Raw genomic sequence first — 111989 nt, forward strand, 5'->3', positions numbered from 1 at the left:
AAATTCTTAATAAATATCGGATTTATGAAGATGTCAGCCTTTTGTTATGGATTGCCTTGTAAATATTTTCTCCAAGTCTTTTACTTGTACATTTTATTCAATAGGGTAGTTTTTTAATTAACAGAAGTTGTTTATTTTAATGGACTGTATCAAATGTCATGATTATTTCTTTCTATACCATAAAAAACCTTTGCCACAGGGACAAAAGCTTATTTCTCTTTTCTCTTCTGAAAGCTGTATTGTTTCAGTTTCTACATTTATTTGTATCAATGAACATTTCTTTTGAAACAAAATGTCACTCTGTTGCCCAGGCTGGAGTGCAGTGGCTCAGTCACAGTTCTCTGCAACCTCTACTTCCTAGGCTCAAGTGATCCTGCCACATCAGCACCCCAAGCAGCTGTGACTACAGGTAAGTGCCACCATGCCCAACTAAATTTTGTAATTTTTGTAGAGACGAGGTCTCGCTATATTGCCCAGGCTGATCTCAAACTCCTGGGCTCACGTGGAGATGCCAAACTGTTAGGATTACAGATGTGAGCCACCACTCCTGGCTTATTTCAAACTAATTTTTGGGCATAGTGTAAAATGGGGTTAAGTTTTACTTACTTTTTTTCTATATGGATATGTATTTATTTTAGCACCCTTCGTTGAAAAACATTTTTATTTCCCAGTTACCTTTGACATGATTAAATTCCAAGGACCCTCAGATGTTTAGGGATGGAATAAATGGCTGGTAGCATTGCTCTCAGAAGTGTCTTAAACTTCATGGAGCTTATGTTGATAAAGTTTATATTTTTTATTTCATCTTTTTTTTAATTATACTTTAAGTTTTAGGGTACATGTGCACATTGTGCAGGTTGGTTACATATGTATACATGTGCCATGCTGGTGCACTGCACCCACTAACTCGTCATCTAGCATTAGGTATATCTCCCAATGCTAACCCTCCCCCCTCCCCCCACCCCACCACAGTCCCCAGAGTGTGATATTCCCCTTCCTGTGTCCATGTGATCTCATTGTTCAATTCCCACCTATGAGTGAGAATATGTGGTGTTTGGTTTTTTGTTCTTGTGATAGTTTACTGAGAATGATGATTTCCAATTTCATCCATGTCCCTACAAAGGACATGAACTCATCATTTTTTATGGCTGCATAGTATTCTGTGGTGTATATGTGCCACATTTTCTTAATCCAGTCTATCATTGTTGGACATTTGGGTTGGTTCCAAGTCTTTGCTATTGTGAATAATGCCGCAATAAACATACATGTGCATGTGTCTTTATAGCAGCATGATTTATAGTCCTTTGGGTATATACCCAGTAATGGGATGGCTGGGTCAAATGGTATTTCTAGTTCTAGATCCCTGAGGAATCGCCACACTGACTTCCACAATGGTTGAACTAGTTTACAGTCCCACCAACGGTGTAAAAGTGTTCCTATTTCTCCACATCCTCTCCAGCACCTGTTGTTTCCTGACTTTTTAATGATTGCCATTCTAACTGGTGTGAGATGGTATCTCATAGTGGTTTTGATTTGCATTTCTCTGATGGCCAGTGATGATGAGCATTTTTTCATGTGTTTTTTGGCTGCATAAATGTCTTCTTTTGAGAAGTGTCTGTTCATGTCCTTTGCCCACTTTTTGATGGGTTTGTTTGTTTTTTTCTTGTAAATTTGTTTGAGTTCATTGTAGATTCTGGATATTAGCCCTTTGTCAGATGAGTAGGTTGTGAAAATTTTCTCCCATTTTTAAATTTAATTTTTCCATGAAATTTTTGAAGTCCCCTCATATCTTGATTATATGATGCTCTAAAAACAAAGACAAGATTGATATTTTATTGTTTTTCTTCTTCATAGCATCTGGCTCAGGACTTCACAGTTTTAACAAGTGTTCATTGAATGGTATTCCTTGGGCTTATTACTATCAGCTTTAGTTTGCAAATTGTCATAAGAGCTAAATGTTTCCTTCTAAGTAAAATGAAGGTGGGATGGGAATGGCAGGTTTTACCAGTTAAGAGTGCATGAACCAAATGGAAACAAAGGGATAAACATGAACTGTGAGTTGATTAACTTCTTCATTTACATTATGTTATATTCTTATATTTATTAAATTAATATGCAACAGAATATTTTACCTATGAAATTAGCTAGTTTTACTCTTGTCACTTAATCCTCTAGGTATGGTTTGAGGGTCCTCGCCAAAATTCATGTCAAAACCTTAATTCCCAGTGCAGCAATGCTGGAAAGTGGAAATTTCAAAAGGTGGGACTGAAGGGAGATGTGTGGTGTTGGGTCGTGATGTGTGGTTAAGTCACCTTCATAGGTGGCTTAGTGCCATGGTAGTGGTAGTGAGTGAGTTCTCACTCTTGAAGCTGAGTTCTTGTGGGAATGAATTCACTTCTAAGAAAGCAGGTTGTTATTGAGCAAGGTTGCCTCTGGTGTCTTGCTCCTTTTGCATACCTGTTTCTGTGTTCACTTGCACTTCTCTACCATGTTGTGATGCAGCATGAAGCCCTCACAAGAAGCTGACCAAATGCCAGCACCATGCTCTTTGGACCTCCCCACCTCCAGAATCATGAGCCAAATAAACCTCTTTTCTTTATACTTACCCAGTCCCAGTTATTCTGTTAACAGCAACATAAAATGGAACAAGACAAACTTTATTACAGGACAAAGTTAATCCATACCTTTTAAAATATTTATCCTGATGATATATTTTTACCACCCTTGAATGCATAAACTTTCTAGGAAAACCATTCAGTCATTCATTTGTTTATTGCTTCATGATCAATTTAACATTGTAATGTCTCTGGAGATATAAAGAACAAGACATGTTTCATACAAGCAAGGGACTGAGAGCAAACCAGAAAAGGTAGATAAATAAAGATCTAATTATAAAACAATGCAAACATGCCCTAATAAAAGACTGGCAGAAGGTGAAGGAAGAAAATCATAGAAATGATATCATGGGAAAAAAGGAATATTTTGAAGGTTAAGAGTACTGAACAGCATAAAATAATCCTGAGAAATCAAGCACTGAATGATATAAAATATGTTAAGAGGGTTTAGCATATGAAGGTTATTTGTCATTTGCAAGGTCACTTGCAGAAGATGATTGGACTAAAAGCTAAGTTGCAATGTGGTGGGGTGTTTTTAATTGGAGGTGACACCAGGTAGCCAGGGCATGCAGATGATTTGATTAAATAAGCTTATTCTTGAAAGTGAGTGGAGAGCCAGAGTAATAACTAGATGCACAGAGCTCATACTTTTTTTTTGCTTCATTGTTGGTTTTTAAAATTTAAACAATGATAGGAAGGAGCCTGTGGAGAGTGTGTGAAAATACAGACGATGTTATCAATGTAATATAAACGGAATAAGTTGAGAAGGCAGGAAGAGGCAGAGGCAGGAACCAGAGTCAAGAAAGAGGGATTAACCATGTAGAAAAGAAACACTTCCTTTTTTTTTTTTTTTTTTTTTGAGATGGAGTCCCACTCTGTCTCCCAGGCTGGAGTGCAGTGCTGCAAACTCAGCTCACTGCAATCTCCACTTCCTAGGTTCGTCTGCTTCAGCCTCCCAAGTAGCTGGGACTACAGGTGCAACACCACACCCTGCTAAGTTTTTTTGTAGTTTTAATATAGATGGGGTCTCATCATATTAGCCAAGCTGGTCTCAAACTCCTGGCCTCAAGTGATCCACCTACCTCAGTTTCCCACAGTGCTGGGACTGCAGGCATGAGAAGAAACACTTCTGATGAACAATGATGGAAGGTGAAAGGGAAGCTGCACATCCAGGCAAGACTTTATATTTCATGACAGGACAACAGAAGGGGTTCCATTCTAATGCTATTTTTTTCTAAGAAGTAGGCAGCAAGGAATCACAAAATTACTTGATTTGACAAACTATCATTGTCAGGCCTCTGAGCCCAGGCCAGGCCATCGCATCCCCTGTGACTTGCACGTATACATCCAGATGGCCTAAAGTAACTGAAGATCCACAAAAGAAGTAAAAACAGCCTTAACTGATGACATTCCACCATTGTGATTTGTTCCTGCCCCACCCTAACTGATCAATGTACTTTGTTTTCTCCCCCACCCTTAAGAAGGTTCTTTGTAATTCTCCCCACCCTTGAGAATGTACTTTGTGAGATCCACCCCTGCCCACCAGAGAACAATCCCCTTTGACTGTAATTTTCCATTACCTTCCCAAATGCTATAAAACGGCCCCACCCCTATCTCCCTTTGCTGACTCTCTTGTTGGACTCAGCCCACCTGCACCCAGGTGAAATAGACAGCCATGTTGCTCACACAAAGCCTGTTTGGTGGTCTCTTCACACGGACGCGCATGAGAATCATATATCTTCCATTTCAATATTCTCAACTAAAAGACAGGAATATGAACGGTTGATCTGTCTCCTCCAGAGATATTAAATGTATGTGTACATTTTTATTAATGTAGTACTTAACATGGAGGTTATGTGATAATATCAGAGAAGATATCAGCCTGAGTATTTCCAAGTTTAAAATAGTATGTCACTTCTTAGATATGCATCCAATGATTGATGATAAATTCTCTCACTTCAACCACCACCACTGTCAGCACCCCAAGCCTCTCACCACCACTAAACATCTTTTTAGCAGTAGTGTGTATTAGCCATTGTTTCAAGCATTTTATGTATACAGTATAATGTCTTTCAACCATCCTACCTATCCTTAAATGTAGGTCACGTTAACATTTCTATTATAAAGTTGAGGAAACCAAAACAGAGACTTCAAATAATTTACAAAATGTCACACAGTAAGTGAGAGGCAGATCCAGGATTCTACCCAGACAATCCAACAGTGGAACCCCGATGTTAACTGCTTACGCTGTACTAATGTGCAGTTGTGTCAAATTCACTCCACATTCATACAGGTTACCTGAAACTCAAGTGGCTAAATGTCATAGAAAGAGGCATTTGGAGAAGAGCAGACCCACTGTGTCCTATCCTGATGGATGTACAGAAAGTAAGAGAGCCAGGATGAAAATTTGGTTATCAAATTTAAATGTTTTTAAACACCTAGTGCTACATAAGTAAGTGATTGTTGATGTTTATCCCATATATTGTAAATAAAAAAATAAACATTTTCTTTTGAAATCATCACATTCAAGCTTTTAGGAGTACCTTGATATTATGCTTATTTTATAATTTAGTAAGAAATATTTCTCTGATGTTATTAACTGTTTGTACATACATACTTTGACAAGATCCTATTTCAATCTTTATCTTTCAAGGTCAATTCATAATTTTGTGTACTACAATATGGAAAACTGCTTTCTTAATTATAGAAGTTTTAATTGACATTTCATTTAAACATTTCATATGGGGAACTTACAAAGCTATTAATAGTACTACTTGGGTGTCATACAGAACAAGTAATTTTTATCTTTTCAAATCTTGTTCTACTCTGGTTTTCAGTAACAACAAAGACATACCCAACTTGACAAATCTGGAAGAATGTGAACTTCTGGATCTAGTACACTTAGATCATAGAATATTTGTTATAAAGTTTGACTTGTTGTCAGGATGAGAAACAGAGTCTAATTTTGGCTCCATAAAGACATGCCGCCTTTTGGATCTATGTACTCAGCTAGCAAACAAACACCTGAGCCACCCATTCCTCTAGCTGAAGGGTGTATTAGGGTTCTCTAGAAGGACAGAACTAATAGGATATATATATTCTATATAGATCCCATATATATCTATATAGATCCTATATATATATCCTATATAGATCACATATATATAATCAGATGATATATGATATATATAGGATATATAATATATATGATATTATATATACTATTATATACAGGATATATATAATATATAGTATCCTATTATATATAGGATATATAATATATATGATATTATATATACTATTATATACAGGATATATATAATATATAGTATCCTATTATATATAGGATATATAATATATATAATATCCTATTATATATAGGACATATAATATATATAATATCCTATTATGTATAGTATGTATAATATATATAATATATCCTATTATATATAGGACGTATAATATATATGATATATCCTATTATATATAGGACGTATAATACATATAATATATCCTATTATATATAGGACGTATAATACATATAATATATCCTATTATATATAGGACATATAATACATATAATATATCCTATTATATATAGGACGTATAATACATATAATATATCCTATTATATATAGGACGTATAATACATATAATATATCCTATTTTATATAGGAAGTATAATACATATAATATCCTATTATATATACGACGTATAATACATATAATATCCTATTATATATAGGATGTATAATACATATAATATCCTATTATATATAGGACGTATAATACATATAATATCCTATTATATATAGGACGTATAATACATATAATATCCTATTATATATAGGATGTATAATACATATAATATCCTATTATATATAGGACGTATAATATATAATATCCTATTATATATAGGACATATAATACATATAATATCCTATTATATATAGGATGTATACTATATAATATCCTATTATATATAGGATATATAATATTCTATTTTATATATTCTATTATATATATCCTATATATGTATCTCCTATTATATATATGTGTGTGTATGTATATATATAAAGGGGAGTTTATTAAGTATTAACTCACATGATCACAAGGTCCCACAATAAGTTGTCTGCAAGCTGAGGAGCAAACAGAGCCAGTTTGAGCCCCAGACCTAAAGAACTTGGAGTTTTGTGTTCAAGGGCAGGAAGGGTCCAGCACAGGAGAAAGAGGTAGGCTGGGAGGCTAGGCCAATCTAGTTTTTTTTTTTTATGTTTTTCTGCCTGCTTTATATTTTAGCCACACTAGCTGCTGATTAGATGGTGCTCACCCAGATTAAGGGTGAGTCTGCCTTTCCTAGCCCACTGACTCAAATGTTAATCTTTTTCACCAACACCCTCACAGACACACCCAGGATCAATACTTCGCATCCTTCAATCCAATCAAGTTGACACTCAGTATTAACCACCACAAGGGGCCTCTGCAGCATCTCTTCAGATCTCAGGATCTGAGCCCCTGGAGCACAATGGAGTCAATATGTCTATTAGCCCTGATAACCTTGAAAAACTATCCATACATTTTCTACACACCATACTAATCAGAGCAGAGGGGAAAATGATGTTTCTACTTTGGCATTATCAGTCTGATAATTTCAAGCGGAAAAAAATGCTTTTTGAATTTTTTGCGTAGTCATTGAAAAGGATGTTTTAATTTAACTAATAACCCTAAAGGCTCATTCCAGAGTTACTCTTAGGTAGTTTTAATTTTTCCTCCCTTCAATGAAATGATCTTGTACTACTGTGCTAAGAGCAATTGGCTGATCTGATATTTACATCAAAGGGCTTGTTAAATAAATTCCAGTGAAAGAAATATAAACAAGGTGAAAGTGCATTTTTGCTTAAATGCCTCCTTCTGAAAGTCAAGAGAAAAGAATATACAAATCTTGATCGTAATTATGTCTTTTGTCTCTTTATATAATATTTAATTTATTCTTACAGAAATGCCCTTGATGAATACAGCTCTCTCCAGCTTGAGGTCTATATTTTGGGAAGTAATTCAGAGTTCAAAGCTTCCAACTTTGATAGATTGGTCATCACTGCAAGAGTAAACATATTTTTTTGATATCTGCTTACAAATAGAGATTTCATGGGCCAAGCAATGAAAAGTAGAAGTTTAGTGCAGGTGCTTTCCCTAGTTTAAGCACATTTGGTATTCCACTCCTAGTAATGATGTTTACTTGCCTTATGCATTATAATTTACAAAAGGCTGCCATATTCTTTTCTCCTTGCTATAGAATTTGCTGTGATTTCTGAATCATTCCAAAAGGCTCTACTTGAGAACATGTGCACTATTACTCCTGCTAGAACTGCACATCTTAGCACATTTGTCATTGCTTCTAGCTAAAATAATAGGAAGAGGAGATATGCTCACGTATAAGAGTTGAGGAAATATGTTTCACTTAACAAAGACCTCATCAGGAGCCTAGTGAAGATTCATGATTACTATTTAGTGAAAAGTTGTGTTCTAGATGGAGCTACTTTCACCTATTGAACACAGAAGTATTTTTCACCCCTTGTTTTTTCAAAGAAAACAGCACTACCATTTCTTGCAGTCATACAGGGAAAGCATAGCAGAGTTCTGCTCTCCTGCAATGAATCTGCCATGTTAAAACTGGGTAGGTTCAACATGTCAATCAACTTATGCCATTTCTTTGTTAAGGACACTTTAATGACTTTCCTTTCCCCACAGAGCAAACTCCAGATTTTTCCACATGGCTGATAGGCCTGTAAATGACTCCACACCTGCCTGTTTCCTCTGTATCATTTTTGCCACCTCTGACATTGCCCACTTTGTGCCAGCCTGACTATTGTCACTGTTGCTGTTGCTCTAGGTCATCTCAGGGTTTTCACTTGCTTTTTCTGTGACTGAGGGTGTCCTCTCACATACTTAGACAGCTGGGTCAGTTCCATTGCTTACATTTCAGTTCAGATGCTAGTTCGTTCAACAGTCCTCACTCCTCAGCATCACTCCCTGTGTCTAACACTATATCTAACCATTTTATCTATTTATGGTTTATTTTCTTCCTTCACTAGAATGTAAACTGCACAAAGGAGAAACTGTGTCTGTCCTATGCATTGCTGTGTCTCCTAAGTCCAAAACAGGGTCTGCCCCTGGAGTATGTATGTACTCAGAATGTGTTGATGAAAAAAAATGCAAAAAAAAAAAAAAGCATTCTTTCTAAATGCTTTTCTTAAGGAGGAAAAGAGGAATCTGTTTAAATGATTCAAGATAACTGAAAAAAAAATAGAACTGTAAAGATTTACCTATCTTTTGAAACCCTTTCAGAGTTCTTTTGAGACATTTATTGACATCCTTGAGTCTTTTATTTTATTTTTATTTTTTTGAGATGGAGTCTCACTCTGTTGCCCAGGCTGGAGTGATCTCAGCTCACTGCAACCTCCGCCTCCCAGGTTCAAGTGATTCTCCCTGCCTCAGCCTCCCAAGTAGCTGGGATTACAGACGCCCACCACCACGCTCAGCTAATTTTTTGTATTTTTAGTAGAGACGGGGTTTTGCCATGTTGGCCAGGCTGGTCTCGAACTCCAGACCTCAGGTGATCTGCCCACCTCAGCCTCCCAAAATGCTGGGCTTACAGGGGTGAGCCACCACATCCAGCCACCTCTGAGTCTTTTGAAAGATATTTTATGCGTTGCCTTTAATAATGCATTTCTGTTGGAAAACTGATCTGCACCATGTTTGTAAGTGTTGACTGATAACCACCTGCAGTGAATGGCTGCATTGGTATTCATTCAAGTAGCAGACAGCAATGGGAACCAATTTAACTCTCAGGATTCTGTTCATGGAGAAAAAAAGGTTAGTTGGAGGGCTGTTCTTGAGCTCTCTGTGCCAAGACAGACCACCAGAGGGGAAGTAGCTCCCAGGGCACTCAGTGCAGAAGGTTCTCTTGCAGAGGCTCAACTTGCTGCCAGATTCTGCTGGCCAGTTGGATTTTCTCATCTTTATTTTCCATGGATATTGCCCTCTCTTGGTCTGCACCCCTTAACTGCTGTGTTTGCTCTTTTCAGACCATTGATCTACACAACTACTTATATTTACATGCAAAATAGAGAACAAATCACAATTGCCTAGTTTACATAGAATTTAAAAATTTGTGGGCCTTATTTTTACTCAGAAAATGATGATTCCAATACCTGGTATAATGAATGGTCCTCATAAAGCATTAGAAAGTAAATCAATGACTGTAATTCCAACACTTTGGGAGACCGAGGCAGGCAGATCACAAAGTCAGGAGATCGAGACCATCCTGGCTAACACAGTGAAACCCTGTCTCTACTAAAAATACAAAAAAATTAGCCAGGCATGGTGGCATGCGCCTGTAGTCCCAGCTACTCGGGAGGCTGAGGCAGGAGAATCACTTGAACCAAGGAGGCAGAGGTTGCAGTGAGCTGAGATTGCACCACTGCACTCCAGCCTGGGCGACAGAGCAAGACTCTGTCTCAAAAATAAAATAAAATAAATCAATGATGGCCCATTTCAGTTTCATTCCTGATCAGAAAGTCTAGTTAGAGAGAATAGCTGAAGTTAGACAAAGGACTAAGGCTAGATCTAATCCTGCAGCCTATGTTTTCTACTGGTCAAAGGCAGTTCACCGCACTTACAGTTTGGTCTTGGTCTCTGTGGGGCTTTACTCTGTTTATTCTCTTGCCTCAATATTCGTTTGCATCTTCTCTTCTTTTTGCCACCTGAATGCGTGCCCTACTCAGGATTTGGTTGTCACCCTGTGCTTCCTTTTCTTTGTTCTTCATCTCAGGATCTTGTTGATTTGCACAGCTTCAAATCAACTCTAGGACTCACATCCATGTCTTCTGCCCTCAATTCCAATCTTGTCTTTTATATATTTCTCTACATTTTAGTATTCATCATTTATTCTGCAAAATCATCTGCCTGTTCTATTAGGTTTTTTTGTTTGTTTTTTTGGTTGGTTTGTTGGTTGTTTTTGAGAAAGTCTCACTCTGTCACCCAGGCTGGAATGCAGTGGTGTGATCTCAGCTAACTGCAACCTCCGCCTCCCGGGTTCAAGCAATTCTCCAGTTTCAGCCTCCCAAGTAGCTGGGAATACAGGCATGCACCACCATGTCAGGCTTTTTTTTTTTTTTTTTTTGTATTTTTAATGGAAATGGGGTTTCATTATGTTGACCAGGCTGGTCTCAAACTCCTGACCTCAGGTGATCCACCTGCCTTGGCCTCCCAAAGTGCTGGGATAACAGGTGTGAGCCACCATGCCTGGTCTCTATTAGTTTTTATTACAACTTCACATACAATAAACTCATTTTTGTATGACCTCAGATCTCTAAATTTCAGGGCTTATATGTATGAAGAGACTGTCTAACAGTTCCACCTACCACACCACAGCCCTGACAATGCCTAGTTTGCAAACTTATTAATATATACATTTGTTTACATCACTTAGCTGAAGAATTAGCAATGGGTTCACAACTGCCAGGGCCAAATGAAAAGACAATATTTCTACAAGTAAGTAAGCTTACACAAATGGTTTTACAACAAAAACTCTTTTCACTTTTAATAATTATTAAATTAATATAATTAATAAGAAATAAGTTATTTATTTCTTAAAAATAAGAAATTTTTAAGCATGGTGTCAAACATTTTCGAGTTTTAGCAATTGGATGCCAGACACACAAAGTGGATGCCAGACACACACCTTCAGCCACCTAAACAAATACTTCATTGTTTCAAAAATTAATGTATTGCTGTTCTATAGTGTGATGTCCTCAGCAACTTTCTTTCTTCAATCTCTTCTCCCTCCTTTTATTTTCCTGTTTCCTTTCTTTCTTTCCCTTTCTTCCCTCTTTTATTAATAAATCTAAGAAGTTTGCTCAGATCTTTCTGTTTACATAACAAGTCATTTTAAATGATCAATTTTTTTAAGTGGTATTTTGACCAAGTCATCTAAACATGGCTGATTTGGGAAATCAGGCCTTAAACATTCCAGTTTCCAAGTAATTTTTTTAAAAACTCTTTTTTTTTTTTTTTTGGCTAAAATGTATTATTTAAGAACATGAATTCTGAAGCTTTTAAGAACACAGTATAAACCTATTTTTCTACTTTCTCATTTGATCTATGAATATCAATTAGGTCAAACTATAAGCAATATTTAATAAATAATTTTTATAAAAAACATAAATTCATGAATCTGTCATAAAAATCCTTGAATAACTGTAAAATATCACCATTTAAACAGTGCTGTATCTATGTTACTTCAACTTTATGTGAAGTTTCCTAGCTATTAGTTTATAGGGTATCTGTGGTTTGGAATATCTACCTTCTAAAAATTGCTTGAATATCTAAAAACAATACTCATCTTCTTTCTGGAGTAACATTAATCTGGTCAACTCTTGTAATTTAACATTAATTTAATGGATGACAAACCAACTTGGCAAAAGAGTTTCTACCAAGGTGTCAAACTCAGTCTTACTAGTCTGTCATGGCACTTCAGGAGATTAAACAGAGAACCCGTCTTCTGCTGCCATGTCATCTGATAGTTTCTAATGATAAATACATCTCACTGATACTTCTGCCTCTGTTTTTATTTATGTGTCACTTCTATCTTTTTTAGTATCAATTGGTTTCTAGTGTTTTTGGATTTAATAGTTCAGTAAAATTTCAAAACAAAAAATTAGGATGTCAACACAAGATTATTCCATTTTTAAAGCCAGAATACTAAAATTTAAATTCAATTCCTCTCACCTAATATTACAAAGTCAAAATCTACTGTCTATCCTTACTTTCCTAATTTTACTATTGATGGGAAGACAATTGTTTTTCCTAGGAAGAGAGGAACATATTTGCTTCCTTTTACATTTGTAATTTTTGTTTTCTTTCTCACTAGATTATTCTTGTTTATTCTTTTTCTAGCAAACAATGCCTCACATTCACTCTTCCATGAGAATTTTTTTCTATCTTAACAGTTTGCAGACTACCTCCCCACAGTGCCTCTCATAGCTGCAGTTAAACAGCTTTCGCAAATAAAGAATCTTAACTGAAATTAACTTGTTACTGTTTAAGTGAGAAAATTTTGGTATTTCTGAAACATATAGCATAGCCAAAATTAATGTAAAATAGGTAACAAAGAAAACTGATAGAATGCAATTTTCCAGAAATATTTATTTTTGGGGGGATTAAAATGTCACCGTCTTTATATTCAGAATATGCTGTATATTCAGAGGAATAAGAATGGAAGTTCCAGTCAGTCCAATTTTCTTTAGTCCATATTTTAAAAGACCAGTGTGTCAAGACTTGTGGGTTTGTTATATATGCAGACTAGCAAGTTCAGTTAGCCAAATATTGAGTAACTTCAAACTATCTCCAGTTGTACTGAGATCACCCATGCTAGAGAAACATTGATATTTTAATCTATTCTTCAATACTGAAAAAATTAAGGGAAAGCTTATATGTTTTTCATAATATTATTTACCAAACTAATAATATAAACTTCCATACTTACCTTGTCTCTGCCTTTATAGCCCATGAGTTGCCTTTTAGCAAACCATGCTAGAATGATATAGAGTTACTTACATCTTAGACCTATCAAAAGAGCCTCAGACATTTCATTCAGTTTGATTGATGGGAGAACATTTATCTAAGTATTTCAAAAATATTTATTGTGCACACATCTACCCCAAACATGTTACTATATGCTGGAAACAAATAGGTAAATAAGGTAGTTATGATGGCTATATTGGTCAAGTTTATATTTTAGAGAGGGAGATATGTAATACATAAGGAAACAATTAGAAGAAAATAAATACAATATTTGCTGCTTGTACTGAGATATTTTAATCAAATAGACAGATCAGCCTAATTTCTGTTGGTTGGTCAAAGACAGCCTCTTTGCAGTGCAGACTTGTGAGCTGAGAGGTGATGGAGAGAGGAAGCCAGAGAAGCTGCTTCCCACTTACTTCCCAGGCACTGCCTCTAAAGGTGATGTTTTATGTTTATACATATAGCATTCTATGATTTCATTCAATTCTGGAATGGTACTGAGTAATATAGGAGGGAAGAAATTCTAGGTCTGTGCCCTTACAATAGGCTGCGGTACTGAAAACCTCTGCTGGGGAATACTGTATTTATACATGAATATTTCCATAAACACGCTTATATCATCATGTATGTGTGTGTGTTTATTTACCTATCTATATCTGTCTATATTCATACAGAGTCACACTATAGAAAATAGAAGTATTGGTAGATGGAGGCAGTGAAAATAATATAAAAAGAAACTTCCATACATGTGAAGACCTATCTGCCCTATAAGCCATATCCACAATAGTACACAAATAAAGGTACACTCTGACATACATCCTGCTGCATTTCATGTATACTAGGAAACCATTCATTTTTGTTGCTCTTCTGTGAGTAGAAAAACGTATTAAGGCCAAAGCATCATTCATTGCAAGATCGATGTTAATCCTTCCTCCTCTGGTGAGCACCAGGCCAGAGATGAACCAGCCCCAGTCCAAAGGCCCTCGCCCAAATCTGAGAATGCCGACTTCTTCTCTTCAGACTTTTCATCAGGACAGGAGCTTTATTTTTTTTCTATAAATGTGTGATGTAGGAATACACTCCTGTCGTTAATTTTTGCTGGCTGGAGAAAGGTCTTTTTGGTTATGGGAAGAGAAGCCTAGATATATTCCCTGAAAATAGACTGTTGTACTGAGAGCAAATATTAGGGTGCATGGTACCTGGGCAAAAGGCAACAGGCCGGGGTCAACATGTACTCTAGGGCCAAAACTGGCTGTATCGGTCAGGCCAATTGTTCTTTTTGTCAAAGGCTTTACCCACTGATGTTAGCCAGCTCTTCCCAGTCCTAGCTGGATGGACAGAACCCCACTGGGCTGGTTTCCTGAGCCCTTGAATTAAAAACACCTGGGTGCCAGGTAACACGGACTTTGTCACAGGTAGAAGGAGAATGGAGTATGGTGTGTGGCTTGGATTAGATTCACCTGTAGTGAGCTAATTGGCTGATTGGATTCACTTGGGCTGGAGCAGCTGAAATGAGAGATGACCACTGACCTAGTTTTTTTATGGGGCTTTCTTTTGTATATAGATAGGCACATAAGTAAACGCACACATACAGCATTATATGAGTATGTCTATGTAATGCTCATTTGTAAGTATGTCTGTGTAAAAAAGCCCCAAATAAAATCTAGATTAAAGGTCATTTCAGATTACAGCCCCTGCAGCCCAGGTGAGTCAAATCAGCCAGTTAGCTCAGGCCAGGTGAGTCCAGTCAGCCAATGAGGTGACTTGGGACTGCTGAAGCATCAAGCCAAGCCAACAAGAATGGATGCAAAGAACACAGACATCCCTCGAGAAGGAGCGTAGGGCCCTGAGGTGCTGAGTGGGACATGACGCCTTATATGGCAGCACAGCTTGCTCACTTCCTGGACCTTTTGCCTGAAGGTGAAGCTTTATCTTTATATGGACAACATTCTATGGTTGTGTTCCATCCGGGAATGGTATTGAACCATATAGGAGGGAAGAAAGAGAAGATCTATGCCCTTACGATAGGCTGGAGTATTGAAAACATCTGTTGGGAAATATTGAATGTACACTGAATATTTCCAAAGGCATCTCATATAATACTCTATGCCTGTGTTTATCTACCTGTCTATACCTATATCCATATATGTATATATCGATATTCATACAGAGTAAAAGATATACAAGGTAAAAGTATTGCTAGGTATTAAAATAATAATATAAAAAAAGTTTCCATACATGTAAAGACCTATGTGCTCTATAAATGATATCTACATAGGACACAAATGAACATATACTCTAAATACATCCTGATGCATTCAATGTATACTAAGGAATGATTGATCCTTTCTGCTCATTTCTGTGAGCAGTAAATTCCCTAAGGCCATGGGAGTCATTCACTGCCAGGTCAGTCATGACCCTTTTCTTTCCAGTAGACACCAGGCCAAAGATGAACCAGACCTAGTTCCAAAGGCCTTCACCCAATTTTGTTTGCTCATTTGTTTTTTGAGATGGAGTCTCATTCTGTCACCCAGGCTGGAGTGCAGTAGCATGATCTCGGCTCACTGCAACCTCTGCCTCCTGGACTTAAGCGATTCTCTTGCCTCAACCTCCCAAGTAGCTGGAATTACAGGCACACACCACCACGCCCGGCTAATTTTTTGTATTTTTAGTAGAGACAGGGTTTCATCATGTTGGCCAGGCTGGTCTCAAACTCCTGACCTCAGGTGATCCACCCACCTTGGCCTCCCATAGTGCTGAGATTACAGGCATGTGCCACTGCACCCGGCCTGACAAGTACACTCTTGTTGTTCAGGGTTGGTTGTGGAGAAGGGTCTATTTGGGCAAAGAAAAAAACTCTAGGTCTGTTTCCTGAAGATAAACTGCAGCACTGAAAGCATATGTGAGAAAACATGGTTCCTGGGCAAAAAGCAACTAGATTAGAGTGAACATGTGCCCAAGTGCCAAAGGCGGCCCTACTGGCCAGTCCAAAGGCTCTGTGTGTCAAAGACTACACCTACTGGTGTCTGCTATTTCTTAACGGTCCTAGCTGGATGGCCATAACACCACTGGGCAGGTTGGAGGAGCTCCTGGATTAAAGAAAACCTCAGGTGCCAAATAACAAAGGCTTTTTTACAGGTACAAGAACGGGAAGTGGTGTGTGGCTCAAATTGAATTCACTTGGACTGAGCTAATTATCTGATTAGATACATCTAGGATGGAGGGGATGGAAACAAAAAAGACCTCTGACCTAGTTTTCTTCTGGAGCTTTTCTTGTAGATATTTATATAAATAGAAAGACCCATAAACACACACACAGGATTATATGAGTATGTCTTTGTAATGTCCATTTTGTGAGTATGTCTATGTATAAAAGCCCAAATGAAAACTAGGTCAAAGTTTCTTCCATTTGCGTCCCTCCAGTCCAGGTGAGTCTAATCAGCCAATTTGCCCAGCCCAGGTGAATCTGTTCAATTAGCTCAGCCTAGGTGAATCCAATCAGCATATAAGCTGAATTGGAACTGCTTAACAATCAAGGCAGGCCCACAGTGGTGGGTATGAAGAATGCAGGCCTACATCGAGAAGGGAATCAGGGCCCTGAACTGTTAAGGTGGACAAAAAACCTTAAGTGGAGGCCAGGCGTGGTGGCTCATGGCTGTAATCCCAGCACTTTGGGAGGCCAAGGCAGGTGGATCATCTGAGGTCAAGAGTTTGAGACTAGACTGTCCAACATGATGAAACCCCATCTCTACTAAAAATACAAAAATTAGCTGGGCGTGGTGGCAGGCACCTGTAATCCCAGCTACTTGGAAAGCTAAGGCAGGAAAATCGCTTGAACCCAGGAGGCTGAGGTTGCAGTGAGCAGAGATTGTGCCACTGCACTCCAGCTTGGGCAGAAAGAGCGAAACTCCATCTCAAGAAAAAACAAAAATAAAAACCTTAAGTGGCAGTAGCAGTACCGCCAGGTTACCTGCCAGGACTTGCTCCTAAAAATGAAACTTTATGTTAATACATACAATGTTCTATGGCTGTTTTTCATTCTAAGATGGTATTGAGCCCTATAGGAAGGAAGAAAGACTAAGTCTGCACCCTTAGGATTGTCAGGATTACTGAAAATGTCTGTTGGCAAGTATCAATGTATACAAGCATATTTACATAGAAATACTCATATATTTCTGTATGTGTGTGTATTTATATACATATCTGTATCTTTCTATCTATGTATCTATATTCATACAAGATGTAGATATAGAAGGTAGAAGTATTGATATTTTTAGGTCCTGACAGTAATATCAAACGTCCATCCATGAAGAGGCCTATCTGCCCTATAAACTGTATCTATAATAGTAAGCAAATGGAAGCACACTGTGACATACATCCTGCTGCACTTAATGTATGCTAAGGAGCCATTGGTCCTTGTTGCTCCCTTCTGTCAGCAGAAATGCACTAAGGCCATGGGAGCCACTCACTGCTATGTCAATGTTGACTTTTCCCTTTCTTATGAACACCAGGTCAGAAATGAACCAGCCCCAGCCCAATGGCCCTAACACAAATTCAAAAATAATGACTCCTTACTAGGGCTCCCATCAAGACAGGAGCTCTTCTTTTTTTCTATGAACATGGAACATAAGAGTACAGTCTTGTCTTTTGGTTTTGGTGGCTGGAGAAGGGTCTTTTGGGGTAGGGCAAAGAAAGTATAGGTTTGTGCCCTGAAGGTAGACTGTGGTACTAAAAACAGATGTCAGGGAATGTGGTACTCAGGCAAAAGAAAACTAGGCCAGAGTCAAAGTGTGCTGTACTGCCAAAAGAGGCTCTTAAAGACCAGGCCAATGATTCCTTTTTCTGAAGTCTACACCCACCCTCTGGTGCCAGCCAGCTCTGGCCTGTCCTACTCGGGTAACAAGAACCCTACTGGGTGATCTGATGAGCACCTGAATTAAAAACACAAGTGTCAGATAACAATGACTTTTTCCACAGATACAAGAATGGGAAGTGGTGTGTGGCTTGGACTAGATTTATTTGGTCTGAGGTAATTGGCTGATTGGATTCTTCTGGGATGGAGGGGATAGAAGTGGAAGTGATCTCTGACCTAGTTTCTTTGGGGGCTTTTTGTTGTAGATATAGACATGAATAGAAACATAAACAATCACACATATACAGGGTTATATGAGTATGTCTATGTAATGTCCATTTGTGAGTATGGCTATGTAAAAGAAGCCCAAATAAAACCTAGGTAAAAGGCCATTTCTGTTTACATCCTCTCCAACCCAGGTACATGTAATTATTCAATTTGCTCAGCCCAGATGAATCTATTCAGCCAATAAGCTCAGCATAGGTGAATCCAATCAGCTCATTAGTCAAATTGGCAGTGCTGAAGGATCAAGACAGGATCTCAGCAGTGGAAATGAGCAGTGCAGGAATCTACCAAGGAGAGCAGGGCCCTGTTGTCCTAAGCTGGGCCTGCCTTACATGGCAATACTGCCGGCTTACTTGCCAGGCATTGCCCCTAAAGGTGAAGCTTTGTTTATGTTCATACATACAACATTCCATGGTTGTGTTCTATTCTGAGATGGTATAGAGCCATATATGACAAAAGTCTAGTTCTACACGCTTAAGATAGGCAGAATTATTCAAAATGTATGTTGGTGAACATTGTATGTATACATGAATATTTACAGAGACATATAATCTTGTGTGTTTTTATCTACCTATCTCTACATCAACCAATTATCGATATTTATATAGAGTCTAGGTAGAGAGGGCAGATGTATTGATATTTATTGGTACTGACGGTAATATAAAAAGAAACTTCCATACATGGTAAAGGCCTCTCTGCCCTATCACCTACACCTACAAATAAACAAATGGAGGTCCACTGTGGCATACATCCTGCTGCAGTCAATGTACACTAAGGAACCACTGGCCCTTGTTGCTCACTTCTGTGAGCAGAAAACGCAATAAGGCCATGGGAGTCATTCATTAGCAGGTCAGTGTTGACCCCTTCCATTCTGGTGAACACAAGGCAGAGATAAACCAGCCCCAGCACAAAGACTCTCACACAGATTTGAGAGTGCTCATTTTCATTAGGGCTCCCATCAAGACAGGGGCACTTCCTTTTTTCTATGAACATATGACATAGGAGTACACTTTTTTCAGTTTTGGTGGCTTGAGAAGTGTCCTTTTGTATAGGAGTAGAAAAGCCTACATCTGTTCTCTGAAACTAGACTTGGGCACTGAACATAATGCCAGGGAATGTGATACCCAAGCAAAAGACAACCAGGCCAGAATCATCAGTCACTGAAGTACCAAAAGTGACACGTGTTGGCCAGGTCAAAGAATCATTGTGTTGAATGCTACACCCACTGGTGTCAGCCAGCTCTGCCCAGTCTTAGCTGGCTGGCCAGTACCCCACTGAGCTAATTTGATGAGCTCCTGATTTTAAAACACTTGGGTACCAGGTTGGGAGGATATTTTCACAGGTGCAAGAAAATTGGGAAGCCATGCATGGCTCTGATTTGATTTACTTTAACTGAACTAACTGGCTGAATTGATTCACCTGGGCTCAAGAGGAGTGACAGAAAAATGACTTCCAACCTAGGTTTTTTCTGCTTGGCTGTTTTGGTAGATATATAGATATAGGTAGGTAGGTACATAAACACATACACATATGCACATACATGATTATATGAATGTCTATAATGTCCATTTGTAAATATTTCTATGTGAAAAAGTCACAAATGCAAATGAGGTAAAAGTTATTTCCATTTCCTCCAGCCCAAATGAGTCAAATCAGCCTTTCCATTGTGTTTGGGTGTGAGATTCAGAACCTCACCTGAATAGGCTGTGTCCTTGTGTGAGGGTGACAATCCTAAGAGTTTGTTGGATGTGCATATCAGAGTCACAATCTCACCTGTGTGCTGGGTCCTGTTATGACACTCTCTGTACCACCCAAGAGCTTTATACAGTAGGCATGGGAGTCACAATTCTCTCTGTGGCCTTAGTACAGAAATGAGTCACCATTCCACCTGTGGACCAGATCCATGTATGAGTCACAATTCCAACTTTTGACTGCATCTGGATGTGAGATTAAAAACCTCAGCAGCAGGCTGTGTCCATATATGAGTGTGACAATCCTAGCTGTTGGCTTGGTGTGCATAGAAGAGTTACACTCTCACCTATGAGGTAGGCCCTATTATGACACTCTGTACCACTTGAGGGCTTTATATAGTAGGTAAGTGAATCACAATTTTCTCTGATACTTTCATATAGCTATGAGACTCATGATCTTAACTGTGTTCCTAGTCCAGGTATGAGAATCAAAATCTCTCCTACTAGCTGGGTCCAGGTTTGAGAGTCATCATATGGCCAGTGAGCTGGGTTCAGAAATGAGTTACCATCTTCCCTGTGGGCTTTGCCCATGTATGAGGGTAAAATCACCTAGGTGCCAGGCCCAAGTATATGTCACAATCTCACCTGTGGGCATGGCCAAGGTAGGAGTCACCCAGGTGCTGGGCCCCTGTATATGTCATAATCCGACCTGTCAGCCAGGCCCAGGTAGAAAGTCAAATAACCTAGGCCCTGCACCATTGCACCCAGGTAAGAGAGCCAAATCACCTAAGTGCTGGACCCAGGTAAGAGAGTCAAATCAAAGCTTTACTAAAAACAGTACATTTTCTCTCTGGAATACATGTCACATTCCTCTTTTGTATTAATATAAAACTCCCAACCTTCTGCTTTTTGGACATACCAAAGACCACCCAATCTATACGTATGCTTCAAATTGCAATTCTTTCTTAACATTAAATTTAGAGATTCATCTCTACATCTTTATTTTGATTTCAACAGCCCTTTGATTCACTGGCATGTATATTGTGTCATGTGTGAGGTCAGCTCTAAATTGTTTTGGTTTGGTTCATGTTTTTGTATATAGATATCATTGGGAAAGGCACTTTGTGCAGGCAGTCTTTGGACCTCTGCTTTGCCAAATAATGTGTCTTGAGCCTGGAACATGTTCTTACCAAGAGATAAAGTGCTGGACTCACTACTTTGTGAAGGGATATCTTTCTCTGCTCTGAGCTTAAAGTAGACTTTTTTATTCTTAAGCACATGTGCTAATGGCCCTCAGGCAGCCCCAGATTTCTGTAATTAATGTTCCTTTCTGTCTCTGGTAATTTTATTTGCTTTATAAGTTTACCTTTTCCAGTTTATTTTTTTTTCTTTTGAGACAAGTCTCACTCTGTTGCCCAGAATGGAGTGCAGTGCGGCGATCTCAGCTCACTGCATCCTCCGCCTCCCAGGTTCTAGCAATTCTCCTGCCTCAGTCTCCTGAGTAGCTGGGACTACAGGTGCACACTGCCACGCCCAGCTAATTTTTTGTCTTTTAGTAGAGATGGGGTTTCACCATGTTGCCCAGGCCGGTTGTGAACTCCTGAGCTCAGGCAATCCACCCACCTTGGCCTCCTAAAGTGCTGGGATTATAGGCGTAAGCCACCGCGCCTGGCCACCTTTTCCAGTTTTAATACACCCACTCCTGCTTTCTTTTGATTATTGTTTGCATAATATACATTTTTCACTCTTTTACTTTCGACCTACCTGTCATTGAATTTGAAGTGAGTTTTTGTAGACAGAATTTAGTTAGGTCATTTTCTAAAATAATCTTTGTTTCTCCCCACTACTCATACTTAACACACTGTCAATCTCTGCCTTTTGATCACTGTATGCATATTATTTACACTTAAGGCAATTCTTGATACCTTAGAGCTTAAGTATGCTATTTTATTATTTTCTGTTTGCTTCCTCTGGTTTTGTTCCTGTTTCTTTGTTGTTGTTTTTTTGCCTTCCTGTAGGTTAAACATTTTTTTTAAAAATTTCATTTTGATTTACTTATGGTGTTTTTAGAGAGGTACACACTTTAAGTATGTAGTTTTTGTAGTAGTCGCTGTGGATATTACAATATATCTCATTCTACTGATATATGACTTTGAAGTATGGAAATATTACTCCCATTTAAGTCCTTTTATTTTTTACACTTTTAAATATAATTGCTTTGAATATCAAGTGCTGTTATAATTTTTGTTTCAAGTATCAAGTATGACATATAAAACTCAAATGGGGATTGTCTATTAAAAACTTCCTTTAGCAAGTCTTTATAACTATGTCTACTAGTGACACATTCCTCAAGAGTGGTATCCCTAACTGCCATTAGGGGGTGTTAAACGACGACTCTTTCTGGCTACTTCCCGCTGAAAAGAAGTGTTGTGCTGGGAACAGCACTTAGGGCTCCTCCTGGGGTCGATCTACGGGTCCTCAGAAGAAAGGCGTGTCCATAGGTGGTTCTGTCTGCAGCACCATTTGGAGTTTGCTTCCAGATGAAAAGAGATAAATTTTACAAGAAAGTTTAGAATATAGGGTTTGAATATAAGTATTAAGATTACCATTATTAGTGGGGGTACTATAGGCCATAACCATGACAGTAGAGTTTGATACCTGTTAGCTATTCTAATGGATTGTAATACTTGTTTGCCTCCACCAAATGTTGCTGTACTTTACCAGAAACGTTAAGATAAAAATAACATTCTTTGGCCAGACACAGTGGCTCATGCCTGTAATCCCAGCATTTTGGGAGGCCGAGGCAGGCAGACCACCTGAGGTCAGGAGTTCAAGACCAGCCTGGCCAACATGGTGAAACCCCGTTTCTACAAAAATACAAAAATTAGCCAAGCATGATGGTGGGTGCCTGTAATCCCAGCTACTCAGGAGGCTGAGGCAGGAGAATTGCTTGAATCGGGGAGTGAGCCAAGATTGAGCCATTGCACTCCAGCCTGAGCAACAGAGTGAGACTCCATCTCAAAAAAAAAAAAAAAAAAAACATTCTTTTTAGGATAAATGGCATTAAATTTGGGTGGCTAAAGTAACTTTAGTGTTAACCTTGGCTAAATTTTTCCAGCAATTATCAATCCTTTCACAATTTCCACAGACCATTTATGACATGCTTAAACTTTCTTACTAGTCCTAAACACCCCTTTTTTAAACAACCAGTTATTTCCTTTTAGGACAAGAATTTACCATCCAAGATCCTTTCTTATATAAAGTCTTTTTTTTTTTTTTGAGATGGAGTCTCGCTCTGTCACCCAGGCTGGGGTGCAGTGGCACAATCTTGGGTAACTGCAAACTCAGTCTCCCAGGTTCAAGCAATTCTCTGCCTCAGCCTCTCAAGCAGCTGGGATTACAGGTGCCCACCACCACACCCAGAAATTTATGAAAAAATTTTGTATTTTTCATAAAGAGATGGGGTTTCACTATCTTGCCCGGCACTTTGGAAGGCCAAGGTGGATGGATCACCTGAGGTCAGGAGTTCAAGGCCAGTTTGACCAACATGGAGAAACCACATCTCTACTAAAAATACAAAATTAGCTGGGCATGGTGGCACATGCCTGTAATCCCAGCTACTCGGGACCATCTTGGCCAGGCTGGTCTTGAACTCCTGACCTCGTGATCCAGCCACCTTGGCCTCCCAAAGTGCTGAAATCACAGGCGTGAGCCACTGCACCCAGCAAAAATATCCTTCCTTTATGACCTTAATTGAATAGCTAGGGTGTGACATATTACCAAACCCAATAAGAAGTCCTAGCAAACTTAGTGATAGTAAAATTTTCATGTTTACTTCCTGTCAGTAACTATTATCCCTGCTATAAGGATAATAATTCCACAAAATATTACAGTAGTTGAGGCTCTTTATCCAATATTCCACTCTGGGGTTGCTACAATATATAATCCTTCTGTAAATAGTAGAGTGAGTATATAATTCTGCAAGGGTGGTGTAGTAGATAATTTCCATCAAAAAGTTTTACTTGCCAAGACATAGAATTTCTCTTTGGGGGTCTATGAAGTTATAAATGTAATCCCAAGGATAACTAAAATCTTTCTGCAAAAATGCGTTAAAAAGAAGTTCTAATATCTGGTGGCAAATCTAAAGAGAAAAATTAAAATGACAAAGTATTTGCTGAGGTAAAGGTGGGACCGAGTAAGATGAGTAGCTCTCACTTATCTTTTATGATTTGTAGCTTCAGATATCTTATTTCTTCACATTGATATTCAGGATGTTCCTCTGGGCTGTCAGGGGTTGCTCCCACAGCTTTCCAGGCTTTGACTCCAGTGTGACAAATCCAGTAGTTGATACCTGTAACCTTTACCACTGAGGGGGCTGAAAGAACAGTGTGGGGCCCTTCCCAGCTTGGGCTCAGGACAAAGAGAGAGAAGGGAGAGCCTTCACCAATTCCAGATCTCCAGAGTTTGGAGCTGGGAGTTAAAGGCCAGCTTGACCAACATGGAGAAACCCCATCTCTACTAAAAATACAAAATTAGCTGGGCATGGTGGCACATGCCCGTAATCCCAGCTACTCGGGAGGCTGAAGAAGAATCGCTTGAACCTGGGAGGCAGAAGTTGCGGTGAGCCGAGATCGCACCATTGCACTCTAGCCTGGGCAACAAGAGTGAAACTACGTCTTAAAAAAAACAAAAACAAAACAGAAAAACAGCTTTATTACCTCAGAGGCCTTTTCTGTATGGGGTGGAAAGGTTTCTATGCAGTTAGTGAAAGTATCTATCCATGCCAGGTGGTGTTGAATGCCCTTCACCTTTGGCATGTGGGTGAAGTCTATCTGCCAGACCTCCCCTGGAAAGCTTCCCATCCTTTGGGTTTGAGGAGAAAGCTGCTGCCTTCACAAGCATTAACAACCTGTTTGACTGTTCTTAATAAATTCTTTCTTGAAAATTTTTGGGCACACTGGTAAGTTTTACTCTTTCCTAAATCAAATGCCTGGTGGATTTAAAAACTTTCCATTGGCTGGAGGCTGGCAAGTGGAGTTTGCCATCCTCTGACTGTAGCTGTCCTGAGGGCTGGAAAGTATATCCTCAAGAAGTGATGCATCCTATTTCTGCAGGGGAGTACTGAGGTTTAATTTCTCTTATGGAGCCTTTCCAAATTAGGGGGGCTTGAAGTATGTTGATGCGCTGAGGCTTCCTTGCCACTGACTTAGCTGCCTGATCAGCAAACCTATTTTCTTTGTCTGCTTTATCGGTTGTCTTTGATGTCCCTTTCAATGCATTCCTGCTATTTCTCATGGAAGGAAAACTTGAGGATAATAACCAGTAATTTTGGGAGATGCATTAGCTGTAAGAAAAAATGGCTTTCTTTCCAAATGACAGCATGAGCATGGAGAACTAAGAAAGCATACTTCAAATTACTGTAAATGCTAGCTACCTTTCAATTGCTTAATTCAAACACTCTTGTAAGAGCTATCAGTGCAGCTAATTGAGTGCTTGTGCCTGGAGAGAGAGACTTTCAATGATGTCACTTAGAGTGACTACTGCATATCATGCTTTATGGATCCCTTGCTCTACAAAGTAGCTCCCATCTTTGAAGAGGGTCCAATCTGGATTTTCTAGGGGAGTTTCCCTGAGATCTTCCCTGGCTGCATAGGTCTGTATTATAACTTGTTCAGAGTCATGTTCAGTTTCCCCAAGGAAAGTGGCTGGGTTTAGATGAGAACAAGTTTTTAACTGGATTGTGGAATCCTCTAACAGCAGAGCCTAATATTTAAGAAGCCAACTGTCTGTTAGCCAAAGGCTCCCCGCTAGAAGACAGTAATCCTGCCACATCATATGGGGTGTAAACAGTTAAGTCATTTCCCAGGTTAATTTGGTGGCTTTTAGGACCAGTAGGACCACCGTGGCAATGGCTTGGAGGCATTTGCAAATAATAGGTCCCCTCAAGTGCAACTAAGGGGTTGAGAAAAATATTAGAGTTTTTCCTGAGATGTCCCACATGGTGGTGCTACAAGAAGAGGGGAGGCCTGGATTAGAGAGAGGAGAGAGAGGCTGACTCCATTGTTTAGAAGGAGGTCTACCTGGCTGGATGCAGCAGCTCACGCCTGTAATCCTAGTACTTTGGGTGGCCAAGGTGGGCGGATCACAAGGTCAGGAGATTGAGACCATCCTGGCTAACACAGTGAAACCCTGTCTCTACTAAAAATACAAAAAAATTAGCTGGACGTGGTGGTGGGCACCTGTAGTCCCACCTACTCTGGCGGCTGAAGGGGGGAGAATGGTGTGAATCCAGGAGGCAGAGCTTGCAGTGAGCCGAGATCGCACCACTCCACTCCAGCCTGGGCGACAGAGCGAGACTGTCAGAAAGAAAAAAAAGGAGGTCTACCTTTCTTCCTCCAATTTCCAGAATCACCTGGGGCTCCTAATGGCAGTTTGAGCCACTACAGCCAGGGGTTTGAGCTCCAGAACCCATCAGTCCTGTTGGACCATGTGTGAGACTGGTTCTGAACCCGGTGACCTCCATCTCCGGGGGCAGTCTGATCTGTAGTGGTCTTTGCCACAGGCTGGCCAGGGTTGAGGTGGCTTTTCCTTGCTGCCTGGGTACTCCTTCTTAAAGTGCCCTGACTTTCCACATCGATAGCCACTAGCAGACGCACCATGGGGATCCTGAACTTTGTAAGCCTGCAAAGCGGCTACTAGAGCCTCTGTCGTTTTCTTGTGCTTCCTCTCTTTCTGCTCGACCTCCTCCTGATCCCTATTATAAAAGACTGAAGTGTTCACCCTCAGGAGGTTTTCCAAGGTGCTATCTGCTCCTATAGCCTCCTTATGCAGCTTCCTTCTAATATCAGGATCTGCCTGTGTAATAAACTTGTCCTTTAGGATGAGCTGTCCTTCTACTGAATCAAGGGATAAGGAGGTGTGTTTTATTAGTGGCTCTCTCAGCCTTTCCATAAAGGCTGTGTGATTCTCATCTGGTTTTTGGTCTATCATGGACAGCTTAAAGTAATTAAGAGATTTGGTCCTAGTTCTTTGTAAGCCCTCTAATATGCACATTAAAAAGAGTTTCTCTTTCCATTCGTTTGTGGAGCTATCGGAGTTCCAATCAGGATTGTCAAGAGGAACTATTTCCCTTCCTGTTGGGAATGGTGTTTCCATTATTTCTTTGTGTTCTGTATTAGTCTGTTGTCACACTGCTGATAAAGACATACCCAAGACTGGGAAGAAAAAGAGGCTTAATTGGACTTACAGTTCCACATTGCTGGAAAGGCCTCAGAATCATGGCAGGAAGAAAAAGGCACTTCTTACATGGTGGCAAAAGAAATGAGGAAGATGCAAAAGAGAAACCCCTGATAAAATCACCAGATCTCGTGAGACTTATTCACTACCACTAGAACAGTATGGGGGAAACCGCTCCCATGATTCAAATTATCTCCCACTGGGTCCCTCCCACAACTTTATGGGAATTATCGGAGTATAATTCAACATGAGATTTGGGTGGAGACACAGAGCCAAACCATATTCTGTCCCTGGTCCCTCCAAATCTCATGTCCTCACATTTCAAAACCAATCACACCTTCCCAACCGTCCCCCAAAGTCTTAACTCATTTAAGCATTACCTCAAAAGTCCACAGTCCAAAGTCTTATCTGAGACATGGCAAGTCCCTTCTGCCTATGAGCCTGTAAAATCAAAAGCAAGCTAGTTACCTCTTGGATACAATGGAAGTACAGGTATTGGGTAAATACAGCCATTCCACATGGGAGAAATTGGCCAAAACAAAGGGGTTACAGGGCCCATGCAAATCTGAAATTTAGCAGGGCAGTAAAATTTTAAAGCCCCCAAATAATCTCCTTTGACTCCAGGTCTCACTCTCAGGTCACGCTGATGCAAGAGATGGGTTCCCATGGTCTTGGGCAGCTCTGCCCCTGTGGCTTTGCAGAGTACAGCCTCCCTCCCAGCTGCTTCCATGGGCTGGCATTTAGTGTCTGTGACTTTTCCAGGCGAACAGTGCAAGCTGTCAGTGGATTTACCATTCTGGGGTCTGGAAGACTGTGGCCTTCTTCTCACAGCTCCACTAAGTGGTGCCACAGTAGGGACTCTATATATGGGGTCTCTGACCCCACATTTTCCTTCTGTTATTGACCTAGCAGAGGTTCTCCATAAGCACCCTGCCCCTGCAGCAAACTTCTGCCTGAGCATCCGGTTGTTTCCATACATCTTCTGAAATCTAGGTGGAGGTTCCCAATCCCCAATTCTTGACTTCTGAGTACTCACAGGCTCCACACCATGTGGAAGCTGCCAAGGCTTGGGGCTTGCACCCTCTGAAGCCATGGACCAAGCTCTATGTTGGCCCCTTTCAGCCACAGCTGGAGTGGCTGGGATGCAGGACACCAACTCCCTAGGCTGCACACAGCACGAGGACCCTGGGCCCAGCCCACAAAACCATTTTCTCCTAGGCCTCCTGGCCTGTGATGGGAGGGACTGCTATGAAGACCTCTGACTTGCCCTGGAGACATTTTCCCCATTATCTTGAAGATTAACATTCAGCTTATTAGTTACGCAAATTTCTGCAGCTGGCTTGAATTTCTCCTGAGAAAATGGGTTTTTCTTTTCTATCACATTGTCAGGCTGCAAATTTTCCAAACTTTCATGCTCTGCTTTCCTTATAAAACTGAATCCCTTTAACAGCACCCACATCACCTCTTGAATGCTTTGCTGCTTAGAAATTTCTTCTGCCAGATAACCTATATCATCTCTCTCAAGTTCAAGGTTCCACAAATCTCTAGGGCAGGGGAGAAATGCCACCAGTCTCTTTGCTAAAATATAAGGAGAGTCACCTTTGCTCCAGTTCCCAAGTTCCTCATCTCCATCTGAGACCACCTCAGGCTGGACCTTATGGTCTATATTGCTACCAGGCTTTTGGTCAAAGCCATTCAGCAAGTCTCTAGAAAAGTTTCAAACTTTCCCATGTTTTCTGTCTTCTTCTGAGCCCTGCAAACTGTTACCCAATTCCAAAGTCACCTCCACATTTTCAGGTATCTTTTCAGCAACACCCACTCTACTGGTACCAATTTATTGTATTAGTCCATTTTCATGCTGCTGATAAATACATACCCAAGACTGAGAAGCAAAAGAGGTTTAATTGAACTTTACAGTTCCACATGGCTGGGCAGGCCTCAGAATCATGGCAGGAGGTGAAAGGCAATTCTTATATAGCGGCGGCAAGAAAAAATGAGAAAGATGCTAAAGCAGAAACCCCTGATAAAACCACCAGATCTCATGAGACTTATTCACTATCATGAGAATATGGGGGAAATCACCCCCATGATTCAAATTATGTTACACGACATCCCTCCCACAACACATAAAAATTATGGGAGTACAATTCAAGATGAGATTTGGGTGGAGACAGAGCCAAAACATATCACCTTCCCTATCTTCTTTTTTTTCTTTTTGACCTACTATAGGAGATATACTGCTCATCTCCAAAATTTTCTACTGCCTACAAAGCTGCCAGTTTTTCAGCAGCAGTGAGGGTTTGGCTTAGGAGCAGCATAACCTCCCTCCATGTGAGGTTAAACATCTGAGTTAAATTTTGGAAAGCTTCCTATCAGAGTTGTCAGAAAATTGGCCTAAGTCTCCCTTTATTTGCCTAAGGTCCTGTAATGAGAAGGGAACTTAAAGGGGTCCCAAATAAGGGGGATCCTCAGATGGTTTCTCTATAATTTACTTCTTTAATACTGGGGAATCATTCTCTATACACCTGCCTGATATGACTGCTGAAAGAGCTGGGTTGATTTTGCAGTGCTTGCAAAAGTCTAGTAAGAATGTCATCCCCTTGTGCAAAGAAAAATGAACTGCTTTTTTCTTCAAAGTTTTGCAGTTAAAGGAGTCCCAATCCCTCAGAATACACTTGAGAGGAGTGCAGGCTGAAAACGGTCTGATATCGATCTAGAAAGAGAAGTGAGAAAAAAAGGATCTTTTCCTTGGGATGGTCCAAGGTGGAGGGGAAGACACTAGGGGCGTTCCCCCTACTGTTTTCTCTCCTTGGTTCCTGGGGTCCTGGCACCTTGTTAAACATGCCACCCAGGGTTGCCAGCATGACCCCCAAGCCATGGAACCAGAGGAAGTAAGTGATGAGTTTAGTCATGTGTGCCCATGCAGCCCTAGTTCTGTTTGTGATTCCCCTTTCACTTCCTAGATTTGTATGATCTGCATGGCTCCCTGAAAGACAGATCTCAGGAAAGACTATGTAATAGTTGCATTTGGCCAAGGCCCCTTTAATGGAGGGGGTGTACTAGATTGAACTCTATATCCTGCAATTATGGCCTGTGCTAAAGCATTTACCCTTAGAGAATGGTTCTGGTTAGCTTCTGGACTTACAATCCCCTTACTATTTAAGTACCATTTTAACTACAAGCAGGATAGATGCCTTACAAGAAAATAGTGATTAAATGATGGTTTTCCTGCTGATGGACAGTTTTGAGACTAAAATTTGGTTTCAGAGGACATTTTCCTTCTGATCATTGATGGCACAGTTTTTCCTATTCACAGAAGAGGCATAAAGCCTGGACTCTAATAGAGGGGTGCAAAAAGGGAGGAGAATTGGGAAGCTAGAGTGTCTCAGCAAAGGACCAACAATGTGCCTCATGGAATGAACTTCTATTCCACTAAGTGATGCTGTTGACCTAGAAATACCATGTGCTTGCCAGAGGAAGGGTAGAAACACTCACTTGGGGAGACCTTCTGCTCCTAGAAAATTACAAAAACGGCATTCCCTTGAGCTACACTCCCAGTTACTATAGCATTTTCTGATCTTTCATAACAGGACTATTTCCCTGAACTGTAAAAATTCCCACAGCATTGCACAGAGAGAGAGAGGATAGGAGACATGATGGTCGTGGATAGGAAAGGAGAACATTTGCAATTAAAAAAGCTGGAGATACTGTTGCCAATCCGATTGGGCAGTTGGAGGCTGGGGTCAGTCCAGAAGCCTTTGAATAACACCAGGGTGTAGCCCTGGCCAGAAATCCTCAGTTGCTCCAGGACCTCTTCCAGCCCCAAGAGGATGGCTAGGTCTTCCATGAAGAGAAACTGGTTTGAAACATAGACAAAATGCCCAGCAATCTGAGCGCACTGGGGGATTCGCCATGTTCTCTCCAAAAAGCCTGTCATGAGACTTGAGAACCACAGCTCACCCTAGAGGCATCTAGATGGCCATCAGACACACAATATATGGTCTGATTTGATTTTTAAATGGAGGCCAAGGGCCAGGTGTGGCGGCTCACACATAATTCCAGCACTTTGGGAGGCTGAGATGGGCAGCTCACTTAAGGCCAGGAGTTTGAGGCCAGCCTGACCAATATGGCAAAACCCCATCTCTACTAAAGAATACAAAAATTAGCTGGGTGTGGTGGCACATGCCTGTAATTCTAGCTACATAGGAGGCTGAGCAACGAGAATAACTTGAACCTGGGAAACAGAGGTTGCAGTGAACCAAGATCATGACACTGCACTCCAACCTGAGTGTTATATCGAGATTCTGTCACAAAAATAAATAAATAAATAAATAAAAATAATAAATAAAATGGAGGCGGAGAGCCCTGAAATGAAAGGACAGAGTTGAGGTCCACTCCTACCTATACTCACCCTCTTGATAATCCCAGACAAGCTCCCACAGTGAAGCTGTGTCATTTGTCTGGGGTAGTACCCAAGGTTCACTGCCTCACGCTAAGGAAATCAAGGACACAGACACACACACAAGGAGTGGGTTTAATAGCAGAAGTTTAATAGGAAAAAGAAAGAAGAGCGCTTTCTTATGCAAAGAGGTCCCAAACGGTTTTCGGGTTCACAGTGAGATGTAGTTGGTTTACAGATGAGCTTGAGGAAGTGGTGTCTGATTTACATAGGGCACAGAGGATTGGTTAAACGAGGTGTGCCATTTACATAGTGCACAAAGAGGCTGGCCATCCCACCCTGATCTTGTATTATGCAAATTCAGTCTCTAACAGGCTGGCACCATGTTGCCTGCTTTGTACTGCACATGTGGTGACAAAAAAAAAAAAACAGAAAAAGGGAACTTCCATGTTGACTATACCTGGCTTCCAGGTATCCCTTGCCTATTGGCACAGCTGCCAGCACTTATCTATGCAAGTTGTCTATGCTTGCAGCTTGATTTTTCAGGCTGCTTTTTGTTAGGAAAAAAAAAATGATTTGGGGGCTGCTTTTTATTGAAAGGAAAACCTTACTGAGGACTTTTACCCTATCTGCCTAAATAATATCTTTTTAGTTCCTGTATCAGAATGATGCCAGTATTCCCTGGGCAGCCCCAGCTGGTGTCTAAGTAGATCATGTTTCCCCACCCCGCCCCCAACCAGTCCACTGTAGTCCACTGTCTCTGGGCCTAGTTCAGCACTAGGACTTGCCTAGGCATTGTAGTCCTTATGGTCTAAACTGCCTTTCAAGTTTACTGGGAGACAGAGTGTTGTAGTCCTCAGTAGTGAGGTTTGTGAGAACACAAGTTCTGACCACTGAGATCAGCAATTCCCCTCCGGCTAGGGCTGGTTTAAATGCTCCCTCTGTCGGCAGGCATCAGCTGAGTTTGGTCTGGTTTTCCTTTCTACTCTAACAGAAAAGCACTGAGTTCAATGCCTAACAATTACTGTGTTCTCCCTCCCCTAGTGCCCAGAGATAATCTCCATACCATGATGCTGCTGCTGGGGGCAGGAGAAGAGTGACGTCAATAACTCAGGACTGTTTTTTATCTGTCTCTTCAGTGCCTCTTTCAGTGATATAAAGTTAAAACCAGGTACTATGAGTGCTCACCTGATTTTTGGTTATGGCATTTTTTCATGTAGTTTTAAAATTGGTGTCCTTGCAGAAGGACAGTCAGTGGAGCATTTCATTTTACCATCTTGCTCTGCCTCCTCTTGTGGACTTTTCTTATTCATATAGTTTCCTTATTTATCTATTCTCCAGTAGTATACTGAGCTTATCTATCTGTTCTCTAGTAGCTTACTGAGCTTATCTATCTCTTCTCTAGTAGTTCACTGAACTTCTTTAAGATGATTGTTTTCAGTTCTATTTCAAGTAATTTATAGATGTCTGTTTATTTAGGGTCAGTTTTTGGAGCTCTGTTAGTTTTCTTTTGTAGTTTGTAATCTTTGTATTCTTACATTGGTGGTTCATTTGAAGGAGGAGCCACCTCTTCTAGTCTTTACAAGCTGGCTTTTCCAGGGGAAAACCCTTCACTAGTCAGCCTCTCCTGAGATGCTGGCAAGCCAGATGGTTGCATCTGTGAATGGATAGGCCTTCTGTCAGTGTCTCCAGAGTCTGTGGTCAGAAGAAGCTTGCTGCTTCTGCTTTGCAGTACTGTGGGCCCAGCTGGCTTGGCTCCTGAACAGGTGAGGCCAGAGAGAGGGGCTTCAGTCAGGCCAGGCCAATGACTGTGGCTGTGGACTACTGCCAAGATCCATGCACCCTAGCCACTGAAAGATGCCACCATCTTTCTTTGTTCCTAGCTGTCCCCAGGTGGCCTAGCCATGCTTGTTTCCTCAGTGTTCTGTTTGAGGTGAGACAGAAGTGGGCCTCTTGGGAAGGGCCCCAAATGCTGGGGAAGCTGAACACCCACCTTGGTCTCTCTTTAACCCACTGGAGAAATCAGAGTGAGGACATCTTTCTTGGCACTAGAGATATGAATAAAATGGAAATTTTTAAATTGTGCTTTTTAATGTAGTTTTCCTGGGCTTTTGTGCACTACTGGGGTGCTCAACCCCTGGGTTCTGGAACTCCTACAAAAGTGCTCTCATTCGTAGATATTGTTAAATTGGTGTTTCAGTGAGAAAACCAGGGTAAGAACCTTCTATTCTGCCATCTTGCTGACATTGCCACTGTCTGGCTGACTTCTTATAGACTCCTTCTGCGGCTCAGTCCACATAGCCTCCTTTTGATGAGGTTTCTTTGCCCTGTGGAGAGGAACCTGTCCAGATCACTCAAGCCTAGGTCTTCTCTGAAATATCTACTTGATCCATGTGATCCCCTCATTACCTTCCACATAATGTAAATTCTGTGCCCCTTACTCCTTGCCTTGCTAGTGGATAAGTCCCACCAAAGCCCTGTTGTCAGAATTCTTAAGGTAATAATCATGCAATTATCTCCTCTGGTTAACATATGGCATATTCCTTCAAGAATCTTCTCTTTCTCAGCTCTAGCAGTATGGGGCTGACTCACCAAGTTTCTACATCTTGGCCAGCATTCAGGTAGGGAGTGAGGTAACAGGCTTTTCACTTGAAGATCTTCATAGTCTCTATGACTGCTTTATTTTGCAGGGAGGAGAAGGTAGCTTACCCTCATTTGTATTCTGGGTAAGGGTGAGAAGGCACCAAGAGGTGAAGAGAGGAAAAGCCACAGCATTCACTAAACTTTGCATTCCCTTCAAATAATACTTCAATAAATATCTAACCTTATTCTTTTAGACTGTTGTAGATGACCGTCACTAAACCTCATGGATAAAACAAGGCTTCTCTCATTCATTGTCCTCAGTTTTCTAGTTTCATTTGAATTTCTGTGAAAACAGGGTAAGCCTCACTCCTATTTTGTTTTACATATCTTTGAATTATTGGAAAATAAATACAAGATTTTTAATTCATTATACACAAAGTAAGAACTTCTTAGAATATATCCACTATTATAGAGTAAAGAACACTGGACAAGTAAGAACACTGAAATTTGCATACCACCTCCATATCTTTCTAATTGTGCATCAAGGTGAGAGTGTCTTTACCTCAATAAACTTCTAGTTACCAATCTATAAAATGAAAACACACAAAACACACACCTGGAATATTGAGAACAGAATAAAATAGAATATCTAGAACAATTATCTACAGTCTTGGGTGACTGCATAAAACTGAATGTTATAAATTATAACGTTTTATAAGAAAGACATTACTAAATTATCAGCTCCTCAAGTTCAGGGACCATGTCCTGTTTGTATTTCTATAAAAGCACTCAAATATTTATTGGATGCATAAAGCTTTGAATAAACCTAAAATGAAAGTAGTAAAATGGAAAAATGAAGACAACAGGGGTATTTGTGATAGGCAGAATAATGGTCCCCCAAAGAGGTCCACATGCTTACTCCTGGAACCTGTGAATATATTATATTACATGGCTTAGGGCAATTAAGGTTGCAGACAGAATTAAAATTTCTAATCAGCTCACCTTAAAACGGAAAGAGAATCCTAGATTATCAAGATGAGTCCAATGCAATCACCAACCTCTTCAAGGTGGAAGAGGAAGACAGAAGATGGAGAAACAGAGATGGCAGCATGAGGAAGACTACTTAATGTTGCCTCTTTTGAAGACTGAAGAGTGAGGCCAAGAGCCAAGGAATGCAGGTGGCCTCTAGGGGTTCAAAAAGGAAGAGAAACAGATTCTCCCGAGTGTCCAGAAGAAATGCCATCCTGCCGAAACCTTGATTTTAGCCAAGTGAGACCCATTTCAGACTTCTAAATTTCAGAAAAGGAAGGTAATAAATTGGAGTTGTTTTAATCCACCAATTAAACTAAAATAGTGTATAACACTAACAGTACATAAAGGTTGGTCTGCAAGAGAACAGTGAAAAAAAAATATGTCAGGTACAAGCCCAAGCTAACACGAGCTCGACAAACATAAAAGGAGGGAGGAGGAGCCAAGATGGCCGAATAGGAACAGCTCTGGTCTACAGCTCCCAGTGTGAGTGACGCAGAAGACGGGTGATTTCTGCATTTCCATCTGAGGTACCAGGTTCATCTCACTAGGGAGTGCCAGACAGTGGGCACAGGTCAGTGGGTGCATGCACCATTCACGAGCCGAAGCAGGGCGAGGCATTGCCTCACTCTGGAAGCGCAAGTGGTCAGGGAGTTCCCTTTCCTAGTCAAAGAAAGTGGTGACAGACAGCACCTGGAAAATCGGGTCACTCCCACCCGAATACTGTGCTTTTCCAACGGGCTTAAAAGACGGCGCACCAGGAGACTATATCCCGCACCTGGCTCGCAGGGTCCACTGCCCACGGAGTCTCGCTGATTGCTAGCACAGCAGTCTGAGATCAAACTGCAAGGTGGCAGCGAGGCTGGGGGAGGGGCGCCCGCCATTGCCCAGGCTTGCTTAGGTAAACAAAGCAGCCAGGAAGCTCCAACTGGGTGGAGCCCACCACAGCTCAAGGAGGCCTGCCTGCCTCTGTAGGCTCCACCTCTGGGAGCAGGGCACAGACAAACAAAAAGACAGCAGTAACCTCTGCAGACTTAAATGTCCCTGTCTGACAGCTTTGAAGAGAGCAGTGGTTCTCCCAGCATGCAGCTGCAGATCTCAGAACAGGCAGATTGCTTCCTCAAGTGGGTCCCTGACCCCTGACCCCCGAGCAGCCTAACTGGGAGGCACCCCCCAGCAGGGGCAGACTGACACCTCACACGGCCTGGTACTCCAACAGACCTGCAGCTGAGGGTCCTGTCTGTTAGAAGGAAAACTAACAAACAGAAAGGACATCCACCCAAAAACCCATCTGTACATCACCATCATCAAAGACCAAAAGTAGATAAAACCACAAAGATGGGGAAAAAACAGAGCAGAAAAACTGGAAACTCTAAAAAGCAGAGTGCCTCTCCTCCTCCAAAGGAACGCAGTTCCTCACCAGCAACGGAACAAAGCTGGATGGAGAATGACTTTGGCAAGCTGAGAGAAGGCTTCAGACGATCAAATTACTCTGAGCTATGGGAGGACATTCAAACCAAAGGCAAAGAAGTTGAAAACTTTGAAAAAAAATTTAGACGAATGTATAACTAGAATAACCAATACAGAGAAGTGCTTAAAGGAGCTGATGGAGCTGAAAACCAAGGCTCGAGAACTATGTGAAGAATGCAGAAGCCTCAGGAGCCGATGCGATCAACTGGAAGAAAGGGTATCAGCGATGGAAGATGAAATTAATGAAATGAAGCGAGAAGGGAAGTTTAGAGAAAAAAGAATAAAAAGAAACGAGCAAAGCCTCCAAGAAATATGGGACTATGTGAAAAGACCAAATCTACGTCTCATTGGTGTACCTGAAAGTGACGGGGAGAATGGAACCAAGTTGGAAAACACTCTGCAGGATATTATCCAGGAGAACTTCCCCAATCTAGCAAGGCAGGCCAACATTCAGATTCAGGAAATACAGAGAACGCCACACAGATACTCCTCGAGAAGAGCAACTCCAAGACATATAATTGTCAGATTCACCAAAGTTGAAATGAAGGGAAAAATGTTAAGTGCAGCCACAGAGAAAGGTTGGGTTACCCACAAAGGGAAGCCCATCAGACTAACAGCAGATCTCTCGGCAGAAACTCTACAAGCCAGAAGAGAGTGGGGGCCAATATTCAACATTCTTAAAGAAAAGAATTTTCAACCCAGAATTTCATATCCAGCCAAAATAAGCTTCATAAGTGAAGGAGAAATAAAATACTTTACAGACAAGGAAATGCTGAGAGATTTTGTCACCACCAGTCCTGCCCTAAAAGACCTCCTGAAGGAAGCGCTAAACATGGAAAGGAACAACCAGTACCAGCCGCTGCAAAATCATGCCAAAATGTAAAGACCATCGAAACTAGGAAGAAACCGCATCAACTAATGAGCAAAATAACCAGCTAACATCATAATGACAGGATCAAATTCACACATAACAATATTAACTTTAAATGTAAATGGACTAAATGCTCCAATTAAAAGACACAGACTGGCAAATTGGATAAAGAGTCAAGACCCATCAGTGTGCTGTATTCAGCAAACCCATCTCATGTGCAGAGACACACATAGGCTCAAAATAAAACGATGGAGGAAGATCTACCAAGCAAATGGAAAATAAAAAAAGGCAGGGGTTGCAATCCTAGTCTCTGATAAAACAGACTTTAAACCAACAAAGATCAAAAGAGACAAAGAAGGCCATTACTTAATGGTAAAGGGATCAATTCAACAAGAAGAGCTAACTATCCTAAATGTATATGCACCCAATACAGGAGCACCCAGATTCATAAAGCAAGTCCTGAGCGACCTACAAAGAGACTTAGACTCCCACACATTAATAATGGGAGACTTTAACACCCCACTGTCAACATTAGACAGATCAACGAGACAGAAAGTCAACAAGGATACCCAGGAATTGAACTCAGCTCTGCACCAAGATGACCTAATAGACATCTACAGAATTCTCCACCCAAAATCAACAGAATATACATTTTTTTCAGCACCACACCACACCTATTCCAAAATTGACCACATAGTTGGAAGTAAAGCTCTCCTCAGCAAATGTAAAAGAACAGAAATTATAACAAACTATCTCTCAGACCACAGTGCAATCAAACTAGAACTCAGGATTAAGAATCTCACTCAAAACCGCTCAACTACATGGAAACTGAACAACCTGCTCCTGAATGACTACTGGGTACATAACGAAATGAAGGCAGAAATAAAGATGTTCTTTGAAACCAATGAGAACAAAGACACAACATACCAGAATCTCTGGGACACATTCAAAGCAGTGTGTAGAGGGAAATTTATAGCACTAAATGCCCACAAGAGAAAGCAGGAAAGATCCAAAATTGACACCCTAACATCGCAATTAAAAGAACTAGAAAAGCAAGAGCAAACACATTCAAAAGCTAGCAGAAGGCAAGAAATAACTAAAATCAGAGCAGAACTGAAGGAAATAGAGACAAAAAAAAAACCTTCAAAAAATTAACGAATCCAGGAGCTGGTTTTTTGAAAGGATCAACAAAATTGATAGACCACTAGCAAGACTAATAAAGAAAAAAAGAGGGAAGAATCAAATAGACACAACAAAAAATGATAAAGGGGATATCACCACCGATCCCACAGAAATACAAACTACCATCAGAGAACACCACAAACACCTCTACGCAAATAAACTAGAAAATCTAGAAGAAATGGATAAATTCCTCGACACATACACTCTCCCAAGACTAAACCAGGAAGAAGTTGAATCTCCGAATAGACCAAAAACAGGAGCTGAAATTGTGGCAATAATCAATAGCTTACCAATGAAAAAGAGTCCAGGACCAGATGGATTCACAGCCGAATTCTACCAGAGGTACAAGGAGGAACTGGTACCATTCCTTCTGAAACTATTCCTATCAATAGAAAAAGAGGGAATCCTCCCTAACTCATTTTATGAGGCCAGCATCATCCTGATACCAAAGCCAGGCAGAGACACAACCAAAAAAGAGAACTTTAGACCAATATCCTTGATGAACATTGATGCAAAAATCCTCAATAAAATACTGGCAAACCAAATCCAGCAGCACATCAAAAAGCTTTTCCAGCATGATCAAGTGGGCTTCATCCCTGGGATGCAAGGCTGGTTCAATATACGCAAATCAATAAGTGTAATCCAGCATACAAACAGAACCAAAGACAAAAACCACATGATTATCTCAATAGATGCAGAAAAGGCCTTTGACAAAATTCAACAACGCTTCATGCTAAAAACTCTCAGTAAATTAGGTATTGATGGGATGTATCTCAAAATAGTAAGAGCTATCTATGACAAACCCACAGCCAATATCATACTGAATGGGCAAAAACTGGAAGCATTCCCTTTGAAAACTGGCACAAGACAGGGATGCCCTCTCTCACCACTCCTATTCAACACAGTGTTGGAAGTTCTGGCCAGGGCAATTAGGCAGGAGAAGGAAATAAAGGGTATTCAATTAGGAAAAGAGGAAGTCAAATTGTCCCTGTTTGCAGACGACAGGATTGTATACCTAGATAACCCCATTGTGTCAGCCCAAAATCTCCTTAAGCTGATAAGCAACTTCAGCAAAGTCTCAGGATACAAAATCAATTTGCAAAAATCACAAGCATTCCTATACACCAACAACAGACAAACAGAGAGCCAAATCATGAGTTAACTCCCATTCACAATTGCTTCAAAGAGAATAAAATACCTAGGAATCCAACTTACAAGGGATGTGAAGGACCTCTTCAAGGAGAACTACAAACCACTGCTCAATGAAATGAAAGAGGATACAAACAAATGGAAGAACATTCCATGCTCATGGGTAGGAAGAATCAATATCATGAAAATGGCCATAATGCCCAAGGTAATTTATAGATTCAATGCCATCCCCATCAAGCTACCAATGACTTTCTTCACAGAATTGCAAAAAACTACTTGAAAGTTCATATGGAACCAAAAAAGAGCCTGCATTGCCAAGTCAGTCCTGAGCCAAAAGAACAAAGCTGGAGGCATCACACTACCTGACTTCAAACTATACTACAAGGCTACAGTAACCAAAACAGCATGGTACTGGTACCAAAACAGAGATATAGATCAATGGAACAGAACAGAGCTCTCAGAAATAATGCCGCATATCTACAACTATCTGATCTTTGACAAACCTGAGAAAAACAAGCAATGGGGAAAGGATTCCCTATTTAATAAATGGTGCTGGGAAAACTGGCTAGCCATATGTAGAAAGCTGAAACTGGATCCCTTCCTTACACCTTATACAAAAATTAATTCAAGATGCATTAAAGACTTAAATGTTAGACCTAAAACCATAAAAACCCTAGAAGAAAACCTAGGCATTACCATTCAGGACATAGGCATGGGCAAGGACTTCATGTCTAAAACACCAAAAGCAATGGCAACAAAAGACAAAATTGACAAATGGGATCTAATTAAACTAAAGAGCTTCTGCACAGCAAAAGAAACTACCATCAGAGTGAACAGGCAACCTACAAAATGGGAGAAAATTTTCACAACCTACTCATCTGACAAAGGGCTAATATGCAGAATCTACAATGAACTCCAATAAATTTACAAGAAAAAAGCAAACAACCCCATCAAAAGGTGGGCAAAGGACATAACAGACACTTCTCAAAAGAAGACATTTATGCAGCCAAAAACCACATGAAAAAATGCTCACCATCACTGGCCATCAGAGAAATGCAAATCAAAACCACAGTGAGATACCATTTCACACCAGTTAGAATGGCAATCATTAAAAAGTCAGGAAACAACAGGTGCTGGAGAGGATGTGGAGAAATAGGAACACTTTTACACTGTTGGTGGGACTGTAATCTAGTTCAACCATTGTGGAATTCAGTGTGGCGATTCCTCAGGGATCTAGAACTAGACATACCATTTGACCCAGCCATCCCATTACTGGGTATGTACCCAAAGGACTATAAATCATGCTGCTATAAAGACACATGCACACGTATGTTTATTGCGGCATTATTCACAATAGCAAAGACTTGGAACCAACCCAAATGTCTAACAATGATAGACTGGATTAAGAAAATGTGGCACATATACACCATGGAATACTATGCAGCCATAAAAAATGATGAGTTCATGTCCTTTGTAGGGACATGGATGAAATTGGAAACCATCATTCTAAGTAAACTATCGCAAGGACAAAAAACCAAACACCACATATTCTCACTCATAGGTGGGAATTGAACTATGAGAACACTTGGACTAAGGAAGGGGAACATCACACTCTGGGGACTGTTGTGGGGTCGGGGGAGGGGGGAGGGATAGCATTGGGAGATATACCTAATACTAGAGGACGAGTTAGTGGGTGCAGCGCACCAGCATGGCACATGTATACATATGTAACTAACCTGCACATTGTGCACGTGTACCCTAAAACTTAAAGTATAATAAAAAAAAAATTAACCAACATTAGATGTGAAGAGATCTTAAATATCACCTAGCCCTGCTACCTCATTACATAGGCAACAAAACTTGGGCCCAAGGGAAAAAATATGTCGTAATTTCTAACCAATAGGCTAATTGCAGAAATGTGCTCAATGCCAAAGGACCAATGGCCTAACAGAGTTATTATCTATCATAATAAATCTAATGAAAATATGTAATCATATTATATTATATATTGATCACAACAAGTAATAGTACTGATGAACAACACTCTAATAAAAATGGCAGTCAAATTAGGAAGCCCTTGGTTATGTGTGAGAAGGGAAAATCCTTGATAGAATGATTAGTAATTATGATTATAGAAAACATTTCTAATATGGTAACAAATTAATTAAAAATTAATGTGTTTATTTTAACAAATTATAAAATGACTTTTACGATTCATTTCAGAAAATAAGCACCACTAATTTTGGTGATTGACTAAGATGAAGGAGCTTAGGATTGATAATGTCTTCTCAATAAGAAATTACAACTAACCGATAGGGCATTATAATATAGGAGTCAATCAGGAAACTGCAACATTTACCAGAGAAATAAAACCATGAGATGTAATTTATAACAATATTTCAATTTATGCCACAAATAATAATACCAGATTCTGTTTGACAGCTTACAGAAAATGATCTGAAAAGAAATTTATAGTTTTAATACATCTTTAAATATAAATATATTTTCTTATTAATAGTATTCATTAGTGTACTCTGTATGGTATTTAATATGAGATATTATGAAGAATACTATTAATATATTCAACTAATACTTCTTTCCTTCATGAGAAATATTCTTTATCTTGTCTCTATCCCCTATTTATAAAACCAAACTCATCCACATCATCTCCAACCAACTCCTCCTCCAAACTTCCATAATGTTACTGAAGATTTAGCTTTATCTCAGACTATTCAAGTGCAGTCACTTGGAGTCACCTTTTATTTTGCCTTTGTCTGTATTGCGTAAGTATTGAAGAGTCTATCTCCAAATTTTTCTGCTATGTTTATCCTTTTGATTTTTACACTAATTTAGACCCAATTACTTCTAATGTCTTATCCTGTATCCGTTCCTTCTATACTTCCTTCTTTTCTCAGAGTCATATGCTTGAAAAGTCAGAAAGCTCTAGGGGCCACATAATCTCTTTCCAAGTGAGAAAATCCACACAAATCTATGGAGTACCTACTGAACATCAGACATTTACTAGGTTTAGAGATCTATAGTGGGCCATAGGAATTGCTTTACTCAACTCCAGTACATCTCTCTTTATGCAACTCAACCACTCTCCTTTCACTCTTTGTCTCTTTGTACTTTTGCTAATGACTTCTGCTAATGTACTTCACTCTGACTTCTGAGTCATTTGCTCAATACTTTTTCCACATTTCAAGTTTCATTTCCTGATATTATCTCGCTGGCCTGGTAATTATTTTTCCCCCTTGCTCAGAGTTTTGCACCAGCCTTCCTTGCAGACAACTGCTTAGCACATAGACCAGCTGCCCTTGGGTCAAGTGGCTGCTGGTTTCATGCCCTATGAAAAGAGAAGGGGGTTGCAAAGCTTAGAAGATGGTCTCCTATGCTTATCGAATTGCTTTAATAAATATTTTATTAGATCAATTTCCTTCATTGTACAAAGAGTATGTTTAATAAGGTACCCACTTTCATAACAGAAAAATGATAGTATCACTAAATCTAGAGAAGAAGCAAGTTGCAACATGTTAATTTTGGGGTATTTGGGGGTATTTGAGATGAGACACCTGTTAAGTAGTTGGAAACATGGATGTAGATCTTAGGAGACGGGTTTAGTCATTCAAACTAGAGAAACACATTTGAGAGTTATCAGGATGTATGTTGATGGCATCACACATAAAGGAGATTAGTCTACGTGACCATAGAGAATGTCTTGAATGTTGGGTCAAGGATAAAACTCAGGGAACGTCAGAAGAACAACTCAGTAAGAAGATTGAAAGAGTCAGTCAGAGGAGTATGAGAAAATCAAAATTTATGTTTACCATGAGAGTGCAGGAGTTTCCAACCTATATTTCTATCTTCTTTTTCCTGTTCCATATATATAAATATATGTATATATTCCAATGTTTTAGTCAGTTAGACCTCCAACTCTTACCTAATAATTTCTCATGCTTCATACAACCTATTCTTTCCTTGTGCTCACAATTCTCTTCTTCAAATCTCTACCTATCAAAATCAATTTTATCTTTCAAGATACATTCTGTATATTTTTTTAGTTTATTTTACATTTTTAACATACACACATTTATATACTTTTCTCCTCCTTTTACTGGATTTTAGGCTTTTGAGAACCTAGACAGTGTTTTTCTTATTGCATCTCTTCTGATGGTACTTAGTAGGCATATGAGAAATAAAGTTTTTATTCTAGCAGTGTCATTGATTCTGCCTACATCACTATTTGCTTCTCCTGCCATTTTGCTTTCCTCTTACTGGCCTGACTCCCAGCAGGAAAAAAATATATATATTTGAAATGTAAACATATTAGCACTTTTTCCAGAAAGAGATAGTAAAAGAAAAAAATTACAAAAAGAAAAACAGGGTTCTTAGGCTGATGTTTGACAGTAATAGAAGAGGTGGTATTTTGTTTTCTCATATACATTAAATTGCTGTAAGATTTGGCAAGAACAATAAAAACTTTCCATGCTCCTTCTAAAAAAAAATTATCCATAAAAAAGAACACAAGTGTAGGATGAAGAACTGAATACCTGTGATATTACTAATGGAAAGATTCAATGTCTCTTTTGGTTTACACAGCCATGGAAGTAGGTGGTGTCTAGATTTCTTTTGACTTTACATTCTATGCAACATGTAAGAGGGAAGTAATCATGATATAAAGAGAGTAAGGATCTTCACGAGTTGTATTTATTAAGATGGGAATGAAATATTATAATAGTTGGCCTTTGCAATCAACAGGAAAACATGAGTTACTCAATGAAAATATTGGGGCAATCTGCTAATAATTAAATACATTCCAAAATATTTATTACAGGATAAATTTCACAAGATTAAAGATTACATTTTTAAATCAAGCTATAGAAACACAAAAGTAAACACAGATATTTGTATACCCTTGCAATGGAAACTGATTTTCTAAATATTTGTATAACCTTGCAATGAAAACTGATTTTCTAAATACTGATAAAAGGAAAACAGAAACCATGAGTGAAAGACTGATTGACTCTATCACTTTAAACTCACAGAGCCTTGTCATGCCATACTTCAGGACTAATTGATGGCTTGTCAATCTCATCTTTTTCCAAATGAAAGAAAATATGTTTCATGGCAAATTTTCAATAGTCTCCTTGAAGATCATTGAAAGGTCTCCTGGAATAATTGAATCTCAGCTTAGCAAGGCCCAGTGATAGGGGCTGAGGACACAGAGAATGGCTCAGAGGGGAGTAAGCAGCCTATCACACTGAATGATGGTAAGAGCTTAAGAAAATGAGGCAGAGACACTGCAATGGATCAAACCACTCAGAAGTAACCAGTGACTTCAGTGAAAGGTATTGAGAATAGGCAGACGATAAATGGGAGTGGATTAAGCAGTAAGTGGGAGGTGAGGAAATGGTGCTATGAGCTCAAATAATTTTTCAAAAAGTGTGGAGAAAATACAGAAGGGTAACTGGAGTGGTATGTGAGAACCAAAGTAGTTATTTTTGATGAAAGAGTCTTTAACATGTTTAAAATATAAAAGAAGGAGGCAGTCAGAAATAAAAATTACAAAATTGAGAAGGGATTATTAATAATGTAAGGTACTAGAGAAGGAAGAGGAAAATGGGATCCAAAATACTAGTGGAGGGATTCATTATTGAGAAAATGAGAAATCTCAGGTGGAAATGCTAAAAAGGGAGAGCAGATGCACTGGAAGAAAGTAAAGCATGAGTTGTCCATCAGCACCAGTGGGCTTGAGAATGGTGGGAAGTGATAACCGAGTGATCTTGAATGATGGAAGGTTGTAGTCAGTAGGCAGAATGCTAATTTTTGTGACTTTGGAGGTGAAGTTGTGGATAATGGCAAGATGCAAGGTGCAATCCTGAGAGTGACTGCTGAGGTGAAGTGAAGGACACTTTCTGTAAGGAAGTTCAGGACCTGAGGGGCTGGCATCATTAATTTTACCAATATTCGGTTGTTGAAACTTCAAATAATGTGAAGATTATGTGTCTGACTTACAGATGCCTGATCTTCAAGGAATATTTTTCTAATGTCCGTAGTTGTTTTTGTAATCGTCTGTCCTATTTTCTAATTGTATGAGATGGAAATTTAAATTTCTAATATTTCAAACTTCTCAGCTATCTCTCCTCCTTACCCACTAGGAATGGATTACTGTCTATCCTACTTCCCCAAAAGAGAATTAACAGCATAGAAATTATGCCTAAAAGCCAGGTATTTATATACCAGGTGAGTATGAAATACTTTCTTGGTATCTGATGCATATTTACTTAGTAAGATAGGACCCCAGCCTTGCTACCAAAGTAAATGTTAAATATGCTTGAGAATGCTGTCCAAAACTTGGGTAAGAAGTATCAATGTAAGGCTATAATAAACCAAATTTGATTCTCTCAAAAGTAAAAGTGATAGGATTTTCATAACAGGAGAGAAACATATCACTAGTCTATTTCTCAAGACCAAAGAAAAGTATGCTCACTGTGTCAATCAATATAATGGCCTTGATCTTTAAAGAAAGTTCAATTGGAAATGCTAAAATCATGCATATAAGTAAACTTCACAGTACACTGTTGAGCTAGCTCTATAATAAGTTTCAATACTTGGGATCAAGATTTTTTTTACCCAGAACTCCTTTCTTCTTATATTCTTCTCCACATCTTCCCAGGTGCTCGCTATAGAAGACTCAGTATACTTGGCAAGAAGGAAATTAATGAAAGTCAAAAATTAGCTACATCTAGAGATTTCACTATCAGCAAAATTATATGACCACATATTAGTATTATGAGCAAGCATCCTCAGACCCAACTGTGAGCATGAGCACAGTAATTTTAGTCCCAAGATTTCTGTTGAATGCCTCCATTTCAGGCTTTCGAGCAACCAATGTATGCAATAGGTAAACAGAAATCCAGTCATATTTGGAGAGAGAGAAGGGAGGAAGAAGGAGAGAAAGGAGAGGTGGGGTGGGGGGAGAGAGGGAGGGAGGGGGGAGGGGGGAGAGACAGAGAGAGACATACACAGAGAGAGAGAGAGAGAGAGATCTTTCTGAGGTCAAACTGCCCACCCTAAAGCTTAGCCATAGGAGTATAAATGAAATGAAATACAGATGGGAACAACAGGTCAGGCATGCAATTAGCCCAACTGAGACTTAAGTTGAAGATCTGTAGACTGTAGATCTAGTCCTTATCTATAATTATTATGTGGTACACTTTCACGGCACTAAGTAGGGGAGTTCTTACTGCAGCTAGAACATTGGCCTGAGGCAATGCTGCAGTCCAGATACTTTCAAGGAAGATGTAACGAGCAAGGGTTACATTTTAAATATGCCCAAAGACCTTTTCTTTTGACAAGCACACTACATGTGGGCCATGTGATTCTTACGGAGCTGTCAGTCAAGTGGGCATGTAATCCAGACCAATCAATTAAGGTCCTTTACAGGAATATTAGAAAAGACTGATGACTTTTCACCGCATCGACAGATGGTAGCTGGGGGTTGGGGGGAGTGGAATGAAAAAAACAGGGAAAAGAAGAGCAAAGAGTGGAGCAACTATATGTGATTGAAGCCATTCCAACCTGAAATTTTTAAATTTTACAAGTTAATAAATTCCCTTTTCCTTATGCTGGTTTGCTAATACAGAGGAGGAAAGTAGGTGACAAAGAGAGAGTGAGCAGAGGCAACTCTCACGGCTGTGATTAGAAAACAGCATTTATGACAGGAGTCAGCTGGTTCCCAACTCGTTTCCTTCATTCATCATCTGAAGGCCCAAGACGGTCTGCCAAACCAGAATATGTTCACAGAATCAGACCACAGCTGAGAAGTCAGTGGAATTGTCTTCTATATTTTTGTTTCTACCTTGGGCATACTTGAGCCTTGGAGATGGAGGCTGCAGTAAGCAGACATCCCGCAACTGCACTCCAGCCTGCGGGACAGGAGTGAGACCCTCTCTCAAAAACAAAACAAATAAACAAACAAAAAACACCAAAAAATGCAAAACTTTGCAAGCTAAGGAATATATAATAAAGGAATGATGATGACCCTTATACACATTTAGACAGCATGTCTCCTCTTCTAAGCCTTTTGAAAAAATTACAGGTAATATTTGATATTTCTTATCCTCAATCAGACATTATCTAAATTGATCCACACACATTCTCATTAACCCAATCATACTTAGTTTAGAACTACTCATACTTCACTTGAATAGCACTCCACTCTATGAGGCATGGACCATTACATGCCCACATTTTATAGTAATCCCAGTAAATAACATTTCACATATGCAGCCTTCACTTTACGTGGCACAAGCTATTAGTTTTACTCTAATCCAGAGAAAAGAAAACTCAGGCTGGGCTGGTGGCTCAAGCCTGTAATCCCAGCACTTTGGGCGGCCAAGGCAGGCACATCACGAGGTCAGGAGTTGGAGACCAGTCTGGCCAAAATGCTGAAATCCTGTTTCTACTAAAAATACAAAAATTAGCTGGTCGTGGTGGCGGGTGCCTGTAATCCCAGCTACTCGGGAGGCTGAGGCAGGAGAATCGCTTGAAACTGGAAGGAAGAGGTTGCAGTGAGCTGAGATCACGCCATTGCACTCCAACCTGGGTGAAAGAGTAAAATTCCATCTCAAAAAAAAAAAAACAGAAAGCTCATAGATGAACACACACTGTTCTCTGCCAGATTATTTTTGAATGTGTAGTGAACAGCTAATGTTGTTCCCAACTATCTCTATGAAATGAATGGAAGAATTTTTAAAAAGGCTTAACATGAGACAGATAAGGAGATACAATTTGATATCAAAGCGATACTTTCAGCAGTAGCTTTCCCATAGGGGCTATAATATTGCCGTGAACCACCACGTGTAACAATATTTTAAGAGCTATGATTAGGCAGGCTGGTTAGGAATTCTTTGTCAGAATAGGCAAATGTTTACAGGTTCTGAAAAGCAGATTGCTGGTACCATCTACCTTAAGTTTCAAATCTTTGTTACTTCTTTATTCATTTTTTCCAATATCTATTGAGATAGGGGTTGGTGAATTCTTATCCATTCTGCCATTCTGTATCTTTTAAGTGGAACATTTAGGCCATTTACATTCAACATTAGTAATGAGATGTGAAGTACTATTCTATTCATCGTGCTATTTGTTGCCTGAATACCTTGTTTTGTTTTCTCATTGTGTTATTGTTATATAGGTCCTGTGAGATTTATGCTTTAAGGAGATTCTATTTTGGTGTATTTTGAGGATTTGTTTCAAGATTTAGAGCTCCGTTTAGCCGTTCTTGTAGTCACAGCTTGGTAGTGATGAATCCTCTCACATTTGTTTGTCTGAAATAGATGGTATCTTTCCTTCATTTATGAAGCTTAGTTTTGCTGGATACAAACTTCTTGGCTGATAATTGTTTTGTTTAAAGAGGCTAAAGATAAGACCTCAATTCCTTCTAGTGTGTAGGGTTTCTGCTGAGAAATCTGCTGTTACTCTGATAGGTTTTCCTTTATAGGTTACCTCTTGCTTTTGCCTCACAACTCTTAAGATTCTTTCCATCATCTCAACTTTAAATAACCTGATGACAGTGTGCCTAGGTGATTATCTTATTGCGATTAATTTCCTATGTGTTCTTTGAGCTTTTTGTATTTGTATGTCTATATCTCCAGCAAGACTGGGGAAGTTTTCATTAATTATTCCCTCAAATATTCTTTCCAGACTTTTAGATTCTCTTCTTCCCTGGGAACACCAATTATTCTTAGGTTTGGATCCTTAACATAGTCCCAAGCTTCTTGGAGGTTTTGTTCAGTTTTTAAAATTCTTTTTTGTCTTTGATGGATTGGGTTAATTCAAAAACCTTTTCTTTGAGTTCTAAAGTTCTTTCTTCTGCTTGTCTGACTCTACTGCTGAGATTTCCCAGGGCCTTTTGCATTTCTCTAAGTGTGTCCTTGATTTCAAGAAGTTGCGATCATTTTTTATTTGTGCTATTTCACTGAAGATTTTTCCTTTCATATCCTGTATCATGTTTTTAATTTAAGTTAGAGTTCACCTTTCTCTGGTGCTTCCTTTATTAGCTTAATAATCAACCTTTGAATTCTTTTTCTGGCAATTCAGAGATTTCATCTTGGTTTGGATCCATTGCTAGTGAGCTGATGTGATCTTTTGGGGGTGTTAAAGAACCTTGTTTTGTCCTATTACCAAAAGTGTTGTTCTCATTTGGGTAGACTATGTCAGAGGGAAGATCTGGGAACTCAAAGGCTGCTGTTCAGATTCTTTTGTCCCATGGGGTGCTCCCTTGATGTGCTGTTCTCCCCCTTCCTCTAGGAATGGGGCTGCCTAAGAGCCAAACCACAGTGATTGTTTTTGGTCTTCTGGGGTTAGCCACCCAGTGGAGCTACTGGGCTCTGGGCTGGTACTGGGGAGTGTCTGCAAAGAGTCCTGTGATGTGATTCATCTTCAGGTCTTTCAGATGTGGATACCAGCATCTGCTCCAGTGGAGGTAGAATGATAAGTGAAGTGGACTCTGTGAGGGTCCTTGGTTGTGTTTTTTAGTGTGGGGGTTTTGTGTTGGTTGGCCTCCAGCTAGGAGGTGGCACTTTCATGAGTGCATCAGCTGTGGTACTATAGGGAGAAAGTAAACTTTCCCTAGGGTCACCTGGGCAAAACCTAAGTATTCAGGTTTTTCAGGTGGTGGGCAGGGCCATAGAGCTCCCAAGAGATTATGACCTTTGTCTTTGACTACCAGGGTGGGTAGAGAAAGACCACCAGGAATGCCAGCAGTCACAGGCCTCGTGCCATTCCCACCCAGCCCCTAAGACCAGTCTGACTCCCACAGTGCCCTCCACAGCTAGTGAGCAGGACAAGAACTTGCCCTAGACCACCAGTCACTGCACTGAGAAAGTAACAGACACAGTTTTCCACCACCTCGGGGAGGCTGTAGCAGCAATCCAGTTTCTTCAAAGGGTCTGTGAATTCTCTCAGCTTTCCTGCTATGTTGCTGTGGTAGATCTTGAAGCAAAAGTTCATAATGTGAGTCTCCACATGCTGCTGTATCCAAGTAGGAGCTGCAAGCTAGTCCTGCCTCCTGTACACCATCTTAATCCTCTGTCCAAAGTTTTTAAAATAGTCATTCAAAAAATAATGTGGTAAGAAGTCGAAAGAGCCCCTGTGAACCCAGCACTCCTTATGCTTAGGCTCAGGAATATATAAAACTTTTCTAGAGTAAGATCCTTTTGCCCCATCAATTCTCATATAACTCCCCTCACCCAATTTTTACTTGGAGATTGTTCCTCCTTCAATCTAGTGTATGTGTTTTGGGTGAGCTCTACCCCTGCTCCAAAGGTGCACAACATGTGTCACGTGCAAGCCAGTAAGTATGTTATATTCCCCTGGCCTTGGTGCTTGTGGACACAGAGTGATTCCCCTGCAAGTAAAAGGGCTCACTGTTTCCCACTGGGCTTCACTCTTGGGCTCATCTGAGCCTAAAACTGCTGCAGTCATCTTCTCATCAAGCAAAGAGAGCCTAGGAATTTTATAAGTTATATGAAGAACTTTCATATGAAGCCAATGCAGTGGGAGGCAGACAGGAGAAGCAGAGAAAGAAAGGAAGGGAAGAAGGGAGGAAGGGAGGGAAGGAGGGAGGGAGGAAGGAAAGAAGAAAAGGGAAAGACCTCTGTTTGAGTCCAGAATCCAGCTTTACAAGAAGCTAGGCTACCAGTAGACATTTTGAGTTGAATGGGAAAATAAATGTCATCTTTGCCTCCAGTCCTTTGGTATAGGCATTCTAACACTTGTAGACTAATATAGAAAAAAAAAATTAACTCTAACAGACATGTTTAATCTGATGCCATCACATCATTTCCAGGTCCTACTCAAAACTTATGAGAGTTTAGAGCCTCAGAGCTATAAAACCAACATAGAAGGATTTCACAATCTCAAGTCACTTTAAAACCAACATCATAGAAAATGTGATCATGGAAATGTTTAGCCAAATTCTATTTTGTGGGCATTTTGGGAAATGCAAATTCCATTTCTAACATAATAGAAAATTAGTAATTAGATACAATCTGCATTGTGAACAAAATTACTAAACATTCTACCTTATAATCATTAGAGCCCTGATATAAGCAATGAAAATTAGAAATCTTATTCCCCCTATGGAGTCTTGTTTAGTGCAGTAATACTAGTTTTATATTCCATGAGTCCATATTTGAGGAAAGGTTGTAACCATACCTCCCCTAACAGTTTAAAATCTTGAAAAAAATATGTAAAAGAACAATGTGTTAAAATTTTAAAATGGGAAATTAGTGTCATCTTGTATTTTGAAGATGTAAAAGTAAAAACTTTTTTTTTTAAAGTAAAAACTTTATCTCCCCTTCTTCATATGTTAAAGAATCATTGACTAAATCAGGCCCACTTTAATTATTTCCTTTGGTGTTCTGAAATCATCAAGTAAACCCTCTTTATTCCTCCTTTAGAATGTTGTTAAAGTGTAAACTCCTTCCCTTGACAGTCAGGCTCAATGCTGTTTCAGCCAGGAAATTCCAATTTCTTGAAAAAATCATATCCATGATTATACTTTGGTTATTGGATCAAAGTCAGGACTTAATTCTGAACACTAATGTGATATATTCTTAAAAAACTTTAGTTTTTAAGCATTAACGTGGTAATCAGCAAATGTCCTTGAGAGATGGCCCAGATATTGGAAACAGCAGTAACCTGACTTTCAAGCATCCATGAAAGTACAGATTGACTTCCAAAAAACACAAAGCTTTAGGAAGAGATGTGAAACATCTTCCCAGAAATTATTGGATTAAAAAAAAACCACCCAGATGAATATGAGTCAAAATGTCATCCAAAATGGCTCAAATTTTGTAGAACTTCTACATTAAAGAGTAAATAGGACCAGATTGGAGGAAAATGCCAAGAAGTCATTCATATGCATTATTTCTATGAATACAAAATTGTGTCACAGAAAAACAGAAGCAGGCTTTTCTCTGCAGTATACAGTCTGGTAAGTCCATGGGCAGATAAGCTCTTGAAAATTAGATGAATTTCCTCCAAAACAATGTTTGTGTGACTTGTATTTATACTTTCAGTCTAAACTAAAGTAGTAATTTTTAAGTTAATAACATGCCTCAATATTTAATAAAAAATTCTTACTCTGTAAGAATAAACATACAAATTTGTACTGCTTGCTTGGCAGTTATTGGTAGAAAAGATAAAAATGAAAATGGTATAGGACTTGGAGGATGACTATGTAGTTGGCCACAGCAAGTGGAAAGAGAAAGATGAAGAATGAGAGTGAGGTGGGAGGAGAGCAAGTGAAAGAGAAAGACCAAGAGGCATTATACAAGCACAGGGTGAAATCGTGTGCCTTAGGTTATAGCTGGCTGAACAGAATAAAAGAGTAGTAACAATAAAAGCCAACATTTGTTGGATACTCATCATATGCGTGGTGGAATGTTAAGTGCTGATTATGTGATTATGTAACATTTCATTTAATCCTCTTTGAAAAAAGAAAAAAATATGCAGTTTCCCTACAACTACTAAAATTTGATACCTAGATGAGATTTTTTCAGATTTTCTTCCTGCAACTAAATGTCTAGAGATAACTTTTAATATACATGGCATTCTTTTTCAGTACCTACCATGATGCCAATTCATTGACCAAATAAACGTGCTAGACATTTTTAAAGGAGAAGCTGAAACATTCTAAAAAACTAGAATACTATAGAACAAAATGGCCAGGTAACTGCAGATTCTTCAAACTTCTTTTCCCTTTAAGTGAGTTATGCAATCTAAAAATTAAAAAAATAAAAAAATAAAAAAACATGAAGAGCATGTCTTCCACACTGAGGCTACAAACAGGTCTAACCTTATGCCACAAACCTTGCCCCAAATTAAAATAAAATCTCTGCAACGTACTAGTTATTCATTTTCCAGAGACAAGTATGCAAAGTAGCAGCAAGTGAGGGAAATTCTGGAAAGCCTCAGTACAGACAGTTCAGAGGGCATAAAAAGCATACTTGATTTCCAGCCTCTTTCCCAGGGCCTATGCTCGAAGAGCTGCCAAACTAAGTCTTTACTTTGATCTAATAAAAAAACACAAAAGGGCCAAAGTCTGATCACCACTTTTTCACACCTGGCAATGGAAGCAGCAAACAAGATTCAGCTAAAAGACAAAAATCATAAACTTTTTTTTTAACATTTCAATGTTTATAGGACCAAGCTGCTTAAAAAATCTAGAGCAAAATAAACTTTCCATGTTTCAGATGAAGACTAAGTGCTAATATAATGATCACTTTCTTTACTTTTGCCATTACCTTTGAATAAAAAAATTATTTTTTGTTACACTTTTAAAAACTTTAGTCTAAGTGTGTTTCTGTAATTATTTAAATGTCCTCTAAGATTACTCCATGAGGCATCATTAGAACAGAATGTATCATATGTACAGTCACCATAATAAAGAAATGTTTGTTATAAGAAAATAACTGCCATTCCATACTCTTTTGTGGATCTTCCTGGGATTTCCTGGGATATTTCTTTCTACTGAAAGAATTTAGGTTTGCTCTTGGCTTTGAAATGAAACCGAATGGTATGTTAATTGAAAGATCTTAATGACCATTCTGAATTTAAAGCTGAAATTTCACTTCTGTTCTGTTTCCTATCTTAAATTGTATCCAGCCATATTGCCTAGTATAGTCTCTCAAAGCTTCTGCAATGAGGTTAAATGACCATAAAATAGTTCCATAATCATATGCCAACATTTATTGATACTCCAAAATTAAATATAATTTCCCTCTCATTAATAATTTCCCAATAGATATAATTAAATTCAAAGATTAAAATCTTTCCAAAAAATCCAAATCCTTACCTTAAAATCCATAAAAGCTAAAGTCTGAAAAATTCCTGCTGTCTTTGTTGAGCAGTATGAATCCAAAGAAAGTAAAGCCTCAAATCCCAACTTAAATTCCAAACGTATTCTCTCCAACTTCTCATTCTGTTCAGTTTCAGTTAGATGAATTCTCTATATCTGCATTTCTTTCAGCAGCTACAGCCTGACTCTTTCTTGGGAATGGGTGCAGTTCTTTCAGGGCCTCAGAAATTGTGTTTGTTCACTCCTAAGTCAACTCAGGAGCCTCACTTTTAAGGATCCAAAGCATTAATAGAGAATACAAAAGTGCACATCATGGTTTTCCAAACCCACACGTTTTAGAAAATAAAGCAATCCCCATTTACTAGCAATGTTATCCTAAACATAATTATATTCTAGAATCCAGTACATACTGTTGTCAAAGGTCATTATAGAAACTCAAAGGTGTCTGAAAAAGAAATACTAGTTTCAACTTTACTAAACTGCTGATCAACCCATCCCTGTATGATAAAAACCCTTAACAAAGTAGGCATCAAAGAAACATACCTCAAAATATGAAGAGCCATCTGTGACAGACCTGAGGCTGACATCATACTGAAGGGGAAAATTTAGAAACCTTCCCTCTTGGTACTGGAATAAGACAAGGATGTCCACTTACACCACTCCTATTCAACATAGTACTAGGAATCCTAACCACAGCAATCAGCCAAGAGAAAGAAATAAAAGGCATCCAAATAGAAAAAGAAGAAGTCACACTATCTCTCTTCACTGAAAATATAATTCTATACCTAGAAAACCCCAAGGATTCCTCCAAAAGACTCCTAGATTTGATAAATGATGTGGTAAAGTTTCAGGATACAAAATCTACATATAAATATCAGTATTATTTCCATATACAATCAACATTCAAGCTGAGAACCAAATCAAGAATGCAATCTCACTTATAGCGAAAACAAAACGAAAACAAACAAAAACCTAGGAATACATCTTCCCAAGGAGATAAAAGAACTCTATAGGAGATGCTTGTCTGGGGTACATGAGAATTACCCTAAAAATCTATTAGAGTTGGATAGAAATGTTCATAGCAGCATTATGCATAATTGCTAAAATCCTGAAGCAACTTAATGCCCATCAATGCCCATCAATGAATTAATGAACAAAATGTGGTATATTTCCAAAACATGTTCAGACATAAAAAGGAATAAGTATTGCTACATGATATAATATAGATGAATCTTGAAAACACTGTGCTAATGGAAAGAAGCCAGTCACAAAAGGCTACAATATGGCTTGATTCCACTGACATGAATTATCCAAACTGCGTAAATTTGTAGAGACAAAAACTAGATTTCTGGTTGTCAGGAGATGAGAGAAGGGAAGAATTGGGACTCACTGCTAATCAGTAAAGGGTTTCTTTTTGGGGTGGCAGAGATAATCTAGAGTGAGACACTAGTGATGGTCACAATACATAGTTAATATACTAAAAATCACTGAATTATATGCTTTTAAACAGTGGATTTTATGTTATATAGATTATATCACAATAAAAAATAAATTGAGAGAAACCTCTCATAAGAGATTAAATTTGACTCTATGGGATTCATCCTAACTGTGGGACCAGAGTGGGTTAAGGGCTGAGATTCACTTATCTTCTTTCTGAGTTATTGTCATCTGAGATATTCCTGGCCTTTTAATCTCTAAAATTTGCAGTGGAAACATCCCCCACCTCACCCACTGGGCATCAGGTCCTAACTAAGAAGTTCTGATTCAGTATTTTCTCAGCCTTTTAGTCTCAACTTCCCCACTGAGTGCCATTCTAATGCTGTAGTAAGTGTGGACCTGGCCATGTAGCCAACACTGTATCCTAGGAGCTGATAGTTTTGGTCCTGAGACACAATGGCTGCTGTCACTCACTACAGAATTGCTTAGACCTGTGAAACCTGGCTCCCAGTGAAGATTCTCCTGCCCCTCAGTCCCCAGAACTTTTCCAGCTGGAGAGCAATTCTCGGGAATTTCCCATTCCCGAGAAAGAGTCAGGCTGTAGCTGCTGAAAGAAATGCAGATATAGAGAATTCATCTAACTGAAACTGAACAGAATGAGAAGTTGGAGAGAATACGTTTGGAATTTAAGTTGTGATTTGCGGCTTTACTTTCTTTGGATTCATACTGCTCAACAAAGACAGCAGGAATTTTTCAGACTTTAGCTTTTGTGGACTTTAAGGTAAGAATTTGGATTTCTTATTTAAGCAAGTTCCTTAAATAAAGCTGCTTCTGGTGAACTGCATTCCTTGCAGCTTCATGGAAAAAAATCTGTCATGATTACTCCCCAAGAGATGATGTTTCCTCTGGTTTAGGATGCTACAGGCTCTGAACATTTCTGTCTGTCATGTCTTTTATGCTATACGTCTCAAGTGTTTTCATTTTCTCCACTAGTAGTTTCAGGAAGACTGAGCTGATTAACCTACCTGAGAGGTTTCTTTTCTTCTGCCAAGTAGGATCATGATGTTGGCAGGATCTGAGTTCTTTCTGTTTACGTTTCCATTGCTCTCAGGCCCAGACATTTTACTAGTATATTCTGCTAGATTGTGGTTAATAGAGTTTTCCATGGTGAGATATATGAAAATAGCAGGTTCTGGGTCTGTCGAAAATAGCAGGTTCTGGGTCTGTCAAAAATATCTGCTGTTCAAACATATTTTGTCTACAGTCAAGCTTCCTGGGAAGATGATCCATCCCAGAAGATACCCCTCCATCACCCAACATCTATAATGCGCTCAGTACATATTATAGTTCTTCTGTCCACACCCCTCCAATATAAATGATCTTTTCTGTGCCTTACCTCGAGTCCTAACCAAAAATTGCTTGGGGATGTTTCTTCAGGGAACGGTGTATAATACATCATCACCTTAAGTCACCTCCTTTTTTTTAGTTTTTTATGCTGCTCTGCCCCATGTTTGCCCTCAAATTTGTTCTAATATTGTGTAACCAAGTCATACAGTTGTCTCAATATTTGCTTGGAGAGTTGGTTTCTCCTAACACTTATGAGACAGTTTGCAGCATTTGGACACACCCTCTCAGAAATTAGTCTACTGAGATCCTGTCTTGCTTCCTCTCTAAATTTTATCAGGCTCCAGTTACTCTTTTTGATATAGCAACAGTGAAAGTACAACCCCTTTTCTGAAACCTTCTGAGAACAGGTAGACCATCTACCTTTGTCTCTCCTTACAGGTCTTGTTTCCCCTTTACATCTATTGATCCAAACCAATAAAACTGCAACCTTTCTCATAAGGAAATCCTTTGTTTCCTTCAGGTAAATATTCCTAAATTTCTTTATTCTTGTTATTCTGATGCACTTACTCTTATAGTAAGTTTGAAGCATACTCTTAAACCCATGGCTTCCTGAGCAAAGCTGATTCTTGAGACGCAGTCCTCCAAACACAGGCTTTCTAGACTTCGGTGTCATAATAGCTTCATTGAGGTATTTTTCTACGTCAACCCAAAAAGGGGCCATTTTTTATAATAAGGCTCATGTCTTTTTGCACATTTGTTAATAAAGCCCTACTACCCTTCTGTGGGCAAGGATGCATTTTAGGTCTCAAAATGGTCTAATACCGAGATCACAGTTTATTTTGATTAACAAATCCATGACTAACTTAAAACTACAGTGTGGGGTCTGGCTTTTAAAAGCCTATGTGGAAGCCATGTATATCCATGAATTAGCCCATCTTTAGACCCTGAATTCAGCCTAAAATAGTGCAAAAAGTGAATGCCAACCTACATCTGCACACATAACATAAAGCTCACTTACACACTAGTTCTTTAGTTTATACATAAAATTTAGTTGCACTAAATTCCTGGCCTGCAACCCTGGTTGACAAAGCAGATTGTAAAAGGTGGGGTCAATAATTACCTTGACCTCTCCCAACCCATGATGCTCTTGTACTTAGCATTAGGAGATATACCTAATGTAAATGACGAGTTAATGGGTGCAGCACACCAACATGGCACATATATGCAACCTGCATGTAACAAACCTGCACGTTGTGCACATGTACCCTAGAACTTAAAGTATAATTTAAATATATATATGTGTGTGTGTGTGTGTGTGTGTGTGTGTGTGTGAATCTTTCCCTCAGCTGCACTCTTTATGGAGGCCCTACATGCCCATCATCTGCTGATGCTCCATGTTCTTCAAAACAAAACTGTAGCAATTCATATTCTAAATCCAGCCCACACTGGGTGCCATAACCCACCCACCTTTAGCTTAAGACCAACAGCTATAACATTGGCTGCATAAAAACCTGTGGGAAAAGGGGCCATAAATTAAGGGACTCATCGATGTCACATAGCACATTGTCTAAGGCTAAGAATGAAACTAGACTCCCAATCTCCCACCATATATAAAATTCAACCAAGATAAATTAATGACTTAAATGTAAGACCCAAAACTATAAAACTACTAGAGGAAAACATAGATAAGACACCTCAGGACATTGGTCTAGGCAAATATTTCATGGCTAAGACCTTGAGGGCACAGACAATTATAACAAAAACAGACAAATCGAGCTATATTCAACTACATAGTTTCTGCACAGCAAAAGAAACAATCAACAGAGGGAACAGACAGTCTGTTGAATGGAAGAAAATATTTAAAAACTATTCATCAAACAAGGGACTAATGTCCAGAATACGCAAGGAACCCAACAATTAAAAAAAATCCTGTTAAAAAGTTGGCTAAGGACATTAATAATTCTCAAAAGAAAACAAACTCACAACTAATAGTTATATAAAAAATGCTCAACATCACTAATCATCAGGGAAATGCAAATTGCAACCACAATGAGATATCATCTTACCCCAGCTAAAATGGTTAGAAAGACAAAACAAACAAGAACAACAACAAACAAAAACAGATACTGGCAAGGATGTGGAAAAAGGGAATGCTTATACACTGTTGGTGGGAATGTAAACTAGTACAACCACTATGAAAAACATTACAAACATTTTTTCTGAGACAGGGTCTCACTCTGTTGCCAGGCTGGAGTGCAGTGGTGCGATCTCGGCTCACTCCAAGCTCCGCCTCCCAGGTTCACGCCATTCTCCTGCCTCAGCCTCCTGAGCAGCTAGGACTACAGGCAACTGCCGCCTCACCCAGCTAATTTTTCATATTTTTAGTAGAGACGGGTTTCACTGTGTTAGCCAGGATGGTCTGGATCTCCTGACTTTGTGATCCGCCCACCTCGGCCTCCCAAAATGCTGAGATTACAGGCATGAACCACCACGCCCGGCCTAATTTTTGTATTTTTTAGTAGACATAGGGTTTCACCATGTTGGCCAGGATGGTCTCAATCTCCTGACCTCGTGATCCGCCCGCCTTGGCCTCCCAAAGTGCTGGGATTACAAGCATGGCCACCACGCCTGGCCAAACATTTCTTTAAGAACTGTAAGTAGAACTATCATACAATCCAGCAATCCTACTATTGGGTATTTATCCAAAAGAGAAGAAATCAGTATATCGAAGAGATACCAGCACTCACATGTTTATAGCACTCTTCACAATAGCAAACCTATGAAATCAACCAAAGTGTCAATAAAAACATAAAGAAAATGTTGTATATATGCACAGTGGAATGTTTTCAGTCTTTGAAAAGTTAAATGTCATTTACAATGACATGGATGGATCTGGAGGTTATTATGCTAAGTAAAACATGCCAGGCGAGAAAGATAAATACTGTATGTTCTGATTCATTTGTGGGAGCTAAAAAAGTTGACCTCATGAAGATAGAAAATAGAATTATAACTACCAGAGGCTGGGAAGGTGTGAGAGTGGAAAGGGGGATGAATAGAGGTTGGTTAATGGAGAAATAAATTCTAATGTTTGATAGCAGAGTAGGGTGACTACAGATAGCACAGTATATTTCAAAGTAGCTAGAAGAGAGGACTTGAAATGTTACCAACACAAAAAAATTACAAATAAGCTGATTGATACTTCAAATACTCATGACTTTATTCTACATTCTACGCATGTAATAAATAATCACATGTACCTCATAAATATGTAAAAGGTCATGAATAAATAAAACAAAAAAGCATTCTCAATACAAGTAAATGAAATCTGAGCAGGTCAGACATTAAACAGGTGTTTTCTGTATGGTGAGGTCTCTATATTTTAAACTTTAAGAATATTTGCCTGAACCAAATCAACTCCTAGCATGATAAAAAAACAAAACATGTTGATGTATATAAGTACACCCCCTCTATCCCTCTGCTGACAATGTTTATAAATGTATGCATTTAAATAAAAAGTGAAAGACTTCCATGTCCCGGGCAGCTGCAGCAAAGCATAATATTGTTGCCCATCCTTGATGGCTTTGCATCATACCTTGATGCTGTTGCCTGTCAGGCCAGGGAATGAGTGGGGCCCAAGGCACTCTCTTGCTCTCTAAACAGGTTCCACCACCATTGCTGTAGGACTGAGGAACATTCAAGCCACACACCCCATGCTTTCCAGTTCCTCCAAAGACTGCCTGCCTGACCATTCTCACAGGGAGTTGAGACATGTGGCATAGTTGCAGTTGCCCTACCTGAGTGTTCCATTGGTGGCCTGGAAGCAGTTTACCCCTTCTGATCACAACAGGTGCTAAAGCCTGAGTGGCCAAAGGACAAAACTACTGGGCTTATCCCAGTTCCCCAGGACTCAACACAATCACCCAGGGGCATGGAGATGAGATTTATGATGTGACCTCCAGCAGGGGAGGAATTCCCACTGTCAGAACACAGAGAATACTATGGTATGAATGTATGCTGTGGCATAGTAACTGGGCCCCCACTTTGGTCATGAGACTAAACCTAAAAGGGTGTGGTCACAGAGCCACAGTTTCTGGAACTGTTCAACAATCTGAATGTAGACTGTTTGGGACCACCCTAAACATTCTGGCCTGCTGGCAGCAGGTGGACTCTGGAGGGAGACCTGCCAGGTCAGGGGTGTGGGAGTTGGGTGGATCCCACTGCCACCTGCTATGCTGAACACTCTGGGCCACTCTCTTCTTCTTCTCAGTGGGCTCTGTGGTGGAGAGACACCTCTATTCCTCCCTGAAGGGTTGCGCCAGCAGCCTGGGAGCTGTGCCTAGACTGCTGCAACAGCTGGTACTTATGCCTGCCTTGAAGAGCCTGCTCACTGATATACCAACCCATATATGGCTAGCATTGCCCACTCTAGCCACCTTGGCAGCAGAAAACTGGAGAGGGACCCCCAGGAGCTCCACAGCCCTGCCCATCACTAAGATACCCTGGCACTTCTCTTGGTTTTAAAAGGCCAGGTAAAAATCTCACTGCCACCACTGAAGCTGCCTCTTTCTGGCAAGTACAGCCTACTGACTTTGATACCAATCTGCAAAAACCATTACAACTTATGCTGACGTGACTGCACAGCATTCAGCTAGCTCTTACAAGTGCCACCTACTGGTCTATAGGATGGACGGCAAAATTCAAAATGATTCCTGCTGACAGAGTGCACACTGCTGTGAAAAACTATGAGCCTCCTCCCCATCTCTGCAAAAGACAGCAAGCCTATTCACATGCACAGTACACCACTACTACATACTACAAAAAACCAGCATTTGAGAACACCACTACACAAAGGTTATCTACAACCAAGCAATTTATAGAAAGCTTAGCCCCCTAATAGCACAAAGAAGCAAAGCCAAAAAAAATGCTACTTGACATATGAAATAGTCACACCCTTGGGAGGGTAAAATCCCATCTGAACAAAAGTGAATTCAAAAATAATAAATGACAGCTTCTCCAGATTAAAAAAAAAAATCAGAATAAGAACTTTAGCACCATGAAAAACAGTGTTATAACACCCATAAGGATCACACTAGTGGTCTAGAAATGGGTCCTAAACAAAATAAAAATTCTGAAATGACAAATAAAGAACACAACTTATGGCTTGTAAGGAAGCTTAATGAGATCCGAGAGCACTGAAAACCACCACAAAGAAATCGGATAAACAATTTGGAAAGGGAGCCCCCACCCCCAGCCAAGAAAAGCAGTGAGTCAATGTGTGACCCCAGGGAAACCACACTTCTCCCCTGGATCTTTGTAACTCTCCAATCAGGACATCACCCTGTGAGTCCACACCACAGGGGCCTTGGGTCCAACACACAAGAGCTGTGTGGAGTCTCAGCAGAGCAGCTGCTCAGGCACGCAGAGAGACCCAGGAACTTTACAGACTCTGAGCCCAGGATCCCTGACAAAGATGACTGCAACTCAGGCAAGGTCGAAGGTCCATACATATCCCTAGGAAGGGGGCTGAATCGAGGGAGCTGAGCAGCATCAGTCTGCAGGCCCCACTTCCATGGCACCTCGCAAGATTGTGGGCCCCACTTCAATGGCACCTCACAAGATAAGACCCATTGGCTTGGAATTCCAGCCAGCCACTAAAAACAGGGTGGAGCCTGCCTGAGACAGGATGCAGCCCCCAAGGGAGGGGCGCACTATCATCTTTTCTGTTTGATGAACTCAGCTGTTCCAGCCTGCAGGCTGTGGAGAATACCAAAAGTCCAGATAAGAAAAAGTACCCTCCGCGCAGCACAGCTGCTTTGCCACAACATGGTCAGACTGCTTCTTTAAGTGGGACTCCAATCCATTCCTCCTCACTGGATGGGACTTCCCAACTGGGGCTTTCAGCCACCCCCACCCTCCAGCCACCCCCTCCCACCCATATTCTATAGACAGAGTTCTGATCTCTCCTTGGGATGGGCTGCCACCTTGGTTATTTGGACATCTCAGCCATTGCAGCCGTAGACCTATGGAGAGTCCAAGCCCAAAGGGGCGGAGGTGGTTTTGCAGCCTGGCATGATTGTTTTCTTGAGGTGTGGCCAAACTGCTTCTTTAAATGGGTCCCTGATCCACTCCTCCAGCCGCACCCACCTGTATATTACAGGCAGGGTTCTGATAGCTGAGAAAAAATGCTTGTGGGAAGGAGTGCGTCATCATCTTTGCTGTTTGGGTGACTCGGGCATTCAAGCCTGTGGGCTTTGGTGAGTCTAAGCAGACCAGGCCAAAAGTAATTACCCAGTATAGTATGACTGTTTTGTTGAGGCATGGCCAGACTGCTTCTTTAAACAGGACCGAAATCCATTCCTCCTTGCTGGATCTCTCAGCCAAAGCCTCTGGCCACCCCTGTTCATGTTCTATGGCAAACAAAGTTCTAATTTCTCCCTCGGATGGAGTGCCTAAGGAGTGAAGCAGGCCACCACCTTTGCTCTTTGGGCATCTCAGCTGGTCCAATCTGTGGGCCTTAAAGAGTCCAAACCAATTGGGAGGCTGAAGGGAACCCCAATATAGCACAGCTGCTCTACAAAATATAGCCAGACTGCTTCTTTAAGTTGGTCCCCGATCCCTTTCCTTCTGACTGGGTGAGATGTTCCAACCCAGGTCTCCAGTCACCTCCTACAGGTGCATTCAGGCTGGAAAAAGATCAGTAACCCCCGGGGATGAAGCTACCAGAGGAAGGAACAGGATGCCATCTTTGCTATTTCACAGGCTTCACTGGTGATACCTTCAGGTACCGGAAAAACTGAGGCAACAAGGGTCTATAATAGAACCCCAGCAAACTGCAGCAGCCCTACCAAATGGTGGCCAGACTGTTAAAAGAAAAACAGACAACCAGATAAACAACAACAAAAACACAAAACCCCCAAAGATCAGGAACCTCAAAGATCGAAGGTAGGTAAGTCCACAAAGATGAGAAAGAATCAGTGCAAAAATAATAAAAGCTCAAAAAGCCAGAGTGCCCCTCTCCTTCAAAATGACAACACCTCTCCAGCAAGGATTCAGAACTTGGCTGAGGCTCAGATAGCTAAAATGACACACGTAGGCTTCACAATGTAGATGAAAATGAACGTCACTGAGCTAAAAAAGCAAGTTGTAACCCATTGTAAGGAAGCTAAGAATCATGATAAAACAATGCAGGAGCTGACAGCCAAAATAGCCAGTACAAAGAGGAACATAACTGACCTGATAGAGCTGAAAAACACACTACAAGAAATTCACAATGCAATCACAAGTATTAGTAGCAGAATACACCAAGCAAAGGAAAGAATCTCAGAGCTTGAAGACTGGCATTCTGAAATAGGCAGGCAAGAAGACATACCAAAGAATAAAAAGGAATGAACAAAACCTCAAAGAAATATGGGATTATAGAGAGACTGAATCTATGACTAACTGGAGTACATGAAACAGACAGGGATAATAAAAACAATTCGGAAAACATATTTCAGAACATCACCGAGAAGAACTTCCCCAGTCTACCTAGACAGGCCAACATTCAAATTCAGGAAATGCAGAGACCCCAGTAAGATAATCCACAGAAGATCATCCCCAAGACACATAATCATCAGATTCTGCAAGGTCCAAATGAAGGAAACATATTAAGGGCAGCCAGAAAGAAAGGACACATCATCTACAGTGGGAAGCCCATCAGATGAATAGTGGAACTCTCAGCAGAAACCCTACAAGACAGAATAGATTGAAGGCCAATGTTCAGCTTTCTTAAAGAAAAGAAATTCCAATCCAGAATTTCATACATGGCCAAACTAACCTTCATAAGCAAAGAAGATATAAAATCCTTTGCAGACAAGCAAATGCTACAGGAATTCATTACCACCAGACCTGACTTGCAAGAGCTTGTGAAGAAAGCACTGAATATGGAAGAGTAAAACTATTACCAGCCACTACAAAAACACACTGAAGTACACAGATCAGTGTCACTATGAAGCAACCACATAAACAAATCTACAAAATAATCAGGCAGCATCATGATGACAGGATCAAATTTACACCTAATAATTTTTTTTTTTTTTGGAGACAGTCTTGCTCTGTCGCCAGGCTGGAGTGCAGTGGCATGATCTTGGCTCACTGAAACCTCCAACTCCCTGGTTCAAGTGATTCTCTTGCTTCAGCCTCCCAAGTAGCTGGGATTATACGCATGCACCACCACACCCAGCTAATTTTTGTATTTTTAGTAGAGACGGGGTTTCACCATGTTGACCAGGCTGGTCTTGAACGCCTGACCTCGTGATCCACCTGCCTTGGCCGCCCAAAGTGCTGGGATTACAGGTGTGAGCCACCGCGCCCAGCCTACACATAATATTTTTAACCTTAAATGTAAACGGGCTAAATGCCCCAATTAAAAGACACACATTGGCAGACCAGATAAAAAATCAAGACCCATTGGTATGCAGTCTTTAAGAGACCCATCTCATGTGCAAAGACACAAATAGGCTCAAAATAAAGGGATGGAGGAAAATGTACCAAGCAAATAAAAAGCTGAAAAAAGCAGGGGTTGCCATCCTAGTTTCTGAAAAAAACAGACTTAAAACCAAAAAAAGACAAAAAAGGGCATTACATAATGGTAAAGGGCTCAATTCAACAAGTGCTAACTATCCAAAATATGTATGAACCCAATACAGGAGCACCCAGATTCATAAAACAAGTTCTTAGAGACCTAGAAAGAGACTTAGACTCCCACACAATAATAGTGGGAGACTTTAACACCCCACTGAAAATATTAGACAGATCATCGAGACAGAAAATTAACAAAGATATTCAGGAACTGAACTCAGCTCTAAATCAAGTGAACCTAATAGATATGTACAGAACTCTCCACCCCAAAACAGAATATACATCCTTCTCATTGCCACATGGCACTTATTGTAAAACTGACCACATTATTGGAAGTAAAACACTCCTCAGCAAATCCAAAGAACTGAAATAACAATAAACAGTCTCTCAGACAACAGCACAATCAAATTAGAACTCAGGATTAAGAATTTCACTCAAAACCATATTAGTACATGGAAGGTGAACCACCTGCTTCTGAAAGGGTAAATAATGCACTTAAGGGAGAAATCAAGAAGTTCTTTCAAACTAATGAGAACAAATATACAATACACCTGGGAATCTCTGGGACACAGCTAAAGGAGTGTTAGAGGGAAATTTATAGCACTAAATGCCCACATCAAAAAGCCAGAAAGATCTCAAGTCAACAATCTAAATAACAACTAAAAGAATGAGAGAACCAAGAGCAAACAAACCCCAAAGCTGGAGGAAGGCAAGAAATAATCAAAATCAGGGCTGAACTAAAAAAGATAGAGACACGAAAAACCCTTTTAAAAATCAACATATGCAGGAGCTGGTTTTTTGAAAAAATTATTAAAATAGACCACTAGCTAGACTAATGAAGAAGAAAAGAGAGAAGATTAAAATAGACAAAACCAGAAATAATAAGAAGGATATCACCACTGACCCCACAGAAATACAAACAACTATCAGGGAATACTATAAACACCCCTATGCACATAAACTAGAAAATCTAGAAGAAACAGATAAAATCCTGGATACATACAACCTTCCAAGACTGAACCAGGAAGAAACTGAATCCCTGAATAGACCAATAATGAGTTCTGAACTTGAGGCGGTAATAAATGCCTACAAACCAAAAAAAAAAAAAAAGCCCAGGACCAGATGAATTCACAGCTGAATACTACCAGAGGTACAAAGAAGAGCTGGTACCATCTGGAACTATTCCAAAAAGCTAAACTCAATCTATGAGGCCAGTACACCAAAACCTGGCAGAGACATAACAAAAGAAAACTTCACTCCAATATTCTTGAAGAAGATTGATGCCAAAATCTTCAACAAAATACTGGCAAACTGAATCCACCAGCACTGCAAAAATGCTTATCCACCACAGCAAAAAGCTTATCCATCACAATCAAGCTGACTTCATTCCCAGGATGCAAAGCTGATTCAACACACACAAATCAAATGTGATTCATCACATACACCGAACTAGGTACAAAAACCACATGATTATGTGAACAGATGAAGAAAATGCCTTTGATAAAATTCAACATCCTTTCATGTTAAAAACTCTCAGTAAACCAAGTATTAAAAGAACATACCTCAAAATGAAAGCTTATATGACAAACTCACAGCCAATATTATAGTGAATAGACAAAAGATAAAAGCATTCCCCTTGAAAACCAGCACAAGAGAAAGCTGCCCTCTCTCACCACTCCTATTCAACATAGTATTGGAAGTTCTGACCAGGGCAATCAGGCAAGAGAAAGAAATAAAGGGTATTCAAATACAAAGAGAAGTCAAACTATCTTTGTTTGCAGATGACATGATTCTATTTCAATAGAACCCCGCCATCCCAGCCCAACAGCTTCACATAAAAAGCTCATAAGCAACTTTAGCAAAGTCTCAGAACATAAAAGCAATCTGCAAAAATCACCAGCATTCCCATACACCAACAGGCAAGCCAAGAGCCAAATCATAAATTAAATCTCATTCACAACTGCCACAAAAATAAAATCACTTTTGCTATGCTTTAGCAGAGACTGGCAGCATTTTTCCCCTAAACTAGAGAACTATGGATCTTGGAACTTCAGAGAGATTATTTGGAGTATCTTTGCAGAAGAATTTTTTTTTTTTTTTTCTGAGAGACTTTTGCTCTGTCACCCAGGCTAGAGTGCCGTGGTGTGATCTCATCTCACTGCAATCTCCGCTTCCTGGGTTCAAGCAATTCTCATATCTCAGCCTCCCGCATAACTGGAAATACAGGCATATGCCACCACACCCAGCTAATTTTTGTATGTTTTGTAGAGATACCGTTTCCCCATGTTGGTCAGGCTGGTCTCAAACTCCTGACCTCAAGTGATCCAACCACCTCAACCTCCAAAACTGTTGGGATTACAGGCAAGCGCCACCGTGCCCATCCCAGAAGAAATTTCTAAGCAGCAAATCATTCAAGATATAACCTGGCTGTTTATTTATTTGAGACTGCGTATAGCTCTGTCACCCAAACTGGAGTGCAGTGGTGTGACCTTGGCTCACTGCAACCTCCACCTCTCAGGTTCAAATGATTTTCCTGCCTCAGCCTCCTGAGTAGCTAGGATTACAGGCACGTGCCACCACACCCAGCTAATTTTTGTGTTTTCAGTAGAAATGGGGTTTCACCATGTTAGCCAGGCTGGTCCCGAACACCTGATCTCGTGATCCACCCATCTCGGCCTTCGAAAGTGCTGGGATTACAGGCGTGAGCCACCACACCCGGCCATGACCTGACTGTTTCTTAACGTGTATAGTCATGTGTCTTCATAAAGAGATGGTCTGAAATTGGAATTTACATTTAAAAAAAAAACAGAGCATAAAAGTTTGGAAAACTTGCAGCCTGACCATGTGTTAGGAAAAAAATGCACTTTCTGGGGAGATATTCAAGCTAGTGGCTGTAGACATTTGCATAAGAGAAGGTGAATGTTAATAACCAAGACAATGGGAAAAAAATGTCTTCAGGGCATTTCAAGATCTTCATGGCAGCCCCTCCCATCAAAGGCCTGAAGGCCTAAGAGAAAAAAAATAGTTTTCTTGACTGTGCCCAGGATCTCACTGCTTTGTGCAGCTTTGGGACATGGAGCCCTGTGTCCCAGCTGCTCCAGCTCCAGCTGTGGCTAAAAGAGGCCAAGGTACAGCTCAGACACTGGCTTCAGAGGGTGCAAGTCCCAAGCTTTGGTGGCTTCTACATGCTCTTAAGCCTGTGGGTGCACAGAAGGCAACAATTTAGGAGCCTCTACCTAGATTTCAGAGGATATATGGAGATGCCTGGATGTCCAGGCAGAAGTCTGCTGCAGGGACAAAGCTCTCATGGAGAAGCTCTACTAGGGCAGTGCAGACGGGAAATGTGGGGTTGGAGACGTCACAGACAGTCCCCACTGGAGCACTGCCTCATGGAGCTGTGAGAAGAGGGCCACCATATTCCAGACCCCAGAATGGTAGATCCACTGACAGTTTGCACCATAAACTGGAAAAGCCGAAGGCACTCAGTGCTAGTCCCAGTAAGCAGCAACAGGGGCTGTACCCTGCAGAGCCACTGGGGTGGAGCTGTCCAAGGCATTGGGAGGCCATGCCTTGTGTCAGTATGGCATGGAGTCAAAGGAGATTATTTTGGAGCTTTAAGATTTAGTGACTGCCCTGTTGGGTTCTCCAATTGCATGGGGCCTGTAACCTCTTTGTTTTGGCCAATTTCTCGCATTTGGAATGGGAGCATTTACCCAATGCCTGTACTTCCATCGTATCTAAGAAATAACTAACTTGTTTTTTTATTTTACATGCTCATAGGTGAAAGGAACTTGCCTAGTCTCACATGAGACTTTGGACTTGGATGTTTGAGTTAATGCTGGAATGAATTAAGAGTTTGGGGGACTGTTGGGAAGGTGTGATTGTTTTCAAATGTGAGGAGGACATGAGATTTGGGAGAATCCAGGAGTGGAATAAGGTTTTGCTCTGTGTCCCCACCCAAATCTCATGTTGAATTGTAATTCCCACATGTCAGGAAAGAGACCTAGTGGGACATAACTGGATCATGAAGGTGGTTTTCCCCATGCTGTTCTCATGATAAGTGAGTTGTAATGAGGTCTAATGGTTCAAACGTGTGTGGCAGTTCCCCCTTTACTCTCTATCTCCTGCCACCAGGTAAGATGTGCCTTGCTTCCCCTTCACCTTCTGCCATAATTGTAGGTCTCCTGAGGCCTTCCAAGCCATGCATAATTGTGAGTCAATTAATCCTCTTTTCTTTATAAATTACTCGGTCTCAGGTAGTTCTTTATACACGTGTGTAAACAGAATAACATGTTGCCCAAAGCAATTAATCGATTCAATGCTATTCCCATTAAATTACCACTGACATTCTTCACAGAATTAGAAACAAACTATTTTAAAATTCATATGAAACCAAAAAGAGCCCAAATAGCCAAGGCAATCCCAAGCAAAAAGACAAATAAATGCTGGAGGCATCACACTACTTGACTTTATACTACAGGGCTATAGTAACAAAAATAGCATGGTACTGGTACAAGAACAGACACACAGACCAATAGAACAGAATAGAGAACCCAGAAATAAGACCACACAACTACCACCATCTGATCTTTGACACACTTACGAAGAATGAGCAATGGGGAAAGGATTCCCTATTTAACAAATGGTGCTAGAGAACTGGCTAGCCATATGCGGAAAATTGAAACTGGAAACCTTCCTTACACCATATACAAAAACCAACTCCAGATAGATTAAAGATTTAAATGTAAAACCCAAAAACTGTAAAAACTCTAGAAGAAACCCTAGGCAATACCATTCAGGACACAGGCATAGGCAAAGATTTCATGATGAAGACCAATTGCAACAAAAGCAAAAGCGGATGAATAAGATCTAATTAAATTAAAGAGCTTCTGCACAGCGAAAGAAACTATCAACAGAGTAAACAGAAAACCTACAAAATGGGAAAAAACTTTTTCAATCTACCCATCTGACAAAGGGTCTAATATCCAGCACTGGATAGTGCTCCCAGTACTAATATCCAGCACACTAGAACCTGTAGGAGGGAAGGAGGTGGGAAAAGGGAAAGGATCAGGAAGAATAGCTAATGGGTGCTAGACTTAATACCTGGGTTATGAGATGATCTGTGCAACAAATCAACATGGCATATGTTGATCTATGTAACAAACCTGAATATCCTGCACATGTACCCCTGAATTTAAAATAAAAGTTAAAAATTAAACACAACAAAACACCAAAAAACAATTTAAAATGTGAAAGGAAAGACAGATTTTAAAAAACAGAACTTCTGAAAATGCATGCAAAGTTAAACAGAGTCAAAAGTTTTCACAACATCCTAGACCAAGCAGAAGAATTTTAGAATATAAAGACTGATCTTTCAAATTCACCTACTCACACAAAAATTTTTTTTAAAAAGTATTTTTAAAAATGAAGAAAGCCTTTGGGCCAGGCGCAGTGGCTCATGCCTGTAATCCCAGCACTTTGGGAGGCCGAGGTGGGCCAATCACCTGAGGTCAGGAGTTCAAGACCAGCCTGACCAATATGGAGAAACCCCATCTCTGCTGAAAACACAAAATTAGCCGGGCATGGTGGCGCACACCTGTAACCCCAGCTACTCAGTAGACTGAGGCAGGAGAATCACTTGAACCCAGGAGGCGGAGGTTGCGGTGAGCCGAGATCACGCCATTGCACTCCAGCCTGGGCAACAAGTTCAAAACTCCATCTCAACAACAATAATAAAGATGAACAAAGCCTTTGAAAAATATGGGATTACGTAAAGCAACCAAACCCACCAGTTATAGGCATGCCTGAGGGAGAAAAAAGTTAAAGTCTTGGAAAACATTTGAGGAAACGCGTCAGGAAATTTTTCATGGTCTTGATAGAGATGTAGATATGCAAATGCAAGATGCTCGGGGAACAACTAGAAGATACTTTACAGGTGAATATCACCAAGGCATGTAGTCATCAGCCTATCCAAAGTCAACATGAAGAAAAAATCATAAGAGCACCTAAAGAAAAGCATCAAATCATCTATAAAGTAAATGCCGTCAGACTAACAGCAGACTTCTCAGCAGAAATCTTACAGACCAGGAGATTAAAGACCTATTTAAGCCTTCTTAAAACAAAAATACCAGCCCCAAATTTTATATCCTGCCAAATAAAACAGAGACAAAGTCTTTCAAAGACAAGCAAATGCTAAGGAAATTTGTCACCACTAGACCAGCCCTGCAAGAAATGCTCAAAGAAGTTCTAAACATGGAAACTAAAGAATCATACCATTATAAAAACACATGCAAGTGGCCAAGAAATATATAAAAAAACTGCTCAGCATCAGTAATCATAAGAGAAATCCAAATCAAAACCAAATAAGATACTGTCACACCAGTCAGAATGGCTATTATCAAAAAGTCAAAAAAAACAACAGATGCTGGTGAGGCTGTGGAGAAAAGAGAATATTTATGCACTGTTGGTGGGGAAAGCAGTTTTGTAATATCTCAAGGAACTTAAAACAGATCAACCATTAGACTCAGCAATCCTATTACTGGGAATATGCTCAAAAGAAAATAAATCAATAAACCAAAAGACACATGCACCTGTATGTTTATTACTGTGCTATTTACAACAGCAAAGGCATGGAAAGTCAACCCAGATGCCCCTCAACAGTAGATTGGACAAAGAAAATGTGATACATATACACCATGGAATACTACACAGCCAAAAGAAGACAAAATCATGTTCTTTTAAGCAACATGGATAAAGCTGGAGGCTATAATCCTAACCAAATTAACACAGAAACAGAAAATACTACATGTTCTCACTTATAAGTGGAAGCTAAATATTCAGCACACTGAGACATAAACATGGGAACAACAGACACTGTAAACTACTAGATTGGGGAGGAAGAAAGGGGTGTATGGGTTGATAAACTACCTACTGCATAATATTCTTACTAACTGGGTACAATATACCCTTGCAGCAATCAATCACATGTACCTCTGCATCAAAAATAATTGTTAGCCAGGCATGGTGGCTCACACCTGTAATTCCAGCACTCTGCAAGGCCAAGGTGAGTGGAACACTTGAGGTCAGGAGTTTGAGACCAGCCTGGCCAACATGGTGAAACCCCATCTCTATTAAAAATAGAAAAAATAAGGTGGGTGTGACAGCATGGGCCTGTAATCCCAGCTACTCAGGAGGTTGAGACAGGAGAATCACTTGAACCTGGGAGGTAGAGGTTGTAGTGAGCTGAGACTGCACCACTGCACACCAGCCTGGGTGACACAGCAAGACCCTGTCTCAAAATAAATAAATAAATAATCATTAAAGTTAAAAAATATATACAAATACAAACCTCACAGATCTTATGAAGTAATCACAATTGAGACTCCAAAGAAACTAGATAACAATATTATGACAGGAATAAAATTTCATATATCAATATAAACCTTTAATGTACATGGCCTAAGTGCTCCACTTAAGAGATAGAGAATGGCAAATTGAATTTAAGACAACAAGATTCAGCCATTTGCTGCCAAGAAGAAACCCACCTAATGAATCAACACACTCAGACTCAAAGTTAAGTGGTGGATAAAGGTGTACCATGCAAACAGAAAACAAAAATGAGCAGGAGCAATTGTACTTTTATCAGATAATACAGACATTAAATTAACAACAACAAAAATAGAGGTTATTATATAAAGAATTCAATTAAACAAGAAGATATAACTATTCTTAAAATACATACACCCCAAACTGGAAACCAAGGTTCATTAACCAAATATGAGTAGACTGAATGAAAGACACAGACAGCAATATAGTAATAGCAGGGTGCTTCAACACCCCACTGACAGCAGTAGACAAATCATCAAGGATAAAAATCCACAATGAAACTCTGAACTTAAAATGATCTTTACACCAAATGGATCAAATAGACACCTACAGAACAGAACATTCTACTCAACAACTACAAAATGTATATTTTTCTCATCTGCACATGGAACATTCTCAAAAATACTCCATATGTTTTACCATAAGAAAGTCTCAATAAATGTAAAAAGATCAAAATAATATCAAGTATCTTCTCAGACCACAGTAATCCTATTGTAATTTTGAATAAAATTAGAAATCAATACCAAGAGGAAATCTCAAAACTACACAAACACATGGAAACTAAACACTGTTCTTGAATGATCTTCGGGTAAACCAAAAAATTAATGCAGAAATCAAAAAATTTTTGAGAGGAATAAAAATAGAGACAAAAAAATACCCAAACCTCTGGGATACAACAAAAGGAATGCTAATATGAATGTTTACAGCATTAATTATGTCAAAATGACAGAAATAGCTCAAAATAACGACCCATGTCACACCTCAAGGAACTAGAGAAATAAAAACAAACCAAACCCAAGGCCAGCATAACAACAAAAAATGCAAACATCGCAGCCCAAGGAAAAGAGACTGAAATGAAAAAAGATACAAAGGATCGACAAAATGAAAAGTTGGCTCTTTGAACAAACAAAATTAACAAACTGGTAGCTAGGTCAAACAAAAAAAAGCAAAAACATTCAAATAAGCACAATCAAAAAGAGTAAAGTTGACATTTCAACTGATACTGACATGGCTCTGTTGTCTGGGGAAACACCTAGGGTCCTTGGTCTTGCACAAAGAAAATTAGTGACATGGACACATGTGGAGTGGATTAAGGAGCAGAAAGTTTAATAGGCAAGAAAGAAGAGAACAGCTCCCCCGTACAGAGGGAGGGAAAGCAGTTGCTTATATTGGGAGATTCAAGGAGGTGATGTCTGATTTGCATAGGGTCCAGGGGATTGGTTTGACCAGGTATGTCATTCGCATAACCTGCAATAAAACTGGCCTTTTATTATGCAAATTCAGCCATCTAGCTGATTGCCATGACACCTGTACAGGTGGCCTCTACCTGACTCCCCACCATGATGTCCGTACATGTGGCAACAAAGAAAAAGTAGTGGGAACCACCATATTGGGTGGACCTGGCTCTTAGCTACCTGCATTTACATATGCAAACCTGTAGCTTGCATATCAATGCTTGCAACTATGGTTTTTCAGGCCACTTTTTTTTAAAAAAGAAATGTTTGGGGGGCTGCTTTTTTATTAAAAGATAAAGCCTTACTGAGGACTCTTTTACCCTTTCTGGCTGCCTAAAATAATTTAATAACTCCTGTAATAATACCAAAAAAATACAAAAGATTATTAGAGACTACTATGAGCATATGCTCAAAAACTAGAAAATCTACAGAACATAAATTCCTGGATACATACAACCTCAGAAGACTGAAACGGGAAACTATAAAATTCCTGAGCAGACAAATAATAGGTAATTAATTTGACACAGTAATTTAGAAAATCTCCCAACTAGAAAGAGCCCAGGGCCATACAGATTCACAGCTGAATGTTACCAGACATAAGTAAAACAGCACATCAAAAAGGTAATACATCACATACAAGTGGGTTTTATTCAAAGGATGCAAGGATGGTTCAACATAAGGAAATCAACAAATGTAATTCAACACAAACAGAACTATGAAGAAAAACCCTATGATCATCTCAACAGATGCAGAAAAAGTATTGGATAAAATCCAATATCCCCTCATGATAAAAAAATTCCTCAACAAATGAGGCATTGAAGGAACATTCCTCAAAATAAAAAAAGTCATGTATGCTAAATCCACAGCCTACATCATACAGAACGGGCAAAAGTTGAAAGTATTCTCCCTAAGAACTGGAACACAACATGGATACCCAATTTTATCACCTCTATTCAAGATACTACTTGAAGTCCTAGACTGAGCAAGTAAGCAAGAGAAAGAAATGAAAGGCATCCAAACTGGAAAAGAGAAAGTCAGATGATCTCTGTTTGCTTATTGATCTTATACCTGGTAAACCCTAAAGACTCGTACGAGAAACTTCTAGACTTTATAAATGACTTCAGTAATGTTTTAGGATACAAAATCAATGTGCAAAAAGCAGTATCATTTCTAAACACCAATAATGTTCAAGGTGAAAACCCAATCAAGAACTCAATCCTATTTACAATAGTCACACAAACATGAAATACCTAGATGTTCATTTTAGTCAAGGAGGTAGAAGATCTGTGTTAGGAAAACTACACTCTGAGTAAAGACAAAACACTGATGAAAGAAATCATAGATGAAACAAACATATAAAAAAATCCTATAACCACATATTTGGTAGAATCAATGTCTTTAAAATGACCATACTGCCCAAGGAAATACAACAAATTCAATGCATTCTGGTCAAACTATTACCATCATTTTTCAAGGAATTAGTAAAACAATTCTAAGATTCACATAGAACAAAAAAAGCCCAAACAGCCAAAGCAATTCTAAGCAAAAGTAACACAGTTGGAAGCATCATATTACCTGACTTCATATTATACTATAAGACTGTAATAACCAAAACAGCATGATGACAGTACAGAATTATACCAACTGGCTAATGGAACAGAACAGGGCCCTTACACCTACACCCAAGTAATCTTCAACACGGTCTACAAAAAATACACAATGAGGAAAAAACAACCTATTCAATAAATTGTCCTAAAAAAATTAAACAGCCACGAGTAGAAGAATAAAACAGGACCCCTATCACTCACCATATATAAAAATTAACAGAAAATGGATTAAAGACTTAAATGTAAGACTGGAAACTATAAAAACTCTAGAATAAAAGCCAAAAAAACCTCTTCTGGACACTGGTCTTTGCAAAGAATTTATAACTAAGTCAATGCAACAAAAGCAAAAAATACACAAATCAGATTATATTAAACCAAAGAGCTTCTGCACAGCAAAAGAAATAATCAACAGAGCAAACAGACTACCTAAAGAATGGGAGAATATACTTGCAAATTATGCATTTGACAAAGTAGTAATATCCAAAATCTATAAGGAACTCAAGCAACTCAACAACAACAAAAAACATTAAAAAGCAAACAAAGGATGTAATAAGATATTTATCAAAAGAAAACATACAAGTGGCCAACAAGCTTACGAAAAGATGCTCATCACTAATCATCAGAGAAGTGCAAATTCAAGCTGCAGTGAGATACCATCTCACACCAGTCAGAATGGCTATTATTAAAAAGTAAAAAAAAAAAAGAAAGAAAGAAAAGAAAAAGAAAAAAGTGAATGCATATACAATGTAAATTAGTACAACCTAGTTGGAATAAACTTCAGTTAAGGGGGAAGGTTGCAGAAGCCAAGGTTCTTGTCATGTAGATGAAGCCTCTAGATAGCAGGTTTCAGAAAGAATATATGTGAATGTTCTTATCATAGGTGTCAGACTTTCAGGAGAGGACAAGTAAGGGAGGGAGATTCTTTACAGAATGTGTATTTTATCAAGAGACAGATTTGCAGGCCCATTTCAAAATATGTCAAAAAATATATTTTGAGGTAAAATACTTTGATTTTCTTTTAAGGCCTACTTTGATTTTCTTTTAAGGCCTGTTATTTGTCATGTGAAGTTATGCCACAGTCAGGTTGGAGTTGGTCTTCTTGTTACAAAGAGGCTGTTTTGTCAGTTATAATTATAATGTTAATGCTGTTCACTTGTGCCTCAACTCCAAGGATAAAAGTGTACAATGAGACATGTCTGACCCCACTTACCATCATGGCCTGAACTAGTTTTTCAGGTTTGTTTGGTCCTCCTTGACTGAGAAATCTAGTAGTTGGGGGACTTAGAATTTTATTTGTGCTTTACATCCTGCTCTTTCTGGCAAACGTTTGCAAGGCAACATCAATAATGAAACTTTGGCTGGGCTTGGTGACTCATGTCGGTAATCCCAACACTTCAGGAGACCGAGGTGGGTGGATCACTTGAGGCCAGGAGTTCAAAACCAGCCTGACCAACATGACGAAACCCCATCTCTACAAAAAAATGCAAAAATTAGCCAGGTGTGGTGGCGCATGCCTGTAATCCCAGCTGCTTGGGAGGCTGAGGCAAAAGAATCATTTGAACCCAGGAGGCAGAGTTTGCAGTGATCTGAGATCATGCCACTGCACTCCAGCCTAACCAACAGACTAAGACTCTGTCTCAAAAAAAAAAAAGTCAAACTTTAATTTTTTCCCTGTTGCAAGAGTGGTGAAGCTACCTGCCCTGGATTCTGCTCCTTGATGGGGCCCCTATGGCCAACAGACCTAAAGCCAAAAGACTTATAGCCAATTTAAATGTTTGAGGACTAAACTCTGGTTTTTTTTTTTATCTTGCCCACATTCCTATCTAAGGGGTCTGGAGAGCCATGCCCTACAAATCATAAATTCTCATCAGAAGGGTTTTATTTAACCCTATATATCATGACATATTTTCCAACCTGCCTCTGGCATAACATTATGAGACAAGGAAGAAAATCAAAATATTTTACCCCAAAACATGTTTATTTGCCATATCTTGAAATGGCCCTACAAAGCTGTTATTTGTGGGGGAGAATTTGCATCTGTAAACAATCTCCATTATCATAGCTGGAATTTTTTCTTCAAGACCCTCCCAATCCTAAAGAGATGTAACTAAAATCTGAATCGGAAACATTTGTCATCTATTGTCTCTAAGGGCAGCCACTATAACACTTCAAAAGAACTTGGATCTCCACAATTTTTACCTTAACCAGAACATTCCTTTCTATGAATCCAAGATCTTTAAACAAACTCAACCAATTATCAACCAGAAAATTTTTAATTCACCTATAGCCTGGAAGCCCCCCCACTTTGAGTTGTCCTGCCTCTCTAGACCAAACCAATGTATTTCTTAAATGTATTTGATGTCTCATGCCTCTCTAAAATGTATAAAACCAAGCTGCACCCCGACCACCTTGGGCATATGTTCTCAGGACCTTCTACAGGCTGCGTCATGGGCCATGGTCGCTCAAATTTGTCTCAGAATAAATCTCTTCAAATATTTTACAAAGTTTGACTCTTTTATTCGACATATTCTAGGCCAGACAGGAATAGGGGTGGGCAGGCATTCATCAACTCTTAAAAATTTTAAAGCAACATAAAAGCCAAAAACCAAAAGCCAAAGATAACAAAATTGACTTGTATAACTTTTTTAAATCAGGTTTAGCCTAAAGCTGCCTCTTTACATATTTTAAGTTCAGCCTAAAGGCTTCCCTGTATAACAAGTGGACATGTAAACAGACCACAGCCTACACTTGTGCCAACAACAGACTACTGGCCATATACAGCCAACCGTTCAAACTCTGTTCAAATAAGGCAAATTCCTAGCTGTAACCAATCCAGCTGTTTCTATACCTCACTACTATATTTTTTATGTAACTTCCCTTTTTATGTACATAAATCTTCTTCCACCATGTTGGCTGCACTTGAGTCTCTGAGCTTACTCTGGCTCAGGAGGCTGCTTGACTCATGAATCGTTTATTCCTCAATTAAACTCTTTTAAATTTAATTTGGCTAAAGTTTTTCTTTTAACAGATGGCATCAGAAGTGGGATCTGAAGCAGAGCTTCTAATGACTCCCAGGAGTGCTGAGTGACCAAGCAAGGTACCTGCCGGGCCCACAGTGCCCACTGCTTTCTCACAGCAACTGGGGATCATGGAAAGTTCTCAGATTTTGAAGTTCCACGGATTTGTGTTTTGAGCTCTCCAAGTTTCTTTGAGCAAATTTCTGATCCAAACTGGGTTTGGAAGTCGTGACCAAAACTGGACTGGGTCAAGGATAGAATATGGTAATTAACTGGCTTGGATCCGGTTAGAGGCCTCTTACATCTGACGGGGTCAAAAAGAACCCAGGTAAATGGCAATATTGCAGGGGGCATAAAATTTGGCTTTTGGAAATTTGCAGGGATTTTTGTGTTCTACCCCTTTGTTTCATTTTTCTTGTGCACTTAGGTAGGAAAAAAATCACTGGCTAAGCTGATCAAGGGAACCTGATGGCAAAGCCAATATTTGTGGTAAAAATGGCATCCTTAATTTCTGAAGAATTGAGTTCCGGCTTACACACGCATAAGTATTAAGCCCCGGAAGCAGCAAAGTCTTACAGAAATGGCAAAATCTTAACTAAAGATAACTTACAGTGGAACATTTTAAATGAACAACACTGCACTGAAGTGATTTGAAAATAAGGGTTCTTACATCAGTCTCATTGAAGGATGTCTATTGATGTGCAAAAGCTTCTAAAAATACTTCAGTATTTTAAAGACTTTACGGAAAAACAAACAGCTTAAAAGACTGATTAAAGAAATTAAATCTGCCTTGCACTCTGCTGATGGCTGTGGATGACAGGATTCGGCATGTAAAGGATCATGGGACATGGGGAACTGTTTTTCTCCTGAAATAGGGAAACGAGAGCTGATGGTACTCCTAAAAAAGATCCCTTCACGACTGATAAGCAGCCCCCTGAACTTTAATTCACTGTTACTGCAATGGGTAGGTCCTTCTCTGGCCTCCCTGAGCTCTTTGCCTTCCCCACCCCACCACAGACAATATTTTTCTCTTTTCCCTTTTCTAGCTTTTCTGTTACTCAGGGCAACTGTCTGCTCTTTCATCTTGCCCAGAGTCCACATATTGAAATTCCTGGTTGGAAGCTCATTCCATCTCACTTTCAGTGGATGACAGGGCCCAACCTGAGGCAAGTCTGACCCTTGCCGGTTCAATATTGGGCACTAAGCAGAGTTTTGTCACATGTATTTTGCATTGGCCAGAATAGAAAATGTTAATTTGGTTACCCCATGCAACCTCTTGTAAGCATCTTGCAAAACTGAAAGGCTTTTGCCTATGGTTTTAAGAAACAGAAATAGGTTTTATGAAATAGAAAAAGGTAATTTTCCTTTGTAATGTGGCTTGGCCAAGGCTATGGGCAGCAAGCAGGGTTGCGAAGATCACTAAGGGAAAGGGAACCTAGAAGCTTGACATGCCTCCAAAAGGGTCAGACTTCTTGCCTCAGACTTCTTGCCTCTCTCTATGGAAACTAGCTGTAGAAATGGTAAAAATCACTATCTCCTCTGCAAAGTTTTCATTAATGAAAAAAAGGATTTGTGAGACTAGTCTTAAACTGTAGCAAATCTGGTGTACTTTGTGCTATGAATTGGGGTCATTTTGTCATAAAAATGGGTACTACAGGATAGAATGCAGGCCTAGGGCCCCCATAAGCTCACTGTTCAAGCCAGTCCAGCAAACTGGTCAATTACAAACTTTGCTGCAGGTATCTGAAACATTAAAAAAAAAAATGGATGGGGATTCCCTCTCATCTAGTTTTATGTCCTTGGGAGCTTGTTACCAAATGGTAGTACTTTCTCTTGGTCTCCACCATCTGGAGGACAGGAATTGTGGAGTTCATGTCATAGTACTAAAAATTATCTTGAGCAGTTAAAAGCCTTTGCAAGTTCAAAACTGGCTGCTCTAGGCTCCTTCTGTGAAGAGCAACGGAAATTACCTAATGCTATAGCTTAGTGGCTAAGACTTTGCCTTTTTACAGTGGCAGCCTGGTTTCAATTCTTGGCTCAGAGAATGAGTCCTTTCTGGTTTGATATCTGTGTGATCTTTGCCATTTATTCTCTTTCCCTCCATGAACAACTTCCGACATCCATCTTGAATTTTTCCTTCTCTAGGCTACCTGTGGAGAGTCTAGATTTTGTAAAAATTGCTTACTACCTCTTTGAAAATACCACAGACACTCGTGGTTAAGTCATAACCTTAGTTAAGGCTTATTGGTTTCACCTGGGAGATTACTTTTGTAATAGTTAAAAAGCCAGAAATATTGGCTGTTTGACCTAGCTTAAGTCAGGTTAATATGAGTTTAAAATGGCTTTTTTTTAAAAGTGCACTATAGGTAAAAGCCAGCTTAATTAAAATGGAATATCCAAGATATAGGTATATTTAAAAGTCCTTTTTGATTTTTTCTCTTCTTCGATCTTATTTTTCCATTAAAAAAAAAAGGAAAAAAAAGGTATTTTCTTTTCAGTTAACTCAATTGTTTTTCTCCATTTTGTCTTCTTGCTTTTCTTGATGCACACACGAGGTTAACTGTGCATGCATCAGTTACTAAGATAACTTCTAACAGCCTGGAACTCCTTGGGAAAAACAGAGGAGGCACCACAGACCTGGTTTTGGGAAAAACCTCTGTTTTCCTCACGAAACCCCAGGAATTGAAAGCAGATAGATTCCTCACAAAATCTAAGGCTATATTTTTGGGGATGGCAAATGGCAGTTATGGGGGGCGATACTCAGCTCTTTGCATGTTTCAATCAGAGAAACATGTTCTTGGTCACCTAGAAAGTATGGAAATGTCCTCACTCCCCACTGAGAAATAAGGCTCCCATAAGGGATGGGCTGATCACAAAATGAACTAATTGGTTTTGGATTGCTCTGCACCAAATACATGGTAAGGATCATTGCACTGTCTTGTTCCATAGCATTTCTTTTTTGGGGATCCAGTATAAACTGGGACCCTAAATTTTGGGGGATCTGTTTTGCCTTTCAGCTGTGCCTGTTTATTAGGTCCTAAAAACCGCATATTTTCCTATCCCTCTTCCACAAAGGACTCCATCCTGAAGCCAGTAATCCAATTAAGACAAAACTGACAAAAACTGGCAAATGAAAAAATCTTACAACTACTGGATCTACTTCTGTCTGTATTTTTATATGTTGTGTGTGATGTTTATAAATGAAAAAGCTCTAATTGGTTTAAAAATCAATGAGTGCTTAAATCAAATATTTTTTTCAGAAAAATAAAAACTGTTATGCCTTTTAGTTCATCTGACTTTAGTAAACTTTGGGAAATAAAGACAGTTTTAAAGTTTATTGGTAAAATAAAGGCATTTGGTCTAAATTAGGCAGGTCAGATATTAGATTTATAAAGTGCTTTAAATAAATTGCTTCTTTGACTTCTAAAATTTGTTCAACTTACCTGTTTTGGAGCCACCAGGAAAGGCCTGGGGACATGTGGAATTAGCCATGCCCCCTGGCTATGCTTGAAAGAGTCAGACTTTATCTGCACTTCTGATGTCCTAGGCTCCAGACCCAGTACATAATTAAAATCAGTTACTTGCCAGGTTTTTCAACAAAAATAAAAATTGCTAAGAGTTAACACTGTAACATGTAATTGAGACTACTGAAAAAGGTTTTACATGGAAGCTGTGTGAGCAAAGTGAAATGTGCTTTTAGTAAAAGATTATAAGAAGGCATTGGAATGTAAATTTTTGCCTAGTTTAGAGGGTTAAAGGATTGTTTTAATTTAGATAGGATAAAGCTAAAGGTTTGAACAAGTTGTGGAAGGTTTCTGAAAAATTAATCTTGTAAAAGAAACTGTGTGTGTGAACATATTGGCTAAATTTAAAGTAGCATTATTCAGTTTTTCCATAAATTGAACATTGGAATAAAAGCACAAAAGGGTTTTATTAGAGCACTGAACTGCTTTTTAATACAAATTTGTAAAAGGTTATCAAAAGTTTATGAGAATCTCACCTTATGGTCAAAATGATAAAGACTGAATTTGTCTATAAGGTTTTATTAAAAATTGGGGTTGACATTAATAGTACATTAATGCAAAGATGAAATTTGGCATTCTCTCTTGAATAAGATTTTCATGTAATATTACAGGATAATAAAAGTTTTGTTTCCCCTCCAAATAAACTACAGAAAAAGAAGAGAAAGACACAGATTGTTTGAAAAGCTAAGTCTTCTATCAATGAGTCAAATTTTTGCCTTTAAAAATTTTTTGAGTTATTTTGGCTAAATGACTTATTGTGACCTCGAATTCCATTTTATAATATCAAGTGTTTTAAACCTTTAATATATTTGATAGCCTTCCCAAAATCAAATTTCAGCTTCAAAATTAAGTCTTTTTTGACTTCTAACTTTGGGATGCTACAGAGGCCCCTGAAGCATCCAAAAGATGGGTAAACAGAATTATTTGACATGTTAAGTTACATGGGAATCACTGTCAAAATAAGAAATGTCTAACCTTCTTCAGGTTATATTCTAATGAATGTTAACATATGTTACAACATTGTGTGGGATTTCTAAAATTCTAATATGTCTAAATACATGCTATCAATCATAATTACAGTTATAATAAATTGTAGACCACAGAAATAACCAAATTTACTTGTCAATTGTGTAACTATGACTATTTAAAGTCATTTCCACAGTTAACTGCTTAATACTGATGCAGTTTCTGAAAATTTCACAAGCACAAAATATCCTAGAATATGGTGTCTTTTAGGTTCCTGAAAGGATGGGAAGGACCACGAAAAGAGCTCTTGAATACAGGTTTCTGGAAACTTTAGAATCATATCATTTGGATGTGTAAGAATTCCTGAAACTTGGCAAAATGTGGTGGCTCACACCTGTAATCCCAGCTCTTTGGGAGGCCGAGGCAGGCAGATCACAAGGTCAGGAGTTTGGGACCAGCCTGGCCAACATGGTGAAACTCTGTCTCTACTAAAAATACCAAAAAAAAAAAAAAAAAAAATTAGCCAGGTGTGGTGGCAGGGACCTGTAATCCCAACTACTTGAGAGGCTGAGGCAGGAAAATCGCTTGGAGGTTGCAGTGAGCCAAGACTGTGCCACTGCACTCCAGCCTGGGCAACAGAGCGAGACTCCATCTCAAAAAAAAAAAAAAAAAAAGAATTCTTGTAACTTTAATGAAAAGACTTACTTGTTTTTAAAACTCCTACTCACAAAGAACAAAAATTAATTGAATAACAAGAAAACACTTTGTCAGAACTTCATGCTAAATAAGCCAATACTGAAATTGTTTAGATATACAATTCAATGAATTCCATGTTCTAAGTCAAATTACCTATGAAAACCCATCTGTTATTAGTGCTATGAACCTAAATTGGAGAAACAACTGGTATTCAAGAGGGCATAAGTTCAATGTTAAGCATGGACTCATGGAGAACAGGACAGCTGCCTTGTCCTTCCTGAGTCCGTCCATAAAACTTTCATTATTAAAATTTCTGCATTCCATGACTCATCATAGAAAAGATAAAATAATCCAAGTTAAATATATATTGGCGTGGTGAATTCTAAATTGCTAAAATAGTTTATGACCAATGTTTGTTTGTCAAACTCATATTCCTGGAAAGACAATCAAAGCTTCAGATACATTCCACTACCTGATAGGCCATTTCAACATTTATAAAGGGATTTCATTGAATTATCATTTTCAATGCATGTTTTCTGGTTGTATAAAATCTGTCCCATGAAAAAGACCTGATGTTATAACAGTAGATTATTATGTCACACTGTATTTTCACCACATAAAAGAAAGCTTTTTATGATTCACTGCCTGAGAATAATCAACACCCCTTCACAATCTGGAGCCTGAAGATTGGATCTTCTGAGAACATCAGAGAAAGACTGCCTTTAACATCCACACTGCAGCAAAGCACCACAAAGAAGGGTCCCTCCACAGTCTTGGAACTGTACACCCACTGGAACCCTTAAAGTAAAGCTAACCAGAGAAGTTTCTCCCAGAAGATGGCATACTTGATGTGAACACCTTTTCCCAAGATCACAGATCAAGACTTTTCTATCATGAGACTCTGAATATTTTTTCCCTTGCTAATGCCTCTATAAACAATAGACATGAAAAGGGGGGTCTGTTGTGCACACTCATGGGGTATACTTTTATCTGTGAAAGATTTTGTAGCCAGTCTTATATATATATAAAACCTTAAACCTTGGGAGCTTGTTTGGAGGTTCTAGCAGAGGACTGCAGCTACTCATATACCCTTGACCAAAAAATGGTCCTCCTATGCAGCTTCAAAAGGGATGCACATGGAGTAGTGAGAGAGGAAGGGGACACCTGCCTAGCTAGCCAAATCAGCCAAACCAAACCTGGAGATCAATGAGGTAAGAGATGTCAGAGCCATATCGCCCTCACATCTGGATAACTTTATACCTTGATGGATGGAAGATGAAGGCCAAATGTGAGAAATTTTAATGGTACATATGTTGCCTCATAATCAGTTGGAAACAGACATTTATTCACTCCTCTTAACCTACATCATGGGTTAAAGAGAACATTGCCAGGAAGCCTTCACTCCTTTGTTAGGTCCTATTTTTCCCATGGTTTAAAGTAAAAGAGGCAATGATTTCAAATGTATCCCTCATGATAGGTTCTATAGCACATTCTACTGTAAAGGCTAAAGTTACAAAACAGACTTTAAATTCCCTTGGGAAAGCTATGCTAAATAATAGAATTGCTCTAGATTACTTACTGGCTAAACAGAGAAGTAACTGTGCAGCTGCTGGCATGTGTGGCCTATGAAGAAATACATCACAATAGGTATTATATTCAGTTGTCGGACATTAATGAAGAGACTGCTTACTTAAGTGAGCAAACTCTTTAGCTCATTCTTTGGATTTTAGGTGGTTTGGTTTATGAGGACCTTAAGTAACTAACTACTCCAAACTCTTGTTATTATCTTTCTGATACACTATAGTCTCCCTGGCACACTGTATTCTCCTTAAAATTTTAAATGCTTCCATGCAGCCATCTCTATAATGTCAAATGGTCTCTCTTCAACTGGAATGACAAGAGCTGAAAAAAGTGTGTGACCATGAGGACACTGTAACCTATAAGTAACATGCTGAGACCAGAAACCCAAAGTGATGGTAACTGAGAGTAGCACTAAGACCCTAAGTTTTGGCCACAGTGTCAATCACCTAAGTGAGAACCTGACCAAAATGGGGGAATTTTTTAAAAAAATTATGAGAGGCTATTGTTTTGGACTGAGTTCATGCATTATGCCCCAACAGACCAGATTGAACCAAACCAAAATTGAATCACTCATGCTAAATATGACATAATCAAACTAAAACTTTAAGGAAAAACACACATCCTAGAACAGACTAGGTTTTGTTTTTTGTTTTTGTTTTTGTTTTTTCCTCCTATAAAAAGGATGTTCCAGCATAAGAAGGTACCCTCTACTCTAACCCTTACAAAAAAATCAAATAATCTGAAGTCCCTGTTTCCACCTTACAAAACCCACTGTTCTACTACTTCCCAATGGGTTTCAAGACCAAATAAGTACACACACAATAGTAATAGGAACATCAATGACTAAAATATGACCAATCTCTCAAAATTGAGAAGATGACCAAAAGAGGGAAACTGTTAAAGTTTAGCCTAAAGCTTCCTCCTTACAAATGTTAAGTTTGGCCTAAAGGTTAAGGTCAAAGGTTTCCCTGTACTTGAACTATAACAAGTAAAAGTATAAACAGACTACACCCTACATTTGTGCCAATCACTGAGATTAGGCCAATCAAATGTAGACAACTGTTCAAATCATGTTCAAATAAGGCAAACATTGAGCTGTAACCAATCCAGCTGTTTCTGTACCTAACTTCAATTTTCTGTATATCACTTTCCTTTTTCTGTCCATAAACATTCTTCCACCATGTGGCTGCACTGAGCCTGAGTCTACTCTGGCTCAGGAGGCAGACCAATTAGCAAATCATTCATTGCTCCAGTAAATTTTTAAGTTTAATTCAGCTGAAGTTTTTCTTTTAATTTCTATGTGATGGGCTAGCATAATTTTGGTTTTAGTTACACACTGTAGTAATTAGCTATGTGAAACACAATCATATTAAGACTTTTGTTATGCCACAAAGTTTTTTGTGTGGTCTTTTTAGTAATTTATACTAAGATGGCTGATTTTAAAAGAGCTTTCTGTATTTATCTGTATAAGTTTCATAACTTGGAGCATTCTACCCATTAGACTTTGTCACTAAGTACCTTAATATCCCCCTCTCAGTAATTTTCTTTCAATTTTATGGAGAGTAGAAAATTCTTTATAGTTGGGATGGATGGAAAGAACCCAGGAGGCAGTTTCTCATTTTGTCAGCTGTTTAGGCATGGGCACCTGTCCTTTATTTGAAGAAGCTAAACTAATTTTATCCCTCAAAACTGGTCCTTAAAGTCCCATATGCTCAACTTTTCTACAAGAGTACTTGCACGTTTGAGAAAAGGTGTTTATATAGTTTTAGCAATGGGACATTAGCAATAAAAATGGATTGGGCCCAGTGGGATTTATAATAGTTTTAAATTTTGGAGATACAACGTAGAGAAAGGTAATTTTTGTTGTTTTACCCAATTTTATAAGCTATATATATATTTGACTTTTTTTTTGACAGTTTCACTCTGTCACTCAGGCTGGAGTGAAGTGGGATGATCTCAGCTCCCTGGAACTTCCGCCTCCCAGGTTCAAGTAATCCTCCTACCTCTCATCCCAAAAGCTAGGACTACAGGCACATGCCACCACATCCAGCTAATTTTTGTATTTTTAGTAGAGACAGGATTTCACCACATTGACCAGGCTGGCCTCGAACTCCTACCTCAAGTAGTCTACCTGTCTTGGCCTCCCAAAGCTGGGATTACAGATGTGAGCCACCGTGCCTGGCCCAGAATTCAAAATATTTAAACACAAAGGACATAAGCCCTGCTAGCTCTGACAATGACAGAAAAAGAACTCACAGGTAGCTAAACATTTAAATTATCTAGTATTAAGGCATAGAACAAATTATATTAAGATAGAGAAAAAATAATTTAGTATTTATGTGTTTATATACAGGCCTAGCCCAGTATCACTTGAAAGCATTTTTGTTTTTTGTTTTTTGTTTTGAGACAGAGTCTCACTTTGTCACCCAGGCTGGAGTGCAATGGCACCATCTCCACTCACTGCAGCCTCGACCTCCTGGGCTAAAGCAATCCTACTGCCTTGGCCCCCCAAGTAGCTGGGACTACAGGTACATGCCAACAAACCAAATTACTTTGAACTATTTGCAGAGAAGGGGTATTGCCATATTGCCCACAGGCTGATTTTGAACTCCTGAGCTCAAGCGATCCACTTGCCTTGGTCTCCCAAAGTGCTGAAATTACAGGTGTGAACCACCATGCCCGGCCTAGTTTATTTATATTTTTAATTTAAAAAAACATTCTGACTGCATCCTCTCCCTCTTACACTCCCAGAGGAAGTGAAGAATTATCATCAATGGCAAATGGCAGTTGCAGAAAAGCAACACCAAAAGCTGCACACATACACCCTCCCAAGACTAAACCAGGAAGATGTCGAATCCCTGAATAGACCAATAACAAATTCTGAAATGGAGGCAGTAATAGCCTACCAACCAAAAAAAGCCCAGGACCAGACAGATTGACAGCTGAATTCTACCAGAGGTACAAAGAGGAGCTGGTATCATTCCTTCTGAAACTATTCCAAACAATAGAAAAAGAGGAACTCCTCCCTAACTCATTTTATGAGACCAGCATTATCCTGATACCAAAACCTGGCAGATACGCAACAAAAAAAGAATTTCAGGCCAATATCCCTGATGAGCATCGATGTGAAAATCCTCAATAAAATACTGGCAAACGAAATCCAGCAATATATCAAAAAGCTTATCTACCACGATCAAGTTTGCTTCATCCCTGATATGCAAGGCTGGTTCAACATATGTAAATCAATAAATGTAATCCATCTTATAAACAGAACCAATGACAAAAACCACATGATTTTCTCAATAGATGCAAAAAAGGCCTTCAATAAAATTCAACATCCCTTCATGCTAAAAACTCTCAATAAACTAGGTATTGATGGAACCTATCTCAAAATAATAAGAGCTATTTATAACAAACCCACAGCCAATATCATACCGAATGGGCAAAAGCTAGAAGCATTCCCTTTGAAAACCGACACAAGAAAATGATGTCCTCTCTCACCACTCCTATTCAACATAGTATTGGAAGTCCTGGCTAGGGCAATCAGGCAAGAGAAAGAAATAAAGAGTATTCAAATAGGAAAAGAGGATGTAAAATTGTCTCTGTTTGCAGATGACATGATTGTATATTTAGAAAAACCCATCGTCTCAGCTCAGAATCTCCTTAAGCTGATAAGCAACTTTAACAAAGCCTCACGATACAAAATCAATGTGCAAAAATCACAGGCATTCCTATACACCAATAATAGATAAACAGAGAGCCAAATCATGAATGAACTCCCATTCACAATTGCTACAAAGAGAATAAAATACCTAGGATTACAACTTACAAATAATGGGAAGGACCTCTTCAAGGAGAACTACAACCCACTGCTCAAGGAAATAAAAGAGGACACAAACAAACAGAAAAACATTTCATGTTCATGCATAAAAAGAATCAATATTGTGAAAATGGCAATACTGCCCAAAGTAATTTATATATTCAATGCAATCCCCATCAAGCTACTATTGACTTTCTTCACAGAATTACAAAAACCACTTTAAATTTCATATGAAACCAAAAAATAGCCCATATAGCCAAGACAATCCTAAGCAAAAAGAACAAAGCTGGAGACATCACGCTACCTGACTTCAAACTATACTACAAGGCTACAGCAACAAAAACACCATGGTACTGGTACCAAAATAGATATATAGACCAATGGAACAGAACAGGGGCCTCAGAAATAATGCCAAACATCTACAAATCATCTGATCATTGAAAAACCTGACAAAAACAGTCAATGGGGAGAGGATTTCCTATTTAATAAATAGTGCTGGGGAAACTGGCTAGCCATATGCAGAAAACTGAAACTGGATCCCTTCCTTACACCTAATACAAAAATTAACTCAAGATGGATTAAAGACTTAATAAGACCTAAAACCATAAAAACCCTAGAAGAAAACCTAGGTAATACCATTCAGGACACAGGCATGGGCAAAGACTTCATGACTAAAACACCAAAAGCAATGGCAACAAAAGCCAAAATTTACAAATGGGCTCAACTAAAAAGCTGCCACGAAGCAAAAGAAACTATCAGACTGAACAGGCAACCTACAGAATGGGAGAAAAATTTTGCAATTTATCCATCTGATAAAGTGCTAATATCCAGAATCTATAAAGAACTTAAACAAATTTACAATTTAAAAAAACCATCAATAAGTGGGTGAAGGATATGAACAGACACTTCTCAAAAGAAGACATTTATGCAGCCAACAAATATATGAAAAAAAGCTCATCATCACTGGTCATTAGAGAAATGCAAATCAAAATCGCAATGAGATACCATCTCACGTCAGTTAGAATGGTTATCATTAAAAAGTCAGAAAACAACATATGCTGGAGAGGATGTGGATAAACAGAAATGCTTTTATACTGTTGGTGGGAGTGTAAATTAGTTCAACCACTGTGGAAGACAGTGTGGTGACTCCTCAAGGATCTGGAACCAGAAATACCATTTGACCTAGCAATCCCATTACTGGGTGTGTACCCAAAAAATTATAAATAATTCTACTATAAACACACATGTACATGTATGTTTATTGCAGCACTGTTCACAATAGCAAAGACTTGGAACCAACCCAAATGCCCATCAATGATAGACTATATAAAGAAAATGTGACACACACACACCATGGAATACTATGCAGCCATAAAAAAGGATGAGTTCATGTCCTTTGCAGGGACATGGATGAAGCTGGAAACCATCATTCTCTGCAAACTAATACAGGAACAAAAAACCAAACACTGCATGTTCTCACTCATACGTGGGAGCTGAACAATAAGAATACATGGACATAGGGAGGGGAACATCGCAAACCAGGGCATCTCGAGGGGTGGGGGGTTAGAGGAGGGATAGCATTAGGAGAAATACCTAATGTAGATGACAGGTTGATGGGTGCAGCAAACCACCATGGCATTTGTATACCTATGTAACAAACCTGCAGGTTCTGCACATGTATCCCAGAACTTACAGTATAATAATAAAAAAAAAACAAAGTCCAATTTTTTAGAAAGGTTATTATGAATAATTTCCTTTCCATTCTAGCCAACAGAATTGCATACACAATTTTAAAATAAATTCTCTTTTTAATGAAGCTTATTACACAGACCAATTATAACACACTTGGACTTTCTGTTTTGTCCTAAACATACTCTTTCTTAAATAACCAGCCATTTCATTTTAGGATAAAAATCTATCATGCAAGATTCTTTTTTTTTCTTCTTCTTCTTTTTATTATACTTTAAGTTTTAGAGTACATGTGCACATTGTGCAGGTTAGTTACACATGTATACATGTGCCATGCTGGTGTGGTGCACCCACTAACTCGTCATCTAGCATTAGGTATATCTCCCAATGCTATCCCTCCCCCCTCCCCCCACCCCACCACAGTCCCCACAGTGTGATATTCCCCTTCCTGTGTCCATGTGATCTCATTGTTCAATTCCCACCTATGAGTGAGAATATGCGGTGTTTGGTTTTTTGTTCTTGTGATAGTTTACTGAGAATGAAAATTATTTTCCTTTTAATCTTTGTTAACAAAAATATCTCTTTATAACTTAACTTTCTTTAAATCTCTCTCTTAATGGTTTCCTTTATCTTGTTATATAAGAAATCTTTTAATAAACTTTGAATTGGACAATTACTTTCATTTTATTTCTTATCATTTCTTAATTTCATTTTTTCCTACAATTTTTCTTTTTTCATTGGAATACTTCTTATTTTGGCACACTTTATATGTAAAATCACAAATTAATTAAAATTTTGATTTTTTGTAATAATTTTTTGTGAAAACCTAGGAAGCAGGAAATCTTTAATTGTCACATCAGCACTTTATAAGGGTGTATAATCTTTTTTTTTTTTTCTTGAGACGGAGGTTTGCTCTGTCCCCAGGCAGGGGTGCAATGGCACAATCTCGGATCACTGCAACCTCTGCCTCCTGGGTTCAAGCACTTCTCCTGCCTTAGCCTCCTGAGTAGCTGGGAATACAGGCATGTACCACCACTCCCAGCTAATTTTTGTATTTTTAGTAGAGACGGGGTTTCACCATATTGGTAAGGTTGGTCTCAAATTCCTGACCTCATGATCTGCCTCCCAAAGTGCTGGGATCACATATGTGAGCCACCATGCCTGGACAGTGAGAAACATCTTATAATTATTTTGAAAATGCTTTTAATGATGTAATTTAAAAATTGATAATGACCCAGACATTTAATATCTATTATTCGATACAACATTAAGATTTAACTTATATGACATGTTCATTTATAAGCTTTCATTCTATTACATTTACCTAATTTCTTATTAATAGGTTTCTCTTACTGATAACTCTGGATTGAGTTGTTTCCATTAAATCAACAATATTAAATGTCTTGGGGTGGAGCCAAGATGGCCAAATAAGAACAGCTCCAGTCTACAACTCCCAGCGTGAGCGACGCAGAAGACGGGTGATTTCTGCATTTCCAGCTGAGGTACTGGGTTCATCTTACAGGGAAGTGTTGGACAGTGGGTGCAGGACAGTGGGTGCAGTGCACCAAGCATGAGCCAAAGCAGGGCGAGGCATCGCCACACCCGGGAAGCGCAAGGGGTCAGGGAATTCCCTTTCCTAGCCAAGCAAAGCTGTGACAGACGGTACCTAGAAAATCGGGTCACTCCCAGCCCAATACTGCATTTTCCAATAGTCTTAACAAACGGCACACCAGGAGATTATATCCCACTCCTGGCTCAGAGGGTCCTACGCCCACAGAGCCTCGCTCATTGCTAGCACAACAGACTGAGATCAAACTGCAAGGCGGCAGCAAGTCTGGGGGAGGGGCACCTGCCATTGCTGAGGCTTGAGTAGGTAAACAAAGCAGCCAGGAAGCTCGAACTGGGTGGAGCCCACTGCAGCTCAAGGAGGCCTGACTGCCTCTGTAGACTCCACATCTGGGGGCAGGGCATAGGGAAACAAAAGGCAGCAAAAACCTCTGCAGACTTAAATGTTCCTGTGTGACAGCTTTGAAGAGCATAGTGGTTCTCCCAGCACCCAGCTTGAGATCTGAAAATGGACAGACTGCCTCCTCAACTGGGTCCCTGACCCCTGAGAAGCCTAACTGGGAGTCACCCCCAGTAAAGGCACACTGACACCTCACACGGCCGGGTACTCCTCTGAGACAAAGCTTTCAGAGGAACGATCAGGCAGCAGCATTTGTGGTTCACCAATATCTGCTGTTCTGCAGCCGCTGCTGCTGATACCCAGGCAAACAGGGTCTGGAATGGACCTCCAGCAAACTCCAACAGACCTGCAGCTGAGGGTCCTGACTCTTAGAAGGAAAACTGACAAACAGAAAGGACATCCACACCAAAACCCCATCTGTATGTCACCATCATCGAAGACCAAAGGTAGATAAAACCACAAAGATGGGGAAAAAACAGAGCAGAAAAACTGGAAACTCTAAAAATCAGAGCACCTCTCCTCCTCCAAAGGAACGCAGCTCCTCACCAGCAATGGAACAAAGCTGGATGGAGAATGACTTTGACGAGTCAAGAGAAGACGGCTTCAGACAATCAAATTACACCGAGCTAAAGGAGGAAGTTCGAACCTATGACTAAGAACCTAAAAACACTGAAAAAAAAATTAGATGAACGGCTAACTAGAATAACCCATGCAGAGAAGTCCTTAAAGGACCAGATGGAGCTAAAACCCATGGCACGAGAACTACATGACGAATCCACAAGCCTCAGTAGCTGATTCGATCAACTGGAAGAACGGGTATCAGTGATGGAAGATCAAATGAATGAAATGAAGGGAGAAGAGAAGTTTAGAGAAAAAAGAATAAAAAGAAATGAGCAAAGCCTCCAAGAAATATGGGACTATATGAAAAGACCAAATTTACGTCTCATTGGTGTACCTGAAAGTGACGGGGAGAATGGAACCAGATTGGAAAATACTCTGCAGCATATTATCCAGGAGAACTTCCCCAATCTAGCAAGGCAGACCAACATTCAAATTCAGGAAATACAGAGAATGCCACAAAGATACTCCTTGAGAAGAGCAACTCCAAGACACATAATTGTCAGATTCACCAAAGTTGAAATGAAGGAAAAAATGTTAAGGGCAGCCACAGAGAAATGTCGGGTTACCCACAAAAGGAAGCCCATCAGTCTGACAGCTGATGTCTCGGCAAAAACTCTACAAGCCAGAAGAGAGTGGGGGCCAATATTCAACATTCTTAAAGAATAGAATTTTCAAACCAGAATTTCATATCCAGCCAAACTAAGCTTCATAAGTGAAGGAAAAATAAAATACTTTACAGACCAGCAAATGCTGAGAGATTTTGTCACCACCAGGCCTGCCCTACAAGAGCTCCTGAAGGAAGCACTAAACATGGAAAGGAACAACTGATGCCAGCCACTGCAAAAACATGCCAAATTGTAAAGACCATCGAGGCTAGGAAGAAACTGCATCAACTAACGAGCAAAATAACCAGCTAACGTCAAAATGACAGGATCAAATTCACACATAACAATATTAACCTTAATTGTAAATGGGCTAAATCCTCCAATTAAAAGACACAAGACTGGCAAATTGGATAAAGAGTCAAGACCCATCAGTGTGCTGTATTCAGGAAACCCATCTCACATGCAGAGACACACATAGGCTCAAAATAAAGGGATGCAGGAAGATCCACCAAGCAAATGGAAAACAAAAAAGGCAGGGGTTGCAATCCTAGTTTCTGATAAAACAGACTTTAAGCCAACAAAGATCAAAAGAGACAAAGAAGGTCATTACATAATGGTAAAGGGATCAATCCAACAAGAAGAGCTAACTATCCTAAATATATATGCACCCAATACAGGAGCACCCAGATTCATAAAGCAAGTCCTTAGAGACCCAGAAAGAGACTTAGACTCCCACACAATAATAATGGGAGACTTTAACACCCCACTGTCAACATTAGACAGATCAATGAGACAGAAAGTTAACAAGGATATTCAGGAATTGAACTCAGCTCTGCAACAAGCAGACCTAATAGACATCCACAGAACTCTCCACACTAAATCAATAGAATATACATTCTTTTCAGCACCAAAACACACCTATTCCAAAATTGACCACATAGTTGGAAGTAAAGCACTCCTCAGCAAATGTAAAAGAACAGAAATTATAACAAACTGTCTCTCAGACCACAGTGCAATCAAACTAGAACTCAGAATTAAGAATCTCACTCAAAACCGCTCAACTACATGGAAACTGAACAACCTGCTCCTGAATGACTACTGGGTACATAACGAAATGAAGGCAGAAATAAAGATGTTCTTTGAAACCAATGAAAACAAAGACACAACATACCAGAATCTCTGGGACACATTCAAAGCAGTGTGTAGAGGGAAATTTATAGCACTAAATGCCCACAAGAGAAAGCAGGAAAGATCTAAAACTGACACACTAACAACACAATTAAAAGAACTAGAAAAGGAAGAGCAAACACATTCAAAAGCTAGAGAAGGCAAGAAATAACAAAGATCAGAGCAAAACTGAAGGAAATAGAGACACGAAAAACCCTTCAAAACATCAATGAATCCAGGAGCTGCTTTTTGAAAAGATCAACAAAATTGATAGACTGCTAGCAAGACTAATAAAGAAGAAAAGAGAGAAGAATCAAATAGATGCAATTAAAAATTACAAAGGAGATATCACCACCGATCCCACAGAAATACAAACTACCATCAGAGAATACTATAAACACCTCTACACAAATAAACTAGAAAATCTAGAAGAAATGGATAAATTCCTCGACACATACACTCTCCCAAGACTAAACCAGGAAGAAGTTGAATCTCTGAATAGACCAATAAGAGGCTCTGAAATTGAGGCAATAATTATTAGCTTACCAAACAAAAAAAGTCCAGCGCCAGATGGATTCACAGCCAAATTCTACCACAGGTACAAGGAGGAGCTGGTACCATTCCTTCTGAAACTATTCCTATCAATAGAAACAGAGGGAATCCTCCCTAACTCATTTTATGAGGCCAGCATCATCCTGATACCAAAGCCTGGCAGAGACACAACAAAAAAAGAGAATTTCAGACCAATATCCTTGATGAACATTGATGCAAAAATCCTCCATACAATACTGGCAAACCTAATCCAGCAGCACGTCAAAAAGCTTATCCACCATGATCAAGTGGGCTTCATCCCTGGGATGCAAGGCTGGTTCAACATACACAAATCAATAAATGTAATCCAGCATATAAACAGAACCAAAGACAAAAACCACATGATTATCTCAATAGATGGAGAAAAGGCCTTTGACAAAATTCAACACCCTTCATGCTAAGAACTCTCAATAAATTAGGTATTGATGGGACGTATCTCAAAATAATAAGAACTATCTATGACAAACCCACAGCCAATATCATACTGAATGGGCAAAAATTGGAAGCATTCCCTTTGAAAACTGGCACAAGACAGGGATGCCCTCTCTCACCACTCCTATTCAACATAGTGTTGGAAGTTCTGGCCAGGGCAATTAGGCAGGAGAAGGAAATAAAGGGCAATCAACTAGGAAAAAGGAAGTCAAATTGTCCCTGTTTGCAGATGACATGATTGTGTATCTAGAAAACCCCATCATCTCAGCCCAAAGTCTCCTCAAGCTGATAAGCAACTTCAGCAAAGTCTCAGGATACAAAATCAATGTACAAAAATCACAAGCATTCTTATACACCAACAACAGACAAACAGAGAGCCAAATCATGAGTGAACTCCCATTCACAATTGTTTCAAAGAGAATAAAATACCTAGGAATCCAACTTACAAGGGATGTGAAGGACCTCTTCAAGGAGAACTACAAATCACTGCTCAATGAAATAAAAGAGGATACAAACAAATGGAAGAACATTTCATGCTCATGGGTAGGAAGAATCAATATCGTGAAAATGGCCATACTGCCCAAGGTAATTTATAGATTCAATGCCATCCCCATCAAGCTACCAATGACTTTCTTCACAGAATTGGAAAAAACTAAAGTTCATATGTAACCAAAAAAGAGTCCACATTGCCAAGTCAATCCTAAGCCGAAAGAACAAAGCTGGAGGCATCATGCTACCTGACTTCAAACTATACTACAAGACTACAGTAACCAAAACAGCATGGTACTGGTACCAAAACAGAGATATAGACCAATGGAACAGAACAGAGCCCTCAGAAATAATGCTGCATATCTACAACTATCTGATCTTTGACAAACCTGACAAAAACAAGAAATGGGGAAAGGATTCCCTCTTTAATAAATGGTGCTGGGAAAACTGGCTAGCCATATGTAGAAAGCTGAACCTGGATCCCTCCCTTACACCTTATACAAAAATTAATTCAAGATGGATTAAAGACTTAAATGTTAGACCTAAAACCATAAAAACCCTAGAAGAAAACCTAGGCAATACCATTCAGGACATAGGCATGGGCAAGGACTCCATGTCTAAAACACCAAAAGCAATGGCAACAAAAGCCAAAATTGACAAATGGGATCTAGTTAAACTGAGGAGCTTCTGCACAGCAAAAGAAACTGCCATCTGAGTGAACAGGCAACCTACAGAATGGGAGAAAATTTTCTCAACCTACTCATCTGACAAAGGGCTAATATCCAGAATCTACAATGAACTCAAACAAATTTACAAGAGAAAACAAACAACCCCATCAAAAAGTGGGCAAAGGACATGAACAGACACTTCTCAAAAGAAGACATTTATGCAGCCAAAAAACACGTGAAAAAATGCTCATCATCACTGGCCATCAGAGAAATGCAAATCAAAACCACAATGAGATACCATCTCACACCAGTTAGAATGGCAATCATTAAAAAGTCAGGAAACAACAGGTGCTGGAGAGGATGTGGAGAAATAGGAACACTTTTACACTGTTGATGGGACTGTAAACTAGTTCAACCATTGTGGAAGTCAGTGTGGCGATTCCTCAGGGATCTAGAACTAGAAATACCATTTGACCCAGCCATCCCATTACTGGGTATATACCCAAAGGACTATAAATCATGCTGCTATAAAGACACATGCACACGTATGTTTACAGTGGCACTATTCACAATAGCAAAGACTTGGAACCAACCCAAATGTCCAACAATGATAGACTGGATTAAGAAAATGTGGCACATATTCACCAGGGAATACTATGCAGCCATAAAAAAGGATGAGTTCATGTCCTTTGTGGGGACATAGATGAAACTGGAAACCATCATTCTCAGCAAACTATCGCAAGGACAAAAAACCAAACAACGCATTATCTCACTCATGGGTGGGAATTGAACAATGAGAACACATGGACACAGGAAGGGGAACATCACACACCAGGAACTGTTGTGTGGTAGGGGTAGGGGGTAGGGATAGCATTAGGAGATATACCTAATGCTAAATGACGAGTTAATGGGTGCAGCACACCAACATGGCACATGTACACATATGTAAGAAAACTGCACGTTGTGCATATGTACCCTAAAACTTAAAGTATAATAATAATAAAATTTAAAACAAAAAGTTAAAAAAAAAAAGTGTCAGGAAACAATAGGTGCTGGAGAGGATGTGGAGAATAAGGAGAACTTTTACACTGTTGGTGGGACTGTAAACTAGTTCAACCATTGTGGAAGTCAGTGTGGCGATTCCTCAGGGATCTAGAACTAGAAATACCATTTGACCCAGCCATCCCATTACTAGGTATATACCCAAAGGATTATAAATCATGCTGCTGCTATAAAGACACATGCACATGTATGTTTACTGTGGCACTATTCACAATAGCAAAGACTTGGCACCAACCCAAATGTCCAACAATGATAGACTGGATTAAGAAAATGTGGCACATATACACCATGGAATACTATGCAGCCATAAAAAGGATGAGTTTATGTCCTTTGTAGGGACATGGATGAAGCTGGAAACCATCATTCTCAGCAAACTATCGCAAGGACAAAAAACCAAACAGCACATGTTCTCACTCATAGGTGGGAATTGAACAATGAGAACACATGGGCACAGGAAGGGAACATCACACACCAGGGCCTGTTGTGGGGTGGGGGGAGGGGGAAGGGATAGCATTAGGAGATATACCTAATGTTAAATGATAAGTTAATGGGTGCAGCACAGCAACATGGCACATGTATACATATGTAAGTAACCTGCACATTGTGCACATGTACCCTAAAACTTAAAGTATAATAAAAAATATATATTAAATGCCTTACTTATCAAAAATTACATGAACAAAAATCATTGTTTTCTGCTGGGTTTATAATTTATAACTTTTGTGCCAAATTTTGACATCTTATAGTCGCTGAGATGAATACAAAACCACTTGACAAGAAAATTTAAAAAAAGAAAAACGAAAAAAACTACTTGACCAATACATCTAAACCACAATGTATGCTGACAATTGTGAAGACATTTTGAATTTTCTTTTTACCAATGAATTTAAAGCCAGCTTATAGGTTAAAATTCTACTTTAGTCACATGAACTTGAAAAAGTACTTGGGTATAAGTTTCTAATCTTCTGATAAAATATTTAAGAACTTTTTAAAAGCCAATTAGAGCCCTTTTATATATTTTTGATACTCAAACATTATATACATTTGTCATATAAACATTTAGACATATAGACACACAGAAGTAGATCTTAGGGATTCATAAGATTTTTCATTTACTGGCTTTAGGGTGGAGCTTTTTAAGAAACAGGGCCAAGGAATCATGCAGTTTCTAGGGCCTAACATGCAGGCAGAGCTGTAAGGCAGAACAGATATCTAAAAATCAAGGACTACATTTTTACAGAAAATCCTCAGGACCTCAAAAGAGGAAAACATTATGAGATGAGACAATGCCATGTTTTTACCATGCATTTCACTACAAGTACATTTCCCCTGAGGTTGGTGGCCAACAAAAGCCAATTAGCCCATTCAATAATCAGCTCATATCCCATGGCAGTCTCACTATTCAGTAGGGGGTTGGGATGTTTCCATACCTTCCAGGTGGCCAAAGGCATACTATCTCTTCCAATAAGCTGCCCTAAAAATATATCTCTTACCTAGCTATTACACACACCAAAGTCAAAAACTTTCCCATTGTGCAAAGTGATTTTTGACACCCTCAAAAGCCATTACGATCCAGCAATGCAATTTAAAAAGTGAGCAGTTTAATATCTGCAAAAAACTTGTCTGTTTACAACTCATGGGATTTGATAAACAAAAATAGTGGTTCCTCCCAAAAAGAAGTCTGGTGCCTTCTTTTGTAAGCAATCAGGCTATCAGAAATTATTTTAGATCTTTTATGTGGGCATCAAGGGTGGCAAGAGAAAAAAGGGACAGACATAAGTAAAATGGAGAGATATAATTCAGTTGAATGAGAAGAAAAACAAATATTTTTCAAAAAACAAGATCCACAGAAAGGCCTTTTAGATACACACACACACAAATATATGTATATATAATAGAAAAATAATGATATATAAACACATATTTCTAACATACATATGTGTATTTGTTCATATATAAATATATGTATATATTTAGAACATATATGTAATTATGTTTAAATATAATTATATACATATTAGAAATTTGCTTTTAATTAAGTTGACTTCTAATCATGGAGCTCTTAAAAAAAATCCTTTTAAATATTTTACTACCATATCATAGCTAGGACAAACTGCTGGTATTTTTAAAGTAACACAAATACCAAACCAGAAAGAACTAGACTTAGGAACCAAACTCAGGTTGCTGTGGTGAACAGGGCAGAATCTTAGCATTGGGTGGCCACCACTGCTCTTTCAGTTTGGCCTTGGCTAGCAAAAGATGGCCTTGTTACATAGACGAAACCTCATAGGTTAAAAAAAAAAAAAGTTTTAAAAAGTCCTTTCTGCTAACTGGATTTTTTTTTCTTTTTGCAGCTACCGGAGTTTTAGCCAATTCAAATGCCTTGTTCCCCACAATTTGGAACATTCCTTTGGATGTGACCAAGTCAGGAAAAGATGGTCATACTTCATGGGAGAAATGTGAAACAACAACAAAATCCCAAACATAAACAAAAACAGTTAAGCAAAACAAACAAATTCATATGAATACCAAGTGTTCTAACAGTAAGGAGAAATTAAAACCAGCTGGTTGGTAATCTTAACTTTTAGTCATTAAGGAACATTTTTAAGACAAAACTCTAATTCAGCTACTTACCTGGAAATAAAGCTCAGGCTGATGATCGCTCTCTACCATCATAGAGAGGCAGGAAAAAACTCACACTCACCTTCTCTGTCAGAAGCAAGTTGAAACTCAAGAAAGAAGGTGCCTGCTCTCCATCATCATGGAAGCAGGAAAACTTGCCTTCCTTGTTGGAAATGAGTAAAACTTCAGAAAAGGAGTTGTACAGCAAAATAACTTCAAATAGCAACCAAATTTTGGGAGATCAGGGACTCTCTGGAGGGGAGAAGCTCCCCAAGCTCCACAAATTAGCCTATTGGCTTGAGAAATAAAGATAACCCAGGTTGGTATCAAGCAAAAATAAAAGATTTATCAAAGGTCAGGGCCATCTTTGTAATGTCCTTCTCTGCCTTTTTTTTTATCTTTATTGGTATAAAGTTTTTTTTGTCAGGATAGGATTGCAACACCTGCTTTCTCCTGTTTTCCATTTGCTTGAAAGATTTTTCTCCATTCCTTTATTTTGAGCCTATGTGTGGCATCGCATGTGTGATGGGTCTCTTGAAAACAGAATACTCAAATGGGTCTTGGTTCTTTATCCAGCTTGCCCCTCTGTGTCTTTCATTTGGAGCATTTAGCCCATTTACATTTAAGGTTAGTAATGATATGTGTGGATTTCATCCTGTCGTCATGCTGTTGGCTGCTTATTCTGCAGACTTGTCTGTGGTTTTTAGCATCACTGGTCTGTGTACTTCAGTGTGTTTTTGTAGTGGCTGGTGATAGTCTTTCCTTTCTGTAGTTAGTGCTTCCTTCAGGAGCTGTTTTAAGGCATGTCTGGTGGTAATGAATTCCCTCAGCATTTGCTTCTCTGAAAAGGATCCTATTTCTTCATTTATGAAGCTTAGTTTGGCTGGACATGAAATTCTGGGTTGAAACTTCTTTTAATAAGTTCAATATTGGGCCCTACAATCTCTTCTGGCTTGTAGGGTTTGAGCTGAGAAGTCTGCTGTAAGTCTGTTGGGATTCCCTTTGTAGGTGACCTCACCTTTCTCCCTAGCTGCTTTTAACATTTTTTTCTTTCATTTTGACCCTCGAGAATCTGATGATTAAGTGTCTTGGGGATGATCTTCTCATGGCATATCTTACTGGGGTTCTCTGGATTTCCTGAATTTGAATGTTGGCCTGTCTGGCTGGGTTGGGAATATTCTCATGAATGATATTCTGAAATATTTTTCCAAGTTGGTTCCATTCTCATCTTTCAGATATATTAATCAGTAATAGATTTGGTCTCTTTACATAATCCCGTATTTCTCAAAGGTTTTGTTCATTCCTTTTCATTCTTTTTTCCCCCATTCTTGTCTGCATGTTTTATTTCAAAAAGCCAGTTTTCAAGCTCTGAGATTCTTTTCTCTTCTTGTTCTATTCTGCTAGTTGGTCTTGCACATGAGATGGGGCTGGTCTGACCTCAGCACTCCTTAGTCTGCTTGCCTCTCCCAGGGCCCCAGCCTGGCCACACCTGCTTACAGGGCACTCTTGGGTGCCCACACACACTAAAAGAATTTTCATAATGCAATCACACACAATCACCATGTGACTGTGTTATCAAAATTCTTGTAGTTTGCTTTTCAGCTCTATCAGGTTGGTTATGTTCTTCTTTATACTGGCTATTTTGTCTGTTAGCTCCTGCAATGTTTTACAATGATTTTTAGCTTCCTTGCATTGGATTACAACATACTTCTTGCACTCAGTGAACTTTTTTCCTACCCATATTCTGAATTCTACTTGTATCATTTCAGACATCTCAGCCTTAGCCCAGTTCTGAACACTTGCTAGAGAGTTGACACAGTCATTTGGAGGAAAGAAGGCATGCTGACTTTTTGAGTTTTCAGTGTTCTTGCACAGATTCTTTCTCATCATTATGGGCTTACCACACCTTCAACTTTTGAGGTTGCTGACCTTTGGACAGGGTATTTTTTTTAATCATATTTGATGACTTTGAGAGTTTGATTGTGGTGTAAGGTGGATTCAGCCAACTGGCTTTGTTTCTGGAGGATTTTAGGGGGCCAACACTCAGCTCCCAATTCCTGGACTGTGTGCTTTAACATGGGGAACTTGTATTGGGCCCCAACTTTGTTCCCTGGCTCCTCCAGGTTTGAAGTCCACTGTACTGGGGGACCAAAGCGCAGCAGCTGCAGCAGAGTGCTAGCAGATGCAAAAGTGCCTGCCTCCCTGCAGGCATTCACCCAGTGGTGGAAGCAAGACAGCTGGGGTGGGGGGGCCAGGGGGGCCCTGCTGACTGTGTGTGCTGTTGCACTGGAGGAGGTATTGGTTTGGGGTGGGGTGCTGGCAAGTGCAGGTCTGGGTGCCTTCTCTGTGCCCCCCAAGCAACAGCAGTTGCTTAGGGTATAAGAGGGTCCCTTTTTCTCTGTACAGCATTAGCTCAAGGGCAAGGTGCTGGCAGGGTGGGCATTTTTGGCTCTGTGCCCACCATAGCTCCATCATCAATAGCAGTTGACGTGTGTTGGGGTGTGTGGCTGCACTCCCGTGTGCTGGTGGGGCAAGTACAGCAAAACCCACCTGTGTAGACACACACCAGCAAAGTGATATAGGAAGTTTCCATATAAAGAAGAGCTGCAGTATGGAGAGGCAATGTGCAGGCTGGTGCATGCCTGTAGGGGCCACATTGCTGAGCTCTCCACTGGTCAAGCACAGTCCACTGGCACAGAAGCTATGGTGTGGGCACCCAAGAGTGCCCTGTAAGCAAGTGTGGCCAGGCTGGGGCCCTGGGAGAGGCAAGCAGACTAAGGATTGCTCAGGTCAGACCAGCCCCATCTCATGTACAAGACTGCCCAGCAGATATCAGGTCTGAGAGGAGAACTCTCTCAAAAGTAAAGACCCAGCACAGCAAAGCTGCTCTACAAAAATGTGGCCAGACTTCTTTTTTAAGCAAGTCCCCTTTTTTAAGAAGCGAACTCTCAGACCTGATCTCTGCTGGGCAATCTTACACATGAGATGTGGTTGGTCTGACCTCAGCACTCCTAAAGTGCTGGGGTAAAGTGTCTCAGAAGAGCAAGTGGAGCTTAGATAGCTGTCCCTGCCCTCCAGGCTCCACATGAGCTGGCTTGCTGCTCCACCACTTTGCTTGCCTCCTGGGGGCTCTACCCCAGAGAGATGTGAGTTAGCAATTACTAAGTGCAATCAGCCGGGTTGGAGGGTCTGTGCCGTGGGCCAAGCCAGGGTTCGCTGTCTGGTGATGAGCAGTGGAGGGTGTGTGGGACCCGTGGAAGATGGGCTGACATGCTCCTTGACCCAACTTCAGCTTATGGGAGGTGTCGATACAGCACTTAAAGTCTTTGCTTCCTTGATATTCTGAGGGTAGCAAGGACAGTTCCACTTCAGAGGCAGTGGCAGAGAGGATTTCAGTTGCTCCTGGAAGCACTGTCCAGGGAACTGCCAAGTTGCTACTGGCTTGATAGCTTCGGTGGGGGGTTTTCTAGAGACTCAGGCCAGGAGGACCTGCCCATCAAGGAGATATGGAAACTGGCACCCACGTAACTGTCTGGCCACTTTTCCATAGGGCTGCTATGGCATGCTGGGAGTCCACTCCAGTCCCTAGCTGCCTCGGATTTTCCAGTGCCTGATGCTATCACCAGTGAAGCCTGCGAAAAGGCAAAGATGACAGCCTCCCCCTTCCTCTGGGAGTTCTATACCACTGAGGTACGAACCTGTTGCCAATTTGAACACACCTATAGGAGGTGGCTGGAGGCAAGTTGAGAAGTCTTGCCTAGACAGGAGGAACAACAACAGGGACTTGCTTAAAAAAGAGGTCTGCTCAACTGACAAAGGGCTAATCCAGAATCTACAATGAACTCAAACAAATTTACAAGAAAAAAACAAACAACCCCATCAAAAAGTGGGCAAAGGACATGAACAGACACTTCTCAAAAGAAGACATTTATGCAGCCAAAAAACACATGAAAAAATGCTCACCATCACTGGCCATCAGAGAAATGCAAATCAAAACCACAATGAGATACCATCTCACACCAGTTAGAAAGGGGATCATTAAAAAGTCAGGAAACAACAGGTGCTGGAGAGGATGTGGAGAAATAGGAACACTTTTACACTGTTGGTGGGACTGTAAACTAGTTCAACCATTGTGGAAGTCAGTGTGGCAATTCCTCAGGGATCTAGAACTAGAAATACCATTTGACCCAGCCATCCCATTATTGGGTATATACCCAAAGGACTATAAATCATGCTGCTATAAAGACACATGCACACGTATGTTTATTGTGGCATTATTCACAATAGCAAAGACTTGGAACCAACCCGAATGTCCAACAATGATAGACTGGATTAAGAAAATGTGGCACATATACACCATGGAATACTATGCAGCCATAAAAAATGATGAGTTTATGTCCTTTGTAGGGACATGGATGAAATTGGAAACCATCATTCTCAGTAAACTATCGCAAGAACAAGAAACCAAACACCACATATTCTCACTCATAGGTGGGCATTGAACAATGAGACCACATGGACACAGGAAGGGGAACATCACACTCTGGGGACTGTTGTGGGATGTGGGGAGGGGGGAGGGATAGCATTGGGAGATACCTAATGCTAGATGACGAGTTAGTGGGTGCAGCGCACCAGCATGGTACATGTATACATATGTAACTAACCTGCATATTGTGCACATGTTCCCTAAAACCTAAAGTATAATAATAATAATTAATAATTTTAAAAAAAAGGTCTGGCCACATTTTTGCAGAGCAGCTGTGCTGTGCTGGGGGTTCATTTCAGCCCCTGGTCACCTCAGACACTCTGAAGCCCTAAGGCTGAAATGGCTAAGTCACCCAAACAGCAAAGATGACAGTCTGGTCCTCCCGCTGGGAGCTCTGACCCAGGGGGCCTGAAACCTCTGTCAGCCAGAGAACAGCAGTGAAGGTAGCCAGAGACCCTGGGTGAAAGGCTCCACCCAGTGATGAGAAACGTGGTCAGGGACTGACTTAAAAAAGAGGCTGGCTATGTTTTCATAGGGTGGCTGTGCTGTGCTGGGGTACTACTTCCACCCCGGTCAGCTTGGGCTCTCCAAAGCCTGAAGGCCAGAACGGCTAGTCCCCCAAACATCAAAGGTGGTGGCTGCCCCTCTCCTCTGGTAACTCTGTCCTAGTGGGGGTTTCAAATCTCTGTTGGCTGGAGAATACTGGTGGGGGTAGCTGGAGGACCCAGTTGGGAGGTCCTGTCCAGTGAGGAGGAACAGCATCAGGGGCCTGCTTACAGAAGCAATCTGGCCATGATTTGGTAAAGCAGCTGTGCTGTGCTGCGGGATCTCTTCTGCCCCTGGTCAGTTTGTACTCTCCAAAGCCAGCAGGCTGGAATGGCTAAGTTGCCCAAACAGGAAAGATGGTAGCCTGCCCCATCTTTTCTCTCAGAGTTTATCTTGTGTGATGGAGCTTAATTTTTAGGGTGTTAATTTTACTGTCAGCATTAGAGAGTTGTTCAGAAAGAATCTCACTGTTATCTTTTAGGTTAGACCTATGAAAATTCACTGTCTCCTATAAATAAACCCATTCATGTCTTGTTCTCTGGAAAGACTCTCTTTCTGCTATCTGACTTTGGTCACAATCATGTAAAGCAGCAACCAGTCCATCATGAAATGATTGAATTTCTGTTTCCAGTCATTCCTTGTTGTGTTTTACATTCTTCAGTTCAGAACTGAGCATTTTATTCTCAGTTGTCAAAATACTAAGCTGTCCATTGTACTGAAATACAGTTTTTGCTAATGCTTCCTCATTCAATCTTATAGCCTTTAGAAGATTATCATGCTCTTCTTTCACACTTTCAATGTCCTCAAAATATTTCTTTTCCTTTATCTCATTCTGATGTTTTATTGTATCCAGTTCCAGTCTTAGCATGGCAATTTCTTCCTGCAACATGCTATTTTCATGCAAGAGACCTTTTTCTTTCTTATGGTTAAGAGAAATCTAAGTAAACAAAGGAAACTTTTAGTTAGCACTCAATAGAATGGCATGTTATAATTTCTTCTGAAATTAAAGAGTAACCTGTATATTTGTATAATGAAAGAATTCCCACAGTGAATATTTAACTGGAAAAAACGTTGGACAAAACTTCAAACCTAAGAGAGTGTAAATTCCCAAAAGTTTAAATATCTATTTAAAGACCATGAAAAATAAATCACTAGAGGATTTTTAAGAATCTCAGAATTGGAAAAGCCTTTCTCTGAATTACAAAAAAACCGAGAGGCATAAAATATAAGATTAATACATTTGACTATATTTTTAAAATTGGGTATACACTCTTGATAACCACCTATAATCTATAAACCACACCACTATAAGAGCCTTAGCTATGCATATATTTGGATAGATGCAATTTCTCAAAGTTCTTTAATTTCCTTTTTGTGAATAAGCTGACTTTTCTGAATAAATTTTCTGAATGAATTTTTTCTGAATAAACTTTCTGTATAAACTTTTTCTGAACAAACCTTCCTTTTATGAATAAACTGACTTCTCCATTAATATGTTAAGAAGATGAACTAATGTCCAAAAACTAGAAAATCTGTTGTTAGTAGTAAAACTTATTTTGGAAATTGTAAAGATCATCAATTCTTATGAAAAATATCAAATGCTTCTCCTTTGGATTGAGGCCATTGTAAACGTCACTATTCGACCACTGCAGGCAAATGGAGCTGAATTAAGAAGATAGCTTTATCTTATATATACATGTATAGATATATGATAAAGAATATATAGAATATATATATACACATGTATATATACATACTTGTATGTGTGTGTATATATATATAATTTAAAAATCCTTTATACTTTCCAAAATACATAGAGTTGGTTTTTCAAATATATACAGATATAGAAACATTTGAAAATGGCTAAGAAAAATATCTCAGAATTCATTTTCTTTTCAGCCACTTTTATCTGCTTTTGTTTGTTAGTCAGTATCTCGTCTAGTAATATTCTAGCATTATATTCTTCAGAAAGTTGCTTCTGGGTATCATTTCATTCCTGCACAAACTACAGATACAGTACATTTTTGGTTTAATAGGACTGAAAAACAAAGTCTAAAAGAGCAGAACCTCTATTATAAAACTGTTAAAAGAAAGTAGCCTATTAAAACACAAAAATTTTTAAGCCTCAAGAATCATTCAAATTTTTTTTTTTTTATTGATCATTCTTGGGTGTTTCTCGCAGAGGGGGATTTGGCAGGGTCACAGGACAATAGTGGAGGGAAGGTCAGCAGATAAACAAGTGAACAAAGTTCTCTGGTTTTCCTAGGCAGAGGACCCTGCGGCCTTCCGCAGTGTTTGTGTCCCTGGGTACTTGAGATTAGGGAGTGGTGATGACTCTTAACGAACATGCTGCCTTCAAGCATCTGTTTAACAAAGCACATCTTGCACCGCCCTTAATCCATTCAACCCTGAGTGGATACAGCACATGTTTCAGAGAGCACAGGGTTGGGGGTAAGGTCACAGATCAACAGGATCCCAAGGCAGAATTTTTCTTAGTACAGAACAAAATGAAAAGTCTCCCATGTCTACCTCTTTCTACACAGACACGGCAACCATCCGATTTCTCAATCTTTTCCCCACATTTCCCCCCCTTTCTATTCCACAAAACCGCCATTGTCTTCATGGCCCGTTCTCAATGAGCTGTTGAGTACACCTCCCAGATGGGGTGGTGGCCGGGCAGAGGAGCTCCTCACTTCCCAGTAGGGGCGGCCGGGCAGAAGCACCCCTCACCTCCCGGACGGGGCGGCTGGCCGGGCGGGGGGCTGACCCCCCCACCTCCCTCCCGGACAGGGCGGCTGGCCAGGTGGGGGGCTGACCCCCCACCTCCCTCCCGGACAGGGCGGCTGGCCGGGCAGAGGGGCTCCTCACTTCCCAGTAGGGGTGGCCGGGCAGAGGCGCCCCTCACTTCCCCGACGGGGCGGCTGGCCCGGCGGGGGGCTGACCCCCCCACCTCCCTCCCGGACGGGGCGGCTGGCCAGGCAGAGGGGCTCCTCACTTCCCGGTAGGGGCGGCCGGGCAGAGGCGCCCCTCACCTCCCGGACAGGGCAGCTGGCCGGGCGGGGGGCTGATCCCCCCACCTCCCTCCCGGACGGTGCGGCTGGCCAGGCGGGGGGCTGACCCCCCCACCTCCCTCCCAGACGGGGCGGCTGGCCGGGCGGGGGGCTGACCCCCCCACCTCCCTCCCGGACGGGGCGGCTGGCCGGGCGGGGGGCTGACCCCCCCACCTCCCTCCCGGACGGGGCGGCTGGCCGGGCGGGGGGCTGACCCCCCCACCTCCCTCCCGGACGGGGCGGCTGGCCGGGCGGGGGGCTGACCCCCCCACCTCCCTCCCGGACGGGGCGGCTGGCTGGGCAGAGGGGCTCCTCACTTCCCAGTAGGGGCGGCCGGGCAGAGGCGCCCCTCACCTCCCGGACGGGGCGGCTGGCCAGGCGGGGGGCTAACCCCCCCACCTCCCTCCTGGATGGGGCGGCTGGCCGGGCGGGGGGCTGACCCCCCCACCTCCCTCCCAGACAGAGCGGCTGGCCAGGCAGAGGGGCTCCTCACTTCCCAGTAGGGGCGGCTGGGCAGAGGCGCCCCCCACCTCCCGGACAGGGCGGCTGGCCGGGCGGGGGGCTGATCCCCCCACCTCCCTCCCGGACGGGGTGGCTGGCCAGGCGGGGGGCTGATCCCCCCACCTCCCTCCCGGACGGGGCGGCTGGCCGGGCGGGGGGCTGACCCCCCCACCTCCCTCCCGGATGGGGCAGCTGGCCGGGCGGGGGGCTGACCCCCCCACCTCCCTCCCAGATGGGGCGGCTGGCCGGGCAGAGGGGCTCCTCACTTCCCAGTAGGGGTGGCCGGGCAGAGGCGCCCCTCACCTCCCGGACGGGGCGGCTGGCCGGGCGGGGGGCTGACCCCCCCACCTCCCTCCCGGATGAGGAGGGAGGACGCTCCTCACTTCTCAGACGGGGTGGCTGCCGGGCGGAGGGGCTCCTCACTTCTCAGACGGGGCGGTTGCCAGGCAGAGGGTCTCCTCACTTCTCAGACGGGGCGGCCGGGCAGAGACGCTCCTCACATCCCGGACGGGGCGGCAGGGCAGAGGTGCTCCCCACATCTCAGACGATGGGCGGCCGGGCAGAGACGCTCCTCACTTCCCAGATGTGATGGCGGCCGGGAAGAGGCGCTCCTCACTTCCTAGATGGGATGGCGGCCGGGCAGAGATGCTCCTCACTTTCCAGACTGGGCAGCCAGGCAGAGGGGCTCCTCACATCCCAGACGATGGGCGGTCAGGCGGAGACGCTCCTCACTTCCCAGACGGGGTGGCTGCCAGGCAGAGGCTGCAATCTCGGCACTTAGGGAGGCCAAGGCAGGCGGCTGGGAGGTGGTTGTAGCGAGCCGAGTTCACGCCACTGCACTCCAGCCTGGGCGCCATTGAGCACTGAGTTAACGAGACTCCGTCTGCAATCCCAGCACCTCGGGAGGCCGAGGCTGGCAGATCACTCGCGGTTAGGAGCTGGAGACCAGCCCAGCCGACACATCGAAACCCCGTCTCCACCAAAAAAATACGAAAACCAGTCAGGCGTGGTGGCGCGCACCTGCAATCGCAGGCACTCGGCAGGCTGAGGCAGGAGAATCAGGCAGGGAGGTTGCAGTGAGCTGAGATGGCAGCAGTACCGTCCAGCTTCGGCTCGGCATCAGAGGGAGACCGTGGAAAGAGGGGAGAGGGAGAGGGAGAGGGAGAGGGACTCATTCAAATTTTAATTGCATACATGAGAGCTAAATTTCTCACGAGGAGAAACAGTT

At 40.2% G+C, this 111989-nt stretch overlaps 1 long non-coding RNA gene across 1 annotated transcript; it reads left to right on the forward strand.

Moving 5' to 3' along the window:
• The first annotated feature begins 20723 nt into the window (after positions 1–20723).
• On the forward strand, positions 20724–102536 carry LOC107976300 (uncharacterized). Its single transcript, XR_008536711.2, has 4 exons — positions 20724–20830; positions 46105–46189; positions 93298–93457; positions 101911–102536. It is a non-coding gene; the product is annotated as an uncharacterized LOC107976300 (long non-coding RNA).
• Positions 102537–111989: the final 9453 nt, after the last annotated feature.

Source organism: Pan troglodytes, chromosome 7, assembly GCF_028858775.2.
Source record: "Pan troglodytes isolate AG18354 chromosome 7, NHGRI_mPanTro3-v2.0_pri, whole genome shotgun sequence".
NCBI lineage: Eukaryota > Metazoa > Chordata > Mammalia > Primates > Hominidae > Pan > Pan troglodytes.